This window comes from Triturus cristatus, chromosome 5_1 (assembly GCF_964204655.1).
Source record: "Triturus cristatus chromosome 5_1, aTriCri1.1, whole genome shotgun sequence".
Taxonomy (NCBI): Eukaryota; Metazoa; Chordata; class Amphibia; order Caudata; family Salamandridae; genus Triturus; species Triturus cristatus.
Window position 1 is genome coordinate 184,376,241 of NC_140587.1, and position 144,179 is coordinate 184,520,419.

General features: G+C 45.4%; 1 protein-coding gene across 1 annotated transcript; it reads right to left on the reverse strand.

The window, feature by feature from the left end:
- Positions 1–31,961: 31,961 nt before the first annotated feature.
- On the reverse strand, positions 31,962–102,057 carry LOC146830619 (lymphocyte antigen 6D-like). Its single transcript, XM_085604061.1, has 4 exons — positions 101,987–102,057; positions 92,967–93,149; positions 55,501–55,620; positions 31,962–32,527 (listed from the first exon to the last, which is right to left on the reverse strand). The coding sequence occupies exons 1-4, from the start codon at positions 102,036–102,038 to the stop codon at positions 32,334–32,336; spliced, it is 549 nt and encodes a 182-aa protein (XP_085460187.1). The 5' UTR covers positions 102,039–102,057; the 3' UTR covers positions 31,962–32,333.
- Between the last annotated feature and the right edge of the window lie 42,122 nt (positions 102,058–144,179).

Consider the following 144,179-nt stretch of genomic DNA (forward strand, 5'->3'; position numbering starts at 1 on the left):
TGGAGAACAAGAAGGAGTTCGGCCCCTCTTATCGTGCACCGGTTCCAGTGCTTGGTGTGCAGGGTACTAGAACAGTCATTTTACCTCCGCTTCCTGGTCGAAAGGATAACAGGTACATTTCGATTGACGATGTCAAACTACAGCGAGTGGCCGATTCTTCTTAGTATGACTCCGGCGGTTTCCTGCCCTTCGATGCTGAGAAATTCTGTTGTGACAAATGCAAAAACAACAATTGATGGACAGAAGGCAGAACAATGTCATACATTCACCCCAGTACAGAGATCTGGGCCTAAATCCATCGTTTTTTTGCTCACCATGCCATTCCAGTTTGAACCCAGCCATATGCAAATCAGTCTTGACCCTGTGCCCCATGGGAACAGTCCAGCCCGAACTGCCAAGCCAGGTCCTCCCTGGACTGGAAAAAAGCATCCTAGGACCGGTTTTGGGCTTTCAGCCCTCGTCAGCCAGGATAGCTTGATTCCAGTGGCATGGAGAGCAAGGGACTCACGTCTGAGCATAACCTTTCCACTCGGGGTGACAAATGCAAAAACAACAATTGATGGACAGAATGCAGAACAATGTCATACATTCACCCCAGTACAGAGATCTGGGCCTAAATCCATCGTTTTTTTGCTCACCATGGCATTCCAGTTTGAACCCAGCCATATGCAAATCAGTCTTGACCCTGTGCCCCATGGGAACAGTCCAGCCCGAACTGCCAAGCCAGGTCCTCCCTGGACTGGAAACAAGCATCCTAGGACCGGTTTTGGGCTTTCAGCCCTCATCAGCCAGGATAGCTTGATTCCAGTGACATGGAGAGCAAGGGACTCACGTCTGAGCATACCCTTTCCACTCGGGGTGACAAATGCAAAAACAACAATTGATGGACATAATGCAGAACAATGTCATACATTCACCCCAGTACAGAGATATGGGCCTAAATCCATCGTTTTTTTGCTCACCATGCCATTCCAGTTTGAACCCAGCCATATGCAAATCAGTCTTGACCCTGTGCCCCATGGGAACAGTCCAGCCAGAACTGCCAAGCCAGGTCCTCCCTGGACTGGAAACAAGCATCCTAGGACCGGTTTCGGGCTTTCAGCCCTCGTCAGCCAGGATAGCTTGATTCCAGTGGCATGGAGAGCAAGGGACTCACGTCTGAGCATACCCTTTCCACTCGGGGTGACAAATGCAAAAACAACAATTGTCTGCATTATCAGCATTCCGTACATCATTTGTTTGTTGTAACGCTTTTCGCCCTAATTGGGATGGGTATTCCCAGACGTGGGACCCGTGCTCACTACGCCACTGGAGTCAAGCTATCCTGGCTGATGACGGCTGATAGCCAGAAACTGGTCCTAGGATGCTTGATTCCGGTCCAGGGAAGACATGGCTTGGCAGTTCGGGCTGGACTGTTCCCATGAGGCACAGGGTCAAGACTGATTTGCATATGGCCATGTCTGAACTGGGGTGGCGTAGTGGGCAAAAGAACGATGGATTTAACCCAGATCTCTTGACTGGGGGAGAATGTCTGCATTGTCAGCATTCCGTCCATCATTTGTTTGTTGTAACGCTTTTCGCCCTAAGTGGGATGGGTATTCCCAGACGTAGGACCCGTGCTCACTACGCCACTGGAGTCAAGCTATCCTGGCTGATGACGGCTGATAGCCAGAAACCGGTACTAGGATGCTTGATTCCGGTCCAGGGAAGACATGGCCTGGCAGTTCGGGCTGGACTGTTCCCATGAGGCACAGGGTCAAGACTGATTTGCATATGGCCATGTCTGAACTGGGGTGGCGTAATGGGCAAAAGAACGATGAATTTAACCCAGATCTCTTGACTGGGGGAGAATGTCTGCATTGTCAGCATTCCGTCCATCATTTGTTTGTTGTAACGCTTTTCGCCCTAAGTGGGATGGGTATTCCCAGACGTGGGACCCGTGCTCACTACGCCACTGGAGTCAAGCTATCCTGGCTGATGACGGCTGATAGCCAGAAACCGGTCCTAGGATGCTTGATTCCGATCCAGGGAAGACATGGCTTGGCAGTTCGGGCTGGACTGTTCCCATGAGGCACAGGGTCAAGACTGATTTGCATATGGCCATGTCTGAACTGGGGTGGCGTAGTGGGCAAAAGAACGATGGATTTAGCCCAGATCTCTTGACTGGGGGAGAATGTCTGCATTGTCAGCATTCCGGCCATCATTTGTTTGTTGTAATGCTTTTCGCCCTAAGTGGGATGGGTATTCCCAGACGTGGGACCCGTGCTCACTACGCCACTGGAGTCAAGCTATCCTGGCTGATGACGGCTGATAGCCAGAAACCGGTCCTAGGATGCTTGATTCCGGTCCAGGGAAGACATGGCTTGGCAGTTCGGGCTGGACTGTTCCCATGAGGCACAGGGTCAAGACTGATTTGCATATGGCCATGTCTGAACTGGGGTGGCGTAGTGGGCAAAAGAACGATGGATTTAACCCAGATCTCTTGACTGGGGGAGAATGTCTGCATTGTCAGCATTCCGTCCATCATTTGTTTGTTGTAAGTTTTGTAACGAGAAATTCTGTTGTGGCCCGAGCTTCTGACACAGTGCCTGATGTTGCCATCGAGATGCATGCCGTTACTGGTCCCTTGTTGCCACAAACACCTAGTGGTGTGCTTGAAGAAGTTGAGTATGCTTATCCTGCGGATGTTACCTTGCCTGTTTTACAATCCACCACAGTTGCCCTCTCACAAGACTCTTTTGATTCTCGTTCAATGACTTCCATGGCCCCGTCCAAGGTTTCGATTTTTGTGGCTTGGTTCAAAAAACATTTTTTAATACCCCCTTGGACTTACATTTGGCTGGTGCTCATATGTGTTTTTTTGTTTATGTCCATTGGTTTTGTGGTAGTGTTTTTTAGACTCATCAATGGACACTACCTGAATGAAAGGTCTTCGATTCGACTTATTAATGGAACTTTGGCCCCCCACTCCTCATCACACATTATGAAAAGGGACCAGACTTTTGTGAACATTACTGCCTGGCCTGTACGTGATGGGATCGCTTGGGATGCCGTTAAATTTCAAATTCATGGCCCCACTGAAGTGATTAATGTGCCAAATGTATTTCGTGTTTCTATGGGTGATGTCGTTAAGCAGAACATTCACTCAGATGAATGGGATGTTCAAGGCATAGAAGCACTGTTTTCTGATTTGAAATATTATGCTGCATTTGATGCTGAGGATTTGTATTTAGATACTGCTAATTATGATGAACAATTTTGTTATCAACATTATGGCACGCATTTCCTACACAAAGCAAATACGTTTCGAAATTTTGTGAATTATACACAATGGGAACACTGCCCCGCCCCTAGGATGGGCAGCTCTGCCACGTTAGTGGAAAAGTTCACTTATTTTTCTGATGTTAGTGTGTCCAATCCGGCCTCCTTTTATTTTAAAGTTGCGCCTGAGTCTGCTTTTAAAGTTAGGCTGACACACACCAAATTGTTGTATTCCAAGTCCTTTATGGACGAGTTGGCAATTGGCGGGTATGATCCGTGGAAAGCTACAGTCGATCTTAAATCGGTTTGGGGCTCCAAACGATGGAAGGTACAGGGAACAGAAGCTTTGCATCGTGCCTGTCTTATCCCGAATCATATGTTATTTTTAAATTCCTCGATTTTTCAGACAACCTGTTTTGGATTGGCTACGTCTAAAAAATTAAATTTTCCCTCCGTTCCGGGTCTGGGTGCTTATCCCAATTGGGGTAATCATACGGATCTATCCCTTGCTCTGTTGCAGACACAGGTTTCCAACACGTCCTTCAATATTTCTGAATTGAATCCGGAAGGGTGGTTGGTGTGGCAAACGAGTTCGGACTCCTGTCAACATAGGTTTCTGGATTTAAAGCAGGGGTATACACAGGTTTGTGTGGACCCCCGTTTTGAATCTTCTCACACTGTAACTACCTACTCAGTAGGGAAGTTATGCCAGTCTTGGCTGCAACATTCCACTTTAGCGTCTGTTAAACTTCATTTAGCACGATTAAATGACAAAATAGATTTGAATGATTTTGTTAAGGGTCCTGCAGTTGGCAGGCCCAAACGATGGGTGTATGCTGTTTATAACGAAGTTCGGAAGTTATCACAAATTGAGGCTGCATCCAGATTACGTGCTATTGATCAAGCCAATATGGAAAAAGTGTTGGCTGTAATAGATAATAGTATTAACACCCTATCTTCTAGAATTTATACCTTAGATATTATTGTATCACATGTGGTAGACATTGTGCAGGATGATTTGTCTGTATTGTATCATGGTCAAAATCAGTTGCGCTCTATTATGCAGTTTGTATGGACGTTGCAAATGAATACTTCATCTTTGTTCCTTCCTTTTAATTTAACTGCAAAACAGCAATTCATGTCCATGAAATATGCTACATATTCATTGCTACACATTGAAAAGTTAGAACCTTTGCCTTTCTCTGTTGCCGAATTGAATTCTGCTGTGTGGCTTGTACATGGGTTGATCACATTACCGTTGCCCCTGTTTAAGTTTAGTTCGTGCATGAAACATTATGCTCTAGGCAGATACGAACAATTGGGTACTGCCTTCCTGCATGAAGTTTGGTCGCTCCCTTTCACATACAGATGTGTGAGGGACGGCAAGGAGGTTTACTTGAAAGGTGAAGAGTGCACTTCCACTACGGATCACTCTGTTGTGTGTAGGCACATTCAATTGCATGGTGCATGTAATGTGCACGCCCCTAATTTAGCTTGCGTTCTGAAAGGGATTCCTGTGCCAGTTATTACTCCATCTTTTACGCTGCTTGCTAACGGTAGTTATTTGCTGTTAAATAATGAAGCTTGCTGTGGGATGTTAGTGGGAATTCCCTACATAGTGACTGTATCACAGAGAGTAGGTTGCTGTAATAACGTCCTGTTCCCACCCCTGCATGGCCGGCTCGATGTATCCATCTGGCCTTCCATTCCAACCTTGAAAGCAGAGTTCAACAAGATGAGCAGAATAAGGGCTCTATTGTCTCAAAAAGAAGTCGCGTTGACTTCATCCTGGGAAACATTTGTCCTTCACGTGGCAAACACGCGCACTGAGGTGCAAGCGCTTTTGAATACTGATCTACCACTTCATTTTGGGACTCTGATACAGACTATCTTTAATGCCTCATCCACAAGTGGCGTAGCTCATTTTTTTTAAATTGTGGGCTGCGGCCTCGTGACCTCTTTTCAAACTATTTTTGGAGTGATCCTGGCCTTTTTTCATTCTATTTTTTCCAGTGTCTTCGGAGGTCTCCCTTTACTTCTCGCCCTCATAACTGGAATACTGTTGTTGATCTGCGCCCTGCTGCTCCATCTTCGTAACCGGATGCTTGAATTCTATGGCACTTTACCACTGGCTACTCTGAGCGTAGCCTATGGATTGTCCTTCCGGTTTGCCTACTTTACTTGTGTGCAGCCAGTCTTTCATTGCCTAGATTGTCCGTTCCAGTGGGCTCTGGATTTGTGTCTGTCAAACTCGGTGTCTCCTGACCCGGATTATGATCGGCTAATGAGCCCCTTAGTGGCTCATGAGTTGGACTGTTCTGGTGTCGGGATTATGGCCTGTGCAGCAGCGTATGGAGTTCTTGGAAATTGGGACATCGGAACGGCTGCGATTGACTTCTTAGCAAGAAGTTATCTTGAAGAACACACCAGTTGTCCTCGTCTGGTGCTGGAGGCTCCGGTGGTTGAGGAGCATGTATGTTCCTTCCCCGTCCTGAACTGGATGGCAGATAATTTTGCGGAACGTTCCAATGATTTCCTCTTGAAAGCTGTTGAAACTTATTGTGCCTATACATTGATGGATTGACTTTTTACTTTCTTTTTGTCCTACGTCCTTCAATGATGGTTTTTTTATTTTCTACTTGTTTTTTTACTCCGATTTAACCTTTTTCTTTGTTTTTTTTTTCTTCGAACTTTCTCACTGCCCTTATATGGACTTATAGTTCATGCCCTTGGTTCCGTTATATCAAACTTGAACTCTGCGTTCTTGCAAGTGCGCCCCTACTGGTTAGTGGTCCGATCAAGGGGGGGTGTAGTGAAGATCGTTATCTACATATGTACAATGCTAAGTTAGCATAACCGCGTTAGATGTTAGAAAGTCATCTTGCCACTTTTGCTGCTTTTGCACACGACACCGTAGTCACATGTTATTAAATTGAGAAATGCTTACTCGACTTTGCTTCACATGAGGACTGTCTGTTGTTAACATCCCAAACAGTGAGCAGTGACCTTGGTCTGTACACAGTGTAAAAGAAACAGTCTGTGTCGCTAGATGGTGCATGTTGTTGAGTTCAGGTTGATCGGCCCACTAGTTTAGCCATAACACGCACGCAGCTGCAAATACCTGAAAGTCGAGTGCTTTTAATATTGCAGTGTTACATGTTTTCAACACATTCGGAAGAAGAGCGTTCCTAGGAGCAGAGCATAGCTGATCCTGTGATGTGAACTCTCTGAGCTGATCTTTACGGTATGGGGTTCCCCATTCAAGCCTAGAGACCTTTTTATTAGTCTAATAATACTATTAGTGTGTTAGAGAAAGGAAGGTGGCTTAGATCCACTGTCATTTTAGTATGATTACTCCTTTCATTTTCTATGGTATTGTAACTATGCTGATGGTTTTGATTTTAAACGTTTGTCTGCTAATGTTAGCCAAACTGCTGCATCTTAGGACACGAGGTTTATAAAATAAACTCTTTAAACTTTCACCGTGTCTCTGTTTATTCTGTTGTGGACTGGTACGAGAATAATTACGAAAAGGTATTTCTGATTCCCACCATTCCTGAGAAATATACTAAGTCGCTTGTTCTGGGTTGTCTAGACATTGGGACCGCCAAGCTAAACCTCGGATAATGAATGGGACACTGATGCTGACCGGATGAGGGGTTCTGGGCTCTGAGGTGAGTTTTTGGTACACCACAATTCACTGAGGGCCTGGGTTCCTGCGCATAGTTCTGCGCATAAGCAGAATCCCTGCAACAGTGCTGCATAACTAAATACCTATAAGGTCCAAAAAGTGAGACCTATTGGCTATGCCAATGCTTGTTAAGTCTATTTTTGATTACAGTATTGTGGATTTTTGACGTTTGGGTCTTGTGTTAAGTCTATATAAAGATTACTTATTTTTATAAAACCTGTATGGTGTCCATCTGTAGTGTTTTCACTGTATTACTGTATGTGTTCACAAATGCTTTACACACAGCCTCTGAGAAAAGCCTTCCTGCTCGTGCCAAGCTTCCACAGGGTTGAGCATGGGGTATTTAGGAGTGTAGCCCTCTTAACCCTAACTAGAAGCAAGGGTCCCTATTTGGGCAAAGGTGCAAACCATTGCCAACTAGAGACCCCCAGTTCTAACACTGGCAATTTTAAGAAAGCTGCAATTTTTTTAATCTAGGGGCTACATTTTCTCAACTGATCCACCAGCTGTGTTCGTGAAAACATTTAAAAGACAACTCGGCTATGCATGGTGAAAACCCCACCATGTCCAGGGCAGGCCTACATTGTGCCTGCTAGCATGTGCCACTGGTTATTCAGGCGGGAAACGCCCTCTCTTTTTAGGTCTCCCTTAGGCAGCGCTTGCACTGTCTCGTTGAGACATGCAGTATACACTATAGTGTATATAAGCTCCGCCCACTCTCCACCCATCATTTTCATTGGCCGGTGTCCTAGATGGTGCCTTCCGATTGGTTGTAGGCTTGTTAGTCCCTCCTTATGATGGACATTTCTTCATTTTTGTCCTTCCACGGCTATTGACCCCTTTACTGCACAGACTACTTTCTTCCAATGCCTTCTCACACCCCCATACTATTGCCAATGCTTGTTTTATTTGTCTCTGCCAATGCTTGTTTTATGTGTCTCTGCCAATGCTTGTTTTATTTGTCTCTGCCAATGCTTGTTTTATTTGTCTCTCCCCACAAAGCTTGTTTTATCTGAGATCTCTGTTTAATTATTTAGGATTAATACAGCCCACGCCGTGGTCCTTCTTATAATTATTTATCATTATACAGCCCAAGCTGAGGATCGAACTCTGCTCTCTAGCTCCAACGTCGGCAGCTTTATATGTTACACCACCGCTCCTCGCTTCAAGACAAGCCCCCTTAAAGGGGTTGATCTTTGTGTCCATTGCGTGCACTTTGTAGTGCCCCTGGGGTAAAAGCAGGGACCTACTAGAGTGCTTCTCTATCAGAATGCACTTTGCGGTCCCCCCGGGGCACAAGCAGGCATCCACTTCAGCATGCCTAAGCAAGTGTGTGATGAGTCGATGCTTGTGTGTATGCTTGCACATGCGAGGCTGCAGAAGTGGACGGATGGCGAATTTCACGATCGCCAGGCAACCCAGGATCTTTTAATGTTTCTGCTGCCCGGGGGTCAGACACCACAGCCGGGAGCCCTGACGTCAGCCAGGAATGAGGGAGATAGGCAGGGAGGGGGCAGTAAGTAGGGAACCCGGTTCGAATCTCGCATCGGCTCACCATCTTGAAATCCTGGGCAAATTATTTAATATCCCAATGCCTAAAAATACACAAAAATGAATTTGTTCTTGTGTGATGCAAGTAGTGCTGATATAAATGTTGCATTCCTCCAGGTCGAGTTTGCGCTACATAGCCTAGCCCTTCCTTTATTTCTTTTACCAATGAAATTTATTTTGCCAGAACGAGGCTTGGAACGCACTTCTCCTCCCGTGTGACGTGTCTGCCAGCTAGCTACAAGAGCATGCACTGCGCGTCTATCGCTTTCTGCTTCTGTCATTGTATCCAGATATATGATAGAACAAGTGACATTACACCTCCAACAAAACCAGGTATGATGCTCGAGGGATATTGGAATAAATAGCTTTTCAGCAACTTGGACGTAGAGTGTACTTAGAGAAAGGCAAATTGAACCCTCTTTAATTAGGGCTGAAAAACAATCCTGGGTTTACCGGAAATTTTGAATCAAGTGTTTAGTGTTCACAAAGATTGTGCTACTTCCTGTTTTGGTGTAAGCCGCTCCTCGAGAATTATTACTTTCAAATTAGTTCAATCGATCAATCAATCAATCATATTTATAGAGTGCTCTACTCACCTGTGAGGGTCCCAATTCGCTGAAGGGGGGGAGCGGGGGGGTGCTGCTACTGCTCGAAGAGCCAGGTCTTGAGGTGTTTTCTGAAGGTGAGATGGTCCTGGGTCAGTCGTAGGTGTGCGGGGAGGGAGTTCCATGTTTTGGCTGCCAGGTAGGAGAAAGATCTTCCGCCGGTGGTTGTTCTGTGAATTCGTGGGATGGTGGCAAGGGCGAGGCTGGCGGAGCGGAGCTGGCGGGTGGGAGTGTAGAACGAGAGGCGGTTGTTGAGGTATTCGGGGCCCATGTCATGGAGCGCTTTGTGTGAGTGGGTGAGGGGCCTGAACGTGATCCTCTTGTTGACGGGGAGCCAGTGCAGGTTTCTTAGGTGGGCGGATATGTGGCTGTGGCGAGGGACGTCGAGGATGAGTCGTGTGGAGGCGTTCTGTATGCGTTGCAGACGTTTCTGAAGTTTGGCGGTGGTTCCTGCGTATAGGGAGTTTCCGTAGTCCATTCGGCTGGTGACGAGGGCCTGGGTGACGGTCTTTCTGGTTTCGGTGGGGATCCACCTGAAGATTTTCTGGAGCATGCGCAGGGTATTGAAGCAAGAGGACGAGACGGCGTTGACTTGCTTGGTCATCGTGAGGGAGGAGTTCAGGATGAATCCCAGGTTGCGTGCGTGGTCCGAGGGTGTCGGTGCGGAGCCCAGTGCTGTGGGCCACCAGGAGTCGTCCCAGGCGGATGGGGATTGTCCGAGGATGAGGCGCTCCGTCTTGTCTGAGTTCAGTTTCAGGCGACTGAGCTTCATGCATTCTGCAACGTCTTTCGTTCCTTCCTGGAGGTTGGTTTTGGCGGTGGCTGGATCTTTGGTGAGGGAGAGTATCAGCTGGGTGTCGTCGGCGTAGGAGATGATGTTGATGTTGTGTTTGCGTGCGATGGCAGCGAGGGGGCTCATGTAGATATTGAAGAGGGTAGGGCTGAGCGAGGAGCCTTGGGGTACGCCGCAGATGATCTCGAAGGCCGCTGAGCGGATGGGAGGGAGGCGGACTCTCTGGGTTCTGTCGGAGAGGAACAAGGTGATCCAGTCCAGGGCCTTTCCTTGGATCCCAATGTTGAAGAGGCGGGTTATTAGGTTGCGATGGCATAGTGTATCAAAAGCTGCTGAGAGGTCCAGGAGGATGAGGGCGGTTGTTTCTACGTTGTCCATCAGGGTCCTGATGTCGTCGGTGGCTGCAATGAGGGCGGTCTCGGTGCTGTGGTTGGCTCGAAATACGGACTGGGATGGGTTGAGCAAGTTGTTTGCCTCGAGGAAAGCAGTCAGCTGTTTATTGACGGTCTTCTCGATGACTTTAGCTGGGAAGGGAAGAAGAGAGATGGGGCGGAAGTTCTTGAGGTCTTTGGGGTCCGCTGTGGGTTTCTTCAGCAGGGCATTGATTTCGGCATGTTTCCAGCTCTTGGGGAAGGTGGCTGACGCGAAGGAGATGTTTATGACGTTCCGGAGATGGGGTGCTATGATGGTGTCGGCTTTGTTGAAGATATGGTGGGGGCAAGGGTCAGAGGGGGAGCCGGAGTGGATGGATTTCATGACGTTGGTGGTGTCTTCGGTGCTGATGGGGGTCCAGGCGTTAAGGGTGGTGTTGGGGGTCGCTGGTTCGGTGACTGGAGGCGGGGTCTGAGGTCCGAAGCTGTCGTGTATATCTGCGATCTTTCGTGGAAGAACGTGGCGAGGGAGTCGCAGAGTTCTTGTGATGGTGTGATGTCATTGTTGCTGGCACTGGGGGTGGAGAGCTCTTTGACGATGTTGAAGAGTTCCTTGCTGTTGTGGGTGTTGTTGTCTAGACGTTCTTTGAATGATGTCCTTTTGGTGGTGCGGTGTGGTCACTATACTGGCCTGCGCACAAGAAAGTAATGCGCATCACTGCTATGTGTGCATCTTTTAGTGATGGCTGCCTTTCATTGAGAAAAACCTCACAAAAAGAGATGCTGCCTTTGGATTATTGCATTGTTCTAATCATTTGTTGTAAGTTATTGTAGCTTAAAATTGGGTGTTCGCTCTGCGACTGCCTTCTTCCTGAATTTGCGGCGAGATCCTTTTATGTCGCTGTTTCATATGAATTGATTGTCCTGGGGAAGATTAGCTTGTGGTGAGAGGTTTGCTCGCTAGGTTGAATGTGGCTGTAGACAGGGTATTTATTCTTCTTATTGTTTTAATCTATTCTAGGTGTCATTTACATTTCGAGTTTTTGTGAGATTAACTGTTCCATATTACCTCTAGAGGGACAGTGTTAGTGTTAGACAGCTGTGGCAATAAAATAATGTTTCTCACTCATACGTTTATCTTTCAATTAACTTATTAATAAGAGAAATTGTGGTGGCTGCCTTGGTTTAAAAAGCACTGGAGATTTTCATCTGTGAACTCCCTTTTATTGTTTAGGTAAAAGAGGTGCCACTCTTGTGTAAGTTTTGGCATTCTGCTATTTTAGGATGCGTTTTAGCAGTGGTCTTTTGAATTTCTACCTCTGCTAAATTTTAGGGCTAATCAATTCCAGGCCAGGGTAGACAAATTGCAGTCTTCTACCAAAGTACCTCGAAGACAAGCAGAAGTAAATTACCTATGCAAAGAGTGTACCATGTGGCAGACCTAGTTTATAAAGGAAGAAACGTGTATGGAGGGAATTAACACCCAATGAAGCTACTGGTTTATCTGTGACGAATGTATAAAAGCTAATAGCGAATTAGGTGAATTAAGTGAGGCATAAAGACAAGCAAGGAAAAGTCCTTAAGCATCACTTGGCTTGTGTCCATATGCAGGAGGAAGTATTTCTCCAGTTGTGGGGCAACAGTGCAGCAATTTGCCATTGTTTGTTAAAATGCTTTGTGCTACTCGTACATTGTTGAAGTATACTGCAAATTGCTACAAAGCGTGTGAGGAGGTACACTCACAGTTTTTTTTAATTATGATTCAGATGACTCTCAAAAATCTCTCCCTCCAATAGCCTGGGAAGTTCTATAATGAGTAATGGTATGCCAAATGGTATTTCCTGTAGGCGATTTCCATGATTTGTTGGAAGGTGAGTCTGCTTTAAACGTTGGTCCTTTTTTTTTTTCTTCTTTCCTCGTTCTATTGGCCTGCACAAAACCTCTGCAATCTGAGGGAGGTGCTCTTTGCGGGGGGGGGGGGGGGGGGGCAATAAAGCACTGCAACACTGTGTATCACCACTATGATAGCAAGGCTTCAATCTAAAGTAGACACCAGAAAACATTTAAAATAAATCTTAAATTCAAGTTCTGGGCTCTGGTTTCCTCTAGGGGTGGATGTTATCTGTTGGGCGATCTCATTTTTTAGCTCGAGCATTGGAGATCTCTTGTATATACTTTAGTATATACTTATGTGTATGTACTTTGGGGGCTCTGGAGATCAACCCTATGACTTGTCTGCTTCCGCTTAGGGACTTCTTTTCTGTTCAACTGCCTCTATTTAACTGTTTTGATAGAAAACAACCAGCAGAGGTCAGTAAAATACCAGAATCACTTTAGCATTCTCTCCATTCCAGTCCATAGAAATTGTCTTCCATGAGCACCTGTAGAAAATATTTTTTTCACATTTTGTTTTTTCAGTGATATGACCACCAAAGGCCCTGATTTTATATTATAAACAGAGCTTTGGACTATATCATTTCCCTCTAAAAGGCATATTTCTCTCCATGTGTTCCCATACCTGGCGTGTCACACAGTTTGGTGCTTACTTTCCCTCCTAAAGAACAGTAGATGTTTCAGCACCCAGGCTAATGTGCTGCATAGCTATATACATATAAGGTCCCAACGGCGAGACCGATTGCATTGCAAATGCTTGTTTTTCAGGCACAGATCCCCGCTTTAGGGGTTGATTTCTGAAAGAGAAAAATAAATGCTGGGCGGTATACAACAACATGGTGGCCCGTTCATTCAGATGTGCAACTGTACGTTCACAACAACAACAGACGGACTTTTGACAAAGTGATACATGACAACAGTGAAGGTATCTCTAAATAGGGCCGGTGTCCTAGGCTAAAGGTCATGGGCTTGGCGAGCCGCCCACCAGAGTACAAAAGAGGACACTTAGCGCTTTAATGCGTGCAGCAACAAATGTATATGTAGGCGCTGGTGGCGGTGGTGCTGCAGAACCCCCCTGTAATATCATGCTTGAGTTCAGAAGGGGAACGCACCATAAAGATGCCATTGAATTTTGAGATTATCTTGTCACATTTGCTGCCGGATCAAAGGCAAAGGTCAAATGTCAGGCTGCATTTGCTGCCGGTTCAAAGGCAAAGGTCAAATGTCAGTCTATGCCCTTTAAGTAATTGTTGCTTAATTGGAAACTGTTGTGCAATTTTATTTCTCTGACTGAAGTGAAGGGATTTTGCAAAAATAGTGATCTAGGATGTCAGTTTTTTATATAACGCACAACAATATTTAAACACCATGAACTATAAACATATTTCAAATTATATCAGCAATTAGGAAAGCAAAAATGAAGCACATTGGCAATTCTGAAATGTGATGGGGTCAAAGATTTTAATAGGATCAAAGCATGTCAATGCATTTATTTTGTGACGCGCAAATAGTAAATATCCGCTGAAACCCCATTTCCATATATTATCGTTTTTGTGATAAATAATTTTAGCAGTGAAACCGTATGTCTGTGTAATTTTAGTGGCCACTTCAACTGAAAATGTGCTGTCTGTAAATGACAGTGCGCTACCTCACCAGAGCTCCAAAAATGCACCCCAGCTGCACCCCACGCCCTGCCACTTCCCTGCTGAACGGGCCGGCACATTTGCTGTACGCTTCTTCTTTGTTTAAAGCTGGGGTTTTCCCAATCCGTGTGACTCCAGTGATGTAACATCAATGGCAGCACCCCCACCTTGAACGCTGTTCCAGCACCACTGGGGGTTCAGAGAGAATGGCCGGGCAGGTGGGGCTAGGCAGGCTCAAAAGCACATGACCCAGCAGCCAGCTCCTCCTCATGTCAATAGCAACTAAATACAACTAGGAATAAATACTCTGCTTTAAAGTAAAAATACTTTCCTTACAAAGTCAGAGTAACTCGTTTTGACTTTTTTGTGCGTGAGAAACGGATTCTTCTGTTTGGGTTTCACAGCCCTTCCCTAGAGGAGCCCATACAAACCTCCACAGCCTTGAGCATACTTTATATGCTTTCTTTGTTCAGTGAAATCTCCTTTTGTGGTCTAATTGTGCTTAAGGCTATGGTACAGTACAATACTTAAGCTGCATTTGGCTATTTCTGGATACTTTTATTTTTTCCTTTTCTCTTATTTATGTTTTGTTTCACAACACTGGCTGGGGAACCAGTTGTACAACATTTCAAATGTCTTCTCTCTAATTACAACTTTTCTTTTGATGATTGTCTTAGCCTTCCAAAGCACTTCAGTGGTGCTGGGCCTTGTATGCTCACTATTGACCTAAGTAATTGAAGAGCCTTTATTGTGACCTTAGACCAGGTGTGTACCCAGCATTGGAAGAATTGGGGAGGGGCAAATTATGAATTGTTGTGCTGCTGTTGAGCACATGGGGGGTCCGGTGCCTTGATAAGCAGCTGGTTCAAACTTCAAATATAGTACCCAATGGTATATGTAGGCACTACTCCAATACTAGAAAAACAAGAATTGTTTGTGCAGAGACCAATCTGTATCACTGTCAGTACAAGTTGTAAGGAAAGTATTTTTATTTTAAAACAGAGTATTTATTCATCGTTTCATTTAGTTGTTATTGACATGAGGATGAGCTGGCTGCCAGGTCATATGCTGTCGAGCCTGCCTATCCCCACCCAACCATTCTCTCTGAACCCTCAGTGGTGCTGAAACAGTGTTCAGAGTGGGGGTGATGCCAATAATGTGACATCACTGAAGTCACACGGATTGCAAAAAACCCAAACCTCATACAAAGAACAAGCGTACGGCTAATGTGCCGGCCCATTCAGCCGGGGAGCAGTAAGAGTGTGGTATGCAGCTGGGGTGCATTTATGGAGCTCTGGTGAGGTAGCGCACTGTCATGTACAGACAGCACATTTTCAGTTGAAGTGGTCACTAAATTTGCACAGACATATGGTTATTCTAGGAAAATTGTTTATTGCAAAAACAATAATATGTGGGGAAGGGGTTTCAGCGAATATTTACTATTTGCACATCACCAAGTAATGCCCTGATGTGCCTTGATACTATTAAAATCTTTGTCCCATCACATTACAGAATTATCAATGTCTTAATTTTTCCTTTCCTAAGTGCTGGTATAATTTTAAATAGGTGTATAGTTCATGGTGTTTAAATATTGTTGTGTGTTAGATAAAAAACTGACTTCCTACAGCCTTTCCTTTCACCTCCTGTGCCCAGCGCAGGATTGTCACCTAGATCACTTTTACCTTTGTCATACGGAAGCCCTCAAACACCCAAAGGGTGGCATGCTTCCTCATAGGGCTTCTCTTCACATTGATATAGGCCTATATCTATGTGGGCTACAATTCTATATACATATGTGGAAGCTCTTGAGGTGTGACCTGGTGAGGAAACTCAAAGATGTCTTGAGGTGTTTCCTGGAATGACCAGGCCTGAATGGGAAAGGAAGGTATGTGGAATCTTTAGGTGCTTTCTATTATCAACGTATGCCTAAGCTGCCTATTGGTGGAAAATATCATCCCTTATGGGTCCCTAATGAACAGGAATACACAATGAGGGCCATGATATGGCCTACAAGGAGGTTAACATGTTTTGGCCTCTTAGAAGCCCTAAAAAGTGCTACTGTACTTCATCAGGACCTATCCCTCTCTATTGCTGATAAAGAAATATAGTTAAAAAAAATGGATACACTAATCCGTAATCATAAAGAGTGGGAGTTATACCTGACAGACTTTGGTGTAGTTTTCCCTCAAATGTTTTAACTTATCTCTTCCTGTTTTCTGAAAGTCGTTTATGTTACCTTTAGGAATCTGTTTACTTTACTACTGCTAACCAGTGCTACAGTGCTAGTGCTCACTCCTTTAAACATGGTAGGATTAGCTTACACCCACTTGGCATATTTAATTTACTTATACATACCTAGTAAAATGGTACTACATATACCAGGGCGGGCCTGTAAATTAAATGCTACTAGTGGGTCTGCAGCACTTATTGTGCTACTCACTTAAGCAGCCCTGTAAAACATGTCTCAGACTTGCCATTGCAATCCATGTGTGGTTGAAGACTCCCAGTCTAAAAATAAACTTTTTACCAGGCCTAAACTTCGATTTTTAATACATATAAATCACCCCTAAGGAAGGCCCAAGACACCCCATACGGCAGGGTACAGTTTATTTCAAAAGTTGGACATGTACGTTTCAGTTTTAATTGTCCTGGAAGTAATAAACTCCCAAATTCGTTTTCACTACCATGGGGCCTACCTCTCCCATAGGATAACATTGGGTTACCTTATAACCTTTAATAAGTGCTAACTTTTGATTGAGAACTGGTAGAAAAGTCAAGTTTGTTTTAAAAATAATTGGCAATTAATATCCACTTTAATTGTGAAGTCAGATTTTAAGTCATAATTCTGAAAATACTACTGTTAGAAAGTTGCCATTTTCTTGTCCTAACCAATTAGTGCTCGCATCCTCTGTCCGGGATCACAGGACTGTGAATAGTTGGTAGTTGGCCTCTCTGTATTCCTCTAAGACAGTAAGAGACAGGGGGACTAGATGTTAGTAGGATGGGCCATCCTGCCAGGATGGTGGGACAGAGTTGTTACCTGTCCCACTTTCATTTCAAAGGGGTTGCCTCAGCACACTCACAAAGAACTTGACACCAGTCTGTTGTCACCCCGACCTCTAGGAACCTGGCCATAGGAGGGAGGAAATTTCCAGAACCACGTGTGGGGAGAAGCCTAGAAGTTTCTCCCACTTCAAAGGTTGATACCAAGTATAAATATTGGAATCTCACCCCACTCTTCAGAACACTCCTGGACTTATGGAAGCATTCCAAAGGACTGCCTTGTACTAAGAGGACTTTCATGCTTCTTGAGGCCTGCCTTGTTTCTCAGAGGACTGACCTGCTGCTACGAGAGGACTGCTCTGCAGTTTGAGCCTGCCTTGTTCTTCAGAGGACTGCCCTGCTGCTTGAGGCCTGTCTTGCTGCGTGAAGAGAAGAGAGGATGATCTTCATGTTGCTGGGAAGACCTCAGTTGGTTGACCTCCTATTCTGAGATAAAGGGACACAACAAGCTCCAAAGGTCTCCCTGCCCAGCTGACCTGCCGCGACTGGCCCTTTGATTGGACTTGCCTTAACCCTGCTGGCCTCTGCTAGAGTGAGTCCCTGATCTCCAAGAAGTGCCTCCCCGGGTCCTGGAGATTTGGCTGGCATCAGAGTACACTGCTCTGGAAGACAAGGAGAAATCCTGAGGTTTTTGAGTCTTCAAGGCAGGAAACAGGCCCATTTATACTGAGACTCTGCTGCCCGTGACATCTGCCAATTCAAGGTTCCTGTAAACCCGACCCTTTGCGTGACAGCCACCGCCAGCGATGACGGGCATCAAGAGATCGGCACTTCAAGCTACAGCAGCGACAGCCCGTGGTGACCTCCAAAGAGAAGATCCATCAACAGCTGTCTGCGACATCCTACCAGATCATCATTCTACAACGACAGCTGTCCATGACGCCAGGCCTGCTCTTCATGCTACAGGAATGACCATCCACAACGCTCCGCTCGTGACCTCCTCCACCGCAAACTGGACTCTTTGCACTTCATCGGGGTCAACCTGAACTTGCGACTTTCCCCTGGTCTAACACGACCAGATGACTGAGAGTGATGTTTTGTGCTTTTAGGCACTATACTTATCTAAAACCTTGTAACTACAGATCTCTGGTTCTACTAATTGGATATTTGTAGACCTGGTACCATTGTATTTATTAAAATGTACTCTATTTTTCTAAATTGGTATGAGATTTTTCTTGCATTATGTTTTCACTTTATTGCTTGTTGTGTTCTGCATCAATGGTTTACACTTTGCCAATAAGTTAAGCCTGAGTGCTTTTGTGCCAACTTTCAGAGGGTTAAGGCAAGGCTAATTCAGTGACTCTTTGTGGATTACCATTACAGGGATTTTGGTTGTTCCTTGAGGAGGGTCTTCACCTCCCTCAACCAAAAACCCCATTTTCTTCAGAGGGTATGTGTTATGTTGTTTATGCTCAATGTTATTAGAATCTTTATGTTTATTCCAATGTATGCTTTTCAGACACTGTCAGTTGGTACCTGGCCATCTTGGGATGATAACAGTTTGGTTGTGTCTGCAACAAATCTTCTTACTGCTTCAACTCCTCTGAAGTTGTGAAGTCCTTTGTTACAGATTTTTGACAATGAGCTTCGACCAGGGGGGCACACAACTCTATGCAGTGGTCAAGTTACCCTCTGTGCTATAAAAAGACTCTACAGTCATGCTTGTCATAGAAGTATAAGGATCTAGGTAATAACCCTTCTCCGAGTATCTAAAGAGTTGTCAGAGCTATGTGAGGTAGTGCGAATCTCTGTATTTCTGCCGGTCAATGTTTTTTTTTCATTTTACTGTCTTTTCATTGCATGTCTATGGTAATCTTATTCCTCTCGTGCTCTGCACTGTAACATTTGCTGATTGGATCTATTCTCGCACCTGGAACTGGAACCCACGAAGTGCAAGCTCTGCTCCTCCTTTCCTCTTCAAAAGTGGGTCTTTTTTCTCTCATGCTGCGCTATGCCGGTGTGTGTTCATGTCATAACACAGAGGTGCCACGTTAGATTGGAGAAACGAGTATTGTGGAGTGTGCTGATCCCAAGTTTCGTTTATTTTAAGAGCATGTGCACACCTCATCATTGGTTCACTTTATCATTCTGCTTCACTGATCAACTCGGATTTGTGGATAAACGTTGAGCATTCCCAGTGATACGCTCACCTTATTCTTATACTTTGGAGGTAAATTCTTTTTTGACTCCCTTCCTCAATTTACCTGTTCAATAACCTTTGGGGTGAAATAGCGCTGCCTCACCATGGATGCACACAGCCACATTATTGCTCCACCACTATTTTTATTTCAAGCTGGCCCTCCACCAACTGAATGGGAGGATTGGTTGGGAATGTTTGAAAATTACATCACTGGTTTGGATAGACAGAATTTTTACCATGCCAGGGAAAAAGCATTATTATTAAGTGCTCTGAGAATTGAAGGGCCTTATGACCAAATGGCCAACCTCGTGATGATATATTTAAAGAAGCACTTAAATGGCTTGAAACCATATTTATGAAATAAGTCAATTTGGTTATGGCGAGATTTAGGGCCCGATTCACAGAACAAACTTAAGACAAAATCCTAAACTTAGTACCATTCTGGTATTCACAGAATGCACTTACTACTTCTGGTATTCACAGAATGAACTTACTACTTTTGCGATTCACAGAATAAACTTACTACTTTTGCTATTCACAGAATGGATTTACGACTACTAACTTTACGTCTGCACTCGGGCCGGAAATTCCGGCCTGGAGGCGGAGCTTCCGGCCCGGAGGTGGAGATTTTGGCCATGGCTAAATCTCCGCCACTGGCCGGAATCCCCACCACTGGGCTGGAAGCTTCGCCTCCGGCCCGGAAGCCCCGCCTCCGGCCCGGAAGCCCCGCCTCCGGCCCGGAAGCTCCATGGATGCATGCCCTTTGGTTGTGTGTTTGATAGAAGAATCAAGTCAATTCTTGCTGTGGGTGAAAGTGCCACTGGGATTGGTGCTATTGTATCTCAGTTCCACTGCAGGAAGGAATTCACAGTGGCATTTGCATCTCAATATATTATAACCTCAGAAAGGAATTATTCTGTCATTGATTGGGAGGCCCTAGCAGCGACCTGGGTGCAGAATTCTTTTGCACAAATTTGTGGGAAACACCGCTTGTGCTAGAAACTGATCATAAATCTTGGGTGAAGAGTTTGCTCCCAGGTGGTACCAATAAAATATCTACAAGATTGGCCGGACAAGCTGCCAAATTGCAAACATTTAATTTTTTCAAGGATTGAGGAATGCCCAGACGGACACCCTTTATCGTCTTTCGATGGATTGGAAATTAGTTGATGGACCTTCTCTGGTTGCCAGTGAGAATGAGGGAACAGTAGTTTCTGCACAGGATGCAGTTGATTCTGGGTCAGGTGCGGTGATTGTTTGAGGAGTGGGGGGGATATTCTCAAGAACGTGTGATAGCTACCACAAAAGTAGCTTAACGCAACTCTCCACATCGCAGTCTATCACGGGAAAATAACACAGTGTTAACGTGGTACTCACAAGCCGGCGGTACCATGCGATAGGCTCACGATAACGTGTTAAATGTCCGCGATAAAGTCAACGTGATGCCACAAAATTGCGAAACACAAACAAAGTTGCGATGAGGCCAAACGCGATACAAAAATCTGTGAAAACCCGTGACAGGTCTGCAATTTCCACTGGTCATGCAGGAAAATGCACTATAAAAGCAGAGCAAAAAAAGGGAGAAAGAAAGAAACTGCGTAGCACCATGGATGCACCCGGACCGAGTGCAGAGGCCGACGCGAACCCAAAAGCCCCACAGACCACCAGCAAGGAGCCTCGTGGTCCGGAAAGGCCAAGGAGAAGAGGAAGAGGCAGACGGGATGCAGTCCGCAGGAAAACCAGATCAGCGTCACGGAGGTGACAGAACACAAACACACACTGAACGTCAAAATGACAAATGTGATTGTAGTCGGAGTGTCGAGGAGGTCAATGGAGGAGGACAAGAGGTGCTGTCATGATGTGAATAGCCAAACCAAGCATAAACCTGCTGCCAACAGGAAGGCAGCAACGGCAACAGGAGGTGGGAGTCCTGCGCCACAGGAGGAGCTGGAGGAAACGGAGGCCACAGTCATCAGGGTGGAGACGGCACAAGGAGTTGAGAGTCCGGACACAGCTAGATGGGACCTGACACAAAATCAACAGGGTGAGTAACAAGCAGGGCCTGGAGGGACGGGGGAGATGGGCACAGTGTCACACATGCACAAAGATGTGTAGCACACTGCACACCCACAATGACCCTGGATCATGTCCCTGTTCCCCGTGGCACACTGCAGCACACACACAGCAATAACAGCACATCCGACGACAATGCGGCACAAAGTGCAACACTTTCACTGCAGAACAGAGGACACAACTGGGTCCGCTCATGCGCAGAAACAGGCCAATCACATCTAACATAGCAGGAAACTGTGAGATGGAAATGCACGTGTACAACCACACATCCATCATGTAGTCCAAATGTCCACTGTCACGCAACAAAGATACAGCACCTCCCAAACAGTCACAATGTACATTGTCATAGTCTGCATGTAAACTAGAACAATGTGCCAACACATTCCAACACAATGTCAACTTTCATCTCCCCTTCACATTGCAGATGGACAAACAACACCTCCAGCAGACCAGACCACACATCTGTGATGCTGGAGAGGACCTGAACTTCTAACGCGAGAACAACAACGACGCCAACTCCGCCACCCTCATCGACAACCTCACCAACCTCGGCCTCAGACAACTCGTCACCACACCCACCCACACGCCGGCCACATGCTTGACCCCGTCTTTGCCACAAGCACCCACGTCGCCTTCAACCACACCACCGAACTCCACTGGACTGACCACCGCTGCATCCATTTCACCTTCCAGAAACCAACCACGCACCACCGCATCCAACAGCTGCCCCGCCGCTGTTGGAGCAAAGTCACCGAAGACCAGCTGACCTCCACCCTTGCCCAGAACCCTCCCACCAACCCCACCGACCCAGACGCCGCCGCCAGCAACCTCAGACAGTGGATCGATGACTGCGCCAACACCCTCGCCCCGCTCAAGAAACCCTCCAACAACCACACCAGCAAGAAAGCCACATGGTTCCCCGAGGAGCTCCAGACCTCCAAGCGCACATGCTGGAAACTGGAGAAGAAATGGCTCCACGAACGTACACCGGACAGCCACGCAGCCCACAAGGACGCTATCCGCAGACATCACCACCTCATCAAAACAGCCAAGAGATCCTCCTTCAAAGCCCGCCTGGACAACAACGCACACAACAGCAAAGAGCTATTCAACATAGTGAATGAACTCTCCAACCCCAGCGCCAGCACCAACGACATCCCGCCCTCACAAGATCTGTGCGACTCACTGGCCACCTTCTTCCACAGCAAGATAGCCAACATCCACGACAGCGTCAACACCACGACCGCCCCGACAACGCCAGACTCCAACACCCCTTTGAACACCACCAGCACCCACCACCTGACCTTCTGGTCCACCGTCAACGACGTCGAGACGCGCACGGCCATGAACTCCATCCACCCAGGATCACCATCGGACCCCTGCCCACACCACGTATTCAACAAAGCGGACACAACCATCGTACCCCAACTATGGAAGGTCATCAACATCTCCTTCGAAACAGCGACATTCCCGGAAAGCTGGAAGCACACCAAAATCAACGCCCTCCTCAAGAAGCCCAAGGCAGACCCCAAGGACCTCAAGAACTTCCGGCCCATCTCCCTGCTCCCCTTCCCGGCGAAGGTCATTGAGAAAATAGCCAACATGCAACAGACCCGCCACCTCGAGGACAACAACATCTTAGACCCATCCCAGTCCGGATTTAGACGAAACCACAGCACCGAGACAGCCCTCATCGCCGCCACAGACTACATCAGGCGCCAACTTGACAATGGCGAGACATCAGCCCTCATCCTCCTGGACCTGTCAGCCGCCTTTGACACAGTCTGCCACCGCACACTAAAGACACGCCTCCAAGAAGCCGGAATCTGAGAGAAGGCCCTGGACTGGACCACGTCCTTCCCCTCTGGCAGAACCCAGAGAGTCCGCCTCCCACCCTTCCGATCTGAAGCCACCGACATCATCTGCGGCGTACCCCAGGGCTCATCCCTCAGCCCGACCCTGTTCAACGTCTTCATGGCCCCCCTCGCACAAGTGGCCCGCCAGCACGACCTCAACATCATCTCCTATGCCGACAACACTCAGCTCATCCTCTCCCTCACCAAGGACCCACACACCGCCAAAACCAACCTCCACGAAGGAATGAAGGCCGTCGCCGAGTGGATGAGGAGCAGCCGTCTGAAACTGAACTCGGACAAGACAGAGGTCCTCATCCTCGGCCCCACCCCCTCTGCCTGGGACGACTCCTGGTGGCCGACCACACTGGGAACAGCACCGACACCCACGGACCACGCACGCAACTTAGGATTCATCCTCGACTCCTCCCTCTCCATGTCGAAGCAGATCAACGCCATCTCCGCAGCCTACTACAACACCCTCCGCAGGATCTACAAATGGATCCCGACCAAAACAAGAAGAACGGTGACCCAAGCCCTCGTCAGCAGCAGGCTGGACTACGGCAACGCACTCTACGCAGGAATCCCTGCCAAACACCTACGACGACTACAGCGCATCCAAAACGCCTCCGCCCGACTGATTCTCAACATCCCTCGTCGCAGCCACATCACCCCCCACCTGAGACACCTGCACTGGCTCCCCATCAACAAGAGGATCACCTTCAAGCTCCTCACCCACGTACACAAAGCACTCCACAACACCGGACCAGCCTACCTGAACAGCAGACACAGCTTCTACACCCCCACCTGCCAGCTCCGCTCCGCCAGCCTCACCCTCGCAGCCGTCCCCCGCATCCAACGAACAACCTCCGGCGGCAGATCCTTCTCCATCCTCGCCGTCAAGACCTGGAACACCCTCCAAACCCACCTGCGACAGACCCAAGACCTGCTCACCTTCAGAAGACTCCTCAAGACCTGGCTCTTCGAGCAGTAGCAGCACCCCCTCCCCTCAGCGCCTTGAGACCCTCACGGGTAAGTAGTGCGCTTTACAAGTGACTGATTGATTGATTGATTGACCATCACACCTTCGACACCGATGCCCTACAACAGCCCATGGACATCCCAGGCAACCCACCTCCCGGAGCAGGGTAGCCAAGCCACGCAGAGGAGACCCCAGCCCCTGCACAGACCACACAGCAGGAAGCCCCCGCCACAAGGGCTGGCTCCCAACAGTCCACCTAGGCACACATCGCATTCCAATGCCAGGCTTCAGAATGCCAAAAAGAGGCAGCCGAACAGGTGCGGGTGGTGTCAGAGCTCACTGAAGCTAATCTAGATAACATATGAGGGTGTTCAAGTCCCATCAGGGACCACCTACACCCCACAAAGGAGACCAACACCGCAACTGATACACATGCATGTGCACATTTCCTGCACTGACCCACGCCAAGAGCCACGGAATCATCATTCACACCCCCACCCTGGACCTCCGTACCGTACGACGGCCCAGTCCACTCCTCTTACGCAATTTAGTGGCTGACGACAAAGCTACATGTCCAAGGTCTTACACGCTGCCAGCGGTGACATGGTTGCGTCTGCTGTACATAGAGCATTGTGATGTTGGAGGCCCCTGGCTCCTCATGCATACATCATGACCCCACGGACACACACAGATAGTTTGTGGAAATGGGTACGGGCACGTGCGCCCGGCCCTTTTATTGGCAGGGTCACATGTACAGTGACGCCTGTGCTAGATGGGTGTGGGGTGAGTGTAAGCCAGTCCGCATGGAGTGGTTGGTGCTGGCAACAACTTGAACAGTGAACACCATTAAAACGGAAACAGAAAACACCAGCAAAACATAAACAACTGTGAAGCATCATGGTGGTAGCCGGAGAAAGTACAGTGTTCACACAATATGCAATCAGAATGGTCCATGAGTTGTGGTGCACTGAGATGGTGGCACCTGAAGGGCTGAGCAGGGTATCAAGCTGATGATGGCGCCACGACAGGTGTGAGCAACTCCGTTAGTCTGCCAGTATGGCTGTTTCGACTCTGGCAGTTGTCGTTTGGAGGAGGTCCTCGTGGTGGTGGCGTGTGCCTCCTGCGGTGATGCGACATCCGGGCCGGTCAAAACTTGATTTGATGTGTGAGCCCTGGTGGACCGCATTCAAGTGCGGAGGCTGCGGACAGTGCAGGGCCACAGACACATGGCGTTGAGGACCCCAAGGCCATCGTCTCAGAGGCCATCCAATATCTCACGGACAGGGTCCCTGACTTGAGCTGCACAGAGTCAATGGCCCTGGATGCACTGCAGCCGGTACAGCCGGGACGGTGACTTGTGGTGCAGTGAGATAGGGCCATGCGAGCTGAGCGGGTCCTTGTTGATGTCCAAGGTGAGCGTGGCGGAGGTTTGCGGAGGACAGTGGAAGGTGTCCTCCAGGGCATGATGCAGAGGGCAGAAGCCGGCCAGAAGCGGCAAATGGAGGAGTGGAATGCTACAGCCTCGTTTTTGCCACAAAGTCAGTATCACCGACATGATTATGAAGACAACCCCCAGTCCATAGACTCAGTCGTCACCAAAGTTCAACCTGAGAGTGTCCATGGATGTCAGGCAACAGACTAAGTGGCACCGGAGATGAAAGGGGATGCAGTCTGCGATGAGGCCAGTACAATAAGATAAAGTCTGCCATAAATAAATCAAGGTTGAATTCCCAATGTGGGACCTACTCGACCGCAGTGTAGGCCCGAGGCAGTGGTCAGCAAGGGCCCACAGCCACGTGTCGTTGGCTCGCGATGCACAGAGTCAGTGACACCAGAGCAGTTGTTGGCAGTGTTTGCTCACCTCCATAACGGTGATCCTTTTTTCCGCCGGACTGCACCACATCTTCCTCTTACTCCTCTCCATGCGTTCAATGATATGAACTCTGCCATACACAAATCAAGCCTCAGTTCCAACTGAGTGACCTACTCGACCGCAGTGTAGGCCGAAGGCAGTAGTCAGAAAGGGACCACAGACAGGTGTGCTGGATGCTATTCACAGAGTTGGTGGCACCAGATCGAAGGGTATATAGTGACATAAACGCAGCCACAAAGTGTGCCCTTGCGTAATCAATACTCAGTTCCAAATGTGTGACCGTCCTGGCAGCTGAGTAGGCCGGTGGAGTATGTAAACGAGAAAGGAGTACTGCGGGCCTCTGTCATGGAGGCCGTGATGGTCTGAGGAGGTTGCTCAGCTCGCGCGCCTTGGGCTTGCGCCGGCACATGGTGGGTCCTCTTTGACACATGGCGGTGTCGGCAGGTAAGCAGTGAGGCCTGGCTGCGCGGAGGCGGGCATGACGGGTCGGGGACCAGTGGTCCAGGGTGCAGCAGATGCACATGTTCGCAGGCAACACTGCTCACGGTGACGGCGTTAGCCTCGTGGTGGGCTGGGAGGCGCCGACCTGGCAGAAACATTGGGCATTCCGGAAGAGGACTACGCTCAGAGCTACGTGCTTTTTATTGACACCCCTACTAGTGCCTGGCATACACCGGGACAGCTGATTCCGCACACACTTACAGGGGGGGATGTCACAAGCTACATTTCCGCGATATTACCCACTGGCTGGGGTGACATGGTTGTGACCACTGTCCACTACACTCCATACACCAGCGGTGTATGTGGACATGGATATGTCTGTGGTCTGCATACTGCAGTCTGTCCAGCACATCTCCGCCACACTTGGCATTGTGTGCCTCCTCATTCATGGGTCCCTTGCCTCCGTCGCACAAGCCTGGTACCCACTTTTCCCCACATTCCGCTATTGTGTGGCTGAGGTGCCATGCCGTTGATGGCTCATGTACATGGCTAGCCCAGGTTGCCGCAGTAAGTTATGCTGTCATGTCTGGTGGGTGGGCATGTTGTTTGGCATGTTGAATGTAAGTCTGTGACGTGTGCATTCCCAGAGTTGTGATTTGCATGATTGTGGAGATGGGGGGTGTGGTGTGTTTATTTGGTACTTGCCAACGAGCAGTGCATTTACATGGGTGCCATCCTGTTAGCGCTGGTTGATGATGGACTGTGGGTAGGGTTGGGAATGATGCACACTGCCTGTGTAGTTGGCGACGACGTTGGTGGCGATTCCCATGTGGTCCACTGTTGCCTGCACATTGATGGAATGCGTGTGATTTCTGTTGAACTAATTGTGTGCAGTGTCACCAGGGGGCACAAGTAGGACATGTATGCAGTCAATTGCCCCCTGACACGTGCAGGAATCCAGCTTTGGCGTAGACGCCTTGCTTGGTCTCCAGCTGTTCATGCGCAGTGTCGGGGGAGTATGGGTACTGGGGTACCAAGCTGATGATGGCATCCGAGACAGTTGTGATGAGCTTGGATTGTGCTGGCTGTGAGACTTCGACGACTCTGGCAGTTGTTGGTTGGAAGGTACCAGAGGCCAACATGTGCAGCACAGCCAGCAGCTTTGTCTGCAGGGGGATGATGGTTGTCCGCTGTGTTGGTACCGTCAGCCTGTGGGCAGTGGTGGTCAGGATGTGTAGGATGGTTGTCCTTTTGAACCTGAAGTGGGCAATGACATTCTCTGGTGTTGGGTCTGTGAGGTTGGTGCATTTTCTGGAGTTCTGCTGTCTTGGTCTGCGCTGCCTCTGTGGTGGTCCGCGGGAGGGCAGGGGAGGTGAGGCAGACCTGGGTGTGGTGGCGGGGTTGTTGTGGCCCTGTTGGGGCTCCGAGCTGCATGATGAGTAGCTCCATGGCATCTGTTGTTCTTCAGGTGTGGCTGTGGTCTGGGCTCCCTCGTCTGATGCTGATTGTCATCTGACTTTGCACCAGGTCAGAGCAGGTGTTATTTCCTGCTGCTAACGCGCCTTATCGCATGTTTTGAGATCTTATCGCCAATCTGGCTGGTCATTGAGAATGTTGAGGTGTGGTGTTGTTGCGGCGTTTTGCTTGGGAACGCCTACTCCGCATCTCATTAGCGATAGTTGCCGGGGTCATCGGTGGTGATGTTTTTTGAGGATGCTATCGCTGGAAAACTGGTGATATCGACTGCACCGGCTTGTGAATGGGGCAATAGATTTATCGCGACTTTGGCTGCGCTAAAGTGCTGATAACTTGGCGATAGATCCTTGAGAATATGCCCCTGGGAGCGTTAGATGAACTCTCATCTTACATTAACGGAGGTCTTACTTATGGTTCTTTTGGGTTACAAGAGAGAAACTGCAACCTTGTTGGCAGCAAGAGGTTTTGTGAAGAATTTGTAGGAATTGACGGTTTGTGGAGAGAAGGTAATTGATGAGGGGTGAGAGCTTATTCAAATTAGCTCTTGAAGCACATTTGGGCCAAACATTAACTAATATAAGGCTCAAAGAAGAAAAAGTATTCTTGTGGCCAGTATTAGATGATCATGTGAGTTTGTGGGTGGAAAGGTGTGATCATTGTGAGGATTGCGTAAAAAGATTAAAAGTGAGTGTGCAATCTCATGTTGGTCACTTTGCTGACCATGAAATACCTTGTCATACAGCATGTTTAGATTTGTTTTGACCCATGGATGAATTAATAAATGACTTGAAGTTTCCTATGGTAATGGTTGATGTTCATTTCAAATAGCTAATTGTAAGGTTTATGAGAGAAGCAATTACCATGATCACCATTCATTAATCTTGAGTCGATTTTTGCTGAAGAAAGTGTATCATCTATTCTTATCACAAGTAATGCAACTCAACCCATGTCTAGTGAGATGATGACATTTCTAGTGTCTTGTGGTATTAAGCATAATCGCACTTCACTTTACAATCCACAAGCCAATGGTATTGTGGAGAGTGCAAACAGACTGGTCAAGGGTACCATTCAGATGATGTTTGAAAACAGCTGTGATGTTTTTAGAGTAATTGCTGGCATTGTATGGGCATATCGTACAGAAAGAACAGCGTCACACAGAAGGCATCTTTTGAGTTGATGGGGGGATGTATTCCAGGAACAAAATTAGTTCTGGCTCACTGGAAGGATTAGCTTTTGAATGATGGTTGTGGAACAATGAGTTCCAAAAGCAATTAACTCAGAGTGGTTTATTGGGTTAAAATTAGGTCAGTTCGCGTAAGGGGAGGTCTTTTGAAGCTAAATGGTTCATTCAAGATTAAGCAGTTACATAGGTTCTTTCAATGAATGCCGAAGAGGATTTGTCCATTGGTTCTCCCAGGCACAGTTCAGATAATGATAATGAAGGGCGAGTAAAAAGACCTTCAAGCGATCATAGACCTCCCTTGTGTCTTTATGACTATGTTAGATAACTTTACCGTATATGCATATGTTTTGTTTTCATATTTTTGTTGTTTGTTTATTTTGATTATTTTGTGATTGTATTAAGGGTAGGGGATGTGTTATATTGTTTATTTTCATGTTATCCGAATCTATGTTGATCCCAATGTGTGCATTTCAGACAGTGTCAGTTGGTGTCTGGCTGTCTTGGGATGATCATGCTACGGTTGTGTCTGCAATAAATCTTCTTACTGCTTCAATGATCTGATATACACTAATTTATAAAATAGTCCACTTGTTTCAAGCATTAAAACACGTTCACCCATTGCAAATCCACCCATGTAACCAACTGTCTAAAAAGCTATGTCAAACAAATAGTGTTCAAACGTAACCCCAATGTGCAACACAGTGTGGTGACAAGAAGACGAACCCCACTCTTGGGTACTACATTCTTCATCGCTTGCTTACTGGGAGACAAAATCAGACCTGTAGATTATTCAAGAACTGACAATTGTAAAATACAAGAGATGATCATGCAAGTGCTGTATGAAGCAGGAAATCTGCCTAAATGTATGTAGGAAAACATGCTGGTTTGCAGTTGTAGCCGCCCTAGAAGGTAGTTCGACATCATTGATCAAACAAATGGGATTTTTTTTTGTATGAGGTTGACTTACTTTTCCAGATGAAGTGAACATTTGTTGGTGATTGGGTAAAGTTATAAATGAACCTCATGTGTGGCATTCATGACCGTCCTTTAGTAATGGGCTAACACATAAAAACACAAGGGTGCACAAAGACATACCACTAACCTAGTCTTGTGTCTGTGCTCGTTGCCTCTTCCATGGCCCTCCTGTATATATGCCCTTATTTTTATTTCCATAACTAGCCATGCTGTTGTTTTTTTTACTCCCCAAACTTGCAGTGCTGGTGCCATATATAATGGGCTTCATTCAGAAGAAGACTAGCACTTGTCTGCACCCTAAGGGGTCAGTCATAGTACAGCATGCTTCCTTGGTGGCCTGCAGAAGGGGGCACAGTATCACGTGACCACGCTGCGTCATCTCAACAAGCTGAATCATCCTCACGACTATTATTCGCATAGGAGAATACCACAGTTTTCCTCACAACGGAGCCTGCGGACATCATGGCAAAAACTCATCCATTGTTAGGTGGCCACTAGACAATTGCCCAGTCTCCCAGCCAATGTGTAAGTGTTCTTTGGAAAATTAAAGAGCCGCCGGGATATGGCCCCCTGCTGTTCAAATCCTTTATATTCGGGAGTTCAAGGGCAGATAGTAGTGGATGACATCGTCTATTTTGTTCGTGAAATTTTGTGAAAGTGACACCACATTATGTGAAATTATGTATGTTGCGAAATGTGGTGCCAGTCTCTTGATTGACTTTTTTTGTCAAGAGTTTCCGCTGGTACTAAAGTCTTGCGAGATACCGACGCACACTGGGGGATATGGACAAGGAAGTGGAGGAGAGAGGCGTTAGCCTTCATGGCTTAACGCCTCTCTCCGCCACTCCTGAAACGCAAGGCTGCACCATATTTACGAGAACGTGGTGCAGCCTTGCGTTTCCCCCTGCGATGGCGCTAAGCTTAGCAACTTAGCGCCAACGCAGGTACCCTTGCACCAGAGTGCAAGGTTGTCTGCATGCAGGGGAGGATTGTTTATGTGTAGGAAGGTGTCCCTTCCTGCACATAAACAATCCTAGAAATGCCATCCTGTCACTTTCATGCATGCTGCTTCATTAAGCACACCTGAAAGCGACAACATGGCATTTTTAAAAAAAGTTTGTTTATGTACAGGAAGGTGTCCCTTCCTGTACATAAACAAACCATGGCATTTTGCTTTATCCATGTGTGCTGCACAGGGCAGCACACATGGAAGAAGCTAAAACGAGGAGAAATAATGCATTTTGTCCTCTTTTCGCCAACTTAAGACCAGTTTTTACCTGGTCTTAATTTTGGCGCTGCATCCTATGTACGCCACCCTTGTACATAGATGGCAGTGTCAAAATGAATGGGTGTTGCAATGGAACGCCCACCGCAACACCCACTGCCCACCCCTTTTCGCGTTAACCACAGCGTGAAAGGGGGCCTTTAATACAAGGCATCGCTGAGCCATGTTAAGTGGCTTAACACTGCAATGTACATAAGGCGCAGCCTCTATCGCCACCACAACATCAATATAGGTGACGTTGTGGTGGCGATAGGGGCTTGTACATATGCCCCACTGTCTCTCAACTGCGCTTTTACAATTCCTGAGAGACATTTCTGCTAAAACCAGTCTTATGAGGACGAAATCTATGTGAAATTGCATAATGCTAATTTTCAATAATTTTGCAAATTCTCTATAATATGAATTTCGAGAATTTCACGTGTGTAATCACAGTTCTTCCTCAGGTCTAATCCAAGCACGGATACTTCAGTCTTTCATCCTTCTGAAGTTGCTAAATTGGGTCAGAGTAACATCTATTCATTTGTAGTACCTAGAAATGACAGGCACGAAGGGAAAAAATCAGCATAAAAATAAGTGATAAACATTCTAAATTATAATTTTGCACACAAATAACTCCAATCCCCAAGATATATATTTAGAGTCTGCATACATAAAATAGGAATCATGTTTACACAGTTATTTGAACTTTTATGACGTACCGTCAGGAAATGTAATAAAAATAATGTTTGAATAACATGCACAGGAGTTCAGCGACAAGATAATTTCTTTGCTATTTTGGAAAGTGCTGATAGAATGTCATATGGGTCACATAGAACATAATTTGAGGTATTCTTATTTCCACAAAGGAGGCTAAAACTCTGATCAAAATTAGATCTTTATCTAACGTTTTTTCATTTATCTACGATATTTGGTCCCATAATAGAAGAAGAGGCACAATTGTGAGGTACGTAGATTATTTTCGCGGTGCATCTTGGGTATGTTGTCTAGCTACTGTGCCTAGACTTATTTTCTGACTGTACCACCTTAGAAAGCTCTCGGACCCTAATGGAATACTGAAGAATGTGCCAAACAGTAAGTGTGTAAAAAGGGTATGTATATCTTGATAAGTCCTAAAATCTGCACCGGTGGAAGCAGCCAAGATGGAGGCAGATCTGGCGCGTGTCCCACGCATGCGACGCACACTAGAACGAGAACCTGAAGAAGGCTGCGATGAAACACGCAGCGATGCCAAGGCTCAGGGTGCTGCTTGTCATGCAGGGCGCGCGGTTGGTGTTGCACAAGTCGGTGGTGCAGCAGGAAATGGAGAATGCTATCCCGTTGATTTCATCGTTGATTGGTACGCAGGAAGATGCACAGTTCTTGCTGATGATTTTACCTAGGAGACATGGAAAGTCCCAGAAATCAGATTTATAGCAACTCATGAATTTTGTGTTTTTGATGTCCATAAAGATGCAGCTTACAACAGAGGGTCTGCAATTGAATGTAACGCCATGTGCTATAAAAGACCAGTAGTTTCACAGCAGTACAAGCTCTAGGTAGACCTGCTACTCGAGACATAACATGTCAACCAACAAAGTAAATTTAGAATTGGGAAACTGGTGAAGCAAACATTACTAAATATAGAAGACTTTAACTGGTTTACAGTACTCCTACTCTCACCACACCACATGTGTCACATACCTCTTACACATACATGCAATCACGATGCATGAAGAATGTCAGTGCAAGAATCTGGGATTCTCATAACAGCGGAACTTTACATGAGAGGATCTGGAGAGTACCCACACACCTGCATAGAGAAAATTGTCCATCTAAACTTGGTAAGTTACCTATACTATTTAAATGCCTTACCTGGGCATGGACAGCAGTCTTATGGCCACATGAGGGCGTGCATTGTGTGCCCCTCCAAGTCAAAGAAATGGTTCTGGACCTCACATTACCAGGTGTAGGCCTATGTCTCTGTGCACAAACTAGATTATCATGATTTCAGCGCCTGACAAAAGCCAGGAAACAAGTTTCACAAGCAGTGAGGCACTCATGGGCGGAGTACACTCATTTACAGAGTAGGGGACATTCCCAGTCTAACACACATTACATTTTTTAAATTTTCCAAGAAGGTCCAGTTCACTTCATTGATTTCCTGCAAGAACCCCAAAATCATACCCCTAATATATTTGTATTTATATGTACGTATTTTGGAAATGATCAAAGCCTCTGTTCAACGATTAAAGGATTCGCAGAGTCTAACCGTGAGCATGATGTCCCCCTATTCTGCAGTACACACATCACCCACCTTCACATTTTTGAGGAGCCAATCAGCATCTGACACCACACTGAGAAGCTTACTCAAATACCACCCTGCAGTGCATGCAGCACCTGCAAATCCATCCAAGCTCACACAAAATGGTTGCCCCGGGGCCCACTGAGGTCTATTGGAGGCTGCAAAGTTAGAAGTATCCATGTGATATTCTTCAACTGTGTGTTAATCTATCTGTCTGAGTGAGAATCCCGTCCTGCATAAGATCCTATGTATCAGTATTTGGCTCTGTGAGGCTCTTTGTGAGAATATGGGATTCTCCTCCGTGTTAAACTCTCTGCATACATGATGTTTCTCTCTGTTTATGTGATGTAATGCTTGTGCCATACTCTCCGTGCTTGTGAGATGTTCTGCCTGTGTGAGACTCTGTTTGTTTTTGTGAAATACTTGAAGCTGGTATACTTTCAGCATTTTTAACCCTTTGGCTGCCCGTTGGTGATTTATTTTCATTCTTCCAGCTCTTATCATTAGCATTTAAAATGAAACAAGAGGATTCAGTTTTTTATGGCCATTTTTATGGCCAAGACGACAGCAAAGCAAAGGTTTATCGCCAAAATTTAGATGACTTCATCCAGCCATTGGTACAACAGGCAGTGGATTCCTCTATGTCAAAAATCACAAAAAACCTTGAGAGCACAATAATAAATCTCATTTCAAAAAAATGTGTTGGCCCAATATGCGGAAAAAAGCAGAACACTTACATTTATTTCTACAAAGATTTCTACTGTGTCCAAAGATTCCCTTTCCAAAGGGATAGCAAGGTCCTATATTAAACCCAGTAGTGCTTCTATGGTTGGTGAGGCTTCGTCACATGCGGTCGAAGAGGACGTTCCCCCAAGGCCTCTGACTCACCATGACAAAAGATACAGATGATAATTCCTTTTATCCTAATACAGATGATGATGGAGATAGAGGTGATAACTCTGAGTTTTGGCTGGGGCCGAACAAAAGAAAAGGAAGGTTTCATCTCCTAAATCTGATCCTCTTACCTCCAATTCAAAACTAGATTTCAAGGGAATGCCCATGGTTGATCCCAAGTTTATTCACCATCCAAATTCCACAGAAAGGTTCCCAGCAGAGTATATTTCTATAAGAATATGCCTGTCTTTGGCTAAGCAGACCAGAGCAAAACTGCTACCCCAGTTATACACCCAAATATGTTAACTTTTTTCTCTAAATTCTGGAAGGACCCCAGGAAGGGAGTTGATAAGGCATGGTCTATGTGACAAGATACATTGTTGGATGTAGTCTGTCCATTATCCCGCATTTTTGATCTGGCAGAAATGGCTCGACTGGACAATTTGGCAGTTGATGCCAAGGAGTTATCAGAGAGCATTTTGTCTCTTAAGTAATGCTAACTCCTCTATCGTGCATGAGAGAAGGAAGGGTCTCCTCTTGAAACTGAATCCCAAGCTGGCTAATCTGGCATCGTTAGATCCTAGGTTCAAAGCTGACAGACTTCTGCTCCGTGATTCGTTCATAAAAGACTTGAGCAAATATGTGACCACATTTGCCTCCGTAAGAAAAGGCTCAACAATCATTGAAGAAGGTTTTTGCCCAACGTGTTTTTGCCAGGGCCGGCTGGGGAAGAACCCACTCTGTCAGCCGTGGCTTCATAAGTCAATATTCTAGAGGCTTTAGGAAATACAACTTCCATGAGTTTGGACCCCAATTCTATCCCCAGAAGAATAGGGGATTCTGAAACAGAGGTCAAAGGAGCACCCATGCAGCAAACGCTACAGGTAGATCCTCCTTCTGTTCCTCTTTCAGTGGTGGATCGACTAAGATTATTTTTCCCCAAATGGCAGGCCATCACCACAGATCACTGGGTGTTAGACGGCATCCAGGGCTATTCAATAGAACTCTTTTCCAGTCCTTTTCAATTACAGACCCCGAAACCTCTGCGATTTGCACAAGAAATGGCTGATGGGCTATTCAAGAGCTGTTTTTTCATCCCATAGGGATTTCGAAATTCTTTCGTTTTTATTAGGAAAAAAAAATGAAAAGATGAGCCCAGTCATCTACCTCAAACAGTTCAATCAATTTAAAGTCTAATGACATTTTAAGATGGAAACCATCATCCATCTAAAAGATTCTTTGTCGCAAAACAATTGGATGGTCCATCTAGTTCTAGACGCATACTTAACAGTTCCCATTCATCCTTCTTCCAGAAAATATCTTCAATTCCAATGGTAGGGAAAGACTGCCCACCTATGTTTGCCCACCTCCCCTTCGTTCTCTCTTCGGCACCTTGGTGCTTTATAAAGATCATGAAAACTGTTGCAGCCCTTCTCATGTCTCATGGGGTCCATTTAATCATCTGATATTCTTCTGATGAGTCAGTGTCTGTCAACCCTTCAATCCCAGCTTCAAATCACTTGTTCTCTTTTGCAAGAGCTAGGCTTTTTAATCAATACAGAAAAATCAATTCTTGCTCCTTCCTGACAGTAGGAGTTTTTGAGGGTTTTATATAAATTCAGAGTCAACAACCCTACATTTACCCATGGCCAAGGTCTAAGTGATCAAAGCTGAAATTTTGCACGCTTTACTCACTGCTTCCAAGTTTCTCAGGACGCTTGACAGGATTGTAGGCCTTCCATCCTCATCAATTCAGGCCATCTTTCTGGGGCACCTTCATTATCGGGCTGTACAAAGACTCAAAATCTGTCATCTTCATCATGGCCTTTCTTATTCCGATCTAGTACAATTGGACCCTGAGTCTCACCTGGAGCTTCAATGTTGGATAGACCATTTAGATGCCTGGAACAGCAGGACAATCTTTGCCTCAACCCCAGATCTTCTATTAGAATTCGATACAAGCCTGAGAGGTTGAAGGGTCCGGTGTGGACATACCTCGACTGGAGGTACATGGTCATTGATGAAGTCAAAACTGCACATAATTTGTTTAGAGCTGCTGGTAGACTCCATTACAATCCAGGGTTTTACCAAAAACAAAGTAAAGTGTCCCGTCCTTCTTGCAATGGACAATCTTACCGCAGTGCAATATATAAATCATCTCACGGGAACTAGGTCCAAACCTTTGGCAGAGCTAGCAAAATGTTTTTGGGAGTTTTGTCTCCAGCTTAATATCTCTGTCCAAGTGGTATATCTCCCAGGCAATCTGAACACTGTGGCAGACTGGCACTCACGTGTGCTTTACGATTCCAGTGACCGGCGATTACATCTTTCCACCTTCCATTCTCTCTACCACAAATGAGGTCCGCTACACGAAGACCTGTTTGCATCCAGACTCAGCTCACATCTTCCTCAGTTCTTCAGCTAGAGGCTGGATCCATTAGCACTGGCGATGGAAGCCTTTCTCAAGGTTTGGTCCCAGAACACCAACTACACTATTCCGCCTTTCATTATAATCAGCAGAGTTCTGGCTCAGGTCCGTCGTTAGGCAGCTATACTAGTTTTAGTGGTCCCCATTTAGAAATCTCAGGTTTCGTTCCCAACTCTCCTAGTCTTGTCAACAGATTATCCCATGTTTCTTCCAGTCAACAGATTATCCCTTGTTTCTTCCAGTCAACAGATTATCCCTTGTTTCTTCCAGTCTTTCCGGATCTCCTGTTAGAGCCCAACAGATCCAGGCAGTCCCTCATTCTTAACAACACAATCATATTGTCCGCTTGGAAAGTAGCGGGACGGTCCAATCTCATCCAGGCATTTTGGCAGAAGCTGCAGAGTATATCAGCAAATCCTGGACTCCAGACACCACAAAGGCTTAAAAATCAGCTTGGTCTGCATGTACCAGCTGGTGTTTGGGAAAATCTGTCGATCCCTTTTCAGCAGATGTCACCTATGTAGTAAATTCTTTGGCCTCCCTTGCTACTGGGGCAAAAAGGTATCATACAGTCAATTTGAACAAATCCCCAATTTCAGCCAATCATCCCCGAATTGAAGTAAAATTTGTGAGAGAGCACCCAATGGTGTGTTACCTGTTAAAGGGAGTATAATTTTGTTGTCCTACTCTTCCTAAATACAGCCAGTTGTGGGATGTTAATTTGGTTTTACAATTGCTTACGAATTGACCAGATAATCTTTCTCTCTTGCTCAAAATGCTGTCTGCTAAACTATGTTACCATGTTTCATTTCTATCAAACGCATTTCTGATGTCAAAGCTCTAGACATTTCTTCTCATCAATCTACTCCTACGGGGGTCCTTTTCAATATACGAAAACGCACAAAGACTAGTTTAATTTATGTGTTTTATCCTTTCTTTTCTGACCAATCTCAACTATGTGTGGGTGATTGCTTGAATGTGTATGAACAACAAATACATCATCTCAGAACTTCCTCCGATACTCAACTCCTCCTTTCCTTCAAAAAACCCCATGACCGTTTTTTTCTCCTACCCTGGCTTGTTGGGTTGAGTGGGTGATATCCTTAGCCAGGATTGATACCTCCATTTTTGGAGCACACATCTCTAGGGGGGCCATGGCATCCAAAGCCTTTTGGGCTGGTTCACATTTGAAGGATATTCTGAGATTGGCTCAAATAATAATACTTTTCTTACTTTTTATTGCAAACATATACATACTGCTTCATGTGTGGAAATAAATATGCTTTAAACAAGCATAATAGGATTCTTCGTGACTTGCCATCAAATCTAGATTTTCCTAGTTCTATGAAGGAAAGTCTTAATTTAATTAAAGACACAAAGGTGAGTATTATCCCACTGCAACATTTTATTAACAATGTTTCTACAACCCTACAGTTACCAGTGCTTCAACAACTACAGCTACATGAATTGCGTGCAGCATCTTCCAACTCCATAATTCCATCTGGTTCCTCTCCACGTCTATCCTGACACGGTCTTTTTCCATCAGAGGCTCACCCTACTGGATCCAGATTCTTTGACTTTACTCAGGGAAAGTTTACCCTTGTTTTGGCAGTCTTGCTGATTTTTCACATTTTACAGTTATTCTATTCCTCTGCATGACTTCGAACATTAGAAAAGAGGACTGTTCGCAGTCAAGATAGGTGTTAAAGGCAATCAATCAATCAATCAATCAATCATGTAATTTGTAGAGTGCACTACTTACTCGTAAGGGTTTCAAGGCGCTGGGGGGGGGGGGGTGCCGCTGCTACTGGTCGAAGAGCCAGGTCTTCAGTTGTCTCCTGAAGGTCAGCAGGTCCTCGGTTTGTCGTAGCTAGAGGGGTAGGGTGTTCCAGGTCTTGGCGGCGCGGTGGGAGAAGGACTTGCCTCCGGAAGTGGTTCTACGGATGCGCGGGACCGTGGCCAGGGCATGGTCAGCAGAGCGGAGTTTCCTGTTGGGTACGTAGAAGGAGAGTCGACTTTTGAGATAGGCTGGTCCGGTCTTGTGAAGTGCCTTGTGTGCGTGGATCAAGAGCTTGAAGGAGATTCTCCTGTCGATGGGGAGCCAGTGCAGGTTCCTCAGGTGGGGGGTGATGTGGACGCGGCACGGGACGTCGAGGATCAGGCGTGTAGAGGCGTTCTTGATTCTTTGCAGTCTGTTGATGAGCTTGGACGAGGCTCCGGCATAGAGGGCATTTCCGTAGTCGAGTCTGCTGCTGACTAGGACCTGGGTGACTGTTTTCCTTGTGTTTGTCGGGATCCATCTGTAGATCTTGCGGAGCATGTGGAGGGTGTTGAAGCAGGTGGAGGAGACTGCGTTGACTTGTTTGGTCATGGTGAGTTTCGAGTCGAGGATGACTCCCAGGTTGCGTGCGTGGTCGGTGGGGGCCGGGGGGGTCCCCAGTGATGCGGGCCACCATCAGTTGTCCCATGCTGAGGGGTTGGACCCGAGGATGAGGATCTCCGTCTTGTCTGAGTTCAGCTTAAGTTGGCTGCCTTCATTCCCTGGTGGAGGTTGGATTTGGCGGTGAGAGGGTCCTTGGTGAGGGAGAAGATCAGCTGAGTGTCGTTGACGTAGGAGATTATGTTGAGGTCGTGCTGTCGGGCGATGCGTGATAGTGGTGCCATGTAGACGTTGAGCAGCGTCAGGCTGAGGGAAGATCCTTGTGGGACGCCGCAGATGATCTCGGATGCCTTGGACCGGAACAGGGGGAAGCGGACTCTCTGAGTTCTGCCTATGAGGAAGGAGGTGGTCCAGGGCCTTCTCCCGGATCCCTGCGTATTGGAGTCGCGTACGTAGTTTGCGGTGGCAGACGGTGTTGAAGGCGGCGGACAGATCCATGAGGATGAGGGCCGCTGTCTCGCCGTTGTCAAGAAGGATCCTGATGTCGTCTGTGGCAGCGATGAGGGCGGTCTCGGTGCTGTGGTTGCTGCGGAATCCTGATTGGGAGGGGTCCAGGATGTTGTTGTCTTCGAGGTGACGGGTGAGCTGGGTGTTAACTATCTTCTCGATGACCTTTGCTGGGAACGGAAGCAGGGAGATGGGTCGGAAGTTCTTGAGGTCGCTCGGATCCGCCTTGGGTTTCTTCAGTAGGGCGTTGATCTATGCGTGCTTCCAGTTCTCAGGGAAGGTAGCGGTCTCGAAGGAGAGGTTGATGATTTTGTGCAAGTGGGGTGCGATGGAATTGCTGGCTTTGTTGAAGATGTGGTGTGGGAGAGGCTCGGACGGGGATCCGGAGTGGATTGTGCCCATGGTCTTGATTGTGTCCTTGATGCTCACGTTGGCCCAGGTTGTCAGGGTGTCGTGGGCGGTGGGGTGCGGTGGGTCCGGTGCGGCGAGGTCTGCAGGGGTGGTCCGGGGTTTGAAACTGTCATGGATGTCAGTGGTTTTCTGGGGAAAGAAGGTGGTGAGGGAGTCGCATAGGGCTTGCGATGGCGGGATGTCGTTGGCGCTGGAGCTGGGGTTGGAGAGTTCCTTCACGATGGTGAAGAGTTCCTTGCTGTTGTGTGCGTTGTTGTCAAGGCGGTTTGTGAAGGAGGTCCTTTTGGCAGTCCTGATGAGGTGGTGGTGGTTGTGGATGGCGTCTTTGTGTGCGGCGCGGCTGTCCGGCGTCTTGTCGTTGTGCCATATGTTCTCCAATTTCCGGCAGGTGCGCTTTGTGTCGAGGAGTTCTGGGGTGAACCAGCTGACTCTTTTGCTGGTGTCTCTGTTGGTGGGTTTTTTCAGCGGGGCTACGGTGTTGGCGCAGTCGTTTATCCAGCGTTCGAGGGTGAGTGCACCATCATCGGGGTTGGTGGGGTTGGTCGGAGGGTTGAGTGCGAGGCTTGTCTGTAGTTGTACTTCAGTGACTTTGCCCCAGCAGCGGCGGGGGGTCTGTAGGGTGCGGTGGTGTGTGAGGGATTTTCGGAAGGAGAAGTGTATGCATAGGTGGTCTGTCCAGGTGAGTTCGGAGGCGTGGCTGAAGGTGACGTGGGGGCTTGAGGAGAAGATGGCATCAAGCGTGTGACCGCTGATGCGGGTCGGCATCGTGATGAGCTGTTTCAGTCCGAGGTTGGCGAGGTTGACGGTCAGGGTGGAGGTGTTGTTGTCGTTGTTGTTCTCCAGATGATAGTTCAGGTCTCCGAGGAGGATGTAGTCGGTGGAGGTCAGCGCGTGCGTGCGGATGAGGTCGGCGATGGAGTCGCAGAATTGAGGCCGGGGTCCTGGCGGTCTGTAGATGAGGGAGCCTCTTAGGGTGGTCTTAGGGTCTGTGTGGATCTGGAAGTGCATGTGTTCAGCGGTGCTGAGGGTGTCATTGTTGTTTGTTGAGACCCTGATGGTGTTTTTGTGGACGATGGCGATTCCTCCTCCGGCCCTGTTGGTGCGGTCTCTGCGGGTGATCTTGTACCCGTCGGGGATGGCTATGGCGATGTCTGGCGAGGAGGCTTTGTTCATCCAGGTCTCGGTCAGGAAGGCGACATCCGGTGATGCGGTGTCGAGTAGGTCCCAGAGTTTGACGGCGGGTTTGTGTGCGGAGCGGGTGTTTTGATCAGGATGCATCTGAGCTGGTTGGGTTCCGTCGTGGCAGGTGTCTCGGCACTTTCGAGGCAGGTGAAGCTGCAGTTCAGGCAGGTGAAGGGACCGTGGGTGCGCTTCGGGGCGGCCTTGTAGCAGGTGTGAGTCCTTCCTGGGTTGAGAGCGACGAGGGTGTTGGCGTTGTAGCGTCGGCGGTCTTCGTGGCTGCTGCGGGGGGCAGGGGTTCTGGCGCAGGGAGCGGTCCAGGCGTGGACAGGTGCAGACAGGCTTGCCTTAGGCGCGCCCTTGGCGCGCAAGCGGCGCTGCCGCGCAGCGGCCGCCATATATGGGGAGGAGGGGAGGGAGGAGCAGCTGGGAGGCGGGAGGTGTGTTAGCAGGGGCAGCGAATGGGCGCGGAGGGGGCGGGGCCGCAGGGGAAGCAGCGGCGGGGGCAGGGAAGCGGAGCGGGGCGATCTCGAGGAGGAGACGGGCAGGGGCAGGGATCAGGAGGGCATGGAAGGCAGCAACGGGGCACAGAATTAAAGGGGGCAACAGCAGCGGAAAATGGGGCACAGAATCAAGGGGGCAACAGCAGAGGAAAACGGGGCACAGAATCAAAGGGGGCAACAGCAGCGGAAAACGGGGCACAGAATCAAAGGGGGCAACAGCTTAGTGGTCATGTTGGACTACAGTTTTGTCCCTATTCTAGCTTTTGTCCCTGAGGCTCTTGGGACTGGTAGTTTGTTTTCTTTACCTTGACTGCTGCTGTTGAAAATAAAGCAAGTGAAGAAGGCATAATACTCGCCTCTGTGTCTTTAATAAAATTTAAACTAGGGAAATCTAGATTCTCTACATGTGCGAGTTTCGCTGGTTGAATGATTTTCTTGCCTGTGTGCTTCCTCGTAAGAGTGAAACCATGATTATGTGAGACTCTCTGCGTTGTTAGGACTCAGTGTGATAGATTGTTTATGTGAATGGGTCTTTGGGTGTGTGAAATCACATTGTAGCTCTGTATACAGGTAGTTAACAGCCCTGAACCCAAGTTATAATAATAATAAGAATATCCACATTTGTAAAGCGCGAACACTCACCCGTAAGGGTCTCTAGGCGCTGGGGGCCGTCGGGAAGATTAAGCAAGCTATTGCCCAGAGTCACATGGTGCTGGGCTAATCTGCCACCGGCTCCGGCGATCAAACCGTGATCCCCAGATTCCGGAGTCAGTCGCCCTGGCCGCGGCGCCACACCTCTTCCCTAAGTTATAGGCCCTCGCCTGTGGCTTAGGCCTATAACGAGGGAGAGGCCTTTTACCAGTGGTATAGTCCAAGGCATATGAGGCTACCCACTGAGGGTAGAATGTTCTAAATTAAAAAGGAAGAAGCAGAAAGACAAACTTTGGTAGGTTGGTGCAGAAGGCATAAACCAGCCAAAATAAGCCCTGAGCCACTTCATTGTCTTCAATGGAGCCTTCAACATTCCAGTGTTCTAATTATTGTTAAACTCTCTGGGCCCGATTCACAGAACTAACTTAAGACAAAATCCTAAACTTACTACTTTTGGTATTCACAGAAGTTAGGATTTTGTCTTAAGACAAACTTAAGACAAACTTAAGACAGACTTAAGACAGACTTAAGACAGACTTAAGACAAACTTAAGACAGACTTAAGACAGACTTAAGACAAACTGAAGACAAACTTAAGACAGACTTAAGACAGACTTAAGACAAGATAAGATTTTGTCTTAAGTTTGTCTTAAGTCTGTCTTAAGTTTGTCTTAAGTCTGTCTTAAGTCTGTCTTAAGTCTGTCTTAAGTTTGTCTTAAGTGTGTCTTAAGTTTGTCTTAAGACAAACTTAAGACAAAATCCTAACTTCTGTGAATACCAAAAGTCGTAAGTTTAGGATTTTATCTTAAGTTAGTTCTGTGAATCGGCCCCTATGCCTCTGATTTTCAATGAGAAACTCTATGCATCTGATCAACGCTTTGTTCATGTGAGACTCTCTGGGAGTATGTGAGAGACAGTGTGTGATAAACTTACTGCATGTGTGAAACCCCTGACCATATAGATATCGTATTATATAAGTGAAACTCTCTGGCTGCTTATGATTGTTGTATGCCTGTATGAACCTTGATGAATGCATAGGATGTCTGCTCGTTGACACTCAATACCCGTGTGAGGCTTTCTACCTGTGTAGACTGTTAGTGTAAGTCTCAGTGAGTGAGACTATGCCTATGCAAAGCTCTCTCCCAATGTAAGACTCACAGTGCAGTTTGAGACTCTGAGTGAAACTCTTATATTTGTGGGAAAGTCAGGCACATCTCAAGGATGGTTCACGGTTGTGGCATCTGCACAAACAAAACTGCGGATCCTGACATTGTGTTTCAGAATCTAGATTTTACATGAACAGTGGCCCCTTTATTAATGCTTATTAGAACATTGGAATGTTGGGAGCTCCATTGAATACAATGGAGGGCTCCCTACTTCTACAGTCCGGTAAAGGCCCGCAGAGCAACATTCCAATGTCTTACAAAGGCCTCTCGGAGCTCGAGAGGCCTATGTTTTATTTGTTAATTGCCTTATAGGCCTTCGTAGCAGGGCTATACTGGCTATTAAAGTCCCGCTACCTTGTTAAAGTCCCACGCCTTCGGCTCGTGCCGTTAACGCGGGAGCAGGCCTTTAATAGCCGGTATAGCACGCTACGGCGGGCTATAAGTCTATATTAATCTGTTAGTGTGTGTGTATTTCTCATTTGAGCTTTGTGAAACTCTTTGTATGTCTGGTGATTTCTCTTCTTTGTGATATATGCATGTACAATATTCTTGGTATGTTACCTCATGCTTTTTTTCGAGCCATAAATTTTGAACATCACTGAACCCATCTCCACCATTAAGCATCATCTCTTTTTCTTCTCACTGTTTCCTCTTCCTCCACTGCTTCAATCTTCTTGCTCCACCTTCACTCTCATGACACAAAGGAAGCGCCTACATTGGCCAATACAATGACATCATCCATACTCTGGCTGCGCCTAGCTTCATGCGTCAAGCAATTCCTCGTTTTCTTTTAGAGGACATCACAAACATGATAAATTGCTCCCTTTCCAAGAGAGCACATTCCTACCTCATTGAAACATGCCACCAACATCCCACCCCTGAAAGCAGCACACTAAATGGTTGACAAATGTTAGCAATTATTGTGCGATGTGAAACCTGCTGAACCTCAGCAAGATCATGGAAAGTGAAGTCACAAGACAGCTCCAAGAACACATGAATCATAACCCCCTCCTCCATGATCATCAGTCAGGATCCAGGCCCATCAGGGGCACAGAATCCACCTTCACTAACATCACAGAAGCTCTTCTCCTCTCCATGGATGAAGATACTCTGCATTCCTCTTCTTTGACCTTTCCGCCTCCTGTGATGTCAAATAGCTCCCAGAAAGGCGAGACATACCTGGAGCTGCTTTGTATACAGAGATATTTCTGTCAATTTGCATCCAGAAAACAAGGAGCGGCTCAGGGCTCAGTGGAATCGTCTCCTTCACTGGTGTCATGTGGAGTACCCCAGAGTTCACTGCTCCATTGCTTGCTCTTTAGCCTCTACGTAATCCCTTTTCCACAGCCAGTGGCGGCTGCCGCAGTACTCAAGTGAGGGTTGGGGCGAGACAGGAGAGTAATAATTCAATACAAAAACTTACCTGAGTACGCTACGGCCACGTCGGCCCCCTTCTCCAGCTCTCACGAGTCCCAGCATACACTGGGTCTCAGGCTCCGCACCCAATCCTGACGCTGCTCTCATGCTATCAGTGCAGTGCCAAGATTGGTGTGAGCGGTATGGTTCGCCTCGCAGACAGTGCCTAGGCTCAGACAGTGCCTAATGATGTTTCTCCAACTCAGCCGGGTTGGAGAAACCTAAGTGCGCATGTCTGTTTGGTCGGCCTAAGGACAGCCGGCCAAACAGACTTGGGCACTTACACTGCACCTACCATTCCTCCCTGCTGTGCCAGGCCCCGCCCCACCCTACACTGCTGGCAGGAGCTCAGTCAGTCAGCGGGCATTTGCTAGACCGCTGACTGACAGACCAGGGGGCGACGCTCCTGCGCCATTACTGAGGAGTCGCCCCTAGCTAAAGCTTCTGGAGCACAAGGAGTTGCATTTTTAAATGCATGCCAATGACACCCAAATTCACTTTATGCTGGTGAGCGACATTGAATAACAGGCTAGCATCACGATCTGGCACTGGATGAAAGAGAGTTGCTTTGCTCATGGGAGTGACTGCACCCTACTCCTTTCTCTTTTATGGCCACAGACTTTGGAACACCCCCAGCAACTTCATCTAACATCAAGAACATGGGGATAATGTTTGAGTCTGAGCTCTCCTTTGGTGAGGTTCTGCATCTCTAATGATGACTCCAGGGAACGAAGATAGTTTTACTTCTTGAAGACTTTCACCTCTCCGAAGTAAACAAAAGGAGAGACACTTTGCACATAATACAAAAACAATAAATAAAAACTCTGCCTGTGTGTGCTTCTGCCTATGTGAGTCTGCCCCTTGTCTAAGACTGTATGACAGTCTCGGCACTTGTGTGCTGACTGTGTGTGCATGATATCCGCTCTGTTTATGAGGGAGATTTCCTACGTGTGTATATTTTATCTGTATGTGTGTGTGAGAGAGAGAGACAGAAAGTCTGTGTGTGTGTGTGTGTGTGTGAGATGGAGGTTTTGGTTGAGTGGTGCCCTCCATCTGTGTAACTCTCTAAGCCTGAAGATCAGTGTGATGGTGTCATGTTTGTGTGTGTTTTGAGTATGTAACTGCATGTGTGGCGCTACTTGCGTGAAACTTTTGAGTATCTTACACTTTCTGTGTGACACTGTACCGAACACATTCTGTGTTGCTGCACGTTATTTAGAGGTGGCCAGTGGTCGCAGTTGCGACCCCTGGCTTGAGCCCTTCGACCCTTGGCATTGCCTTTGCTATCCCTGGCATCAGAGATGGCAAAATCAGTGGCAAAAACAAATGGGTAGCTGTGCCCTCCTGGTTTTGTGTTAATTGTTTATTACACTAATAGTGAATAATGTCCTTTATTTACTAGTAGTATAATACAAAATGAAGCACAATCAGCTGGAACAGGACCTTTGGTGCCAGCTGAGAAAAGTAAAAAACTGCTTTGAAATGAATGTTGTGTGCATGCTTGCAGATGAGATTGTGTGTGTGTGTGTGTGTGTGTGTGTGTGAGCATGTGTGTTTTTGAGTGAGTATGTGAGTCTGTGTAAGCATGTGTGTATGACAGCCAATGACAGGTAGTGAGCAGGAATGTCAGAAAGAATAAGAATGAGTGTAAGCGAGTATTAAGAGAGTGTGAGTGAGTGAATGTGAGTAAGTGCAAATGTGGTGTAGTTCTTGTGAGTCTGTTGTTGACCCTGGCATACCGAAGGGTGTTCTTGTCTGACAGACACAGCCATTGCAAAATATTGGCACTGGCATACATGAGGCGATTCCTAACACAACAAGCATCTGTGGCAAAATACAGGCACTGGCAGTCATTTTTGGCATCATGGGAACCCTTGGTATAATACTGTTGTTGGCATACTAGAGATCATCATTGCACACGGGGCACAAGGGAAAAATGCTGGCACACTTGAGGAAATCCTTGTCATGGGGGCATCCATGAGTAAATGCTGGTACTATCACATTGGAGGTCATTCCTGGCATAAAGGAGGATAACTTGACATATGGGAGGGTGGCAACGATGACATAATTCTGATCCTGGCATACAGACGTCATTTTGAAATAAGGTCACCTGTAGCATATGCGTAGCATACATGGCAAACTTCTGGCACTGGGTTACTGGGGCGCCCATGGCATATGTGACACGTATAGTAAAAGGCGAGACCTGGTACAATGGAGGTCATTTTTTACATAAGGGGCACCCAGAGACACATTTTGAAAATGGGGTCAACTCCTGGAGAGCTTCTATTTTCAATAGCTTGGCACCCCATTAAAGGAGTTAAGCATTTAATTAATATTATTTTTGTTTGTATATTGACTTTAAAAGATTAAGGAACAATATATTAAATGTGTCTCAGGACAATGCATTGCGCTACAACAGACAGTGTAAATATGGTATACAATTGACTTAAGCAGTAGCAACATCAATCTTGACTAGCTGCAAATACGCATACAGCTAAGTGTCACGAAGCATCGCCGACAAACTGGACACACACGTGGCCGTAGAATCCACAGCGGTGGTACCCTGACATAGACGGTGCAGCTGCCTGCCTCTATAGTCAGAGGTGCATATTTGAGGTTCAGTCTATACCCAGCCCCCGCCCGACCATAGGGCATCTAGTTGGCTCAGGAGCTTCCTGTGCAAGTAGAGCAGGTGTCCCATATGTCTTTGGGTTTGATCGTGGGTGGGAGCATAAGGTAATAAGTGTCCAGTTGTCCATGGTAATTTGTGAGGTCAGAGAGCCATGTTTCTACCGTGAGCAAATGTTTCTTACCCCAGTTGCAAGCATCCCACTTCTTAGCCATCAAAAGTTCTATAGATGTATACCTACATACCTTACTTAGTATATTAATTGTGCATCCCATTAGGGTCAATTTAGGGAACAGTGTCACTGTTAACCTTATCATTTTGGACAGAAACTGGAATATCTGAAGCCATTAGTTGGCCATGGGGGGCACAGCCATTCGCAATGGACAAAGTCTGCAGCAGGCGCACAGCTGCAGGTGCATTTGGAATCTGCCCTATGTTTCTGTGCATACAAGGCAGGAGGGTTGCAGTATACCTAGTGCAGAAACTAGAAATGCATAAGGCGGAGCTGGCCATTAGGGGCCAGACCTGTAGTCTGCATGCAACAGTAAGTCAATTCCTTGACTGCCACCATCTCTCCGATATCTGCCCCCCACGCTCCTCTGGCGGAAAGCATCACATATTGGGGCTGCAGATTGTGTGGTGACATATAATCTAGTATCCATGTGTTTGAAAGACCCAGCCATCAGTAGGATGGTCAGTGCATGGCATTTAGAGGATATTTAATTAATGTTCTTTCACAGCCTATGGCATTTTAGCAAACATATGTGAAAACTGTGCTTTAAAATGCAATATTACATGCATTTCCCTTCAACTTTTTCTAGGGGAGCGCAACCTCCTAGAAGATGTCTGGCTTCCTTGCTTTGCTCACTCAGTACAATTCAGGACAAGCATTATGCCCCAGAACTTTCAAAGATCAAGTCAGTCCCATCTTAAATAAACATGTGTCTGTGTGGTGTTGTTAAATGAATCATTCAGTTATTGTGAAACTTAAGCGTTGTCAGTTATTGTGATTTCAGCATGGGTAAGGTCATGTGACATGATTTCCTGGAAACAAAACAAGGATCAAGGTCAAAATATGTCACCTCCTGTGATTTCATTAAGGGCACGGGGTATGTGATGTCACTTTTGCTTGTCCTGGTATTTCGGTGAATCGCCCCCCATGGGACCAGCGCGCTATGGGGACTGGTCTCCCTAGAGTGTTTATGTATTATGTTTCAAGCAAGTGTATAAAAAAACTAAAAGTATATTTGTTTTGGTTCCCAAGATAACCTGCCCAGAATCAAGGAACATGGGAAATAAGAGTAGCAAATACACATTCCATTCCTATCAGTTACTGGTCCTCGTATAAATAGGCATGTCAGGCTGAGTGAGTGTTTGGGAGAGGTAGAGAGTCTTAACCTGGGTAAATCTATTGGGGTGTCCGGCTCATTGCCTGTATGACCCTGTCTGACACTATTTTCACTGGCAGTGTGACACTAATTGCATGCAAGAGACTTGTTTGTGTGAGGACCTCTGAATGTGTGTGTTTGTGTGTGTGTATGTGTATACGTGGGGGTGTGTGTTTGGGAGAGGTAGAGCGTCTTTACCTGTGTTAATCTATTGGGGTGTCCGGCTCATTGCCTGTATGACCCTGTCTGACACTATTTTCACTGGCAGTGTGACACTAATTGCATGCAAGAGACTTGTTTGTGGGAGGGCCTCTGAATGTGTGGGTGTATATGTGTGTGTGAGAGCGACTGAAACTATGCATGTATGTATTTGTATATGTGTGTTTGAGAGAATGAAGAGGAGTGGTAGAGAAGGAGAGGTAAACCAAAGAGGTGAGGCTATGGGTCATAACTAAAAAGACATGAGGGGTACACCTACACATGCAGAAGGGTTCCAAACCTAGTGAAAATCTGAAGTAGACATGGTAGATAATATAGGCAGATACACTGTAACCTGGAGAGCATGGGAGGGAGAAGAGATGCTCCTTATTAATGTATATCTAATATCATGATAGTAAAAATATAATATGCAGGTGATGGGGAACAATTGCTTCACGCTGACCATACTGAGAGGTGAATTTAATGCAACCATGGACCCGACATTCGATAGACTCAGTAGCACAACACCACCCAAGAACATGCACACCACACTGAATACATTCACTAAGTCCATAGGCAAGCAAGATCTATGGAGTTTCATACAAAAAAACAATTCGTATTTTATCCTTTTACTCTGGTGCTCACCAGTCCTACTCTAGAGTCTATTATTGTTCACCCCCACTACAGCAATGCATAGATTCAGTAGGGCAAGCAACTGAGCCAGGGACATATCAGACTATCCGCTCTAACAAGAACCTTAACTAATATGAAGCAGAAAAATGGAGGACCAGGGAGAATGGCGCTATGACGCCCCTCAAACCCTGAAATAATAGATGATGTGCAAATCGCTAGAGAATACTTCTTCTAGGATTACACTGTCACTGTAGACAAAGCCAGAATCATGAAGGAAGGTATACAACAGTGGCGTAACAACACTTGAGGGAGCCCCTCTGCAAAATACATGGAGGGGGCCCCCCACGCTCAGGCCCAGTTAGGAGTACTCAGGTCAGGGGCCTGATGCCTGTGTACAGGGTCAGAGGGGGCCCGCTGGAACTCTGGCACCCCCCCCCCCGCAAAGCTGGGACCCACGGGTCTACTGCTACCCCACTGGTATACAAAACTGTCAATAGATGAAAACTAATGTCAGAGTGGGTACGAAATGATCAATCTGGAAAAAATATTCCACTTAGAGAAATGATAATTCAGTGAAAGTGATATGAAATCAGATGCATTATGCTAATAGAATTTGAGTGTCAGCACCCCAAAGACCCCTGTGAACCTACATTTATAGTGTAGGTTAAGTTGCTATGTCAGGATCTAGCGGCTAAGGTCAGGGCAAATGGGACGCAATCTTGATGTTTCCTCATTACTAGAGAAACAAGACATGGATGCCCACCAATCACCCATGTCTTTGAGGCTAAAATAGAACTTCTGTCCGGGTGGATACGAGAGGGCGCTCTGTTTAGGAGCTGGTTCTAGAGCAATTCTTAGAAACACAGAATATTGTTGTATGCAGACAATGTCCTCCTCGCTATAGCTAACCTAGACCTACCATTAGATAGGCTCAAACCCATGATTAACACATATTGAGAATACTCAAGCTTGGCTATCAACTGGAATACATTTCTGGTGTTCCTGTTGTGTGGTGGGGAGGAGCTGGAAATTACAGGAGATACTCTCAATGCCACTGAGAGTGGAACTTGAGTATTTTAAATACCTCAGAATCCAAATTTTCGAATGAAGAACACATGTTTTATAAGGACAACTTAGAATGAATATTTGGAAACCAAGAGGTTGATGATGTCCATTGGCGCAACCTTGGCTTGGGACAGCCACAATGTACAAGATGAGAGCACTCCCTAAATTCCTGCATATTCTGAAACTCACCACCTCACAGATCCCTCAAACAGTCTTCACAAAAATTGATCACTATATAGATGATTGATTTTGGATGGAGCCTCTCCAATACATAGGTCGACCTATGAGGGGGGAATAGCACAACCAAACATACAGCAGTACTTTGAGACTACATAATAGGTGTGGTGAATTACTGGGCGTACTCTCCAAAGGAGGAACCAGCCTTTCAAATAGACTGCCACATATTGGGTCACTAAAAGGAAACACATATGTACCACAGCGGAAATAATCATGGCCTCCCCCGCTACTACAGGGGCGATCCAAGTATGGAACAAACTAAATAAAGACATGGGTTGGGACTGCAAATTAACTCAGAAGATTCCACCAGAAAAGGGCATGAAATAAGACTCTACCATAGAATGGAGACAGATGATAAGGAAGGCCATTTCCATGGTAAATACCAAGTCAGAACTCACTACGCTGAGAGAGAAATGGCAGGCAGGTACTGGAGACATAGAGGATACCATGTGTGGAAAACTAGTGAAGGCACACGGGACTGATTACACTAGTATACAACTACAGAAATCTGGATCCATTAATTACAATAGATATGCCCAGGTAGTGTTGGCAGAACCAAAATCACAGGATGAAGCTACAAAAATGATTGGAAGGGATTGTCGGTACAACAATACTGACATCTCCAATTACCGCCTTAATAGGACTAAGGGTAGGTGTGGATTTAAGCAGATATCAGAGACTATTGTTTATTCAAACTTTGATAATTGATAAAATAGACATTGCAAAATATTGTGGTGGGGGAAATTCCAACAATCCATCAATGGGATCGAAGTATGGACTGGTGTAGAGCTGACAAAAAGATAATCTGCAAGGCACGAAGGCATCAGAAGAAATACCGGAAGATTTGCAGTGGATGTGAAGATGAAATCAAAGGTGGTTAAATTATAATGATTTAAAATAGCATTGTGGTAAAAAAAAAAAAAGCATAGTATATAAGGGATTTTCCATGACTAACTGAAGATAAGATAAGAAGTGAACCTGAATAGTTGAAAAAGGAACTAAAGACAATATGTAGGAATATGTCTGTGGTGATTCTATGTCATGGCTGATGGTGTGAGATGTAAATGCTGTAATCCAGAAACAATATACATGGGGGCATATGTATCAAGCCCTTTTCCCGTTCGCAAACGGGACGATTCTCAGAATCGGCCCGTTTGCAAACGGGAAAAGGCCTTTTGGGATGTATCATCCTAAAAGGGCATTGCAAATTAGAGAATCGCAAATTTGCGATTCTCTATTTTGCAATTGCATTTAAGGAATGGCAAATTGCGATTCCTTAAATGCAATGTAACAAACACCCAAGTTGTGCTATTTCTCCTTAAGAAATCGCAAATTACCACCGACTTCAAGTTGGTGGTAATTTGCGATTTCTTTAAAATATGCACTTTTTGGTATCTTTCAAAGTGCCATGTGGCGCACATACATGCCCTTAGGGCATGTATGTGCGCCACATGCGCACACATGCTCATTTCAGGGGTGCATCAGGGTGTGCTTATGACACCCTTGCACCCTTGAAATTATTCTCAATTTGCGAGTCTCTAATTGCGAATCGCTAATTGAGAATGTCTTCTCATTCATTCCTATGGGCCTCCTGGCCCATAGGAATGAATGGGAAGGTATTCCTTAATTGCGATTCGCAATTTGCTAATCGCAATTAAGGAATGCCAAGGAATCGCTAACAATTTGCGATTTTTTACTTACATCTCGTTTGCGATTCCCAAATAGCAATTCTCAAAAAATCGCTATTTGAGAATCGCAAATAGAGAATTTGATACATATGCCCCATGGTCAAGCAATGCCGATTTTGTAATGTTTGAAAAATGCAATACAAATTTTTATAGAAAAAGTAATAATAATTTGTGTTTCATGTTAATAGCCTCAAATCCTGGTGCAGGAGGGCGGACACACGTCAATCCCAAGGCTAATGAACACATTGAAGGGGAGAGTGAAGCCCTCAATACCCTTTAACATAGATCTGGAGCAGACACTGGGAAAGGAACCTGTAATGATGCTATGTCCAGTCCTTAATTGTGCAGATGGATTCCACCAATAAAGGAGATGGTGTCATGAAGTCCTCATTCAATGAGCTGTGATGGTGAGGAAACATCTAGCAGCCTTCATCAGTCACTGAGCGTTGTCCAGGGAGCAGGGCTGGCCTTATTCTGAGAAGGAACATTTTGTGTTGTCTGGTACTTAAAAGCACTGTAGGCTCTAATTGTCTGGGGCCCATTTAAAGTCAACGGGGCCCATAAACTGCTCAGCTGGCATCAGTGATGGCAATGAAGATGAGAACATTTAGCTTTGGCCGTGAGTCGAATCTTTGCAAGGGGTGGACTTCAGCTCTGAGCCAAAGGTAAGAGCGCCACCTGGGAACAGTGACATCTTCCCACATCAGATGAGAGAGAGGCTAATGGCCAAGACTCATGCTGTACATCTGATCTGGGAGGGATGTACTGTAGAGAGGCTCATGGGCAAGACTCATGCTGTACATCTGATCTGGGAGGGATGTACTGTAGAGAGGCTCATGGCCAAGACTCATGCTGTACATCTGATCTGGGAGGGATGTACTGTAGAGAGGCTCATGGCCAAGACTCATGCTGTACATCTGATCTGGGAGGGATGTACTGTAGAGAGGCTCATGGCCAAGACTCATGCTGTACATCTGATCTGGGAGGGATGTACTGCAGAGAGGCTCATGGCCAAGACTCATGCTGTACATCTGATCTGGGAGGGATGTACTGTAGAGAGGCTCATGGCCAAGACTCATGCTGTACATCTGATCTGGGAGGGATGTACTGTAGAGAGGCTCATGGCCAAGACTCATGCTGTACATCTGATCTGGGAGGGATGTACTGCAGAGAGGCTCATGGCCAAGACTCATGCTGTACATCTGATCTGGGAGGGATGTACTGTAGAGAGGCTCATGGCCAAGACTCATGCTGTACATCTGATCTGGGAGGGATGTACTGTAGAGAGGCTCATGGCCAAGACTCATGCTGTACATCGGATCTGGGAGGGATGTACTGTAGAGAGGCTCATGGCCAAGACTCATGCTGTACATCTGATCTGGGAGGGATGTACTGTAGAGAGGCTCATGGCCAAGACTCATGCTGTACATCTGATCTGGGAGGGATGTACTGTAGAGAGGCTCATGGCCAAGACTCATGCTGTACATCTGATCTGGGAGGGATGTACTGTAGAGAGGCTCATGGCCAAGACTCATGCTGTACATCTGATCTGGGAGGGATGTACTGCAGAAAAGAACGCCCTTGTATGGCAAAGAAAGCTGAACCACCCTACCCTGATTGCACTTGTTCTGACCTGTCCTGGGTCTCCTCACAATGTGATTTGACAATAGCCCTGTCTAGGTGCTCCATATGTTTGCTGCTGTTAAAATATTGAAGCACAAGCTTTTGCTGGCCCATTGGTGCACTCAAACTGGCCAACCATCATCACGGGTTTACTGTCGTCCAATACCAACCAGGCTCTGGAGGACACTGTTAGTTGGAGGCAGGGTATTAGGTGATAGGGGTTCTTTAGGTGATACTGGGCTGTTTACCCTTATGTTTGGTGAAGGGTTGCAGACTCTTTACCTTTTTATGTGTTGGAAGCTGCATGTGTGCCTGTATGACTACGTGAGTGTGTGTGGGATCTTGCCTGTGTGAAACTGTGGCTGACTGTGTAAAACTGCCTGCCAGTTTTATCCTCTCTAGATATGTTGGAGTCTGCAGACATGTCTCTCTCTGCATGTGTGACTGTCATTGTGAGACTCTATATAAGTGTGAGTATCTTGAATGTTTGTGTGTGGTTTTCCGTATATGTGTGTGTGAGACTGGGGGTTTGTGACTGGTAATGAATCAGTGGTATATGTATTGATTAGATACTCGACCTATAAGATACACTCTATATTTATCAAACTCTACTCTGCTTATATGAGACTACGGGCCAGGCTTACTATATGTTTGCGCTGTCACTCGCCTGCCTCTCTACAGTACTTCAAGGTTCAAAACTCAGACTGCAGCACTGTTCACATTTCACCCACAAAAATGTTGGTGCCAAAAATGGACTCAATATGTGTGTTAAATTGCTTTTGCTGGAGGCAACACAGCCCTGAAAAAACTTCCCAGAAGGATATATTTAGCACCCGGAAGACCTGCTTAGGTATTTAGTGACGTATGAATGACAGATGGTGATGGTGATAGGCAACCTTACTATGTCTTACAGGGCATTTCCCTCACTCAGCGAGTCAAACCACAAAGCCCACATCATTAGAAAAGAGGCTGGCTGAACCCTGATCGTCCAAGTGATACCTAAGGCACAGACTCTACGGTGCTCCTAGAGGATGCAAGCCTGACCTCCACCCAAAGCCGCAGTGGCGCTTACCTGAGGATGACGTCGCCACAGTGGTCTGGCAGATTGTGTTCGGAACTGTGCAGTTGCTGATGGTCTGACACTTGTCGTTGCTGGTTTCTTGGTCGCATGTGTGGCACCGCAGAGTTGTTGCTGAAAAATAAGAACAAATTCAACACAGTATTGTGAATGCACGGCTGCTCTCTATGAGATTTGTGGTATACACACATCCACAGACACACATCTTTTATTATTGGGACCGGCTATTGACTGTAATGAAGTGTGGCTCAATGATTAGAGCGGCAGACCCTGATGCAGAGGTCTAGCCCGGGACCAGGGTACAATTCCCCGCCTCGGCGGGTCTTGGGCTCAAAATTCCACGGACCTGATAATTCTCGCCTCGGTGCCATTCCAATCATGGAGTCCCACTCTGCAACTCTGGGCAATAGCTTGCTTAATCTCCACAACGGCCCCCACAACGCTAAGGATGCCTGGCATCCACCTTGAGGGTGGCCAGGAGTGGACGCCTCACAGGGAAAGCCAGGATGGGTTCCACAGCGGTATTCGTACAAGCGCCTTGAGACCCTTGCGGGTGAGTAGTGCGCTATACAAGTATCAATTTACATTACATCAATTTACATTACTATTCTAACACCCCACACACGCACACACATACACACACACACAGAGATACACACACACACACATACACATGCCCACATGCACACACGCATATATACACACACACACATACATATAAATACATACACACACACACATTCATTTTCCTACAGACACAGATTTCACACACACAAACATTTATTTCCCTATACACATAGAGCGGGAGGAATACTTTGATAAATATTTATTTATAAAACAGATATCATACATGGCATTCCAAATACAAGTATCCTTACATCCGATGGTGCCGCAAAAGTGCAATTAGATAATGCCAAGTGCCTATCAGTCTGAAATTGCTTATGGGAGCGCTTGGCTTCAAAAACGGTTCATAGCTGGTGGAAACTCTGGGTGCTGCACTCTGGACTTATCGTAGTAGGCCTGGAAGACATTTTCAAGCAAATTTTGGAACCCATGAAATTCGCCATTTGTTTCTTGTCTGCGAAGAAGGATTAGGGTTGCTCAATACACAGGAAAGAAAACACAGCCAAACATAGTTGCTTTTGGGAGCATTTTGGGGATATGGGCAATATCATTAGTTTAATGAAAATTGTTCCCCTAAAAGTGATCTCGAAAGCAAGTTCCCCGCATGGGAAGCAGCTCCCACCTGTAGGGTCAACGTGGGATTCTAATGCCACCGGCCACCCACTGGTCCCCCTGGAGGGAAGCTTGGTGTCAGGCACTGCAAGGGACGGTAGTGTAATGAGCTTAATGCAATTATACCATTATGGTAATTGTATTGCCTGGCCCGTCAGCGTTGGACAACACATGTTCCTCCTTTCCTGCATCCATTACTTCGGGGAATGAGGAATCATTCCACCTTTTTACACCCGGAGCCGGCGGATGTGACACCAGTGGAATTGCCCACAGTTTTGCATCAGCTCACCATGGGTTTAAAAAAAAGACTTCGCCCACAGCTGTTTGGTTGTCTACGAGTTAGAACACCAGCAAAGCAAACTCAGGATTCCCTCATTCAAGTTCACCGAATTTGTGCCATAAATTGCGTGAATCTTCCACCGATTAATTGCAGGCCTTAGAAATGGCCAACTGCTGATGTCAGTGTAATATGCAAACAAGCATTGGCGTTGCCCAATAGTCTTTTGACTTCAGCAATTCTAGTTTTGTTCTGTCATGTGTTTGAAACACTATTGCTTAGGGAGCTGTTGGGACCACATGAATGTAACAAAAAAGGGCAACAGGCAAAGATGTTTTGGGATTCGAAAGAAAACGACTTTGTGTGTGGATGTGCTCCTTGTGAAAGGGCAGCATGCTGTAACTCGGAGCTAAGTCAGCCAATGGCTAAAGATGGCTGACCCATTGCCCCATGACACAAGCTTCTATGGGTGAAACAACCATGTTAATGACACAACAGACTAATGGATTGAGTCTGGCTGAAAACCGCTATAAGTAACTAGATTGTAGACATAATTTTCACAAAAGCAAAAGGTCTTGGCTAACACCAAACCTAAAAAAAAAAAAATTGGTCTGGTGTTGGTTGCCAGCATCTTGCCTTTGTTATAGCTTTTTTGTAATGTTTTTTTAAATCTTTAATTGCAAATAGAGAGGGTTGAAAGGTTAGAGAGGCTTGCAAAGATGAATGGATGGATGGACGGGCAACTTGACGGCTAGATGGACGGATGAATGAATGAATGGATGGATGGATCAATTGATTGATTTTTTTTTTTAAACATAGTTTATTGGTTTTTTGTTGCACAACCACATATACAGCCTTACGCAAGTTGTTTCACCATCCGCCCCGCAAAGTAGGCACACGCCCCCCGCCAATCCTACCCTACTTAAGGAGGGTCATACAAGGCCCCTCCCGGCCTATGCGACACATAGCCAATAATGGATCAATTGATTGATCACTGGGAATTGGTATGCATGGCACAGGTTCAATTAGAAATGTAATAGATAATGGTGTATATACACACCACATACACTGATAGCAAACTGGAACACCATACAAGCATGACATATAAACTAGGGGTCAGAATTCTAAAATGTTCAAACAACACAACTCACCAAGGCAACTTGCTGGGGTGAAAGGGAGAGAGTTGAACAGCACCATAATTATAAAGATATGACGCTGTTCCGCTCTCTCCCTGTGCTGGAGCACTTGTACCATGCAAGGGTGCCTGAGTTATGGTATGCATAGTTTTTGTGCAGGAAGGTATACCTTCCTGCACAATAAATATTCTAAGAATGCAGCATACAGACAAAGAGTAAGTAACGAGGGGAAATAAATATATTTCTCTTTGTTATGTCAGCCTCGGGTAGTCACACCATTTTGGAGCAAGCCCAGGTTTACTGACCTTAGTAAATCTGAGTTTGCTTCAAAATCCGTTTGCCTGCATCACCCCTTAGAGCTCCACGTCAAACCTAACCTTATGGAATTTGGACAATCCACTTCCACCTAGGTCTTAGGGCATTGTCCATTGGCTGAGTCCTAGCCGTCTGAAGCATCCACCTTACTCTTACATTTCTAGGGACATGGTTTGAAATTATGGTTGAACACTAAGCTTAACTCCAAATTTCACAGTCCATTTTTAAGTTATTAGGCCTTGAAGTTTCGTATATCCCTAGGACACATGCTATTGGTCAGCACAAGTAGTCCACCTGTACGAACAATCACTTTGAGACCAATTAGCCCTCAAATTGGTCGCCAATGAAGTTTGTCCAGTTCTTTCAGACAGTGGCTACTAGATCGCTGGTAGTCCCATATCTGGATATCAAAACTCTTTATGTTTTTGGAAATTATCCCTCAAAAATCTTGGAAGGCTCTGAAAATGTCAACTCAATCGGGATCAACCAAGAATTAAACTGAAGAGACCATGAAAAAGCAGAAAAAAGTAAGACAGGTCCCTGCTATTGATTTATCAAGAATAAAATAAGGATATGATGAAATCAACGGATGTATGACGTTACAACGCATACATTTACATCGCGGTACACTACATCGCGGTTTTGACAACGCAAGTCGTTACAACGACTTGCGCTAGATGGCGCTCTAGGACAAGGAATAGGACTTAGGAGTAGTATAATTTACTATTCCAACTCCAGTCTACGTTCAGTAGGGAAGGTGTTGGATAGTAAATTATACTGTTCCTTGTCCTAGAGCGCCATCTAGCGCAAGTCGTTGTAACGACTTGCGTTGTAAAAACCGCAATGTAATGGCATCGCGATGTAATCCCCGAAATCAACACACTTTGTGACTTTATTTGACCTGCTCGGCATGTGTCCCCTCTGTGTGCGATGTCATGCTGTGCTACGTCTCGACGGCCTTAGAAGAGACAGAGCTGCACCGACAATATACTGCTGTTTTTCAGTTGTTTCAAGCACAGAATTGCTGCCTTAGCAACATGAATTGCATTCTCTTCAACCCGCAGGTCTCTTCTACCTGCAATGTTCCCTGCACTTCCTTGGAGGTAACACAATTCAGTTCCAGCAAATCTTCAAGGCAAACATGTCTTGGAAATCCTACACTTACACCTCGGATGTAACAGCACCCTAATCATTGTCCCTTCTTCAGATGTATCTAATACTCACCCATGCCATATTATACCGCAAACAACAAATAAATCACATATTCTGAGTTAGATAAATAAATACCCTGCCCTTAGGTTGAGGACAGATTTACTGTTGCTGATTTATAGCACTGGAGTCCTCACATTGCGGTAAACACCGAGTCCCAGTTCTCATTGTTTTCTGGCCAGGGCTGTGATTTTCCCCAATGGACTTAATAACCTGCAAGTCCTCAGAAAGGTTTGCTTGATATTGGTGGCGTTCACTAGTGGAAGACATGGTCAAGCTGGCTTAAGGTGCACACAAAATGGACTCCAACCCATAGTTCAGGGTGGCTATAGACTTGTCTCTCGGATGAAGGGAACTCATCTTTTTACAAACAACCTGATTGGAAGACCGCCTGTCAGCCCTCCCTTGTTTAACCCGTTTAGTCGCTGTAACTGGGATCCTTATTTTCATGCTATATTATAACATTGGAATGTTGGGAGCTCCGTTGAAAACAATGGAGTGCTCCGAGCTTCTAATGACTGGTAGAAGCCCGGAGCATCAACATTCCAATGTTTAGCAAAGGCCCCACAGAGCCCAAGGGGATTTAAACCCCCTTGGGGTCCATGAGGCCTTTGTTCTTCAAATGAGAACATTCTTCCCTCTAAGGGCAGAATTATCTAATAGCCATAGAGCCCTCCATAGTGGGCTCTGCAGGCCATTAAAGGCCTCCTCCCATGTTAAAATTCCTCAACTTCGACTCAGGCTTTTAATGCTGGAGCAGGCCTTAAATGGTCAGTAGAGCCACCTACATCGGGCTCTAATTGTGTGGCTGGCAGCTGTGTACAGTGAATGTCATTTCCTGTGGAAAATACAATTAATTTTGGTACAAAACCATAGTTCACCCTCATTTTATCTTTGTCCATCATATAGGCAAGGCTCCTCTCATGATTCCAGTAGGTAGACTCTAGCCAGGAACAATTGTCAAATCCGTTTATTGAAGTCGACAGGCAACGCCCACGGAAAGCAGCGACCAGCCGGCCTGGATTCCAGCATGAACTGACTCACCGTGCTGGAATCCACGCCTTTTGTTATAACTGCAAAAACACCGGATTTACAAGAATATACATCCTACCACAAAAGTAAACAGCACGTGATGCACACGAGGTGCAGTCAGTTACATCACAGTACTGGGTCACCTTCCTCAACAACAAACAGCAAACAAAAATAAGGTGAGGTAACAAAATAAATAAATGAATAGAACAATTCTGAAATGCAAATACAACCTGTCAATTATATAGTCAAGGAGAGAAAGGGCAGCATTAACACAACAAAATCATTGAATCTCTGAGGTCTTTTCACTTCTCGTGACCTTGTGCATGCAGCCATGAGATGACTTGCAGAATCACTAACCATGTCCCTACCTCTCGCAGATTCTTCATCTGCTATCCTTCTCAGGGTATCACCTCTGGTTCGTATTCATTGTGTCCAATCTAAGTCAACAATAGTACTTGTCTTCCTACTTCTGATACTGGCTGGCTGCTGACAGTTTCACTAAGTGTCTTTCATTCCCCCAGGCCATGTCTTCTAGCAAGGCTGACCCTATGCCAACTCTGGAAACTTTTGTTGGGGATGAAAACACCGACTCACCCTTTGTGACCTTGATGGGTCTTTTGATCAGGACATAATCACCAACCATTACATCATCATAACCACTGTGACCCTTACAAAATTCGGGGCATATCTAGAACACGGTGATAGAAAATTATCGCCACTTTTGTGTCCGTTTTCGGCCGAAAAGCAGCAATAATTTTATCGCCTAATTAGCAAGCTCACACTGAAGAACCGGGTATTTAGAACCCAGCGGCGCCAGGGGCACGCCCAAAGTCTTCGGGTTCACCTGTCTTAGAATACAGAGACACAGGATACTTCTTGGTGGCGTCAGAGATCGAATTTATTGGCTGCAGCCTGTAACAGAAGTCCTAGAAGTCATCACGGTATGAGTTCTCAGGAGACTGCTCAAATTTACAAAGCAAGTCATCCCTTTTTATGCCAGAAACATCACATTCCAGACAAACACCCATTATTTTACAAATTGTCCAATCGCATGTAACCACACCAAAAGTATCGCATGACGGTAAAACCCACTTTTCAGACCCATAATAAAGAGACCACAACCCATATCGTAAATGGACCATAAAAGAAGAAACAGAAACAGATAGAAGTAGGATGGGGCATGTATGTGTGCAATAAAACTTTACGAGATCCTGTGCTCTGACCCTTAATCAAGATCAGCTAGCGGGCGGGAACGGGTTTGGCAGGGTCGGCCTCAGGCAACGAGGTCAGTTCACTCAAGTCATGTAGGAGTCAGCACAAACTCGAGCTAAGGTGAGCCTGACCAAAGAGCTTGTTTAACCACAGTCATCGGCCTATGTGAGGGCAACCACAATATGGCTACCATGCACAAAATGGAACCCAGGGTTCGGAACGAAAACCCTAAATACGCAGTGAATCCATTGGTGTAATGTAACGAAAACACACGTACTAGCCGAACTCACTAGTTACGGTTCGCTGTTACCAAAATCGTAACGGAACCATGATATTTATAACGCAGATTCAGATTTCACGGAACCTCAACGCTAATGTGTGAAACCTTGCGTTAGTGCAGGAATTCCTAACGCCCAGCTTTGCATCTCTAATGAGATGCAAAGTGGGCGTTCCTGACCTGACATGACAGGAGAAATGTCGCTTAGCGACATTTCTCCTATCATCAAGCCCCAAGCCATGAAGCATAGCGGCAAGAAATGTAGCGATAACCCCTGTTATCGCCACTTTCCTTACGACTGCTTCAGGACTGACTTAGCCATGATATCCTATGGAAGGTGGATATCATGGCTAAGTTTGTGAGGCCCTATCAGCAAGCTAATGCCACATTTCGTGAGATTATCGCTGGGTTTCCAGCGATAATCTCACATTAGGCAGTTAGTGCTAGGATTTTTATCGCTTTTGAGATAAGCGTTGCCAATAGCACGCTATCTCAGCGATAAAAATCCACGCTAGCCGGCGATAATTATCCTAGCGCTAAGTGCGCTTAGCGATAATTATCGCCGGTTGTTGCTGATATGCCCCTTGTTCCTTTGTAGTTGTATCTCCTACCACTTCATTTCCAGAATCTAGCCGGTCATTTAACCAGGTCGGAAACACAGCAAAATGGTTTCTTCTGCCTCTCAATAACAGAAACGGAGTGACCCTAGTTGTGCAATATGCGTGTTATATTCCCACACCTTTATGTTTGAGGAATTTGTTTACATCCATGTCTGATGCGAGTGCAGTTTGTACGCCCTTTTTGATCACTATGTTGCCTCTCTCTACTAAACCACTTGAAGATGGCGAGTACAGAGCAGCACGTAAGTTCTTGTTGTCATGCCTAGTTAGGAATTCCCACATTCGCTCAGACACAAAGCACGAGAGCCGTTGTCTGTAACCAAAAACTCGGGTGATCTTTCTATGGAAAATACCTGATTCAAAAACGTTGTTGCAACACTGGTGATTCTACAAAAGAGAAATACAACCATTTGGGAAAATAGTCAACTGGTAGGATGGCATACCTCATGTCCCTTGGTAGATCAATCAATCAGGATTTATAAAGCGCAGCCAATCACCGGTGATGTTCTCAAGGCGCTGGAGTTGCTAGCTGCTTTGTTGAGAAAGCAGTGAAAATGAGGCAAAGGCATGAGAAAGCACTCAGAAAAATGGGGAGAAGGAGGAAAAAGCAGTAAAAAACTAGGAAAAAGCAGGAGAAAGCTCTCAGAAAAATGGGGAGATGAAGGAAAAAGCAGTAAAAAACTAGTAAAAAGCAGGAGAAAGCACTCTGAAAAACAGGAAGTAAGAATGTTAATGTTATGTTAATATTAATGATATTTATACAGCGCAGCTGCTACCCGGAGGTGTCCTGGCGCTAGTTATATCTCCTGTGGCCAAAGGAAGAAGTTCTTTGGGCAAAGAGCCAAGTCTTTAGGCTCTTCCTGAAAGCTAAGAGGTTCGTGATGCATCTTAACTGCAACGGCAGGTTGTTCCAGGCCTTGGCCGCACTGTAAGTGAAACTTCTGCATCCTCATCGAACATTTTTTATGCTTGGCAGTGAGACCAACCTAGCCCCTAATGAGCGGAGTGGCCTTTTCGGTGTGCACCAGTGGAAATACTGTTTGAGGTAGTCAGGACCTGAACCATGCAGCGCCTTGAAGACCAGACACAGGGCTTTGAAGCGTACTCGGTTTCTTACCGGTAGCTAATGCAATTTGTTTATTTCCTTGGTAATGAACGTAAACCGAGGTGTGCCCGAAAGCAGTCTGGCTGCTGCATTCTGCAGTGATTGAAGTTTATTCAGGAGCCTTCATTGAGCATTAAGGTACAAAATGTTACAGCAGTCCAATCTCAACATAACGAGAGTTGCGACCACTGTTTGGCAGCTGCTCGGGGGCAGGAACAGCAATATTTTCCTGATTGTTTTAATTACATAAAAGGTTTTAGATGCCACTGAATTAACCTGTTGCCTAAAAGTAAGACCCTCATCCATTATCACACCCAGGTTTTTCACCTTATTAGTGGGTGAGGGGAGGGAGCCCATGAAGTCTGGCCACCAGTTTGGAGTCCAGAAGTTGATATTGTTTCCAAACAACATGACCAGTGTTGAGTTTTAGGCAATTCTCTGCCATCCAGCTCCCCACTGATAACATACACTCTTGGAATTGATTGTCTAAACCAGCCTCCTCTCCGGGTAGCAGTGACACTACAATTTGGGTGTCATCCGCATATGATGTCAAGCCAAACTCAAACGCCCTAACAATAACGTGCCAGGGAGTAGACATAAACATTAAAAAGTGTGGGGCTAAGGGAAGAGCCCTGTGGAACACCGCAAGGCAGTGCAAACGGTTTTGACTGATGATCTCCAAGTGCAACAATTTGTCTCCTGCCACATAGAAAGGATCTTAAAAGGTCGCAAGCTTTCCCAAGGACCCCGCATGCCTTTAGACGGTCCATCAAAATATCTTGATGGACCGTATCAAAGGCAGCGGACAGATCCAACAACACCAGAACTGCCTTGCTCCCCGATCTACAGCCCCCCTGATCTCATCTGTGGCTTTAATGAGGGCAGTCTCAGTGCCATGGCCTTTCCTAAAGCCATATTGAGAAGAGTCCAAAGCTTGTGTCTCTTCTAGAAAGGCACTGAGTTGTGTATTCATATTTTTTTCCATCCGTTTCGCTGTGAGTGGAAGCTTAGAAATGGGGCGGAAGTTGTTGGGATCATTAGGATCCAGATTGTTTTGCTTTTTAATAGGGGAAGGATGGAGGCTAATTTCCAACATGTAGGAAACTGCCCAGTTGCACACATGCCATTAAAGATTGGTAATAGCAGCGACACGATAGGGATCGGAGCCAGCTTGGCCACTGGCACTGGACATGGGTCATAGGGTGACACTGGGTTTGCAGCCATGAGGAGCTCTTGAATATCTTCAAGAGACACTGGTGACAAAATTCTTGAACATTACGTTGGGAACTGTTGCTAACTTTGGTTCCTCCGCAGTTTCAGAGCTCGACCCACTGAAAGCGCAAAAGATGGACTCTACTTTGGTCAGAAAAAACTTGGCGATGTCTTTGCAAAGTTCCTGGCTGGGCTGGACTCTGGCTGGACCTGGAGAAGCCAAATTAGAAACAGTTCTGAATATCTCTTTTGCTGAATTCTTTGCCAAATCAATACGAATTCTAAAGTAATTTTGTATGGCAGCAAAAATAAGCTGTTTATAATTTTGCAGACTGAGCTTATACAGTGTTTTATCAGCTTCTCCATCGCCCTTCCTCCAGTTCCGCTCCAGCCGTTTAAACACGAGTTTCTGATTTCTCAAATCCTCTGTAAACCATGGCGCCGAAGGTTGCGATCTTTTAGGGCGAAGAGTCTTAATTGGAGCTAAAGTCTTGCAGGCTTGTTCCAGCCAATTCATATAAACTACAGATGCTTTGTCCACTCCCACTGGCAATTGACCTGCCGTGGCATTTAGAAGCTCCTGCAAAGCTGTCCCTTCAACTTTACTCCATGCTCTAGTGGCTACATGGCCTTTGGGACACTGCCCCCTCATGTTCAGTCCCGTCAGTGTCAACTCGAATTTGACGACGGCATGGTCCGACCAAACGAGTCGCAGTAGTCCCGTAAACTTGAGACCTGGGTGGTTGGAGAAGATCTTGACAACAACAAATAGCATGGCATCAAGAGGATTCATATATCAATTCCTAGGCCAGCCACTGATAGCAGGAGCGACTTTGTTCCAACCACTGGCAATATGTCCACCAAGTTGGCCCGGCCTAGAACCTCTTAAGTTTGTTGATTAAGATAATCTGCAATACAACCCTTCAAAACCTTGCAGAAAGTGTATCGCCACAGCTCACCCAGAAGTGGTGTAACTCGTGAAGAATAACAATAGAAAAATAGAAAAATGTGAGAAAATGAGAGGGCACCTCACGTATGCAACACCAGGAAGGCTGCCAGCTGGTTCTCGCTGGTATGCCCACGTTTTGTCATCATCGGTTGCCAACTCAATAAAAGAAGAAGGAAGTGTCCAGTAAAAACGAAAGATGGAGAACAAAGATAGTTTTAGCAGAAAAACTTTGCTGTCCCCATAAGCAAAGAGTGAAAGTGAAGAAACCCAGTAGATTGCTAAGAACAAGATGTTCAGAGCAAAAGTAAAATTGAGGTAAAAACTCACTGTTAGATCAAAACCTTTATTCTCAACCAGTGAGTTCACTCAAAGTAAAAGCACTAAATGTCGCTAACCTTTTTAAAGAAGGCCAACATGTTTCATTGCCACTAATCTTTCGGCAATTTCATCAGGGCATCGAGGTTTTTTGCACTCGTTTCACTGGACATCCACTTTACTGTTTACAGAAGGGCTGTATAAAAAGCAGACAGGAACTCAAATAGATTAACTATTTTCTATTTATACTTCAATAAAAATTGGACCAACCATTCAAAGAATATACCAAACTGCTGGTTCCCATGCATATATTTACCATGTAAAGGCCGAGGACGTTCATACCAGCCTTCACAAAGCCAATCGGAATTATAGTTACTTTTCCATTTTCCGATTCTTTATAATGCGCTGCAACTAGCGCGTGTTCCACCTGTGGAAAAGGGAGGTTTCAATTCCTCATCAAGTCACAGTTTGCACTTCAGATGGCGATTCTTGGCAATTCTCTCCCCCTTATATCGCCACCCCTTTCATTTTCGCCTCTGAAAGCCGAATGAACTTGGCTCCGGCCAAACATTAAAAGCACACGCATCTCTAGCCCCATTCCACTATGGAAAAATGGGAGGTGCAATCCGTCATGGCGCTATTTGACAATCAACACCAATCTCATCTTGTCTATATCTGAAGCCGGCCAGGCATTTACCCACACATACGTTCTCAACTCCATTCCATGACTAAACAAAACACAAACGCCCGTTTTTAGCTCATTCGATCCCGCCCAAGCCCAAAAATCGACGCGGTTACTGATATCAGCATGGGACATCCATTTCCATACCCACGACATCCCGCTGCATATACGTGCGAATGCCTAAATCTCACCGTAACCTTTACCGGAGCAATCCTTGTCTCGTCCCCGCTTCAAATCAAAGTCAGTATCCCGCCTCTAATGTAGTTGAGCTGTGCCACTCCCCTTAGTCTCACGTGGTTCACGGCCAGCACTAAGGACTGTTAGAAACTCAGATGATCGTGGCGGCCATCTTGGAACAGTATGAACCAAAGGACGCAGACTCCTCACAGACCCCTTACTGTTATTTAATGAGTCGGAAGGGCCCTCAAGTGTGCCCCATAAGACTCTCCTAAGTGTTTATCAGTTAGAGCTGAAACAGACCCACTACATAATTTTCGGAACAGCTCGTAATGTAACAACACTCCAACCCATCACCAATAAAGCATGCCTCGAGTCACAATCTATATCCAATCTCCGATGTAGTTGTACTGAGCCCACACCCCCTTTTTAAAAAAATTTTTTCCATCACATCGGCATCGAGGGCTGATCAAATCTATGACAATCGTGGCGGCCATATTAGAGCAGTGAGTCACTCCCCACAAGGCTACAACCACAACCTTTGTACGATTTACAGAGTCCGAATGCCAACACTCTTTAATTGTGCCACGCAGAGAACTTCCTTTGTATTCCTTAGGTGCACCTCCAAGTCTAAAGTCAGAGCTGGAAACAGCCCACTACTCAATTTCATAGAAGGGCCAATACTGCAACTCTCAGTGCAACGCTCTTAACAAATCGTCCTCCAAGTCCAAAGTCAGAGCTGAAAACGGCCCACTACTCCATTTCATAGAAGGAGCGATCCTACAACTCTCAGTGCAACGCTCATAACAAATCGTCACCAATAAAGCACAGGTGTTCAAATCCAAATTAATGACAGATCAACCATCAGATCAAAAGTTCCCACAAAGTGGATAATCTATAGATTGGAAAAAATCATATAGCAGATCAATCCACTCCTGATAAGAGACTTCTCCCAATTACAAAGTGTGCTAATAGCTACTTACTTTGTTCCACTCAATGTGGTCATTCAATCCTATAACATCCACCTGCTCAGTATAAATCCAACGGGCTTCCCTGGTAGCCAGAATTTTATCTAAGGTGTCATTACTAGCTGTCACCCTCTCCAGGACAACCCATCTCAAGGCTTGCAGATCATGTTTGGATTCACCAAAATGATGTACCAAGCGCGTGGTAAGCTTTCCCGCTTTAATGGTGCTCAAATGTTCCTGAATTCGTATCTTTATTTTACGAGTGGTGAGACCTATGTACTGTAACCCGCATTCACAGGTTAATCTATAGATCACGTTAGTGGTGTTGCAATTAGAAAACGAATTCAAATACCATTTTTTGCCACTGGTGAGGTTGACATCATTTGTTTTTTCTGTCAATTTGCAGACTGAACACCCACCACACGGGTAGTGTCCAGCCGGCAATGAAGTGTGACTTTGTTTGACCTGTGGTCGCGTGTGCACAAGTTTGTCCTTGAGATTCGTGGCACGTTTGAATGCAAATCTCGGTTGTGGCATTCTGAAGTCTGCGGTGGATAGCAGTGACCAGTGTTTTCTCATTAATTGCCTAATTTTAGAGGCCAGGGGGTCGTAAGTCAAGACCACTGTGAGGCAGTCACCACTCTCCCTTTTGTTCCTCTCTAAGAGCGCCTCCCGAGGTGTATTGCCTGCTCTCTTATACGCTCTCTTGATAACAGTTTTAGGATATGCTCTTTGTGTCAGTTTATTAGAAAGCTCGTCAGCTTGTTGGACAGAAGTTTCAACGGTAGAGCAATTACGCCGATACCTGAAGAACTGGCCAACTGGCAGATTGTCACGTAAGGCTCTCGGGTGGTATGAGTTATAATGTAGCAGTGAGTTCCTATCTGACCCCTTTTGATGTACCGTTGTATTCAGGGCCATCCCATGCACCTTGATGTCAAGATCCAAGTATACCGCACATTCATTACTGAACGTCCAGGTAAATTTGAGGCATGGATCAAGGCTATTGAGCCAGTTCAAGAATTCCAAAAGTAAATCCTGATCCCCTTTCCAAATACACAACACATCATCGATATACCTCTTCCAGAGGCAAATGTGCCCCTGGAAGGGGTTCGATGTGTGATACAAGAAATTTTCTTCAAACTGGCCTACATAAATGCAGGCCAGACTCGGCGCAAAAGTTGCGCCCATAGATGTTCCTGACACCTGTAGATAGAGGTCATCCTTGAAACGAAAATAATTCCGTGTCAAGGCAAGCTCGATGCATTGGAGCACAAATGATTGGGGCGTGTCATAAAACCAATCTTGATCCCCCAGGGCCTTAGCTGCTTCCACCAGCTTGGCCTCCTGGGGGATACTGGTATAAAGTGACTCAATATCAATGGTGAGAAGGAACTGCTGCGATGAGTCAAATTCCAAATCACCAAGAATATTCAAGATGTCGGTAGTATCCTGGACATATGATTTTTGTCTCAAGACTGATTCTCTCAAAAAGAAGTCAGCAAATTGCGATAGTGGCTCAAGAATAGAAGCAATTCCTGAGACTATCGGACGCCCGGGAGGAGGCCGTGCAGCCTTATGAATCTTTGGAAGTATGTAGAAGGCAGGCGTTCTCGGCTTGGTGTTGACTAAAAACTCTGCCTCCTTGCTCGTGATCCAGTTTTTACTCCTGGCTTCCGCTACCATTTTTGTGATCACCTCTTGCAATTCAAGAATAGGGTCTCTAGGGAGAGGGTGATAATTCTTCCGTTCACCTAGCAATCTTAACACCTCCTGATTGTAGTCTGAGGTGTTCATTACCACAATGGCCCCACCTTTATCGGCACTGTTAATAGTGATTGCGGCATTATTCTGAAGAGTCTTAAGCGCCTTCCAATCTTCCCGGCTCATGTTATTAACGGGGCGACCCTTTTGATCCGACTGTTCTAATTTAGAGATTTCCTCCAGCACTTTCTGTTCAAACACCATCACCTCGGGACCCACAGTGGAGCCCGTGGGACAAAAGTGGGAGGGACGGCGTAAGTTGATGGAAAACAGTGACTGGGGTTCCAATTCTTTATCAGCAAAAAAAATTTTGAGTCGGATTTTTCTCATAGTTGCGTGGAACTCAGTCCTACATTTAAAAGAATCATGTCTCGGGGTAGGGACATACCCCAACCCTTTATTCAGAACACGCAACTCATCCGCAGTAAGTGTGTGATCGGATAAATTCATCACAATATTACTCATACGGGGGTCCTGCCCCTGCTGCGTGTTATCCGGGGGGAGAACATAGGCCATTGCTGTCCCTGGTTGTGGAAGGGTCTTGACCTTCCTCTGCCCCTTTGTCCACCCCCTCTGTTGCCCCTGTTGGTGTGTCCTAAAAAAGACCGGAACAACGCCCCCAAGTCCTCGTTGGATTTGTACTGAGCTTCAGGTCTACCACCACCCTGGTTGGATGTTGGGGCACTCTCTTCCTCCTCACTAGAGGTGTTATCGAAAGTCCAGTTCAAGGGGGTCCTACGCTGTTGTTGTTTGCCCCCCCTCCCTCGATAACTAGGCTGTGGTGCCGCTTCGTTACCCTGTTGGTAATATTTATCGTCCACATAGGGAAACGCCCATTCATGGGTGAATCTCTCGAGATTTCTTTTTAAACCTTTGATTTTCTGGTTTACCATATAGTGTTTGTAATCTGCTAAATCTGCCTGAATCCGCTGTAATTGTTCTTTAGTATCAGTGATGGTTGTGTCTTTCTTCAAAGTTTCTTCTAACTCCAGAATCTCTACCAACAACTCATCACTAAGTCTTTTTGCAGTATTAATAATTAGAATTAGCCAATCTCTTGTACACTTATTGGCAATGTAACTCCAATCAAGCCTAAATGTCTTATCCTCTAGGAAAATCCGAGGTTCTATTCTAACTAATAGGCTTGCGGGGGCAGCTCCAGCTCGGAGATACTATGTCATCAATGCCCCATGAAGGGCTATTCTAACCTGGCGTTTTTTCGTATTGCTTAATTTATCCCACTCCTCCCTGGCTGTGTTTACATTAGTCAAAGATGTATCTGGGAAGAGGGAAGGACCTGCTAAAATTGCAGCTATCTGGTCGTCAGAAAACGCCAAACAGTTTCTATCCATTACTATCAATGCAAAATGACAATTACCACGATTCCACAGGTGTACACTCAAATCAACAAGAATTTTAGTATTTCATCCGAATAGTCAGTCCAACCACTTGTCTAAAAACAGGAGAAATGTTTGTAGCTCTCACGGCTGATCCGCCGTTCAATAACCCATAGCAAATTGGAGCTCTAGAGGGAAAATGCCATGCTGCCCTCCACTCAAAATCTATTGACAACAACAAATAGCATGGCATCAAGAGGAGTCTGCCCTGCATTTATGTAGGCCAGTTTGAAGAAAATTTCTTGTATCACACATCGAACCCCTTCCAGGGGCACATTTGCCTCTGGAAGAGGTATATCGATGATGTGTTGTGTATTTGGAAAGGGGATCAGGATTTACTTTTGGAATTCTTGAACTGGCTCAATAGCCTTGATCCGTGCCTCAAATTTACCTGGACGTTCAGTAATGAATGTGCGGTATACTTGGATCTTGACATCAAGGTGCATGGGATGGCCCTGAATACAACGGTACATCAAAAGGGGTCAGATAGGAACTCACTGCTACATTATAACTCATACCACCCGAGAGCCTTACGTGACAATCTGCCAGTTGGCCAGTTCTTCAGGTATCGGCGTAATTGCTCTACCGTTGAAACTTTTGTCCAACAAGCTGACGAGCTTTCTAATAAACTGACACAAAGAGCATATCCTAAAACTGTTATCAAGAGAGCGTATAAGAGAGCCCGCAATACACCTCGGGAGGCGCTCTTAGACAGGAACAAAAGGGAGAGTGGTGACTGCCTCACAGTGGTCATGACTTACGACCCCCTGGCCTCTAAAATTAGGCAATTAATGAGAAAACACTGGTCACTGCTATCCACCGCAGACTTCAGAATGCCACAACCGAGATTTGCATTCAAACGTGCCACGAATCTCAAGGACAAACTTGTGCACACGCGACCACAGGTCAAACAAAGTCACACTTCATTGCCGGCTGGACACTACCCGTGTGGTGGGTGTTCAGTCTGCAAATTGACAGAAAAAACAAATGATGTCAACCTCACCAGTGGCAAAAAATGGTATTTGAATTCGTTTTCTAATTGCAACACCACTAACGTGATCTATAGATTAACCTGTGAATGCGGGTTACAGTACATAGGTCTCACCACTCGTAAAATAAAGATACGAATTCAGGAACATTTGAGCACCATTAAAGCGGGAAAGCTTACCACGCGCTTGGTACATCATTTTGGTGAATCCAAACATGATCTGCAAGCCTTGAGATGGGTTGTCCTGGAGAGGGTGACAGCTAGTAATGACACCTTAGATAAAATTCTGGCTACCAGGGAAGCCCGTTGGATTTACACTGAGCAGGTGGATGTTATAGGATTGAATGACCACATTGAGTGGAACAAAGTAAGTAGCTATTAGCACACTTTGTAATTGGGAGAAGTCTCTTATCAGGAGTTGATTGATCTGATATATGATTTTTTCCAATCTATAGATTATCTACTTTGTGGGAACTTTTGATCTGATGGTTGATCTGTCATTAATTTGGATTTGAACACCTGTGCTTTATTAGTGACGATTTGTTATGAGCGTTGCACTGAGAGTTGTAGGATCGCTCCTTCTATGAAATGGAGTAGTGGGCCGTTTTCAGCTCTGACTTTGGACTTGGAGGACGATTTGTTAAGAGCGTTGCACTGAGAGTTGCAGTATTGGCCCTTCTATGAAATTGAGTAGTGGGCCGTTTCCAGCTCTGACTTTAGACTTGGAGGTGCACCTAAGGAATACAAAGGAAGTTCTCTGCGTGGCACCATTAAAGAGTGTTGGCATTCGGACTCTGTAAATCGTACAAAGGTTGTGGTTGTAGCCTTGTGGGGAGTGACTCACTGCTCTAATATGGCCGCCACGATTGTCATAGATTTGATCAGCCCTCGATGCCGATGTGATGGAAATTTTTTTTTTTAAAAAGGGGGTGTGGGCTCAGTACAACTACATCGGAGATTGGATATAGATTGTGACTCGAGGCATGCTTTATTGGTGATGGGTTGGAGTGTTGTTACATTACGAGCTGTTCCGAAAATTATGTAGTGGGTCTGTTTCAGCTCTAACTGATAAACACTTAGGAGAGTCTTATGGGGCACACTTGAGGGCCCTTCCGACTCATTAAATAACAGTAAGGGGTCTGTGAGGAGTCTGCGTCCTTTGGTTCATACTGTTCCAAGATGGCCGCCACGATCATCCGAGTTTCTAACAGTCCTTAGTGCTGGCCGTGAACCACGTGAGACTAAGGGGAGTGGCACAGCTCAACTACATTAGAGGCGGGATACTGACTTTGATTTGAAGCGGGGACGAGACAAGGATTGCTCCGGTAAAGGTTACGGTGAGATTTAGGCATTCGCACGTATATGCAGCGGGATGTCGTGGGTATGGAAATGGATGTCCCATGCTGATATCAGTAACCGTGTCGATTTTTGGGCTTGGGCGGAATCGAATGAGCTAAAAACGGGCGTTTGTGTTTTGTTTAGTCATGGAATGGAGTTGAGAACGCATGTGTGGGTAAATGCCTGGCCGACTTCAGATATCGACAAGATGAGATTGGTGTTGATTGTCAAATAGCGCCATGACGGATTGCACCTCCCATTTTTCCATAGTGGAATGGGGTTAGAGATGCGTGTGCTTTTAATGTTTGGCCGGAGCCAAGTTCATTCGGCTTTCAGAGGCGAAAATAAAAGGGGTGGCGATATAAGGGGTAGAGAATTGCCAAGAATCGCCGTCTGAAGTGCGAACTGTGACTTGATGAGGAATTGAAACCTCCCTTTTCCACAGGTGGAACACGCGCTAGTTGCAGCGCATTATAAAGAATCGGAAAATGGAAAAGTAACTATAATTCCGATTGGCTTTGTGAAGGCTGGTATGAACGTCCTCGGCCTTTACATGGTAAATATATGCATGGGAACCAGCAGTTTGGTATATTCTTTGAATGGTTGGTCCAATTTTTATTGAAGTATAAATAGAAAATAGTTAATCTATTTGACTTCCTGTCTGCTTTTTATACAGCCCTTCTGTAAACAGTAAAGTGGATGTCCAGTGAAACGAGTGCAAAAAACCTTGATGCCCTGATGAAATTGCCGAAAGATTAGTGGCAATGAAACATGTTGGCCTTCTTTAAAAAGGTTAGCGACATTTAGTGCTTTTACTTTGAGTGAACTCACTGGTTGAGAATAAAGGTTTTGATCTAACAGTGAGTTTTTACCTCAGTTTCACTTTTGCTCTGAACATCTTGTTCTTAGCAATCTACTGGGTTTCTTCACTTTCACTCTTTGCTTATGGGGACAGCAACGTTTTTCTGCTAAAACTATCTTTGTTCTCCATCTTTCGTTTTTACTGGACACTTCCTTCTTCTTTTATTGAGTTGGCAACCGATGATGACAAAACGTGGGCATACCAGCGAGAACCAGCTGGCAGCCTTCCTGGTGTTGCATACGTGAGGTGCCCTCTCATTTTCTCACATTTTTCTATTTTTCTATTGTTATTCTTCACGAGTTACACCACTTCTGGGTGAGCTGTGGCGATACACTTTCTGCAAGGTTTTGAAGGGTTGTATTGCAGATTATCTTAATCAACAAACTTAAGAGGTTCTAGGCCGGGCCAACTTTGTGGACATATTGCCAGTGGTTGGAACAAAGTCGCTCCTGCTATCAGTGGCTGGCCTAGGAATTGATATATCAATCCTCTTGATGCCATAGATTTTGAGTGGAGGGCAGCATGGCATTTTCCCTCTAGAGCTCCAATTTGTTATTAGTGGTTGGAGAAGATACCATCCAAGGTATGTCCTGCCTCATGAGTGGGCCCGGCGACCAGCTGCCTCAAGTCAGCGCTGTTCATCATATCATTCATGGCCAATGTGTCCGGGTCAGTAAGTGCCTCGAAATAAAATTTGAAATCACCCATAACCATGTAGGCATCTGTACATAGACCTTCTTCCAGTACATTACCAAGTGTGGCTATAAATGAATTTCTGGCTCCTGGTGGCCTCTACAGTAAACTTCCTTTGAAAGTGTGGTGTTGGGATACATAAAAATTAAAAGATAGCGCTTCACATGCCTCCATAGCGATGGGATGGAAGACTGCCTCGATTGACCCGTGATAGATCACCGCTAATCCCCCCCCTTTCTTGTGAGGCCTGCCTAAAGTGAAGCATAAAAATCCCAGAGGGGTAGCTTTCACTATATCTGGGCCTGAAGAATTATCCGTCCAGGATTCTGTGATGAAAGCAATTAATATTTCCTCTTCCTCTATAAGCCTTGCGCACTCCAGGTTATGCTTGACCAATGATCTAGCATTAAGCATTATGCATTTGAATATTTGGTCAGCGCCTCCCACTGGCCCTACCCTCTTATCTACCCTTGGAGAGATGGGATGCATAACAAATTTGGGGAGTGACCTTCTACATTGGGGGCATGCTTCAGGGAGGAGAACTGGCTGCGCATCCAAGGAAAGATAGATACACTCCCTGCCCCTGCCCGTGCCATTTAACTCCAGCAGTGTTGTTCTGTTGTAATAGCGATTGGGGGACTTACCTGGCTCAGGACTGCCAGGGGTCCTGGCACAGAGCGCGGGACAAGCGTAGACGGGCGCAGACGGGCTTGCCTTTGGCACGCTGGTGGTGTGGCGGTGGGTCGCCCGCTGCGCGCTCACGCCAGCCTAATTTTTAAACTCTAGGTGAGGGGAAGCCTAGTCTGCCAACCAAACCCTCCCCAAGATGGTGGCCCTTCGTGATTCAGAGCCAACTCAGCCCTCCAAAACTGCTCCCTGTACCAGCAAGAGACTTCGAGTAAATGCAGGTATTTTAAAAGCAGAAATCCATATATTATAAAAACAGTAGTTTTAAAAAAGAACTCAGTGCAAGTTTAAAAGCGGATTTAGTGCAACTTGAAAAAATATGCAAATAGCAAAGTGACTAAATGAAGGGAAATGCCTCTGTGTTCTCCCGGCTCAAGCCTCAGGAGAAGAGTGGTGCAGCAGCACAGGAGAGCTGGGCCAGGGTAGAGAGACTCATGGTCCTGAACAATCAAGGCTTAACTTCTCCCAGCTGCCTCAGAGTTTGTAGTGGGGTGCAAAGGTGTTTTCTTAAGTTTCCAATGCTTATCAGACAGCAGGCATTCAGGACATTTGTCAATTATCTGTTTCACATGCGCATCTATGGTGGGCCACCAATAGAGTTATTTTATGCACATAAACGTCTTGGTCCTACTCAAAAGCTGGTGTGCTTTGGAGTTAAGATTGCGCATTTTAGCTGGAGGAACATGTAGATTACTCCCTAATACTATCCTTTTAACAACCAAAAGTTCACTTGCAACCTGGATACGAGTTTTCAAATTGCCCTGCAAATGCCTGACTTCAGGCCAAGCTTGCACAATGTACTGACTGACTTTCTTTAGGCATCATCTTTCTGGTAGACATTTAACCAGTCATCCACCCTAAGCATAGCATTACACTCATGCACAGCATCAATTGAAGCAATACACTCAACATCGTCGACACCACACTCTTCATCAACCTCAGATAGTGGCCTGCGAGAAAGGCAATCCGGCATGAAGTTTTTCCCGCCTGCCAATAGTTTTATGGTTAAAGTGTATTTGTGCAATTTCAACACCAACCTAGTCAATCCTGCAGATGCATTGTTGTGAATGCCCCCTGTAAAGATGTAGACTAATGGATTGTTGTCTGTTTTTCTAGCTCAAATCTATGGTCCCGGACATACATTTTGAATTCTTGGATTGCCCAGATGCCAGCTAGGGCCTCATGTTCAAGTGTGCTGTATTGCTTTTCAAACTGTCTCTGCTACCTAGAGGCAAATGGGTTTGTCTTTTGTTGACCTCCCACCATTTGACTCAGGGCCGCCCCAAACCCCTGCACACTGGCATCAATGGTGATTAGAGAGGTGCAATCTTTACAAACACACTGAGAGCTGGTGCTTCTATTATCAAATCTTTTACTTTGTCAAAAGCAGACTGCATTACCTCGTACCACAGAAACCTCTGTCATTTCCTGTGCAGAGACCTCAAGGGCTCAACTGCAATTGCGTAACCAGACACAAACCGTGCATAGAACTCTGCAAGACCTTAGAAAGACCGCACAGCATCTTTGTCAGCAGGTGCAATTGCCTCGATGATGGCCTTAATCAGAGAAAACTTGGGTTTTATACCCGAGTCGGATATCATGTGAGTCCCAAATACTCCAACTCGTTGGTGGCAAATTTGCATTTGTCCCTCCTGATTGTCATACCTCTTTGCATTAATATGGATAGAACCTTCTCTAATGTGTGTTTGTGCTCCTCTAGAAAGTTAGCAAAAAACAGAATTTCGCCATGGTAAGTTTCTAAACCTTTGAGGTAGGCAAAAAGGATGTCCATGAGCTTTTGGAACATGTTGGCTGTTGATGTCAACCCAAATGGTAACCTCGAATATTTGTAGGCACCGAATGGTGTGACAAAAGTGGTCAGTCAGCTCCTGTGAGTCTTCGTCCAGAGCTACGTGGTGGTATGTCAACCTCAAATCAATGATCAAAAACCACTTTGCCCTGCCCAAATTAGCTAACATTTTCTGAATTTTGGAAAGGGGGTGGCAGACTTCCAAAATGCTAGCATTCAAGGTGCGCAAGTCAGTGCATTGCCTGACCTCACTTGATTTCTTGCAGGTGACTACGATTGGAGCTACCCACTGAGAAGATTCAACAGATTCTATAATTGCTTTGGGTACATGAATCTGTTAGCATCTGTTTTAGGTGTTCTCTGACACTCAAAGGAACTTGTTATACCTTGTGGACAAATGGAGGAGCCAGGCATTTGATCTTGATATGATGTACAAAACCCTTAACTGTCCCCACCTGTTCCCGGAACAGTTCCTTAAGCTTGAAAAAAATTGATTCGACCGGTTACTCCGCACTGCAGACAAGCCTCACCATGCTATCACTGACAGCCACAGGATTGTTTGAGCCAGGTATGAGGTACAACCCAATTTGTTAAAGGTCTTGCCACCCAATAATGTCCTTACCTTTAACAGCGATATACGCCTTTGTAACAGTCTTCCTGCCCAAACAATTCACCTTAGCTGTGAAAGAACCTAACATGTCAATATCTTTCTCACCAAATGCTTTGGGGCATTCAGTCAGTGGAATGAGTGGTTTGTGGCTTAGTGGACTAATGCATCCACTGCAGGGGTCTGTGTTCGACTTCATGGTCACAGGTTCAAATTCCTTTCTGGTCCACTCAGCCTATCATCCTTTCTGAGGTCAATAAAATGAGTACCATTGAATTGGGTAACAATAAACATCTTTTGGAGGTGAACGAGCGCTTTACAAATACACATGTTATATTATGTCTTTGCCCCATTTGTCCAAAACGTGGCGTCCCCGAGGATGGTGATTCATGAACCAGCATCCGCCATGGCCTGCAACAAAATATTATCAATATGAGCATTACAAGTGTGTCTTTTCATTGCTGTGCTAACAGCGTTACATTCTATGGTGAGTACCACATTATTGATGGAATCTATGCGCGTTCACTTTAGCATCAACATTACTGATTTGAGTAGGAGTTTTGCTACTCCTGCACACCACCTGAAAATGTCCAATTTTCTCACATGACAAACGTTTGCCATTAGCTGGACATCCTGCAAAGTTATTGACATGGTTCTTTGAACCACATGTATAACAGATTGCTGAGCCTTTCTTCATGTTCCCTTTCTGAACATGTCCTCTTCCTTTGGAATGCATTTTGCAAACAGACTCAGACTCTTGATTTGGAGTTATCTTTGAAATGTTATTGACTGATGCTTCAGCATTTAGGACTTTGGAAGAGATTAGTGATCTCCGAATGCTTTTCACTGGATCTAAAACCTCAGTGATAGTGGCATTGCAGCAACTAAGTCATCTCTCCTGAATTTTCTTGAAGGCACAGTTGAACATGAATTAGCAATGAATGTACTTGTCCAAATTTGGGCCAAACTCTCATGTAGGATCTACGATCCTGAGGGCCGACACATATTCTTCCACCCCTTCTTCACTGAGCTGCTTGCGTTTAAAAAAAAGTGTGCCATTCCAGCATGATAGTGGGCTCATCTGAAAACTGTTTATGTAGCTTTTCAATTTCCTCCACATATATATTCCAATGGTCATCACAAGACAGACCATAAGAGGCTGAAATCAGCAGCAAATTGTCAAATATTTGTTGTGCGGTTTGACCCAAACTGCAGAATAACAATCCAAATGTGTGTTCTGGGCTATAATTGCTCTCGTCGATAGCCACAAGATGATTCTCAAAGAGGTGACACTATTGTGCCCATTTATTAGTGGGTTTGCCAGGGCATGCCAGAAAAGGAAGTGGTTGAGAGATCTGTTGCATTGTAGCCATAGTCGCCAAAAAGAATCAGCAGTGAAGAATATGCATAAATATGGGCCAAGCTGTGAGTAAAGTGAACCAGTAAACTGACCTACAGATGCTAGAGAGCTTTGGAACTGTACCAGGAAATTGCACCAGAATGTTTAAACATATTAAAATGCAGCTTGAGCAGATAGAAACTGGAGTAGAAGGGGAGCGCTGACCAAAAATATCATCAGCGGCAATCTGTGACAAAATGACAAGGAAATGCAAGCTTGCCTGCCGCATTAACTACTGCACAAATTGGCCCAATCCAAAATGGCCACTGTGCGTGAGGTCACATGCAATGGAGCTGTAACATAAGCCAATAGTGGAGCACACAAGCTTGGAGGTCGTTTGCAGGCAATATGCGGCCATAAGAAGGACGTCGTATCCAGGCAACAGGAAATGCTGTTGTGCGCAAACGCTGTAATTGGGCAACAATGAACCCATGGAGGTACACATGCTCACCCAAAACAAACAAGCATTGGCGTAGCCAATAGGTCTTGCCTTTGGGACCTTATAAGTATTTAATTATGCAGCACAATATCCTTGGTGCAACATCAACTGTTGCACAACTAAACAATGTCCCAAAGGCAAGACCTATTGGCTATGCATTAAAGTCTGCCCTTTTGACTTTGCCAACACTGGGTAAAGAGCAGCAATCAATCAAGGACTTGCATTTGCGACCAATTGGCTTTGCCAAGGATTTTTATTGATGGTGTACGGTATATGTAGAGTATCCCCTACGATGTGCTGTATTGTTAAAGAGAAATGCATTTTTAAAAAGCCTATGACGTTGCTGGCTGAGTCATTTTGCAGGAAAGCGCACCAAGCATGCAAGAAAGCAGCATGGGGGAGCAGCACACATGAGGGTGCACATCACATAGGGGGTAGAGTTGAAGCACAAAGGTGAGACAGCAACATAGAGCGCTGGGAGGAAGAGAATCACGCACGGGGGACAGCTGAAAAAAGAAAAACAAAACTGGGGTTGTAGACGGCACATACGCATGAGAGAATACGGTAGGATTGCTTACAGTACTCAAATCACAAAGAAGTGCCAGACGATGCAGACGTGCCTAGTGGGGTGGAAAGGTAGCACAATGAGGACCAGCACAATGAAAAAGCATTCACGTCATCACATGATTACGGCAGACGCTCACACTGCAATGCCCACCTAGGGAACCCCAATATTCAGGAGTAAAGGTACTAAAAAAAATCAGTGCAGTTGCAAGAAGTGCCTCTTGAGTTAGTGAGTAGGACATGTGACCACACATGACCAGCTTATGAGACGTTCTACCAGGGGTGACCACTTTAACGCATTTGCCTTTTTCCTCTAAAACCTAGAGTGTGACGCTGAGACCCTGCCCACTTGTAACATCTTATGAGGCTAAACATGCTCATATAAAACATAAGTCGCTTTGACAGCATCCTGTAGTACTGCATAAGATATGCATAAAATAACGCTTGATATGGAACCATTTCAACTAGGCATGCATGATTACTGAAGCACCCTTTTGTTACCACTTTGAAGATTTTTATTGTTGACAAATGAGGTAACGGGTTCACCCAACTTTTAGAGCTTAAGGGAGTCATGGGGCAATATGTTAATCTACCCTACACTGCAAGGCATGAGCTTTAATTTTCCTAACATGAGTGAAGGGACAATAGAAAATAAAAAGTAAACTGTCACTGGTGTTTTCTTCTTTAATACAGAGTAAGCAAGATATCTCAAACAAGTAGTTTGGCATAACGAAATAGCAATAAACATTATTGTGCGGTGCATCACATATAAACACGGGAAATGTACCGCTGTCACATGATATTTGCAATTATTCAAAAATCCCGCAGACTTAAAATGCCAGTTAGAACCGTCTTGGTGCCATTAGCAGAGCGTTAACTTACCTCGCTGTGATGTCACACTGTGCCCCGTTTTGTCATCGTCAGGATTACAAGGCCCCCCACACGATTGCACATACAGTTGGTGGTAAGAGATGTACTTGTTATGTTATTTTAAGGTTTTCTTGTAGAGCGCCAACATCACTCGGAAGGAATACCCCAGCACTGAAACACCCCAGTCGATGTTACCTATTGTGTAATAAGACCCCCTGAAAGTCACTGACTGCCCAAACACACGTTAAAATTAAGCCCCTGGAAAGGAGGGGGGTGGGGGGGTAAGAGTGGAAGAGAAGAGAAGAGGCAGCCAAGGGAAAGAGCAGGAGAGACGGAAAGAAGGGGGAAGGAAAGCATGGGAAAAGGAAGGCAGGTTAAGATGAGGACGGGCGTGTGACAGGAGGCAATAAACCAAGTAGTAGGGGTGGGGGGAGTGTGGTCCAGAGCACACATAGCGTTTCCCTTGCGGGAGCGAGCAGAGGGAAGCATCTGTTTGAAAGTCAATTACAAACAGATGGTTTCAATGTTCGCTCCCGCAAGGGAATCCCCAAACGTGCACGGGTTGCCATTGAGCAATGCAATGAGTGCACGTTTTTGGGCGAAAAACCAAATCGATTTCAAGAGGTCTCCTCCTATGCAGTGCATGCGTGGTACGTAGGCGAGACCTAAAAATTACCCAGTTAGGCGACTGCACCTCAAATCTTGATCTGAAGTGAGGTCAGGGCAGGCTGGGTTAGCAGTGCAGCGCGAACTATGGGGAGTGACGTTGGTCCAGCGTTGACGCTGCGACTGCCGAGGGACACAGAAATGAAAGAAAATTTCCCAACTATGAAGGTGCCAAGGCAGCGTCAGTGCAGGATCGTCACCAAAAAGCAGTGAGTAGAATCCAGGCAGGAACAAGTGGTAAATCTCTTTTATTGAAGTCCATAGGCAAGGCCCATGAAAAGCAGCGACCAGCTGGCCACGATTCCTGCATGAACTGACTAACCATGCTGGAATCCACGTCTGTTGTTCTAACTGTAAGCAGGAAGGATTTTCAAGAATATATATGCTACAACAAAAGTAGACAGCACGAGATGCACATGAGCTGCAACTAAATACATCACAGTACTACAATGATGCTATCCCTTCAGGTGCCTCTATTCCCCGATATCCTGTAGATAGACAAGTGAGCTGCCAGACAACACATTCAGGGCACATATTTAACCCTATTTTGCATTCGCAAATGGTGTAAATAGGTAAATTCGTCCATTAACAAATCCAAAGTAGCCTTTCAAGATGTATGAACGGCTTTGGAAGCCTATTTTAGGTAATGGATATCTTTTGCAATTGCCTAAAATTGCGAATACAAATAGGGAAGTTCAACTCTTGATTTTCTAAGCACATGTACCAAGCATTTTCTAAATGCAAACTGTGCATTTAGGAAATGCTATTACCATTGAATCCAAGTAGATGGTAACCATGTGCAATTTTTGAAAATGCACAAAAAATGTATTTTTCAAAGCGCCATGTAGCGCACACATACCCCTAGGGCGTATGGGTGCTTTACATTTGCACATTTGTTTTTTGGGTGCTTCAGGTGGGCCTCTGGGCAACCCTGGTTTTGCATTACCTAATTAGCGATTACCAATTAGGTAATTGTAAATTAGCTGATGCAAAACCATTTGCACCTAGTATACAAGCATTTGCAATGCAATCGGTCTCGCAAATATGTGTGTTTAATCTATTGGAATTGTAAATGACAATGCCTTTTATTTATGTCTTAAAAATCAAAACATAAATAAAAGGCTTTGTCATTTACAATGCCAATAGCTCAAACTCACGTAATTGCGAGACCTATTGAATTGCAAATGCTTGTTTTGCAAGGTCTTCAGGCTCCTGGAAGCAATAGATAAGCCTTAGAAAATCCAAATCCCAGGAATGCTGCCTGCACTGCCCCTCTCACCATCCCCCATAATATTTATAGGTTTCCATGCCTGTAAAGAAACCAAAACACAGTGCTAGCCTTTACGGAAGGGGTGATAGACATCTTTTCACTTTCAGGCCACCCTGTGGAAGCGCGAGTCCTCCTCTGGGAAAAGTGTCTATAAAAACAATAGGAGACACCTGGAAGGGCTATAATTGCTGCCGTTTAAAGCCAATAAATCACATGCTTGTTGTGCGGACAGCCACGAGCACCTTTGCGCAGTTACTATATTGTGCAGTAACATCTTTTACACTAAGGCATTCATGTGGGAATTGTGTGCCTTCTTATTAATTGAAAAACGTGGTTCGGAAATTAAATTTCTGAATATTTCTGGCTGAACCCAGATGTTTCCTAATCGGTCAGCGCTGGACAGCGGTTAAAGTGCATCCAAATGCCCCGCTAAATTGAGACCTTTGTGTGCAGGTCTTTCCTCCTTGTATTGAAAAGTTGATGTATGGAGCGCACAGGAGTGTGACAAAGCTCCATGACGCTGAAAAGTGTATTTATTTGCCAAGCAGTACTTCCTTCCTCTAGGTTCCCCTTTAAAATAGTCTACTCCCGCTTCATCTAGTGCTGGTGCCCCGAGAGGGTTTTTAGGTTGAGCATTAAAGACCTCCTGTATATAGTTTAGTATATACTTATTATATACTTATATGTGTATGTACTTTGTGGGCTCTGGAGATCAGCCCTAGGACTTGTCCGCTTCGGGACATTTTTCTGTTCAACTGTCTCTATTTAACTGTCTTTATAGAAAACGTCCAGCAGAGGTCAGTAAAATACCAGAATTGCTTTCTGCTGTGGGACATTCTTTATTTTCTTTTTCTGGCAACTGCCTCTATTTAATTATCTTGATAGAAAAGAGATTCCAGTACATTATTAGCCTTCCCCGAGCCCCCTTAGACAATAATATTTTGTTTAAATCTTGTATTTTCAGTGATATGACCACCAAAGGCCCTGATTTAAATTATAAACAGAGCTTTGGACGATACCATTTCCCGCTTGAAGGCAATATTTCTCTTCATGTGTTCCCATACCTGGCGTGTCACGCAGTTTGGTCCTTTCTTTCCCTCCATGTTAAAGAAGAGTAGATGTTTCAGCACCCAGGCTAATGTGCTGCATTTCTAAATACACATAAGGTCCCAAAGGCGAGACCGATTGTATTGCAAATGCTTGTTCTCATGATGTGAGCACAAATGTTCCACTGCGACCTTGTAGTCTGTTTGACTTATGCTGCCCACAGCTCAGCTTCCAATCATAACATGATGTGAACAAGGCCGCAATTCACCTATAGGCAGCAGGCCAGGCCACAGCAGGCTACTGTGACACTTTAAAAACTACAAATATGTAGAACTGTAGCCACTGAACTTTCCTTCCATTTACCTTGTTCAAAGATTAATTAAAATAGCAGCATCCTACATATTATTATTTTATATATGAATTGGCTCTTGCGTTTGGCTATGTGTAATCAAATCAATTGACCCTTATTTTCAGTATTTTCTTCTGGAAAACAACTGCCACAGTAGGCGATACCTACTTACATAATTCTTCCTCCATACAATTATTTAAGTTGCAGAGACTCCTCATCCAATAAGTGTTTTTTACTGGAAGCAGAAGCCCTTGCATTTTTTTGCATGTCTAAAGCTGTCACTTTCTGAAAACAGCTGCAAAAACAACAGTTGATGGACAGAATGCAGAACAATGTCATACATTCACCCCAGTACAGAGATCTGGGCCTAAATCCATCATTTTCTTGCTCACCATGCCATTCCAGTTTGAACCCAGCCATACACAAATCAGTCTTGAACCTGTGCCTCATGGGAACAATCCAGACCGAACTGCCAAGCCAGGTCCTCCCTGGACTGGAAACAAGCATCCTAGGACCGGTTTCGGGTTTCACATCTCTTCAACCAGGATAGGTTGATTCCAGTGGCATGGAGAGCACAGGACCCTCGTCTGGGCATACCCGTTCCACTCGGGGTGAAAAATGCAAAAACAACATTTGATGGACAGAATGCAGAACAATGTCATAGATTCTTCCTAGCACTTATGGCTCCCAAGATGTGACCCTTTCAATGGCTAAATGTCCAGAGACTACTGTACTCCCTGGTGCCCCTGCATCTGCTGATAAATTACCTCCATAACAAATCTACAACAACTGGTAGATTTCAAGGTATGGGCAACGATCCTTACCAAATACTCAAGGGACACCTAGGTTAAACTGACACCCTAGAAAGCCACTGTCCCCACCAAATAGCCCACTACCTTCTGGGCTTGAATGCGTTGATTGGACCCACCAACTGAAGGGCACCAATGACCGAACAGCGTATCATTCCATTGGACCCCTGGGAAACCCATATAAAGAAGAATTTTAATTACTCCGATGGTGGGCTCCATAGGTCTGTGGGTGGTGGGTACACTGACAACATTGGACATCTTATGGGTTTTATAGCAGGTGTCCAGGGCGCATTTCTCAATATATATGAAATCAATTTACTGCAAACCAAAACTACAGTACCATTGGTGTGGTCTTTGAAATAACTCTGAAAAGCCTTCGAGGTAACTCCCTAGAGACGTCTGAGGGAACAGACTTTAGGTTTCACCCAAATCATAACACGAGGTTCTATAGAAACACTAATGGTGTCTCCATATTCTGCCCATGGAAAAATATTGAGGATTTTAAACAGAACTATAGCACCTAATGCTTAAGACCTATAAATGTTTTGGGGGATTTTAGCCCTGGACCAGAAGAAGCTAAGCAATCTCTATTACTAGCTATTTTTAATTAAGTGTTGTACTTTAACCTACCTGTAAAAAAAATCACTTTCCTAAGAAATTTCAGGACTTTGAGATTCTTATCCTTTGTTTGATCTCCACCATATAGGACCTCACACCACCACAGCTCTGAGCCATGGCCTCTGGACATAGCTAATCTAAGACAGTGCATTAACCACCCGAGTTTTATGCTGTTGTTAATATCCCCTGAAATGCTGGGCGCACATGGATCTCTATAGGACGTTTTTATCTTGCCTAGGCCTGCCATGTAAATGGCGCCCTTGAACCTTACACCCTGTGCAGCTGCATCTGTCACACTGTCCTAAAGACTGTACTGTCTCCAATCCAGTTCTGTCCCACAAGAGGAGTGAAGTTTTCTTCAGTCTGCTTCCTCCTTCATCAATTCTGTCTTCAACCTGGAATCGTCTTGGAGCAATGAAGCAGCAGGCTATGTCTTCCCACTACCAAAAAGGCAACCTGCATTGCCTATGAGACCTGCCTTTGACAGACAGTTCATTGAGCAATCCAATGATGCCAAACGTTTCCATAGAGAGTAACCTTGGCCATAGGCCATCATAGTATTTGAATGGTATTGTCTTCCTGCACCTCTAATTGTATGTATAACACAAATGTTGCTAAGACGGTTTGTGTAATCACTTGTGTTACACAGGGACAGATGCATCCAGCATTTTTCCAGTCACTTTGTACCGGAAAAATGCATTTTGATATGTATTATTTCCCAATTGTGATTCAGTAACATGTTACCGAATCGCAGTTTAGAATTGCGAATATATACCGATTCAGTATTAGGAAGGGGTGTGTTTAGGGCTTCCCTTACTAATACCGAATCGCAGTAGTATGCAAGAAGGTTTAGCAACCGAAATGCGGTCCCTAAACATTCGCATTTTACCTCCTCCTTCAAATTGTTGGTAAGAATCCCCAAACAGGATGGGGACCCGAAGGCACCCCATTCCCCTTTGTAAATGTTTTTTTAAAGTTTTCTATGAGCAGGCAAGTCCCATTGACCACTGCATACTCTTAAAAAAGGAAAAGAAAACTTATCATTTTTCTTTTTTTAAAAGCAACCTGATTTCCTTTGAGGAAAACGGGCTGCATTTAAAATAAATGATTACTTTTTTAAAAAGTAATCGCAGATATGGTGGTCTGCTGACCCCAGCAGGCCACCATCCCTGTGATTTTAACGATTCCTTATGAATCGCAAACTCCGACCTACCTAATTGCTATTCATGAGGTATGTCGATTTGCGGCCCAGTAGGAATCGCAAATGAGTTTCATACATTAGTTATAGCAATAACCTAATTGCAATTCGCAGAAAATCACAATTAGATAATCGCTATTCCTAATATTGATACATACGGCCCATAGTATCTAACTTATACCTCATTGACGAGGCCTAACAAGGCAGACACCCGTCTGAGCTGTGTGTGTTCCATGCTGGAGGGGGCTTGCCTGGAAATTTTGGATTAACTGCTCGCATGAGGTGCAAGATCAGTACTGATTTGCGTAAGGCAAGCCTCTGTCTAAAGTTGCACAGTGACAAAAAAAATGAGAGGCGTCTTGGTGCTGGTGTAAATGGAAGTGTTGCAGCCTATATCACGAGCCTATGTTAAGGCGAACAGCCAGGTCTTTAGTTCTTTCCTAAAGATTTGTCTATTTGATTGAAATCGCATGGCTGTTGGCAGTTTATTCCACAGCTTCGCTGCGCAGTAAGAGAAGGTTCTTCCACCCCATCTCACTCTCCTAATCCTATCAATGTGGAGAAGACCCAACGTGCTGGATCTTAATGAGCGGACTGGGATATAGGGCCTGAACATTTTTTGAATGTCTTTAGCTCCCCCACCATAGAATGCTTTGTGGACCAGGCACAAGGCCTTAAAATCCACCCGTTGCTGAATGGGAAGCCAATGGAGAGCTCTGATTCCAGCGGAAGTTGGTTGACCTCTCGGTATATTTAAGAGTAACCTCGCGGAGGCATTCTGCAATGACTGCAACCTGCTCATCTGGAGTTTGTAAGTCCCCAGCAGCAAGCCATTGCAGTAATCCAACTTAGATAGCAGGAGAGCCACTACCACTGTCTTTTGTAGTTCCTTCCCAATGAAAGGAAAGATCTTTTTCAGAGTTTTGATTAAAAAGAAACAAGAGGAGGTAAGGTTATTTACCTGAGCGGAGAAATTTAGTTGGCAATCAAAAATAACTCCAAGGTTTCTGACCTTAAAGACAGGGCTGGGGCATTCCTCTGCTCTCATTGGCCACCAGGAATCATTCCACAGGGGTCGCCACTGGCCAAACTCAGTGACCTCCGTCTTATCCGTATTAATTTTTTGGAAGCTATGGTTCATGCAGGTCATAATCTCTTCAATTACAAAAAACAGTGGTCCTTAAATGACTTGAATAGGGATGAAAATAAATATAGTCCAGAATCGGTACTATATTAAGGATGTCCAGCCGGACAACCAATTTAATTCTTCAATAAAACAATGCAGATATGCAACAACAAAATACTTATGGGACACAGTCCTGTATCCGCTAAGAACAATGACATTTACAAAACACACAAAGACATTTCAGGCAAGACAAAGGAGCTTATTTACATTATCCAATGTTTTAAACTTTCAGAACAGCAATTGCACTTTTTTACGCAATGGATTGATGTGCATGCTGTTTTAACTAAGGTCGACGACGTTTCGATCCTGTTAAGAGGATACTAGGATCATCTCCAGGACAGTGATATGTACAGGCCTGATTGTTAAAGAAATTGCCTGTGGGAGAAACAAGGGGTGATGTAAAGAAAAAGATAAGCGGTGATTGGAAAAAGGAGAGAGAGAGAAGATAATTAGAGCTGTAAAATGGCAGCTACGATATCGGGGAGGAGTGCGGTACACAGCTAGGTGATCCCATGGAGAACGCACCTTGATGTAAGTTTGACTACAGGGGTTCTCCTTTACTCCCCCTCCCATGGAGTACATGGAGTTTAGGTTGTAGGGTACTTTTCTGACCCATATACATACAGTGGAGAGTGGTCTCTCCACCGCTGATTCCATTTAACCAATAACTTGGTAAGAGTGGAGCCCGTTTCTTGGTAATATACTTAGGTCCTAATGAATGCCGAGTACCTCTGTTGACATTAGGCAGAAACATGTCGACCCACTTTCAGACCAATGACTACACGGCGAGGGGATAATAATTTCTCCCAATTGCGCCGTACACTTGTTTTTATAAACCATATAGTTTCCTTAACCATTAAATAGAGAATGAGGTTACTATAATGGCTTTTAATTTCACGTATTCACTTTGGGCCCCTCTTAGTTAGAAGTGCATCCCTGTCGTCAGGTGTATGCCCGCCCTCTATCAAACCAAGTTTTTAGAGGGCGGGGACTGGCCGATGATGAAGCATGACACCAGGTGGTGTGTGAGGCCAGTCCGTAATTTTTAGTGAGATGTCCACAGTCACATAACACTACTCAGCTGTTCTCTAGGTCATTCTGATAGGAGCGGCCCCTTTTGTGTATATCAAGTTGTGTTGGAGGCAGGCCGTCTCCTATCACCCTAATAAGCCTCTAGTTCCCTCCCCCAGCGAACCTGGGGTTAGTGTGCATTGACTGCATACCCTCCCAATGCAGGCTCTGCTCCCTCCCCTCCAAAAATGAGGCTAGGAGGGACAGAGCCAGACCCCCAATCCCTACCTCCCACTGTACTAACACCGTGTGATTCACGGTGTCAAAATCCACCGATAAATCTAGTAATACAAGAACTGCTTTACCCCCTCTATCGACTATTCCTCGAATCTCCTCAGCTGCCACAATTAAAGCTGAATGGTTAGATCGAAAACCATGTTGGGTCAAGTCCACCAAATAATTAGTGTCCAGATATTCCGTTAATACCTTATTCATCGACTTCTCTAGAATTTTGGCCGCTACAGGCAAACTGGCAATCGGACGGTAGTTGTTAGGCTCCATAGGATTTAAGGTAGGCTTTTTCAGAATAGGCTTATTCGTAGCATTCATCCAGCAAACTGGATAGCTACCTGACTCCAGCACTTGGTTTATTAGCGGGGTCAGTTTGTCTCCGATTATACTAGCGGCCAGATTCATCACCGTGGCAGGGCAGGGATCTTTAGGTGATCCCGATTTTATAGAGAGGAGGAGTTTATAGACCTCTTCTTTTGTGATTGCTGGAAAACTAGTTAGCTTCACATCTAGTATGTCTGCCTCCATTTGTGGTAGATCTGGCTTGTCTGGGCCCATTCGAACTTTCAGGAGGTTATCATATATTATTTGGACCTTGTTCTGGAAAAATGTGGCTAGTTTGTTGCACATACTTTGGTCTGGTTGAAAAATGCTTGCCTACTGAGATTTAGAAAGAAGACTAACCATTCTAAAAAGCTCCCTAGAGGAGTTACCAGCTTCCTCAATTTTAGTGGTGTAGAATGATCTTTTTGCGGCAATAATTGCCTCTTTATACTGTTGGAGAGCAAGATTATAAATTATTTTCTTATCTTTACCATAATCTTGCCTCCACAAACGCTCCGCAGTTCGACACTTTACTTTTAAACCCTTCAACTCTGGGTTATACCAGGGAGACGAGGGCTTAAGTCTCCTGACTGTTGACCATTTTTCCGGAGCCACACAATCAGTCGCTGTCCGGAGCCATTCATTACACCCAGAGGCTGCCTCATTGTTATTTTTAGCCAGCGACAAGGGGACTTGGCCAAGAGCTGCTATCAGATCTTTGGCTTGGACTTTGTTCCAGCGCTTGGTCTTTACCTTAACTGGTTTTGCTTGTATTTGATGAATTAACAGCGAAACCCTAATATTAAAATAGATCGCATAGTGTTCCGTCCATGGAAGAGGTACCACTCTTGACATAGTCGTCTCAGCGTTGTTAGAGAAGACGCCGTCTAAAATGTGGCCGGTCTGGTGGGTAGGTTCTAGAACTAACTGGGTAAAACCAAAAGCTGCCAGATTGTCTAATAGTCTGCCTGTGTCTGAGTTATCAGTGAGTTCCAGGTTATAATTGAAGTCACCAAGAATGATAAAAGGGTGGGGGTCTATGTAAGATTCCAGGTGTGTCATTAAAGCCTGTGAAAACGAGGCCTTAGGTCCAGGAGGACGATAAATTAGGAGTCCCTGAAGATTAAAAACATTGTTTAAATTAATAGTAAAATGCAAAGCTTCTGCCGGCAGATCCCTAATGGTATCTACTCGCACTTTTAGGTGCTCTCGATGAATAATCGCTATACCCCCCACCTCTACCTTCCTCCCTGTCCTGTGAGGTGACTGCGTAGCCCTTTGGCAGCACTATATTCCAGTCTGGACTCGAGGTATTGTCTGTCCATGTCTCGGTAAGAAAGATTAAGTCCGTATTCGTGCTTTGGATCAAGTCTTCAATCTGATATTTATGTTTCCCCAGAGAGCGTACGTTTACCAAGACGCATTGCATATACTGTTCCTGAACTGGCTTAGGATTTCTATGTTCATCTTGCCTAGACAGATTACTGGGCATATTTCCTGTGTCTCTGTCCTTTAAAGCTCCCGACCTCTCAGCATTTGGACATCTCACTCGGAAGGAGCAATTGGGGCAGACAAGCTCGTCTGGATTCTTATCGTGCAGAGCCATGTCATGTAATTTACAAGGCTCTAAATCTAGGACCAACACCTGTTGTCTACTATAGGTCCCGGGTTTCCAACAACCAGTGGTTCTGGCGCTGGTCTCGCTCCAGGCGCCGACGGGCGCAGACGGGCATGCCTTTGGCGCGGCCGCCCCAGTGCATTTTAAATACTTTCCGGTGCTCAAGACAACTAGCGCGCCAACCCCTGTGCGATGCGGACCCGCTAACATCCGGGTTCCACCAGAGGCGAGGGTATGCCGAGATATGGGTCTCCTGCTCACTGTGTAACAAGCTCCAAGCTATATCTCACTGGCAAGACCGAAACCAGTCTGAGGTGGATTCTGTTCCCTTCCAGAGGGGGTCTTGCTTGGCCATTCAGAAAGGAATATTCCATGAGCTGCAAGGTTAGTACTGATTGATATAAGGCGGGTCATTGTCTACAGTGGCACAGTGGGCAAAAAACTGTGAGTTGGAATGCTCCTCCGAGTGATTGCCCGTGGTTTTGATTATTTGCAAGCATTCCTCCCATCACCTCCTGGGTTTTGGAATGCAAGTTCTAAATGAGGCCTTAAGACTTAAGTATCACTAAGAGATCAAAATAGCTGTCTCACCAACAAATGTCTGACCATGTCAGGACAACATACCTCAGCCGACCTCACACTAACAAACAACTATGATTGACCAACCTTCCAAACAGTGACACTGCAGATATTGATACTTAATGACGGAAACTGAGGTCTCTGTGTCCAAACTCCTAAACTTACTGCCAACTTCCCATTTGACTTCCACCATTTTCTCATTGAAAGTCCGGGCAGATATCAAATGCACAGGCATGCATCGCAGGTGGTGGTTGTGAGCACATTCCACAGATTGGAAAATGAAAGAAACATAATGAACTCTAATCCCCTAATTCATTTGCCAGTGGCATTGCAGTCTGTCATTTAATAGGGTACCTTTGGTATTTATCTTCACGTTGTTTCCTGGCACCTTGCCATTTGTTTTCTTTGTGGCTTCGGTGGCTTCTGTGGTGGCTCTAGTGGCTTCGGTGACTTCCCCGGCAGGTAAAACATCTATGGTTCTCCCCGCATCAGTGATTTCAAAAACCTTTTCTGTTTCCTCCTTAAGGATGGATTGACCTTAGGAAATGGAGAAAATAAAAAATAAACATCAATGAGCTTTTCTTAAGGGGCTGTGTGTAATGACCTCCATATATAGCCAAGTCTCCCCACTGGTGTACTGCACCATGAACACTGCTCCTCAATGTTATGGCAAGACAGGAGGCTAGCATTATGCATACAACTGGCATTCACCACCTTCTGAGCAGCAACTATTAAAAGCTCTAATAACAGAACACAACCACATCACAAAGTAAAACAGAACTCTCAAGTCCATATAAATGCCTTTGACTCCTATGATCTTCCTCTTTTGTTTGCTGCTTCTGAACAGAAAAGTATTTCTCAGTATCACTTCTCTTCATTCAGGTTTGGTTCACGTAAACTTGGACATTTCATGGTTTCGTACAAAGACCCAAGTAACTTGTTTTTAGTTGCCGGTTCTGAAAACCCTTTACTGTGCATCCTACCAATAACAATGACACTCTCAAGAAGGTGGGGAGCCATCCTGAATGCTACCTTTGACAAAGGACAACGAGTAAGGAAACAACCAAGGCTCCGCAGAAGACTGCGTAGAACAAGTACTGGGGTACAAGTAAACAACAACTGTTCAGTCAGCCATAGTTGCTTACACACACCAGTGTAGTGACATCTCTTCTACCTGATCGATTATATGGAAGGGAACAACATTTATTTTGGGTGTCAATATTGCCCCATTAGAGTCGTACACCTAGTTATGGTGGTAACTCAGTAACAATAGATTCAACAACTAATACTATAAGCAGATGTGTGTCCAAGGCCACTATGCTGCTAGGGCCAAGTTAGATATCAGCCTTGTAATCAATTGCTACTAAATGTAGGGCAAGACTTACAAACTTTTTGCACTGGGGTTGTGACACATAAGTGACGTAAACCTGAGCAAAATGGGTTTTGTTTCGATTCCCTTTCCAGCGCAAAACATGTTTTGCACTAGAAAGTTGGCTGAAAGTCTGCACCAAGGGAGCATTCCTGTGCAACCACTCATAGATTTTGACGCAAAACCCTATCCACTAACAATAGTAGACAGAGTGTTGCACCAAAATATAACACCACGTGAAAGCAGGCATTGAAAAGGAAAAATACTTGTATTTCTCCTAACTTTTCTAACTGTGCATGTGTGCTGTACTGTACAGAACACATACAATGCATGGAAAAACTTTACATTTCTCTAGGCATAGTGTTTTGTACTTTAAGACTCAAGCAGTCACATTTGCACTATGTTGCAAAGGTGTGTGCGTGGCACTCAGCAGCTTAATTGTGTGCCAGTGTTAGGGAGAGTGCAGAATAGTGACATATCTCAGTAGATATAGCACTTTCCTGCACTCTTCCTGTCACATAGTGCAGCGCAGAACCTTTGGGTGCTGCGCTGTGTTGTGTGACAGTTTTGTAAATCTGCGCTATAGTGTGTAACAATGGTTGTGGCTCAAAATTTATGGGAAAAATCACAGGCAAGAATCAAAGCTCCCACCTCTGTCAGTAATTCACCCATGGGGTTGGCTCTTAGTGGTGTCTCTCTGCATGTCGTCAAATCACTGCCCACCTAGAAACTCTGGGTCCTGGTCGGGCAATCCCTCTCAGGATTCTGTGCATCCATGTGCCCAAGGAAGATGGACTGCTCCACATGACGAATGTTGGGTAATCTGTCTAGGGTTGGCTCAACAATGCCTGGGGCCTGGCTGTTCAATCCTCGGGTTGCCTCCGGTCTGGTCCTTCAGGCTGGTTGGACTGGATTATTAAGGTCACTACCTCCAGAGGTGATGTTCGACCCCTACCACCCATGGTGGATTTTGCAAGGCGGAGGCTATTATTAGAGACCGTATCGAATCAAACCAAAAATGAATTCCTACTGGAAGGTTCCACTCTTTCATAGACTCCCAGGCACATACGTTCCAGGCACATACAGCCAACTTATCAGACAGCTCCCCGGTCAGACAAGAACTCGCTACCCCATCAGCTCGTGCATCATCCTTCCTTCTGGGAAGAGATGCATTCTCAGTTTCCTTCCAGTGCAAACATGTGGTTTGCTTGGTGATCAGCTAGCTCTGGCTGCAGTCCTCAAACTCAGTTATACGCACTCACCAGTGCTTAATTTGAGCCGGTGGTTTTGGGTACTCAGTACCAGCACCTAATTGTCAACATGGGCACTTGTGACTGTCTGCCACAAGGTGGCGCTGTCTGGCTAATTTAGAAACGAGCACAACTACATTCAATTATTAATTCAATATACATTAAAAGTGACTACTACCTGCTGCCAAGCCATTGTTTTAGCTTTGGGGGTCTGGAATTGTCTGAACTGTCACACTTGTAGGAGTGTGATGGTTAGTACTTGTATTGTTACTATCATTGGCAACAAGGCTGGGACAATGTGTGGTGCAAGCTGCAGTGGCCTCCTGATGAGATTCCTGGCGCGTATGTTTTCTTACAAAGTAAGCACTGGCACTCACACGTATCTGGAGGGAAGGGGGCATACTAACTCTACAGCCTTTCAGGTAAATAACAAGCTGTTATGTTAACCATCTGCCTTGGCATGCTGTCAGACCGAAATTACACTGCATTTTTTGGCACGAACATAAACATGGGCTCGTCTTTCCTCTGTAGCATCAAACACTGCCACCTGCAGGATGGGAGGCGTCAGGTCCGGTCTCAAGACAGAAGAGTTCTTTCAAAACAGTGAGTGTGCAATTAATTGCCATACGTTTTCCGGTTGGAATAGGGAAGTTTTGTTAGGAAATTGGGATTGTGCAGTGCTACCTCAGCAACATTATTTTACATATGTCAGTCATGTTGAGATCCACGCTAGTCCTGAGGCTGTCCTGGCTAAATATTTTAGAGCCACGACCTGTGTTTTTATGAGAAGGCAAGCAAAAAATAGGAAATGTAGTGAACGACAACATTTTCACCGTTCGAAATATAAACCTAATGCTGCACCTAGCAAGTGAAATGCTTGAAAAGTATTTTAGAGCTGTGTTTTAGAAGAAGAATTACCATTTCAAAAAGAATATGGAAGATGTTTCACAAATTCTTATTCAAGTACAAGCTTGTGGCCCACCAAAGACCTCAAAAACTGAACGAATGGCCACTATTTGTTTCTTGAAAAGTATGGGGCAGAGAGGCTTTGTGTGATCTCAGTATGAGCCACCGAAGATCAAACAATCTATATGGGATTCACGGCTCCCAATTAAAAGAAACATTTGAGATGATGTCTACAGAGCAGGCATGTAGATATCTTTGGAAATTAGTTTTGTTGTAGCATGGCGTTACACTGTTTTTTATAATAAGCACATACGCTTGATTGGCACTGGAGAGTTTTTCAGTCCAGGAACTATACCAATCCTGCCTCCGCAGTGCTGCACTACAGTAATATATCATATTGGTATACGGAGCGCTGTATGCTGTCATGAGATATTATGTTATGTCAATAATGCTTTAGAACACCCCCAACAAAGAGCTCATGTACCATATATAGTATACACTGTCAGGCCAGGCTAATAATATTTCACGACTACATACAAGGTGGGGGGGCTGTAGATGTAGAACGTGAGTGGGCTGTATAAGGAAAGTGGGCTGTCGAAGGTGAGGGGCTGTAGGAGGTGAGGGGAGCTGTAGAAGGTGAGGGAGCTGTAGGAGGTTAGGGGCTGTAAAAGGTGAGGTGCTGTAGAAGATGAGGGGGCTGTAGAACGCGAGGGGGCTTAGAAACTGAGGAGGCTGTAGAAAGGTGAGTGGGCTGTAGAAGGTGAGGGGGCTGTAGAAAGTAAGGGGGTTTTAGAAGGTGAGGGGCTGTAGAAAGGTGAGTGGGCTGTAGAAGGTGAGGGGGCTGTAGAAAGTGAGGGGGCTGTAGAAGGTGAGGGGCTGTAGAAGGTGAGGGGGCTGTAGGAGGTGAGGGGGCTGTAGGAGGTGAGGGGGCTGTAGGGGTGAGGGGCCTGCAGAAGGTGAGGGGCTGTAGAAGGTGAGGGGGCTGTAGAACCTGAGGGGGCTTAGAAAGTGAGGTGGCTGTAGAAAGGTGAGTGGGCTGTAGACAGTGAGGGGGCTGTAGAAGGTGAGGGGGCTGTAGAAGGTGAGGGAGCTGTAGGAGGTTAGGGGCTGTAGAAGGTGAGGGTGCTGTAGGAGGTGAGGGGGCTGTAGAAGGTGAGGGGCTGTAGAAGGTGAGGGGGATGTAGGAGGTGAGGGGGCTGTAGAAGGTGAGGGGCTGTAGAAGGTGAGGGAGCTGTAGGAGGCTAGGGGCTGTAGAAGGTGAGGGGCTCTAGAAGGTGTGGGGGCTGTAGGAGGTGAGGGGGCTGTAGAAGTTGAGGGGGCTGTAGGAGGTGAGGGCCTGTAGAAGGTGAGGGCTGTAGAAGGTGAGGGGGCTGTAGAAGGTGAGGGGCTGTAGAAGGTGAGGGGGCTGTAGAACGTGAGGGGGCTTAGAAAGTGAGGAGTCAATAGAAAGGTGAGTGGGCTGTGGAAGGTTAGGGGGCTGTAGAAAGTGAGGGGGCTGTAGAAGGTGAGGTCAGCCCATATTTCAGCATATGGCATGTGTATAAGGTCCAAGCAGGAGAATGGGGCTGCAATGGGGCTTCAACTAAATATGTTCTTCAGAGGATACTGAACTTCACACTCTTGTATCTTCTGCCTGTCACAGTCAGGATGTTCTGTAAACAGAGGCATCCGTGGAACTGGAGAACCCAGTGTAAGTACTGGACCACCAATGCGCGTCAACTCCAGCACTAGAAGCGCTAAAACTCTAGAACAAGGAGGGCCCGAAGGAAAGTTTCAGCATTTCTGGCATCGGTGAAACTGGCTTCATGCAACACTTCATCAAAGCGTAGATTGGAGACTTACAAACAGATGTGTCTTCCTGGGGCTGAAAGTGGAAGATACAAGCTAAAGTCAGGGAGGGTACCTGATGGCTCGGAAGCATGCATGCTTAACATACTCACTGCCCTAGAATGCTTCTCTTCAGAGCTTGGATCTCCCGGGTTGGTTGTAGCCAACTGGCTGCAAGGTCCTTGTGTTTACAGAATGCCTCACTCTCTCAAGACAACCTCCACAGAGGCTTCAATCCCATGGGCTTGGCCTTCAATCCCCCTGCCCAGGAGCCTGTAACACTGTGGTCGAGGTAGGACAATGCAACACTGATTCCTCAGTTCTAAGTCACGACCTTGGTCTGAAGGGATTTCAGTAGAAAGCAGAATCCTATCCATGGTAAGCATCTCCCTGGGTTTGGTGTATGGAGGCCACAAAAACACGCATTCAGATAGGATGGGACAGCCTACGTCCTTGTTTTACTGTCCGGGCAGAATAAAGAGCGTACTAAAGCCTGTGATTTCTCTAAATTTCAAACACTCTCCCTATCAGGAAAGAGGGTACCTGCCGTAGATTTACGCCGCCTTTCCAGGATTTTCCAGGGCGGGCAGGGAATGGTCACTGACATGCGGATTGCACTCAGACCTCCTCAGCCAAGGTCTCTCATCACTGCCAATGCTTAGCACATATCACTGGGTTAGGGGAGATCAGGCCCTGCTGCTGCGGAGAGGTGGCCATACCAGCAAATGGGTGCATATCACCCGCCGACCCAGCCAATCGCAACCTCACATGCTTTAATGGGAGGACATAGTTGGAGACCTACTTGTGCAACATGCCACACACAGCTCACCACATACCATGGTGGAGAAGTAATGACCCCAGATGAGGGACACCAGAGGGATTCTGGATTGCACTGATAGGCTCACTCCGCACTCAGTGCGCATGTTCAATGCTTATCTCTGCGAGCATCTGCGTTCACCACGGCCTACGCTTGAAGATGCACTTTGGGTTCAACCTCTGGGTCACAGAGCTCGAGACTCGTATCATTAAAAATAGGGCTCACCTCTAGTGTACCTACAGAATGCCATGTCCCTTTGGGAAAAACACTGTGCAGGCCACCGTAGCAAGACATGGGTGTCATAGACCTAATGCCTTCTGTGCCTTCAGCCATAACCACGATGCACTCAATCCATCACACCTCTGGGCCCAGGTTCCACTGCACCTGCTGCACAGTTGATACCTATGGACCTGCAGTCCATAAAAAGTCAAACATGGCAGGCTGGCACAGTTTTTCTAACAACACAGGAATGTTATCCCCACAACCAGCAGCAACACTTTCTTTGCTAGTCCACCAAAATCTGATGTGCACTCACAACTCAAACAAGAGCCAGGCAAATACACTGACCTCATGCCATCCCCCAATCAACACATGCGTCTGTGGATACAGCTCAGTAGACAGACAATCCCACACCCTGAGAATGGTGCATTAGTGCAGGCCTCTATGGTACCTCAAAGTCTCCATGATCAGGGGAGAGTCTGTTGTACTTGGATATGAAGAGACCCTATTCTGTGTCCTGCCATGTGCGGGAGGTCTAGAGCTGCTGCCCCACTTATGTAAGCCTGTCATTGTGCAGCCATACCTGTGCCAGCACCAGCATGCATATTCCACTGGAGCACCTATAGAACTCACTGTAGACTCTATCATCAGTGGCATAGGGAAACCCCCACTTTAGCGTCTTAATGGGGGGCTGCCACCTGTCCCGTGGGCTGGAGAATCGGTTGTTTATAGACCTCTTCTATCTGCAGAGGGTTTTAGGCCGCAGGCTGGCAAACAGAGAAGGAAACTGAGAAAACAATTAATAAAATAAGGGGAAGACAGAAAGAGATGATGAGAGAGAAAGGTAAGAGAGAGAAAATATGAATGAGAGACAAAAGATGGAAAGACAAAAGTGAAAGGTTTGACCGAAGGAAGGGTGAAAGAACAGATGGAGAAAGGAAAACGGATGGAGTGGTTAAAAGACGGATGGATGGAAACATCAATATATTGATACATGGTTGGGTGAAAGGATGGTCGTATGAATGGATGGAAAGATGTTGGGGATCGGTGGCTAGGGAGGTGCAGAGATGGACAGATTGATGTATGATTAGATACAGGTGAATGGATGGATAGGTGGTTGATGGTTGGAAGATGAAAGGGCCGAAGGAAGTCCCATCAGGAGTGTTATATTTGCTAGCGTTGCGTACTCACTGCGATTGTAGCCATGTTTCATGTGGGGGCATTTTACTTGTCTGGCTGCTCCCTTGGCTGTCATTCCTCCTGTGGCCCACCATATTGTCTTATGCTGTTGATTCTCAAATCTCCCTTTTCTCTCTCTGTCCTAAACAAAGCTATTTTTCTATCCTCACCTCTACCAGCTCCTCGGTAATTTCTCTCCCATTTCACCTCAACCTGTTCAAAAGTGACATTCTATTCTTCTCAGCTTCCATCACATGCCTCTTGCGGCGTACCTATGGTTAGAGCAGAAGGTGCAGTGGCACCAGGTCCGAGGGATGTGCGGGGCCTAACGCACCCCAACTATGGCAGTCTTGACTATCAAACCAAGACACATGGAGGCACATGCTCGCATTAGGGTACACTGCTCAATCACCATGTCACTATTCCAGACCAACTCACCATTTTCACTCCACCATTTTATCTGTCCTTATTCCCTCATCCCCCGAAATGTAAACATAACCTTTGACCCCGCCCTCCAATGCTGCTTCTAGCGGTATAACATTCATGACCTAAGTTCATCTATGATCCTAATGACCCTACAGCTTCCATCTTACTCCACCTCTCGCTGTTACTCCTGCCTGCTTACTCCCTCCCACTTGAATCAACCCACAGCTCTTCCTCCCACCTGCTCTTAAACTCCGGTCCAGACATGCTTACACTTTGCACAGGTGCAATGTCCCTGAAAGTGACACAGACTCGTGCAAAGTGTTTTCTTGGGTTTACTTTCCGCTCAAATTGGTGACATTTTTCCAGTTTTCATCATTTGCGTGACACGTGTGACGTTTGTGCCAATGTACGTCATATGAGGTAAATGTTCCAATGAACGCAGCTTCTCAGTTCTCTTTATTTCCTCAAAATGTATTTATGGTCTGACTCTGAGGAGTGGAAAAGCAAGGCAGTCTGTCGATGCATTGTATTGCTGGAGTTCAATAAGGGAGAACACAAAATCCTAAAGCAAGCCTTGCTAGTAACCTATATAAAAATGCGCACAATATGTTTATAACAAATTCCTAGGGGTGTGCACACAATTTGTCTCGCGCAATTCCTGCATTTTTGCCAATACTGTGTTAGCTTTCATGAGGAAATATTGGCAGTTTCTGGGAAAAGAATAAGCATAGGAAAAGCGGGAAACGACGTGCAAAAAACACTATTCACAATTCAATTTACAAGCTGCACATTTGCTTATTTTACACTACAGACTGTACATCTATTCCACTTATTAGTAACTAAAATTCTTCTTACGAGAGAAACAGCAAGAGACCAAATATATAATCAGATTTTGGGAGACACTAATGGTGTCACCATGTATTATAAGGATTAAAATACCCCCTTATGTTCAAGAGACTAATATTACAAGCCACCTCTGAGTTCTATGATTTTATAAAGGAACGTCTGCCTTGTTTCTCTGGTTCAGTAGCCGTTTCAGGGGTATAGCTGTCAAGAGTGGTTCAGTAGGTGTAGTGGCACCGGGGTCCAGTGCTGTGTGGAGTCCGTTGCTCCAAAATTATACCTGTTTTTTTACTGATTTACCCCGGATGGTTGGACCCATTGTCCTTGCTTGCATTCACGCCTGTGGTATCCTTGCTATGATACCGGTCCATACATTTTACAGTATGTCATAATTTATTCCATATATCAAGTATTTTGTGAATAATCAAGACATGGGCATGCCTTTGCTTCCTTAAGACGTAAAAGAACTGTGCCCAAGCGAATGATCCCTCATTTATACATTTGCATCTCATTACAGTCCACTCTTTGAAACCCTGACCTGTTGCTTGGAAGAGGGCCGCGGCCAGCAGCAGGATGGACGGAGCCTTCATCGCGAGATTTGATGACGATCCTCCGGCGAGTATCTGAAGCCCTTCTTCCCCGACGCACTTATATCCCATTCCCCGACCCCAGGACGTGTTTGCTTTCCACCATCAATATATAATAAGTAATCGGTACAGCAGATTTATTATTTGCAATGATGACGTAACGCTCCTCAAAATAGGACTAAGGATGGGTAAAAGAAAACTTCAAACTGTGCCCTCTCGAAGGGGGCGCGCTAATGGGTTTCTGTGTTTGCCATCAGCTGTAAAACGGCTCTTACTCGGGGTGACCTTGAAATGCCCTCTATTGATCGAGGTCTCTCCAAGCACTTGTTAAAAAGAGGCAATAAATAGAAGCGATGTGGGCGGAAAGATGGAGGGAAAACGTTTACGAGGGCCAGAGTTTATGCTTTTATCTCTGTATTTTTTGTCCAGAAGCTGGCAACTGTGTTTGTGCCTTTCTGCTAAATAGAAAGTGTGTCCTTGGACAAAAGCACGCATTGAGGTTTTTCTCAAGTTAAAGACAGCAAGAGCGATGAGCTGGCGGCCCAGACAGGGAGAGCAGACAGCAGCTGCTGCCACTTTCTAGTGCTTGTGATACTGAAGGACAGCACTAGGCGCCACATGGTTCCTTGGATGTGTATTGGCTGTCAGAAACCCATAGGGGTATTTTTACAAGAACGTGTGATAACTACCTGAGTAGCTTCAGGGCCGGCTCTAGGGCGGTGCGATCGGTGCCATCACACCAGACGCTGACTTGGGGTGGGGGCGCCATGTTTATCATTTTAGAAGCAGCTGATGCAGCGTTCCTAATTCCAGCAACAAAAGTGTCAAGATAACTCATCTGAATAATGTTGTTCCTGGAGAGAGACCGGAGCTCTGTTTAAGAAATGTTGACTGGCAGCGCAGAGGGTTAATACGCCTGCTGCAAATAACATGTCCTTTCATATCACAAAGTGCATTAAATATAAATTGGTCAATGGGTTACCGCTTTTGTCAGAGAGATCCTGTTGTTACTTGTATAAGTTAAAATCCTAATATATTAACTGTCATCAAAGAGCTGCATGCAAACTGTAAGGAATGTGTTAGAGCTATGTGTGTGTTTTGCCAGTCTTTTGTTACCCTAATATTTCAAAAAAGGGTTCATTTATGTAGAAATCAATTCCTATTATAAAAAAAAAACCCTAACATTGGTGTAACATTTTAAATTCTGAATTTGTATTTTTCTAGATCAAGGACTCTTAAACTATACTGCCTACCAGAATGGATGACCTTTTACTCCTACACCTTGTAGGCCTTTGCCTTATGTAACATTTCCTATACACTCATTTGCACATGTATGAATGTCTCTGTGCAATGTGTGTGTGATGTAAAGTGTTCTGACACTGGCGCTATAAAACTAAATTAATCTAAGAGCCAGTTGTTATTGAGACTTGAGAAGCACTGTCAAATGGTGGTAGTGTGGGAATCTGTGGGGGAGGTGGTCATTGGGGGGTGCCAACAAACATTGTCGCACAGGGCGCCACCGGGGCTAAAGCCGGCCCTGAGTAGCTTAACGCAACTTTCAACATCGCAGCCCATCGCGGGAAAATAACCCTGTGTCAACGTGGAATTCACAACAAGGGGGTACCATGCGATAGTCTGCCTAAACCATGGACAATGTCCGTGATACAACTTCTTCAATGGAGATAAAAACACAAACCACGACACAAAAAAACCTGCGATGGGCCAAAGCGAGATAAGGAAATCAGCGATAAGCAGCGCCAGGCCTGCAACACACACCTAGCAGGCGGGAAAAATCACCATAAAAGTAGAAAAAACACCCAAACACAAACTGACCAACACCCAAGCACTATGGAGGCAGCCGGAGCAGGCGCAGAGGACGAGCGGAACCCCACAAGCACCTCGGACGACCAGCCTGGGACCTCAGGAACAGGGAAGGGCAAGGACAAGAAAATGAGAAAGACAAAGTTCAGTCTGCAGGCGAACAGGATCATAGTCACAGACGTGATGAAACACCATCAACAACTGTTCGTCACCTCCAACGTGTCATTGGGCACCAAAACTGGAATATGACGGGACATCGTGGACAAGGTGAATGCCGTCGGAGAGCACAAGAGGACAATGGACGAGGTCAAGAGGCGATGGAATGACATCAAGAGAAAGACCAAGGAGAAACTTGCAGCCAACCAGAAGGCAGCAATGCAGACTGGAGGTGGAAGCCTAGTGCTACAGCTCGTGCTGGATGACATGGAGGCGCTGGTGTCGACAGTCATCAGTGTGGATACTGTGGCCGGAGTCGGGGGACCGGACACTGCTCGACAGGACACAACACAACCGCAACAGGGTGAGTGACCACCAGGTACTGGGGGGACGGGTGGAGGAGGCCACGATGGCACACATGCACAATCAAGCAGAGCACAGTGCACACCCTCAATGACTCTGGGTCATCGCCCAGAACTATAGACTGTCACAATGTGCAATGCCATGCTGTCTGAATGTCAACATGCACCATGCGGCTACATACATGTGAACACATTGCAATACATCATCTCCCCTTCACATTGCAGGGCCAACGTCAACACCCCCTGCAGAGCAGTCCCAGCCACTCTTAACTGATGATGAGGAGGACAACCCCAGCATCGAAGCACAAGCCCTCCTAGACATCATTGACATCATCCGCGATTCACCTCCAGGATCAGGGCTGACCAGCTGCATCGAGGAGACCCCACCCACCACCCAAACCACCCAGCAGGAGGCACCCACAGCCCCAGAGGTCTCACAAGACCCCCAGGAACAACACACAGCCTTCCAACGCCGTGTGCTGGAGGCCCAGAGGGAGACGGCTGAGCAGGTGCGGGTGGGGTTCGACCTCATGGCCACCAAACTGGACGCCATCCATGGGTGTCTAGGCCTGCTCCATGGTCTCCAACCAGCCCTGACTGACATCGCTGGAGTCCTGACGCGGAGAGAAGAACACCTGTCCATTCAGAGGGGCACCAGCGATACCAGCCGTGAGCTGGCACACATGCAGAGGCTCAAGGAGGATATGGTGCGGATGGAGGCGGAAAGGATGGCAGCCACCACTGTACATCAGCGAAATGTGGCTGGGATCTACCATGCCCTGCAGATCATCATCATGGCAATGCTGCCACAAGGTGAGGCACAGATGAATGCTGCTGCCCCCACACCATCCACATCTCCCCCCTTTGGTGTGCCATTGCCTCACAGTGCGGCAGACGTATCCACTCTGGCACCTGATGTGTCAGTGGCACACAGTGCCTCAGCCGGTACTGCAACACCCACAGGTGGGGCAGAGCACACATCCGGGATGAGGACGTGGATGGGTTTGTGATCAGGAGGCACTAGCATTCATTTCCGCCACCTGGCCTGTTTCTGCTTGGTGCCGCACATGGCCTCATGACCTTCCACTGACCCCTGATACACTCCGATGCACTCCCCTTGGACAGCGTCATGGACTACCATAACCTGTTTGATGACCAATGACACGGCAACCAGACTGCGGACTGTACCCTTCCTCTTCCGCAGTACTTGTCATCCCCGGATGGACTCTGGCTGGCACTCCATGGGCCCATATTGTGTAGTGTGCTCGGCATTGCCCTGTACCGCTCCAGCTGCAGAACTGCCCTGGATGTGCAATAAACATCCAGTGACGCACTGCTGTGTTATGTCCTTCCTCATTCATGTATGAATGTGTGGATGAATGGAGGGACAGTGATTTCCCTTGCGTCAATGATGCTCAATCTGTGGGATGCCAGTTAGAGGGTGCTACATTGCATATTGTGTACCGGGTCCTGTGAACACTAAAACAGGGACACACGCATCAGTCACTTCCATGTCCGGACATGGGCTGAAACGCACAGAGCCCACGAGTCATTGTTGCAAGCCCTGCGCTGGTCCGGCGTACGGCAGGCCAGACCACTCTGCTTACGCTCCGAGGGGGGGCCCTCATTGCTACCCGTTGCAGGTGTACTTGCTGGTGGTGTGCAGGTCACTGGTCTAGTTGTCAGCATGTCACAGCCACTCCCTGAGGGCAGGTTTGCACGCACACAACACCCATACGGCACAGGTGGCAATGTCAATGTCAGATATTCTTATAAAGTGCACAATTCACTGGGAGGTCTCAAGGCGCTAGCAGCAGAAATTACAGTAAAACAGACAGTAGCGTGATACCTGAAGCGAAAAATTATTGGGAAAAGAGCCAGGTTTTCAGCCTTTTTTACGAAAACATTTATGATCAGCTATGGATGAGAGATCTGATGGTAGTTTGTTCCAAAGCATGGGGGCATGGTAAGAAAATGAACGGCCACCATTACGAGAGGTTCGAATTCGCGGCTGAGCAAGGTATGATTTAGTACCTGACCTTAAGGATCGCCCAGGTACATACCATAGCAATTATTTTGCTAGGTAGCCTGGACCGGTATCATACATTGTCTTGTGTGTAAGACTCAGGATTTTAAAATGGCCTCTTTGACGCACCGGGAGCTAGTGCAGGGTTTTAAGAACCGGGGCGGAAGGAGATCTGGGGGGAAGATTAAGAATAAGTCTGGCTGCGGTATTTTGAAGAATCTGGAGCTTGGAAAGCAGGTTCTCATTAAGTGCCGTAAACAAAGCGTTGCCAAAATCAAGACGGCTAATAACAAGACCCTGTACCAAAGGTTTCCTCGCTTAGATGGGTAGCCACTTAAAAGTTTTACGGAGATTACACATAATCCCATAGCAGACGCCTAAGACCTGGTTAACGTGGGTTTTCATGGACAAAGAATTGTCGATGGTAATGCCTAGGTTGCCTACTGCTAACTTGGGAGAAGGACAAGTACCTAACTCACCAATCTTGTGCCCAGAATTGCTCAGCTCTTCCAAATAGAATAATCTCAGTCTTGCTGCCATTTAGTTGTAGCTTTTTTTAACTCATCCGGTTGTTAATTTGGACCATGCAGCTCTTAAAGCGGGATCGCGTGCCAACATAATCAGAGCCACAAGTAACACGCAGTTGGATATCATCAGCATAAGACACAGTCTCAAAGCCGTACGATCTGATGATACCCGCTATAGGTGTTAGATATAGATTAAACAACATGGGGCTGAGAATGGAGCCCTGTGGGACCCCAACTGTTACTGGGTGACTACATGAGACCATTGCGCCTACACGAACAGTGGTGGATCGGTCAGCCAAATAATTCTCAAACCAGTCCAATGCCTTCTCTCTGATACCCACCTCCCACAGTCGATGTTGCAAGATACTGTGGGAGATGGTATCAAAAGCAACAGACAGATCCAAGAGGACCAGAATTGCTGATTCTCTTTTTCCAGAGTGAGCCTGATGTTATCCACTATCTCAACAACCGCGGTCTCCGTACTGTGAGCAGCCGGGAAACCTGATTGCGAGGAATCAAGGAGGCCGTGGTTCTCTAGATGGACAGTGAGGCGTTTATTAACTTGGGGGCATATGTATCAAAGCCTTTTCCCGTTCGCAAACGGGCCGATTCTCAGAATCGGCCCGTTTGCGAACGGGAAAAGGCCTTTTGGGATGTATCATCCCAAAAGGGCATCGCAAATTAGAGAATCGCAAAATTTGCGATTCTCTATTTTGCGATTGCATTTAAGGAATCGCAAATTGCGACTCCTTAAATGCAATGTATGAAGCCTAGAAAAATTGCAATTCTGCCGTAAGAAATCGCAAATTACCACCAACTTCAAGTTGGTGTTAATTTGCGAATTCATTGAAAAAGGCACTTTTTGGCATTTTCAAATTGCCATGTGACGCACAGACATGCCCTTAGGGCATGTATGTGCGCCACATGCGCATACATACATATTTCAGGGGTACAACAGGGTGTCCTTTTGACACCCTAGCACCCTTGGAATTGCATTCTCATTTTGCGATTCTCAAATTGAGAATCGCAAATTGAGAATGTCTTCCCATTCATTCCTATGGGCCTCTGGGCCCATAGGAATGAATGTGAAGGTTTTCCTTAATTGCGATTAGCAATTTGCTAATCGCAATTAAGGAATGCCAAGGAATCGCAAAACATTTGCTAATTTTTTATTACATCCCGTTTTGCAATTCTCAAATAGCGATTCCCTAAAAACCGCTATTTGAGAATTGCAAAAACGGACCTTGATACATATGCCCCCAGGTGCTCCAGTACCTTCCCAAAATAAGGTAGCAGTGAAATGGGACGGTAATTTACTGGTAGATTGGGATCAGCCGAAGGTTTTTTAAGAATTGGCTTAACCTGAGCATGTTTCCACCTATTCGGAACATTGGCTTGCTCTAGTGACATATTAAAAATAACAGTTAATACATTCGCAAATAGAGGCATAATCTTAGTACAAGATCGAGGAGGAAAAGGGTCAGCTGGGGAACCTGATTTAATCTTAGTTAAACCTTCCACTACTTCAGTAATGCTTATGGGTTCGAATTCCATTAACAGGGGAACATCATTTATTTCCGGCAGAGGAGATGTCTTAGTCATATTACTAGTTGGGTAGTTAAGGTCTCTGTCCTGGTGAGGAAAAGAGGCATAGATGGTTCTAATTTTATTATCAAAGAAGGAAGAGACAGAATCAATCCACTCTTGAGTAGGAGAAAAAGAGGACTGCTCAACCCGAGGGGAAGTAAATTCTTTCAATATTTTATAAAGTTCTTTACTCGAGTGTACGGCATTGTTTATACGCTGGGTTAAATAGGTCTTTTTAGTTAATTTGATGTTATTTTTATATAATTTAAATGACAGTGCCTGTAATTCCTACGATCTTCGTCAGTTTTGGTTTTCCTCCACTGGCGTTCAGCAGCTCTGCTTATTTGTTTATCAATTTTTAGTGCCGCTATAAACCAAGGTGAAGCATTACTTTTTACTTGAACCTTGGACAAAGGGACGACTTTATCCAAAGCAGATATAATGGCGGTTTCTAGAGTGCTTGCAGCCTGTTCCACAGTATCTGTTCGATATAACTGCGGGGGTTCGAAATGGGTTAAAAAAGCGTCAGGAGTTAATTTACGCCAGGGCCGAATCAGGGTACTTCTATTCAGTCCAGGTTTCCTATGTGTGCTTGTGGGCACACCAAATTTTAAAATAAAGTGGTTCGTCCATAATACTGGAAAGGGAGGTTCAATAGTCAGTTTGAGAGAGTTTGTGAAAATTAGGTCAAACGTGTGTCCAGCTAAATGCATTGGGCCAACTACCCTCTGTGTCAACCCTAGCGTGTTCATTGCCCCAATTAAGTGGCCGGAGTCAGTGTCCAGCAATAGCTCCGCATGGGAATTAAAATCTCCGATTAAAATAAAGTTGTCTGTAGCTAGTACATAAGGCACTATTGCTTCCAGCAAATGGTTGACAAAATGCGTTTTTGGTCCTGGAGGTCTATAAACTAGAGCTCCACTTCAGGTTTCCGAATCAGGGATGACTATATTAAAAATCAATATCTCTAACATCGTAGCAGTGAGAGACTCTAATACTTTAATCTCAGAAGGGGCCTCAGTGGCAACCGCGATACCTCCTCCTCTACCCACTTCTCTATCTAATCTTGTTAGATGATACTGAAGGGGGAAAGCTATTGTAACATCGGAAGAAGCCAGGCTGTGAAGCCAGGTCTCCGTTATGAAACAAATATCGGGTTTTTCAGCCTCCAAAAGGCTCCAAAGTTCGAGGGCATGCTTAGGTATAGACCTAGCATTGAGATAAAGCGCCAAAAGGGGTTTAGGAACTACTTTTATATCCGCGGCACAGGTGTCAGCTGTATTGTGCGTTTGTGCAGTTATCTCTTTACTGCTATGTGGTGAGCTGATAATTACTAGAAGACTCGATCATTCTGGGAGACTTCCCATGATTATGCAAACTCAGGGGGTTCAGAGATCGCAACTCCTCACTAGAGTAGCACAGCATGATAATAAAATAAGCTTACCAGGGAGTGTAGTGCAAATTAAACAGAGGTCCTGGCGGCTGGCGGCGGTCAGGTGCGGACGGGCGCAGACAGGCTTGCCTTTGGCACGCCGCTGCGCGCATCCGCGCCCTGATCAGCGTTAAATAGGAAGAGTGGGTGGGGCCAAGTACTAAAACGCTGACCTGCCGGAAGTGTGCCGCTCGCAATTCAAATACAAAGATAATGAGCCTCGAGTCCCTCCGCTCAATCGGCACAAGCCGTGGCGGAACGGGGACAGGCTGGTCGGGTGGGGTGCAAGCTCACGAACCAATAGCAGTGCAAACAGGTACGATTTAGAAGTTTAAAATACAGACAAGTAATTCCACATTTAAAAGTTTCCACATTTAACAAGTTCAGGGCATAAGCATTCATGCTAACAGCAGCAAGTCACTAGCCGTAGGATTGACTCTTCGCTTCGTAGGTGTCACAGGCCATGTGACTCTGCCAACATAAGGGTCCGACAACGTCACATTCCCCTCTGCCGGTGGTAACTGGATGATGGACGCTCCACGGTTCTCAATCATAAAGGGCCCATGAGTTGTTGCGCACAGAGTTAGTGGCACCCGAGGCCTTGCGGCCGTCTCAGGCCTACCACCACGTGGCGCTGACTGGGGTTGCTCAGGGTTAGTGGCACCCGGAGCATTGTGGCTAGCATAGGCACCTCACCACGGGATGGTGACTTTGGATGCACTGAGTTAGTGGCACCTTAAGCCACTGCCTGGGTGTGCATGGGCAGGCAGGTGAGGTTGTCTTGTGCAAGTGTGTGTACTGCGCCAATCATGTATCTGGACTCTGTGTCAGATGACAGCTCTGTCTCAGATGTGTGACCTGGTGTACTGCTATACATACCGGCAAGTGTTTAGAGACACACCGGTGGCAGCAGGTGAGCAGTGTGGCCTGGGTGCGCAGGGGCGGCACTCTCTCTTCTTCTCTCTCTCTCCCCCTCTCTTCTTCTCTCTCTCTCTCTCCCCCTCTCTTCTTCTCTCTCTCTCTCTCCCCCCGCTTCTTCTCTCTCTCTCTCTCTCTCCCCCTCTCTTCATATCTTTCTCTCTCTCCCTCTCTCTTCTTCTCTCTCTCTCTCCCCCTCTCTTCTTCTCTCTCTCTCTCCCCCTCTCTTCTTATCTCTCTCTCTCCCTCTCTCTTCTTCTCTCTCTCTCCCCCTCTCTTCTCTCTCTCTCTCTCTCCCCCTCTCTACCTCTCTCTCTCCTTCACTCTCTCTCTGTCCTTTGATGTGCGCAGGACACACCTTTTCATCATGATTTTTGTCTAGCAGGCTGTGACCTACGGATTGTCCCGAGGGGAGCCGCCATGTGTCTTCATTTAATTTCAGTGTTCATTTTAATAAAGTTTCATATGTTGCTTCGAAAGTGAATGTGTGATGCTCATCTTTGTGACGACACATGCATGTCACCAGTTGTGACTGTGCGACATCAAGCGGATTATTTTGTACATGTTTAGGTGTAGCTGATGTGCCATGTCTTTGGTCGGGGGTGCTGGGGACAGGGGGGGGTCCTGGGGTTGGTGGTGGCGGGTGTTGTTGCCCTTTCGGCCCTCCGGGCTGCATGTTCAGTTGGCCGGGTGCATCTGTCGTTCTTCAGGTGTGGGTCTGGGCTGGGCTCCCTTTCGTGGTGCAGGCTGCCGTCCGACTTTGCACCAGGTCAGAGCAGGTGTTATTTTCCTGCTGCTAAAGCGCCTTATCACCTGTTTTGTGTTCTTATCGCAGTTCTGGCTGGTCGTTGTGAATGTTGTGGAGTGGTGTTGTCGCGACTGTTGGCACGGGAACGCCGACTCTGCATCTCATTAGCGATAGTTGCTGGGGTCATCTGTGGCGATGTTTTTTGCCGCTGCTATCGCGGGTAGACTGGTGCTGTGGGCTGTTAACATCAGCTTGTGATTAGGGCGATAAGTTTATCGCAACTTTGGCTGCAATAATGTGCCGTTAACTTGGCGATAGATCCTTGTGAAAATCCCCCATAGTTTTTATATAACTGTTCTGAATTCCGCAGAGTGAAACTCTTCGAGTTCAGTCCTCCTCTAAACAAAATGCTTGAATTAATCTACACCTTTGTAATTACTCTGTGTAAATTGCAGTCCATCAACTATTGTGCTCACTGTGCCACCACAGACAGGGGCCAACCATATACAAATCAGTGTATAAACAGGACCGTCCAGCTCAAACTGCCAGGCCATTTCTTCTATGCCAAGAACACAAGCAACCCTGGGTGGGGTTTTGAGGGCATGGAGTCTCATGGTCTGTGAAGTCCAGGAAAGGGGTTCTGGGGATTTGGAGGGAGCATCTAAAGGGTGATGAGCCCCACACAGGAGGGGCAAGGGCAGGCTGATAGTGAGTGCTATGGAATTTATCGACACGGAAATGGGCTCTGGTGCTAAGGGGAGTGTGTCTAAAACCTCTGAAGCTTACTTGCACGTGATCAGAGTATCCTGATTCATGAGAACTTCTTGCAGGGCTGGATGACAGCAGGCCCTCAAGCGCACTTAAGAGAGCTTGTGTAGAGGACCTGGAGAGTGGATCTCATGGCTGGCGGTTCACCCCTCACAGGCATTAGAGGGGGTCTTAGGACCTCTGAACTCCAGCTCAGAAGCAGAGAGCTGGGTTGTGAAGATTCAGAGAGCTGATATAAGTCATCATGGGGTCGATGAAGACTAATTAGGGGACCATTTCGACCAGTGGAGGTGGTCTGAAGGGCTCTGTTGATGGCAATAAGCTATGAAGTTTGGCAGAGGCTATTTCAGGGTCAGAAGTGGGTCTCGAACACCTTAATGTATTTGCGTGAACAAATACAACCAGTCTTTTCGTATATAAATGAGAATATTTACAATCATTAGGAAGAGTGTGATAGAAGTACTGATCGAGACTTTGGAAACATTTTTTACAGAAAAATGGCTGGAGCCACCTTAGATATTCCTGTCATTGGGTGAACTAGAACATCTTTCACGTACAGGATGAATGTAAGATTGAGGATGGGTGCTGCCAAAAGGAAACGATGAGGTCCACCCATAGACCATAACCTTGTTCCCAAAGACTCTTCGTGCAGGATGCTTATGTTATCCCATCAGACACAAGGCGTGGATTTATCCATGAGCGCCTGCTATGCATGCTTGGACAGGCAAGCCTGCTCGGCCCAGGAATGACTGTCCCCACCTAGAAGCTGGCCCAAATTAAGTGGGGGGAATATTGAACTTCTAGTCTCACTACGTGTGACAAGCAGAGGGCTGCTGCCCAGCCACTATGGACTGGATATGTAAATTGGAGCCGAACAGCAGCTAGCTGAAGACTGACGTCACAGCAGACATGTGTGGCCTTTGCTGGTGTGCTTCCTGAATGTGGAGCCAAAAGCTGCTAATTTATTTAAGTTTGAGACTCGTTAAGCATGTGCTGGTCTGCACTGCTATATTTCTTGAGCGAAAGACAAAGAGTTCAAGGAGCCCATGAAACAGAATTCACAGAGTGTCAAGAAGACCTCTTTACGCCTCACCCGGGGTCAGAGGAAGACTGTCCCAGAAAGCACTCTAGTGCAGGTGAGCTTCAGGGGCAGTGACTCAGCCAGGGGAACATGCCCCCATTTTACTTTCCTGGGAAGCCTTCCTTCCATTTAGTCCTCCTCAATATAGTCCTCATAAGACATGGTGTCAACATGGGGTCATCACCAGCCCGTTGGCCCTGGAGCCACAGCAAGTCTCCAGAAGCCACATTTGGCATTCTTTTGGCATTACCTGGCTGTGCAAAGGTCCAGCACCTGCCTGGCTTGATTGCTCGCCATATCCAGGGACTAAGAAATGCCCTACATTGTCATTTGTGTGTCCTAAATCCTCGTAGGCTTCTGCTCCTTTTCCTCCCAATGGTCAGAACCCAGCCCGAACACTTATTGACAAGATCTGCCCTACGTGGACTAGGGGCTCTCGACCTAGTGCTGGAATCATCTTTGGGTTAGGAGATAGTCAGTGTTTAATTTCATAGGCACCATTAACTAATACAAACAACAGATCCTCCTGATCAAAATTCTATTGTAAAAACATTTCATTGACTTCATTGGCCTCCTCTACCTAAGAGAATGGTGTTTATATCTCTCTGCATTGTTCCAGAGTGGAGGCCGAATAAAAGTTATACTTGAACTTTACTCACCTGACCAAGTGTCTTTGTAACACTGGCGATGACTGGTCTGCGTAAGGGAGCAGGACGGCCCTCCTTCCCTTCTGTCTTCACCCTCCAAGACAAAGAAAATAATACCTTGTGGCCCACAAGGTGAAGGTATTGCTGTTGCGCCTAAAAGAGTGTTCGGCTTGTGCTACGAGACATAAGACATTCCATCTTCAATCTTTTGAGTGCAAGTTTGTTGTATCGGCGTGAGAACATTCGTGCTGCTGGCTGGCCAGCTTTAATCTCCGTTGACAGGCACAGCTCTTTGACTATCAATTACGCTCCTACATTTCGCCAACATTAATTAACTGAGGAGAGAGGTGTTGTTGGTTGATTTTGAGAATGACTTATTAAGATACTGCAGTGAATCAGCTGTGGAGAAAGGAAGTTATTGTCCATGCAGCGCAGTTTCTGAATGTCCCTTGGAGATGTAAATATTATGTTCCTCACAAACTTAATGCCAGCAGCGGTATTGCCTCAGCTATAGCAATGTGCGTCTGTGTCAACAGAGTACAGCCAGAGGTGTGGGGACTACATCCTAGAGCGTGGTGAGGGGGCATTGGTGAGGACTGGAGCGAATACGCCTCTATGTTGTCGTCCTGTGTGAGGAATTCAGGGGTCGAGGAAACGCTTTATCAGCATCGCCAGCGCAATATGTGCGGCGTGTCAATCTACGCTGTTGATCGGCTGTGTGGAGAATTAAACGCTTGACTGCGCATTGCCGGCGGGGTATGTGTGGCACGTCTATCTACGCAGGGAATCAGCTGTGTGGAGAATTAGAACGCTTGACTACGCATTGCCGGTGTGTGTGAGGCATCTCAAGATGAAGTAACCAGCTGTGTGGGGATTTCGTGATAAGAACGTAAAGAGAGACGTTTGCACGACTGAAGTGCTTCCACGAATCGGATCCTTCACTAATGAGGGAAACACCTCCCTGCTGACGAGGAAGCTCAGTATTCTAGCTGATGGCACTCCCAATCATCAGCACCAGCCACGTCAAAGTATGAATAGGGAAAGCATAAAGCACAGGCGCCCTCTGGTGGCATGAAATACATTCTAGAGTTAAAATAGCCAAGCTTGTTTCCCTGAAAGCGCGATCATATCTATGTCTTACTAGGGGTCCTGAGACTTTCTATGTTGTCCAGTTTTCCTCCTCACTTCCATAGCTGCAATAAGGACTGTGCAACAACAGATCCTGTCCTTTGCCTGCCAGCATCATCCACGCTGATAGGCACAGCTTGTATTAAGGTTTCACATCTGCCTTATTTTTATTGATCATTTACCTGCCTGCATGGTCCACGCTGACAGGCACAGCTTACAGTACGCATTTTACATTTTCATCTGATCCATCTGTGGAGTGCATATCACATGGAGTTTCCTTGCCAGTCCGCTGATTGGCAGAGCTAATTGATGGTCATTATTTTTCTCCTATTTGCTCTGCATTCCTCCAAGAAGTCGCTTCAGTGGTGGCACGCACACCATATTTGTGTGTCTTCAGTCCAGTGATACGCTCACTTTATTCATCCATATTCTCTTCTTAAGTGACACATTGGTATTTTCCCTCACACTACATGTGTGCCACTTCCCCCACAGTGATGCATACACTATTGCCATTCCTGGATGTGAACCTGCTCCAGTGACACGCACACTTCGCAACCTGCTTCCTAACCTGCTGCAGTGACAGGCACACTTTATAATATTTTGACGTGTCACTTCCTGGTTTATCTTCATATCTCCTTACTCAACCTGTTGCTACATATTCAGTTATATTACTAGGTTATACTCCCCTTCAGCATCGTCATATTTTTCTTTTTATAAAATGGCGGCTGCTAACATGAGCCAACCTCCACCTTTTCTTAATGAGCATGGGGAGCCAAACCTTCCTTGGAAGGAATGGGAAAAGATCTTTGAGTCGTATTTGATTGCCATAGGGGGAGAAAAGTTCCGCGCATTAAGAAGACAACACATTCTCCTTCACAACCTGGGTACCCATGGGCGGAAAGTCTTTGATACTTTACCAGGACCTGAGCTGGAAGAGGAGGAAAATGCTTATGAAACGTCTCTAATAAAATTTGAAATTCACTTTGGAGACAAAGTCAACATTGTGCTGGAACGCCACAATTCTTCTGTAGGGTTCAAGGTAAAGATGAAAGTATTTCGAGTTATGTAGCTGTTTTGAGAGGCCTAAGTGGGCTTTGCCAGTTCGGAGAGCTCAACGACTCCCTTATTAGGGACCAGATGGTACGATGCCCAAACAACAGGAGAATCCAAGAAAAACTGCTGCAAAAGCAACCCAATTTACAAGAAGCAATAGAGCTGGCAAAATCTATTGAACATACGGCTCACTGCATGAAAGAGATTAGGCCTAATCTAGGGACACCCGAACATTCACACTCAGTCCAGAGCCAAGTGTCAGAAATAGTAGAATCTGAGAACACTGACACTACCAGTGAAAAAAATATTTGCAAAATTAAAAACACAAAAACTTCTAGCTCCACTCGTGAGAACAACCCTAACAGACTTAAATGTTACAGGTGCGGTAGTAGCAATCACCTTGCCAACAACCCCATTTGCCAAGCTCTCTCAGCAATCTGCAAGAAATGCAATAAAAAGGGTCACCTGGCTAGAGTTTGCCACAGCAAACAAGTCAGTGCTGGAGTTGCTCCTGAGCATAAAATTCAATCAGTAAATAAAATTGTATTTCAAATCAGTGAGACAAGTACTGTCAATCAAATAAACTACCCTGAATGTGAAGTAGGGTTGGATGGCAAGAAGGTAAAAATGTTTGCGGATTCCTGTTCCCCTTTCACCTTTGTCAACTTTACTGACTTCAAGACCTTAGACATCTGTAAGGAAAATGAATTAATTAAACCCAACATTTTCCCGAGCAGCTACACCAGAGAATCCATTCCTTTAATAGGAATGGTAAAGACTCATATCTCATTCAAAGATCGTGTTACTCTAGGCAAAGTCTACGTAGTGGAGGAGGGGTCCAATCTTCTGTGGTGGCAGCACCAGAAAGAGTTAGGAATAAGATTGGACCCTAACAACCCTGAACAAATTCTCATCATTGATAATTCCTCCCAGAGAAAAAGTTTCATCAAAGAATACCCTGAGGTTTTCTCAGATAGTCTTGGACTCCTCAACAACTTCCAACATAAAATAAAACTTAAACCTAACGCAAAGCCCATTGCACATAAAACCAGAAACATACCCCATCTTATGTGGGAACCCCTAAAAAATGAACTGGCTAAACTAAAATCCCTTGGTGTCATACAAACTGTGGACTGCACTGCCTGGGTCGCACCAGTTGTCATTGCCAAGAAAGCACAGGGCAATGACATCAGACTATGCATCGACCTAAGAGACCTTAACGACAACATCATTATTGAGAGACACCCACTTCCACGCAACCATGAAGTTTTAAGTACTATGGGGAAAGCCACCTGCTTTAGCGTACTAGACCTTTCAAGCGCCTACCACCAGGTAGAATTGCACCCTGAATCAAGGGAATTAATGGCCTTTATCACTCCTTTAGGGTCGTACATGTTCCTCAGAATGTCGTTTGGACTAGCGTCGGAGGCAGCAGTATTTAAAAAAATAATGCAGCACATACTTGATGGGGTCCCCAAAACCATGTGCTTCCAAGATGACGTGTTGATTTACGGAGCTACTCCTGATGAACATGACATCACTCTCAGGATAGTCAAAGAGAGATTCAAGGAGGCGGGTTTCACCCTTAAAGAAGAAAATGCCAGATAAGGGTGGAGAGTGTAGACTACCTTGGGCATATTATATCTAGAGATGGATTCAAACCAAAATTAAGTCTACTGGATGCTGTGGAGAAAGCTAATGCACCCACCACCAAGAAAGAACTGTTGTCCTTCCTGGATCTGGCAGAATATATGGCCAAGTATGTGAAGAATTTTTCAGCTATCTCTAATGATCTCAGAGAACTCACTAAAAATCATGTTCCCTTCAAATGGCTAGAGACACACCAAGCAGCCTTTAAAAGAAGCATTTTGAATGCTCCTCACTTATGTTCTTTCGATTCTTCAAGGAAAACTATCCTGACCACGGATGCAAGCAACAAAGGGCTCGGAGCAACTCTCTCACAAATCATCAGCGGAAGAGAACGCATTGTGGCTTTTGCTTCCCGCACCCTAAACAACTCAGAAAATAACTATTCCGTTGTAGAGAGGGAAGCCCTAGCCTGCTTTTGGGCGATTAAACATTTTAAATTTTACTTGTGGGGGATAAAGTTTAGTGTTCGCATGGATCACAAACCCCTCATTTTCATGTTCAGTTCTAAAGGCTCAGTGAATAGTACACCCAGGATAGCTAGATGGGTTTTAGGCCTAGAAAGCTTTGTGTTCAAAATAGAATATGTCGCGGGCGGGCTAAACGCTGTAGCTGACTTCCTTTCGAGAGCACCATTAGAGGTTTCAGAAAACTTCGAAACCACTGAATTTCCCATATTACTGGTCCATTCCTCCTCTATAAAACATGATGAATGGATAAAGAGTACGACCCAAGACGCCACTCTTTCACGTCTCAAAGAGTATACAGTTCAGGGTTGGCCAGCTTCACGTAAAGATATCAGCCAAGAGATAGACAAATTCTTGGAGGTAAGGCATGAGATCAATTTGAACAGTGGTTAAATATGGAGAAACAACAAGATCATTCCCCCAGAAGGTTTAAGGGACAAAATAATAGACTTAGTCGACGAGTTGCACCTAGGGAGAAGCTTTACGAAAAACAGACTCAGAGAGCACTATTGGTTCCCCAGCATGGACTCCATGGTTGAGAGTAAAGTCAAGAACTGTACCATATGCGCAAACAGTGACAAATATAAACACACCCAGATGACACCCCTTTCACCAGTTCCGGTCCCCAACAAACCTTGGGAAAAATTGGCACTGGACATTATCGGACCGATCAATAAGAGAGGTGTCACCAAAAGATTTGCCTTTGTGTTGACAGACTTTCACTCCCACTCGATGGTCGTTAAGATGGTACACCAAACGACCACAGAAGCACTGATCAATTTCTTACGAGACACTTTTGCCACGGAAGGGATCCCGGCCACACTGGTCACCGACAACGGGGTCCTATTCAGCTCATCGGCCATGTCCAACTTCCTAAACAACTTAGCTGTGACACACCTAAAGACAGCCCTGTATTGTCCTCACGCCAATGGCTTAGTCGAGAGGGTTAACAGAATGATAAAGGAAAACATAAAGCTAGCTTGCATCAACAACCTACCGTTTGAATGCTGTATCCAAGATCTACTCTGGGCATACCACACCACCCCTAACTTGGTCACTGGGATATCCCCTTTCTCTGCACTCAGAAGGAGGAAACCTGGTACAAAGTTCTTTCCCACATGGGTAGGGGGGGAGAGGTAACTACACACTCTCTTGACAAAGCCAAAACTCAAATGGCTTCACGTCAAGCAGAGTACAAAGACAGATATGACCTCAAGCATGGAACAAAGTACATAAAATGGTCTGTAGGCGAATGGGTTGCAGTGAAGAAGCCCACTATCGCTGGTGATCATGAATCTAAGTTCTATGAACCGAGGAAAATAGTAAAGGTCAAAAACTATACGGTGGTTCTAGAGAATGGGCAAAACTGGAGCATGGACAGATTGACTAAATGCCCGATCCCTGAGACCACCGGTCAAGAGAACTCCCTAACACCTGATGAAAGCGGAGACTCTGTCGCTCCATCTAGGAGCGGTACCAGGAGACATACTGCGCCACCCAAATGGCACAAAGTCTTTGTTATGCCATAGAATATCTTTTTCACATCTTTGTTGTTTTGGGGGGAATATGTGTTATAATCCACCCTCTTTCACCTTCTGCTCTATAATCCACCCTCTTTCACCTTCTGCTCCATTGCCTTATTCATTACCTCTTTGGTTTCTCCCCCTTTTTTTCCACCCCTTCCTTTTCTGCCCTTTGGAATGTTCTGACAGTTTAGCCAGAGGCTGCCTTAGAATGTTGACAGAGGCTGCCTGACTGGCGAGTTCTTGTGCTGTGCTGTGATAGTATCTTGTTGGAGGTTCCAGAGTGGAGGCCGAATAAAAGTTATACTTGAAATGTACTCACCTGACCAAGTGTCTTTGTAAGACAGTCTCCTAGGGTATCATTACCCTATTGTTTTGGATGAGAGAAGCACTACTCTCAGTGTAATAAGCATTACATTGTAAAGAGTTTTGATTGATCACAGTAGTAATCACAGACAGCTTGGTGGTTGCTGTCATTTTGTCCAGATGATCGGTAGTCGAGTCCCTTTGCAATTGATAACCTGGGTCTTTGCATCTTATGAGAAAGGAGTGTGATTCTTATATATCATAAACGTAAAATTAGTAATAGTACTTTGATGGTGCTAATTGGAAGGATTACTACCAGCAACCTCTTTTAGTCCTATTTCATACTTTTCTTTAGTGACCTCTTACTGCTTTTCTTTATTTTTTATTGTGTTATATATGTTATAGTGTTATTTGAGTGTTATTCGTATAACTAAGTAACCACTCTATGGATTTACTGACATTGTAATAACTTTGCTTTATTGCATGCAGTCTCCAGCTTCACATCATCTCCTGTTATCCATGTCTTGCCTCATCGACCAATCTCCAGTGGACATTCAAGAAGACTTTTCATACAACGTTCAGAAGAAGGCCAAGTTTCCAGCATCCGTGCCAGTAGGGACCACATACAGCTTTAGCTGCGACACTAGTAGGTGATCCCTACATCTTCATGGAGGCAAAGAAGCCTACCGCCTGCCCAGCAGCTAGGCTAGATTCATCACGTAATGATTGTGAGGACGAAGAATAGAACACAGAATAATAAAAATTACCAATAAGTAATCAGGTAATTATTCAAGATTAAAGATACCGCACACTTACAGAACTGACAGTATTTGTTTTAGCTTAGTTGGTCCAAACAACAGCATTTGAAGACGTACGGCATATCAAATGCTATGTTAGCAAATATATGTACAGAGTACCAGTGAGGCAGGGCAATAAATAACATATATGCTACTATGGTTCTATACTCCATATACTCTTTTAGGCTATCTGGCAGTTTTGTCTTATATATTAGAACATCGGAATGTTGAGTGCTCCATTGAAGACAATGGAGTGCTCCGGGCTTCTAATGGCTGGTAGAAGCCTGGAGCATCAACATTCCAATGTTTGTTCACAGTTGTTGCAGTGAATAGAGGCCTCACGGAACCAGGGGGTATTTCAACCCGCTCGGCCTCTGTGAGGCCTTTGTCTGACAAATTAGAACATTCTGCCCTCTAGGGGTGGAATGTTCTAATAGCCTTACACCCGCTCCCTTGTTGAAGGCCCTCGCCTTTGGCTTGGGCCTTCAACGCTGGAGCGGGCCTTTTAATGGCTGTTGGAGCCCGCTACGGCAAGCTCTAAGGCTATATTAGAAAAGTACAATGAAGAGAGTTCTACTGAAGGGACAATAATTGCTGTTTTAAACCTTCTGGTACGACATTCCAATGCTTTTCTTTCTATTTCTCCCTTTTCAGTTTAGAACATTCTACCCTCAGTGGAGGGTATGTTCTATTAACCCTAAAGCTTTTCTACTGCTGGCTGTAAAGGTTGTTAAGGCCCTTCCCCTTGTTATAGGCCCTCTACTTAGGCTGAGGCCCAGAAATCAGTGTCAATTCCTAATTTAAGACAAAATCCTAATTTAAGACAAAATACTAACTTAAGACAAAATACTAACTTTACTACTACTAAATGCCTTCTGTGAATACCAAAAGTAGTAAGTTTAGGATTTTGTCTCAGATTGATTCTGTGAATCTGCCCCCATATTCACATACCTTTAGCAAACAAGGGTATGCTAGAGCAGTGTTAATGTGTTTCATGATGCCTTCAAAATCACCAGTAAATAGAAAGCAAAAAGTACCTGGGTGCTTGGTACCCCCTGAGTAAAGTGATTGAGGCTGCTGATTCTTTTCTACATTTTTTAAAAACAAAGTAATGGCAAGGACTAACTTTACACTGTAGTCTAGTTTGAATGTATTTTTCTGATAAACATCAAAGCAATTAATTTTACATTATCCTAACAAGTGTCAATTCGCTATGCAATAAACCACCAAAAATATCACTTTATATAAAAAACATAAAAATTAGGTCAAAATGGTCAAACATAGGAGAAACAGAGACAAGGAAATATATTGAGAGAGGATCTACAATAATGAACAAGCATGAATTAAAATGTAATTACAGATGATAAGGAACTTTTCACCAAGGTATGCAGATATGCTTAAGTACCCTCAAGGAGGGGTCTGAGCTGCACCATTCTGTTCATTTTCAGATACGTCTTTATGCCAAAAGATCTATTGAAATAGTTTCTAAAGGACTTATGGGTCCGATGTACTAAAAACTGGTTGCAAAAAAACAGTTTTGTGGCCGGTATTTTCTGATCAGTAAAGAATTTTACGAACTGACCTCTGTAATAATAATACTAACTGGTCCGTTCATAAAATTCCAATTCAGTCTGCGTTGCAATCCGACCTACCTCAAGGATAATAATGAGGTAGGTCACAAATTGCCACTTACTCCCATTGGGGTCCATCACAGGGATGATGACTTGCTAGGGTTATCAGACCTCCATGTTTGTGATCACCTTTTAATAAATTAAACGTTTTTAAAATGCAGTCTTAAAGGGATTGGTGCTGCATCAAAATAAATGTTTTTTATTTCCTCTAAAGTTTGCTTAGGAGTTAAACCACTTCATTGCCCACTCCCCAACAAACTTTTTGTTTAACATTCTCAAAGGGAAAGACCCCTTTCCTTTTATAAATGCCTTACAATCCCATAGTCGACAGTCTTTTTTCAATGTTTTGTGATTAGATTATGGTCACGAAACACTGATTCAACACATACCAACTCGGTATTTGGAAGGGCCGCCCACAGCATGCCCCTTATATATGTACCTTGATTACTTATATGGGGAGTTCAATTTGGACCTCAACAATTTCAAATTTCAACCCAAATATTTTACAGAATTTATTACTTTTGTAAGTATGGAAAGCATGTGCTTATAAAAGCCTGTGATGATTTGAGCTGCACTGTTCAGTTGTTCTTAGCTTTACCTTATTTAAATGTGCCAATCCCCTTGACCTATTATATTTTTTTAAAGTGATTTTTGACTGGTTTTTGACATGTGATGATAATTAATCCATCCTTAACTCCACACATCAATATGTTTCTTTGATACATTCCTCATTTCATTTTTTCTGTGCACAGAATTGTGGAGCAGTACATTTTATTTTCGAATTTGCATGGAGAGCAAATTTAGGTTAAGAAAGCACAATTCCACTCCAGTGGTGAGATAAAGAAATGGACGGATTTTGGCCATTTCATGCTTTTTGTGTGGTTCTTCATGGCCAGCCAGATGTGGTTCAGTAAGAACTATGGGGGATATTCTCAAGAACGGGCGATAATCATCGCCAATCTAGGTTAACGCACGTGCACAGAATGCCGTCTATCGTGGGAAACTAACGCCGTATTCTCAACACGCCGGCAAAAGGCATCAGTTTCCCGATAACGTGTCAAATGTCCGCTTTAAACTTACCGGGAGGCCGATAAAAAAAGGAAACCCGAACATCAAAAAAGTTGCGATGGGCCCAACAGCGATAAAAATATCAGCGATAAGCAGCACAGTGGGGGTGTGGTCCACCTGCCTCATCCTCCTCAACATCGTCCAGTGCATCTGGCACCCGGATCCATGGGGTATTGGTGCGTACACGGATGTTGTGCAATACGCAACATGCAATGGTCCTCTTGCACACTTTTTCTGGGCTGTACAGGAGTCTTCCACCTGTGATGCCCAGGCACCTGAAACGTGACTTCAACACTCCAAATGTGCGATCAACAATGCCCCTGGTGCCTTTGTGGGCCACATTATACTGCCTCTGGTCTGGGGTGTTCGGGGCTCGGAGGGTTGTCATCATCCACAGGCAGAGTGCATATCCATGATCACCTGTGAGAGGTAAGTGAGATATGGGTGAATTGGTGATTCTGCCTGCTGTGTTGGCAGACTTACAAGTTTTGTGGCGTCTGATGTGTGCGACTTTGGGATTCATGTCTGCCATGTTTTGCTTCTGGCAAATGTGTGGGATCAATGTGTATTACGCCGCCTCACAGCTGCTCCTCCCTCCCCTGAGCCTATTTCCTTGTGTGCGCTGCGTGGTTGCATCACTTGCACTCCTACGGCACACCATTGTCATGCCTGTCTGCGCATATCCACAAGCCTGACAACAAAACTTTCCTGTTTCCCACTTTGAACTGCTTGGTAGCGCTTTCATGCATGACTCATGGGAGCTACCCTTTGCTTATCGGTGTCTGAGGGAGGATAAAGCAGTTTTCCTTACAGGGGAGGAGTGTGAATCGACAGTGTGTCACTCTCTTGTGTGCAAACACGTCCAATTGCACAGCGAATGTAACGTGTTAGAGCAGAATCCAGCATGCTTATTAAAGGGGACACCAAGACCATCCTTCACACCTGTCTTTACATTGCCTACTGACGGCAGCCAACTTATGTTACACAATCAAGACTGCTGTGGCTTGCGGGTGGGAATCCCATACTTGGTAAGAGTTTCCCAGTGTGTAACTTGCTATAGCAAGGTCCTTTTCCCGCCCACGCAAGGGAGTTCAGATTCTACACTTTGGCTTTCCATTCTGACTTTGAAAGCAGAGTTCAAAAAGTAGAGCAGGCACAAAGCCCTTTTATTCCAACAGGAGGTGGCCCTCACTTCCGCCAGAGAATCATCCAAGGATGGCATTGGCAGGTGGCTCGGACCTCGAGTCAGATACAGTCGCTTCTTGACACTGACCTCCCACTTCATTTCGGGGAACTAATTCACCAAATATTCGATGCATCTGAGACGAAAGGCCTTGCACATTTTTTTAAATGTGTGGGATCTGGCCACTGTCTCTTCTTCACAAACTATATTCAGGGTAATACCAGCTTGTATTCATTCTATATTTTCCAGCGTATTTGGAGGCCCTCCCTTGATATTGGCACTGGAAGCTGGTGTCCTGCTTATCCTCTTTGTGCTTTGTAATGGCTGCTCACTTTGTGGCTCTGCACAGGCCGGCCCAGCTACAACTCTACCGACTTCGCCTGTATGAGGATTTTGGATGCTTGCCCTTAGGAACGATTGGCGTAAGGTACGACTTGACCTTTCACTTTGCATACTACACTTGCGTGCAACCGGTGCTTCATTACAAGAGATGTCAATTCTCCTGGGCGATGGAAATTTGCTTATCGAACACGTGGTGTCCAATCCCTGATTTCAGCCGGTTGATGGGTACCTTTGAGGCGCATGACCAGGCTTGTTCTGTGGATGGTCAAATGACGCGTGCAGCTTTACTTGGAATCGTAGCTGAATTGGATTTCTGTGCGGCTGCGCAGACTTTCCTACAACTTAGTTTCATTAAATATCACGCAACTTTCCCATTTCTGGTTTTGGATGCTCCTGCTTATGAGGACATGTATTTTCCTTCGACTTACTTAATTGGATGTCAACGCTTTTTTCTACCAATGACAAGGATGAACTGTTAGAGGGAATTGCATTTCTTTGCGCACGTACCTTCATAGATTGACTGCTTAGGTCGTCACAACAGCGCTGTCTTTATCGTTGGCTCTTTTTTCCATAGCTCAATATGCCATTAACTTTTTTTACCAACTTTCCATTTTTTCTCAGATTTCATCCATTTCTTTTTTGGGGGAAGTTCCTCACCCATATTTTGAACACTGCCTGACTTTTGAACTTTGTTTTTGGTCTTCTGTCTATGTCATACTGACTCACCAGGGGGAGGGTGTAATATGGGGATATGAGGCCCTTTGCATACATTGTCGACATTGCTAAATTAGCCTGAGTTTGCTTGCCCTATGCTGCTGCTTTTGCGCATGCCTCTTGCAAGAGTTTGTTTTCGCAACACTTTACCTCTGCCCTGTACATGGTGACAGATTGTTTTTCACGTTCTCAGCTTTCACATCAAAGTCTGTCTGAACATAATGTGCACGGTATGTCGACAATGTTGTTCTGTTCTGGTCAGTCCCTATTACCTAGACAAAACATGACATGTTAGCAACAGCTGCAATTTGGACTAATCGTGCTTTGACATAACGTGGTTGCATGTTTTTGTAACACACTGGAAGGAAGCCGTTCCATGGAGCTGAGCTCTGCTGTTCCTATGATGTAGACCTTTGCGTTTAAGCTTTCGGGTAGGGGGTCTGCTAATGACTCCTAGTGATCTTCTGTTATGTAAGATGACTTCTTACTGCCAAGGGGCGGGTGATTGGGCCTAGTTATTTTGCCTTTCTCACTGTTTTTATGGAATAATGATTCCTTTTGTATTCTATGGTATTGTGACAAAGCTGATGGTGCTCGCTTCATGCATTTTGCTGCTGCGCGTGGCTCACATGCTGTTTCATGAATCACTGTAGTCAAAATAAACATTTTGAGCTTATTTGGTGACTCTGATAATTCATATTGTAAAGTACGAGAGGGTGAAAGTTTGTCTTGTTCTGGGCTGCCTGGGTGGTAGTCTGGTGGGTTGGTCCTGCTGGGGGTGGGGGTGGTCCTGGGGCTGGTGGCGGTGGGTGTTGTGGCCCTTTTGGGTCGCCGAGCTGCAGGATTAGAAGCTCCATGGCATCTGTTGGTCTTCAGATGTGGCTCTGGGCTGGGCTCTCTTTTTACTGCAGGTTTTCTTCCTACTTAAGAGCAGGAAAAAGCAGGTCTTAAGTCCCTGCTGCTAACGTGCCTTATCGCCTGTTTTTGGCCCAAATCGCCGATCTGGCTGGTCGTTGAGAATATCGCGAAGTGGTGTTATCATGTATTTTTGGACGGAAACGCCTACTCTGCATATGATTTGCGTTAGTAGTCGCTGTCAGACTTGCCGATGTTTTTTGCGGCAGCTATTGCAGGTAAACTGGCGATGTCGACTGTTAGCGCAGGCTTGTGAATAGTGCGATGAATCTATCGCCAATTTCGTGGTGGAAAAGTGCCGCTAGATCGGCGATGCGTCCTTGAGAATATGCCCCTATAACTCACATGAAGAGGCCACAAACTGGGCTGTGCAGGACTGTCGGTTGCCGTGTCCCTTTTTCAAGGTTCGAGGGAACTTTCCTATTTAATTTCGGTAATTTCGCATAATGATTATGATGCAATATTCCCAAAATTAAACTATTAAGCCTCATCGCAGCAAAATTTGGTTCAAGCACACGGTAACAGTAGGAATGATCGGAATGTGCGCATCTGCTGTTTGTGTTGCTTGTGTTTTTGGTCCATTTTTTTAAAGTGCAATTCAACCTCTCATTGCACCGAGATATAGCACCAAATGACTGTTTTGCATGGTGCGTAATTATGTATGATTTCATGCAATTTTCCCGAAATTCGGTCTAATTGCTCAAAAGCTAATTACGCGAATTTCGCGCCCCCTGACATGCCTTCCTTAGCAGGCTTAAGCAAAGCAGAGACATTGTCCCGGCTTGCTTTTGTTTATCACGAAATGAGAAAAAGGGAGGGATGAAAAGCTGGTCTTTTTCCGTGGCCACATAGTTAATCAAATTAAGACCCTGTAGGGATGTATTAGTTCGCTCAGCTGAGACATAAAAGCAGCACTGACAGAAAAAACATGTTAATATTTAGCACACAGAGAGGATGAGGGGCCGGGACGATATGAGTGCTTGTGTCACTCAGTAGTTGTGACAGTGCCGACAGCGCCCTCTTTTCAAGCACAGAAAAGCTTTCACCTCTCGCACGTGAATTCCAGCTGCATTGTGCCTCATAAGTGGCTTTTTATTATCGCCGCATATTTGAGAAGGGTGTTTGAAACACTGGAAAAGTATCTTAGCGCGTGCTGCTTTGTTCACAGTAATGTTTATTAGCGCGTGCTGCTTTGTTCCAGGCCTAGCCCTCCATGTTTCTTGGACATGAGGGGGGCATGTGGACATTTAAAAGTCATTATCTTTCTTTTCAAACTCGTGATGTCAACAATGGTTGCAAAATATTAGGAACATGCGTAATCCGTCAGATTTAGCTAGGGACACTTTTTGCTGTATAAGATAATATAATACATGAATTTCTCGCACATTCACCACCGTAGGGCCCGTAGAGGTATCTGGGTAAAAGGGACCCTATTTATGAAAAGTATCACATCGCTGGTTGAAACCAGCGCTGCGTCACTTTTCATTGCCCCATCCTTGCGACACCATGGATGCACTGTATTTACACTACAGCGCTCCATGTCGCAAGGATTGCACAGATACGTCAGGAATCCTGACGTATCTGACGTATCTGGTGGCGCAAAAATGGCGCATTGCTGGAGTGTGTCAGAGAAATAACACAAGTCTAGCAATGGTGTCATTACACATGGGCGAGTCCCATGTAAAAGGCCCCGCACCAGTCCTTGCGCCTGCTTGAAGCAGGCGTAAGGATGATGCAGGGAAGTCATGGAAGTGACGCAATGAAATCTCATAGGTTTCACCGCTCCACTTCTACGATCTTTTTTTACGTGGGAACGCCCACCCCTCTTACATTATACTTGATGCAGGAATCATGTAGCACAGGCATTTACAAAGTGGCGCACCTGCCTAAATGCGTCACTTTGTAAATAGGGCACAGTGAGGCGCATTGATTACGCGGCCGCAGCGTCACAAAAAGTGACACAACTGTGGCATAAGCCCTTCATATTTAAAGGCCAGGGTGTTTATTGTTACCCAACTCAATGGTATTCATTTTATGGATCTTTTGAAGTGTAATGAACATGTTCTATAAACATAAAACAATGGTTATTCATTGTTTAGGAGGGTTCGACAGGCAACGAAGAGGAGGGGGCACCAAGAGAAAAAGTGCGTCACATCCACAAATAATGGTCCAAGACTTTTCCCACCTTACCGTTTTGGAAGTGTTTGAGGGGCATATCAACAAGGGCTTTATCTCTGCTTTTTTGGCTTTAAAAGCCAAAAAAGCAGAGATAAAACTAGCGCCCTATCAGCAACAGGGTGCTAACACGCAAATTTGCATGTTAGCACCCTTTTACTCTACGCTTCCCCTTGCATCTCTAATGAGATGCAAAGGGGGCGTTCCAGAGTAAAATAATAGGAGAAATGTCGCTAAGCGACATTTCTCCTATTATCAAGAATATCGCTAACCCTGTTAGAGACAAAAAAAGCAGCGCTAACCGCGGTTAACGCTGCTTTTTTACGTCTGGTATTTTTCTGACAGCCACGATATCCTATGGAAGGAGGATATCATGGCTAAGTATGTCTATCCCTATCAGCAAGCTATCGCCAAACCTTGTCGGATTATCGCTGTAATTCCCACGATAATCTCACAATTGGCAGCTTGCGCTCTGAATTTTATCGCTTTGGAGATAAGCGTTGCTGATAGCACGCTATCTCCGCAATAAAATTCAGAGTTGGCCGGCGATAATTATCCTCACGCTAAAAGCGCTGAGCGATAATTATCGCCGGCCCTTGCTGATATGCCCCTGAGAGAGGTATTTTCGGGATATCGTGGGGCATATTTATCAATGTGTTGCGTCGCCCTTGCGCCACGCAAAGGGCACTGAAGGCTGGAGTTACAGCATGGTTACCTATCAGCACGGGGGCCCATATAAGACCGTCCCGGGCGGAAAACATACTAAATGGAAAAATATGACAGGGCAATACGTGGGATTCAGCAAGGGGCAAGTAGACGTGATACAAGGGGCAGAACAGGGCATAGACATGGTGGTGGGGGAGGGAGAACTGAGCCCCCTCAAGCGTTCATATCTGCCTAAATATGCTACTCTCATATCATACCCAATTCACCAAAGACGTGATACACCCGTACAAGCAATCCTAAGCAAAGGCGCGGATGTCTGACAGCTGGAAATTCACAAACATTCTCGATGCCTCAGCAGGCATGCAGCCAGTACCAGCTTTCTGTTTCTGGGCACACTACTGGGACTCCCATGTGGCTTTTTCAGACAAAAGTTCCCACAATGCGGAATTGTACATTTAGTGCAAACCAGGAGTAGAGACACCAGTGTCTATAAATGCAATTCCACAGCTTTCAGTTTTTTTCTGCACTGGGAAAATATGTTAAGCAAGGAGAAATACCTTCCCGGCACGCCCTCAAAGTTTTGGGGTGTTCTGTACCCCTGCAGACCTGGCAAGGCATTTATTACAACTCTCTGCAGAAGCAAATCTCTGAGCATTACCAGGGTTGGAGAGGAGTTGGTGATTATATTCTCAAATTCACAAGGTAAATCACACCTTGAAACACCTTGTTCACCTTTTGACGCATGAGATTTACGCCTGTATAATTGTACGCAGTCATGGTTTACAATTACATACGAGTAAATGGATTTACACCTTCTGGGTGTCCTTTTGTGGCCTCAAAGCAGGTGTAATTCTAGCCACTTCGTGAATCAAGCCCATTGTGTGCCACTTTTCACAGTTAAGCTCCGATGAACCAAAAACATGTTACATGTAATTCAGAAGACGTACACTCACTCATTTTGCTGCGCCATTTCCAAGTATTCTGGCACAAAATCGTTACCAACTTTTTCACTCCTGCAAGTAGTCTCAGCAGAGAGGGCAAGGACTGAATGAGCATAGATTCCAAGCTTCCTTCTCACAGTTACAGTGAAATACTGGCACCATTGCACAGGAGTTCATACACCAAGACTCTAAACCTGACACCTTTCAAGTTATACAAACAGACACCCTGATTGTATTGATGCAGAGAGAACTGATACAGGTTGTTGTGTGCAGTATATAAAAAAAAAAAATCAAAAAACAAGTGGGAAGTCAATAGAAAGTGGGGTTTAAGTCTACCTGCGAAACAGGGTGGAGAACTGAGTAACATTAAAATGAGTAACAATGACAGCAGCTCTACATATCGCTTAAAAAGCGCAAAAGCAGTTTATTCCGTCTGTCATATCTTTCAAAGACCTGCCGATAAGTTCAGGAGCGAAGGCAGATTTTGCCTCCTGGTGCAGAGGAAAAAGCAATCTCCCTGCCTCGATATCAAGGTGCAAGGCCACCAAGGCCGCATGGATCCTCTTAGAGAGTTGTAGTGCCTAGACTAAGCTAAACCCGCGCTGCTGTGCTATTCGGTTAATCACAGCATCTAGTTAGGTTGTGTGAGTCTAGAACCCATAAACCTATGAGCATTGGTAAAGCCAATACGTCTGGCATTATTGTGTCAACATATAGAAACACAGGAATGCACAAATACAGACGGACTGTTACTGCTGTGTCTCTGTGCAGCTTCCATTCCTCTGTCTCTGCATCCTGTGTTCGTCCTTTTTTTGAATTCCCCAGGCGTGTGGTACTGTATGGTCTATCTTCTTATGCGTGGAGTCTCCGCAGTCGTACAAATACTGTTAGTAACAATAAACTTTAAGGGCCTGATTCACAAGGTAAACTTACTTTATTGTGTAAGTTTACTATTGTTTTGCTATTCACAAACTGCTAGTTAACAGGAAGTTTATAACTGAAGCGCCTCCACAGTCGGGGAGGAGAACGCAGCACATAAAAAGATACGCCTGTCGTGGGAAAAATTATGCAAATAGACACAAATGCTGACTCAACACCTAAAAATTGTCTTTTCACGCCATATCTCTATAATAATTTTGCTTTATGCATTAAAGTTCTCCCAAAAGTGTAAGTTTATCTTTGTGAATCAGTCCCGTAGTTTGTTAATTCCCCAAAAAAAGTAAACTTACACACGTGTAAATTTACCTTTGTGAATCAGTCCCATACTTTGTGAATTCCCTAAAAATAGTAAACTTACACACATGTGAATTTTCCTTTGTGAATCAGGTCACCAGTGCTTTTGCTATTACAGATTGTGGCTGAATGTGTGAACATCACATTGTGCTCGCAGTAAGAAGCAATTTTGCTAGCCGATGTGTGTGGTTGAGAAAGGCCAACTCGAGATAGAAGTCCCTGGACTACCAGCAACCTGCTGGCTCCAAGCTCAGGAGCTTATGGATCACAGTACAATAATGCATCTTTCCACATGCCCTCGAAGCTCCAAGTCACTACTCATTTGGACAACACATTGCCTATACATGTGCAGTTCTTGCACAGTGGTGCAATGTGATTGGCATCTGCAAAACTCTGTACTATGTGTGCCTTCAGTCTCCAGCTCGCACAGGTGCTCGCTTGCAATGTTAAACACCATTGTGGTTGCGCGTATAACTCTGCTGCATCAGGGTTAGTCTGCAACCTCTCGGAAACTTCTTGTGGAGCACTAATCTAACCTTTCAGTTTCAAATACTTAAATAGGTTTTGTGGCTCACTCTTTAAGGTTTGTGTAAAAAGATTTGATAAGAATATTTGGGTTGTTGGTTGACTAGGGCGTGACCCCTGGTCAAGCAGCAACCACAATTCCTGTCAGGATAATGCAAAATCAAACCCCAAATTAACCTGTGCTCAACCCTCTGGTAGCTTGGCACAGAGCAGTCAGGCTTAATTTACAGACAATGTGTAAAATATTTGTTGAACAATTAAAACAGTACAACAGTAAAAAGACCACACAAAAAGATTCCCACACCAGATTAGAACATTAGAGCTTAATTGAGTGAATAAATCAAGACCAAAACGATAAAAATCCAATCAGTTATGAATTTTCAAAGAATAAAGTGTAAAATAATGCCTAAAAGCATAAAGTGCCAATTGGGGATATGTGGTCCCGCCGGACCGGGTCAAACTAAAAAGTTCAGGCTGACCTCGATGGAGCGTAAGTAGGATACAGTTCCAGATTTGTCCAGCTGAAGGTCTACCTTCTCAAGTTTTGTGCCAAGAGAACTGTTCACGTTGGAGAGGGCTGCAGAGAGTAAGGAGAGCATCGCATGAGGTGGTCGGCGTGACATGAAGAGCACGTTGGACAGACTGGAGCTTTGCTTTGGCGGCCCTCCGCATGTGATCGATGCTTGCTGTGCAAAAAGACTGGCTGGGGGTGGCTTGTGCTAAAGACGGTGTAAGCGCTGCAGTCTCAGTGAGAATGGGACCATTTGATGTAAGGAAAAGCTCAAAAGCTTGGGGGAAATGAACTCACTTCAGCTGGGTCCAGGAGCTGTTTGGAAAGCTTTTTATGTCCCTGAGACTCAGATCAGGAGGCCACCAGATTAGCCCTTGGAGTCACCCTGGGTGCCTGAGTTCAAGATGAAGTTGCAGGCCTAGTTCTTCTTCCCCAGACAAGAGGGCAGCAGATCAGCACAGCAGGGCAACAGTTCCTTTAGAGCAGCAGTCCAGCAGAGTGTCAGTCCTTGTAGCAGCACAGCAGTTCTTCTTCCTGGCACAATATCCACAGGTCCAGAGGTTTACTGAAGAGTTGGTATCTGGGGTCCTCTTTTTATATGCTGGTGCCTGGTTCTGAAAGGTAGAAGATCTAGACAGTGGCTTTGAAGTGCATGGCATCTCCTGCCTTGTCTGCCCTGGCTCCAAGCTGACAGTAGTAACAATGCAGGATCGTTATGTTATGTTATGTCCTTTGTGTGAAGGCAAAGCTCAGGCTATTCAGTTGTAAGTGGGGCTGTACTCAGCTTCACCCACATCCTGTCTGCAGATGCCCATCCAGGCACACCTTATCCCTCTATTGTGTGACTGTGTGGGAGTAATTTACAAAGTCTAACTCTCAGACCCAGCCATGTGACCAAAGACAGGCTACAAGCAGTGAAGGGTTAAGGGCAGAAAAATGCCAACTTTCTAAAAGTGGAATTTTCAAAACTGTAATGAAACATACGACTTTACCATTAAAGATAATATGTCATTGTAATTTCATAGACATCACACATGGCCTAGCCACCTGCTCCCAATTGGAAATTAACGCTTATTAAATGTAATACGGAATCCACAATGCTATTCTGTGGGAAGAGTATGCCTCACAGTAGTGAAAAACCAATTTAAGAGTTTTTCACTACCATGACATGTAACACTCAAAAGCACATGTTCAACCTTTTAAGTGCACAGCCTCCTGCTCTATGGGCTACCTAGGGCCTACCTTAGGGGTGACTTATATGTAGTCAAATGGAGAGTAAAAGGCTTGGCAAAGGGGTTCCAAGTTGACATGGCAGTTTAAAACTGCATTCATGCTGCAATGGCAAGCCTTGGACATGTTTTACAGTGCTACTTAGGTGGGTGGTACAGTTGGTTTTGCAGGTCCACTAGAAGCATTTAGTTTACAGGCCCTGGGGATATGTAGTGGCAATGTTGGCATGTTTAGAAGAGAGAGCACAAACACTTTAGCCCTGGTTAGCAGTGCTAAGGTGTACAGAGTCCTAAGGCCAACAAAAACTAATTCAGCAAAAAGTGGAGTGAAAAAGATAAAATGTTTGTCAGTTACCCTACAGAGAGGGCCAGGTCCAACACTATCATAGGGAGAACTTTAATGCATCAAGCAAAATCAAACTTGAAATATGGCATAAAAGAAGATTTGAGGTATTGAGTTAGCATTTGTGTGTATTTGCATAATTTGTCCCGTGATGCTCATTTACCTTCCTGCACAAACCCGATTCTCAGAGTCCTAGTCCTCTCTGTATGTGTGCTGCAGAGTGCAGCACACATACAAATAATTATTAATAATAATGTTACTGCTGGTTTTTAACCTCTGCACACTAGGGTACTGCTGCACTGCCCAATGTATGTGCTCAGACCCCTAAACAGAAATTGGCTAATCCCTGATTGGTGTATCTAACTCACTGAGAAGGCCATAGTATATAGTGTAGAAGCTGCAGCCATGGCATGGAAAGGTAAATGTCACATATGGACAGCAGCACCTATTGTACCATCCACCCATGTGACAAGGAAAACATTGGTTCAGGCCTACCATTGTAGCTTGACGGCTGTAGTTTCAACCTACAGTCTGACCTGTGTAAATGCCCACTTTTGACAGGTGAAAACCTCCCTTTTAAATATTATTAAGTCACCTCTATTAAGTCTTGTAGCCCACAAGGTAGTGTTGATGCTCCTTAAAAATTAGACATGTCGAAAATAAATGTGACCATGTCTATAGGGAGAAAAGGTCCTAGTATCTGTTTTCACTGAAGCAGGCCTCTCTGTCCTACGTAGAAATTGAGAGTACAGTTTAAAATACTAATACTGTATCACAAGAATGGAACCACCTAGAAAAATAATTAGGCAACTATTTTAATAGTTATTAAAAGCCCAATTTAATAGTCAAGTCTGGTAATTAATAAATACAAAGGGAATGTAATGGTTAAAAAGTTACCTTTTTCCTACCTGAATTCCTGTAGGTGAATTTACATTAACTTTCAAGCATCTCTGAGCCTGTACTTGGCCTGCATAAGGTGTTTATAAGATGTGAAATTCTTTCCCGTAGCTACACCATAGGTCACCTTGATTGACAGGTTGAGTTGAATGGCAAGGGACGACTCCTTTGTCCTCAGTAGAAGGGCGTGGGCCTGCCATCCTGTGTATACCACTGTGTCACATTCTACCTTACAGGTCTGTTTGAGACACATGTACCACTTTGGCACACTTGAAAGGGAGCAAACCGGATAACAGGACACTTCTTATGTATCCCAAGTCTGCTTGCTGAAGCTCATGCATTTGTACTACCAGACGTCTGTCTCCTGGTTTGTTGTGGGTACATGGCCTACTTCAAATAGGATTTTAGTGTTAGTTGTGGATAGAGGCTGGTGTTTTCTATAGTCCACTCATCTACACACCTCCAGCCATCCGAGCCCAAGTTTAGTGTGGCTGACAACTTCTGCCATCTTGCCATTGTACTGACACATGCCATTTTGGGACGGTTTGCGATAAAGCAAACATAAACTACTGAAAAAGTGAGTCGGGTTGAGGTCGGTAACTTTTACCCCATTGGTTAGGGAGTGCCCTGGAGTTACCCCCACTCATTTTCTGGTGCCAGGCATAAATGAGGCATCACAAGGCCCCTCCTCAAAAAACGTTCTGAACCTTCAGAAGAACAAAAGGAGATTGGACCTGCTTTCTGAGTGCTAAGAGGAGCCCTGAAGAACTGAACCTGCTCCCGCTTGTACCCAGGAGAAAGAAGTGGAGTCTGCTGCTTGACCTCCTGGGTAGGTTCAGGGACACAGTAAGCTTCAAGTGCCCTTTTTCTTAAAGTGACCTGTGGCACCTGGAGTTGGAAAGGACTTTGCCGTTGGCCACTGTCTGATACCCTGAGAGCCTCTAAGTGCCCTCTTCTGACATTGTGGGGTCCTTAGAAGTATACTCCTTTGGTTGTTTGGGCATGAGAACAACGTTTGGAAACTTTGAAAATCTTTTGCTCCAGAGTTACTACTTTCTTTCTACTCGTGCCGTAGCTACCAGGTGTTGAACTCAGGTTTAAATAACTTAAACTTTTAAGTAGACCTAAAAGGTTTGTAACCTTTTTACTTGTGGTGGACTCATACCGACCCTAACTAATAACCCAGTGTCTTACAGGAACCTACTGCCCAATTCATCCAAAGTTCAACTACTAATGGTGAACCTAGAATCCTAGACTAAGCTAAACCCGCGCTGCTGTGCTATTCGGTTAATCACAGCATCTAGTTAGGTTGTGTGAGTCTAGAACCCATAAACCTATGAGCATTGGTAAAGCCAATACGTCTGGCATTATTGTGTCAACATATAGAAACACAGGAATGCACAAATACAGACGGACTGTTACTGCTGTGTCTCTGTGCAGCTTCCATTCCTCTGTCTCTGCATCCTGTGTTCGTCCTTTTTTTGAATTCCCCAGGCGTGTGGTACTGTATGGTCTATCTTCTTATGCGTGGAGTCTCCGCAGTCGTACAAATACTGTTAGTAACAATAAACTTTAAGGGCCTGATTCACAAGGTAAACTTACTTTATTGTGTAAGTTTACTATTGTTTTGCTATTCACAAACTGCTAGTTAACAGGAAGTTTATAACTGAAGCGCCTCCACAGTCGGGGAGGAGAACGCAGCACATAAAAAGATACGCCTGTCGTGGGAAAAATTATGCAAATAGACACAAATGCTGACTCAACACCTAAAAATTGTCTTTTCACGCCATATCTCTATAATAATTTTGCTTTATGCATTAAAGTTCTCCCAAAAGTGTAAGTTTATCTTTGTGAATCAGTCCCGTAGTTTGTTAATTCCCCAAAAAAAGTAAACTTACACACGTGTAAATTTACCTTTGTGAATCAGTCCCATACTTTGTGAATTCCCTAAAAATAGTAAACTTACACACATGTGAATTTTCCTTTGTGAATCAGGTCACCAGTGCTTTTGCTATTACAGATTGTGGCTGAATGTGTGAACATCACATTGTGCTCGCAGTAAGAAGCAATTTTGCTAGCCGATGTGTGTGGTTGAGAAAGGCCAACTCGAGATAGAAGTCCCTGGACTACCAGCAACCTGCTGGCTCCAAGCTCAGGAGCTTATGGATCACAGTACAATAATGCATCTTTCCACATGCCCTCGAAGCTCCAAGTCACTACTCATTTGGACAACACATTGCCTATACATGTGCAGTTCTTGCACAGTGGTGCAATGTGATTGGCATCTGCAAAACTCTGTACTATGTGTGCCTTCAGTCTCCAGCTCGCACAGGTGCTCGCTTGCAATGTTAAACACCATTGTGGTTGCGCGTATAACTCTGCTGCATCAGGGTTAGTCTGCAACCTCTCGGAAACTTCTTGTGGAGCACTAATCTAACCTTTCAGTTTCAAATACTTAAATAGGTTTTGTGGCTCACTCTTTAAGGTTTGTGTAAAAAGATTTGATAAGAATATTTGGGTTGTTGGTTGACTAGGGCGTGACCCCTGGTCAAGCAGCAACCACAATTCCTGTCAGGATAATGCAAAATCAAACCCCAAATTAACCTGTGCTCAACCCTCTGGTAGCTTGGCACAGAGCAGTCAGGCTTAATTTACAGACAATGTGTAAAATATTTGTTGAACAATTAAAACAGTACAACAGTAAAAAGACCACACAAAAAGATTCCCACACCAGATTAGAACATTAGAGCTTAATTGAGTGAATAAATCAAGACCAAAACGATAAAAATCCAATCAGTTATGAATTTTCAAAGAATAAAGTGTAAAATAATGCCTAAAAGCATAAAGTGCCAATTGGGGATATGTGGTCCCGCCGGACCGGGTCAAACTAAAAAGTTCAGGCTGACCTCGATGGAGCGTAAGTAGGATACAGTTCCAGATTTGTCCAGCTGAAGGTCTACCTTCTCAAGTTTTGTGCCAAGAGAACTGTTCACGTTGGAGAGGGCTGCAGAGAGTAAGGAGAGCATCGCATGAGGTGGTCGGCGTGACATGAAGAGCACGTTGGACAGACTGGAGCTTTGCTTTGGCGGCCCTCCGCATGTGATCGATGCTTGCTGTGCAAAAAGACTGGCTGGGGGTGGCTTGTGCTAAAGACGGTGTAAGCGCTGCAGTCTCAGTGAGAATGGGACCATTTGATGTAAGGAAAAGCTCAAAAGCTTGGGGGAAATGAACTCACTTCAGCTGGGTCCAGGAGCTGTTTGGAAAGCTTTTTATGTCCCTGAGACTCAGATCAGGAGGCCACCAGATTAGCCCTTGGAGTCACCCTGGGTGCCTGAGTTCAAGATGAAGTTGCAGGCCTAGTTCTTCTTCCCCAGACAAGAGGGCAGCAGATCAGCACAGCAGGGCAACAGTTCCTTTAGAGCAGCAGTCCAGCAGAGTGTCAGTCCTTGTAGCAGCACAGCAGTTCTTCTTCCTGGCACAATATCCACAGGTCCAGAGGTTTACTGAAGAGTTGGTATCTGGGGTCCTCTTTTTATATGCTGGTGCCTGGTTCTGAAAGGTAGAAGATCTAGACAGTGGCTTTGAAGTGCATGGCATCTCCTGCCTTGTCTGCCCTGGCTCCAAGCTGACAGTAGTAACAATGCAGGATCGTTATGTTATGTTATGTCCTTTGTGTGAAGGCAAAGCTCAGGCTATTCAGTTGTAAGTGGGGCTGTACTCAGCTTCACCCACATCCTGTCTGCAGATGCCCATCCAGGCACACCTTATCCCTCTATTGTGTGACTGTGTGGGAGTAATTTACAAAGTCTAACTCTCAGACCCAGCCATGTGACCAAAGACAGGCTACAAGCAGTGAAGGGTTAAGGGCAGAAAAATGCCAACTTTCTAAAAGTGGAATTTTCAAAACTGTAATGAAACATACGACTTTACCATTAAAGATAATATGTCATTGTAATTTCATAGACATCACACATGGCCTAGCCACCTGCTCCCAATTGGAAATTAACGCTTATTAAATGTAATACGGAATCCACAATGCTATTCTGTGGGAAGAGTATGCCTCACAGTAGTGAAAAACCAATTTAAGAGTTTTTCACTACCATGACATGTAACACTCAAAAGCACATGTTCAACCTTTTAAGTGCACAGCCTCCTGCTCTATGGGCTACCTAGGGCCTACCTTAGGGGTGACTTATATGTAGTCAAATGGAGAGTAAAAGGCTTGGCAAAGGGGTTCCAAGTTGACATGGCAGTTTAAAACTGCATTCATGCTGCAATGGCAAGCCTTGGACATGTTTTACAGTGCTACTTAGGTGGGTGGTACAGTTGGTTTTGCAGGTCCACTAGAAGCATTTAGTTTACAGGCCCTGGGGATATGTAGTGGCAATGTTGGCATGTTTAGAAGAGAGAGCACAAACACTTTAGCCCTGGTTAGCAGTGCTAAGGTGTACAGAGTCCTAAGGCCAACAAAAACTAATTCAGCAAAAAGTGGAGTGAAAAAGATAAAATGTTTGTCAGTTACCCTACAGAGAGGGCCAGGTCCAACACTATCATAGGGAGAACTTTAATGCATCAAGCAAAATCAAACTTGAAATATGGCATAAAAGAAGATTTGAGGTATTGAGTTAGCATTTGTGTGTATTTGCATAATTTGTCCCGTGATGCTCATTTACCTTCCTGCACAAACCCGATTCTCAGAGTCCTAGTCCTCTCTGTATGTGTGCTGCAGAGTGCAGCACACATACAAATAATTATTAATAATAATGTTACTGCTGGTTTTTAACCTCTGCACACTAGGGTACTGCTGCACTGCCCAATGTATGTGCTCAGACCCCTAAACAGAAATTGGCTAATCCCTGATTGGTGTATCTAACTCACTGAGAAGGCCATAGTATATAGTGTAGAAGCTGCAGCCATGGCATGGAAAGGTAAATGTCACATATGGACAGCAGCACCTATTGTACCATCCACCCATGTGACAAGGAAAACATTGGTTCAGGCCTACCATTGTAGCTTGACGGCTGTAGTTTCAACCTACAGTCTGACCTGTGTAAATGCCCACTTTTGACAGGTGAAAACCTCCCTTTTAAATATTATTAAGTCACCTCTATTAAGTCTTGTAGCCCACAAGGTAGTGTTGATGCTCCTTAAAAATTAGACATGTCGAAAATAAATGTGACCATGTCTATAGGGAGAAAAGGTCCTAGTATCTGTTTTCACTGAAGCAGGCCTCTCTGTCCTACGTAGAAATTGAGAGTACAGTTTAAAATACTAATACTGTATCACAAGAATGGAACCACCTAGAAAAATAATTAGGCAACTATTTTAATAGTTATTAAAAGCCCAATTTAATAGTCAAGTCTGGTAATTAATAAATACAAAGGGAATGTAATGGTTAAAAAGTTACCTTTTTCCTACCTGAATTCCTGTAGGTGAATTTACATTAACTTTCAAGCATCTCTGAGCCTGTACTTGGCCTGCATAAGGTGTTTATAAGATGTGAAATTCTTTCCCGTAGCTACACCATAGGTCACCTTGATTGACAGGTTGAGTTGAATGGCAAGGGACGACTCCTTTGTCCTCAGTAGAAGGGCGTGGGCCTGCCATCCTGTGTATACCACTGTGTCACATTCTACCTTACAGGTCTGTTTGAGACACATGTACCACTTTGGCACACTTGAAAGGGAGCAAACCGGATAACAGGACACTTCTTATGTATCCCAAGTCTGCTTGCTGAAGCTCATGCATTTGTACTACCAGACGTCTGTCTCCTGGTTTGTTGTGGGTACATGGCCTACTTCAAATAGGATTTTAGTGTTAGTTGTGGATAGAGGCTGGTGTTTTCTATAGTCCACTCATCTACACACCTCCAGCCATCCGAGCCCAAGTTTAGTGTGGCTGACAACTTCTGCCATCTTGCCATTGTACTGACACATGCCATTTTGGGACGGTTTGCGATAAAGCAAACATAAACTACTGAAAAAGTGAGTCGGGTTGAGGTCGGTAACTTTTACCCCATTGGTTAGGGAGTGCCCTGGAGTTACCCCCACTCATTTTCTGGTGCCAGGCATAAATGAGGCATCACAAGGCCCCTCCTCAAAAAACGTTCTGAACCTTCAGAAGAACAAAAGGAGATTGGACCTGCTTTCTGAGTGCTAAGAGGAGCCCTGAAGAACTGAACCTGCTCCCGCTTGTACCCAGGAGAAAGAAGTGGAGTCTGCTGCTTGACCTCCTGGGTAGGTTCAGGGACACAGTAAGCTTCAAGTGCCCTTTTTCTTAAAGTGACCTGTGGCACCTGGAGTTGGAAAGGACTTTGCCGTTGGCCACTGTCTGATACCCTGAGAGCCTCTAAGTGCCCTCTTCTGACATTGTGGGGTCCTTAGAAGTATACTCCTTTGGTTGTTTGGGCATGAGAACAACGTTTGGAAACTTTGAAAATCTTTTGCTCCAGAGTTACTACTTTCTTTCTACTCGTGCCGTAGCTACCAGGTGTTGAACTCAGGTTTAAATAACTTAAACTTTTAAGTAGACCTAAAAGGTTTGTAACCTTTTTACTTGTGGTGGACTCATACCGACCCTAACTAATAACCCAGTGTCTTACAGGAACCTACTGCCCAATTCATCCAAAGTTCAACTACTAATGGTGAACCTAGAATCCTAGACTAAGCTAAACCCGCGCTGCTGTGCTATTCGGTTAATCACAGCATCTAGTTAGGTTGTGTGAGTCTAGAACCCATAAACCTATGAGCATTGGTAAAGCCAATACGTCTGGCATTATTGTGTCAACATATAGAAACACAGGAATGCACAAATACAGACGGACTGTTACTGCTGTGTCTCTGTGCAGCTTCCATTCCTCTGTCTCTGCATCCTGTGTTCGTCCTTTTTTTGAATTCCCCAGGCGTGTGGTACTGTATGGTCTATCTTCTTATGCGTGGAGTCTCCGCAGTCGTACAAATACTGTTAGTAACAATAAACTTTAAGGGCCTGATTCACAAGGTAAACTTACTTTATTGTGTAAGTTTACTATTGTTTTGCTATTCACAAACTGCTAGTTAACAGGAAGTTTATAACTGAAGCGCCTCCACAGTCGGGGAGGAGAACGCAGCACATAAAAAGATACGCCTGTCGTGGGAAAAATTATGCAAATAGACACAAATGCTGACTCAACACCTAAAAATTGTCTTTTCACGCCATATCTCTATAATAATTTTGCTTTATGCATTAAAGTTCTCCCAAAAGTGTAAGTTTATCTTTGTGAATCAGTCCCGTAGTTTGTTAATTCCCCAAAAAAAGTAAACTTACACACGTGTAAATTTACCTTTGTGAATCAGTCCCATACTTTGTGAATTCCCTAAAAATAGTAAACTTACACACATGTGAATTTTCCTTTGTGAATCAGGTCACCAGTGCTTTTGCTATTACAGATTGTGGCTGAATGTGTGAACATCACATTGTGCTCGCAGTAAGAAGCAATTTTGCTAGCCGATGTGTGTGGTTGAGAAAGGCCAACTCGAGATAGAAGTCCCTGGACTACCAGCAACCTGCTGGCTCCAAGCTCAGGAGCTTATGGATCACAGTACAATAATGCATCTTTCCACATGCCCTCGAAGCTCCAAGTCACTACTCATTTGGACAACACATTGCCTATACATGTGCAGTTCTTGCACAGTGGTGCAATGTGATTGGCATCTGCAAAACTCTGTACTATGTGTGCCTTCAGTCTCCAGCTCGCACAGGTGCTCGCTTGCAATGTTAAACACCATTGTGGTTGCGCGTATAACTCTGCTGCATCAGGGTTAGTCTGCAACCTCTCGGAAACTTCTTGTGGAGCACTAATCTAACCTTTCAGTTTCAAATACTTAAATAGGTTTTGTGGCTCACTCTTTAAGGTTTGTGTAAAAAGATTTGATAAGAATATTTGGGTTGTTGGTTGACTAGGGCGTGACCCCTGGTCAAGCAGCAACCACAATTCCTGTCAGGATAATGCAAAATCAAACCCCAAATTAACCTGTGCTCAACCCTCTGGTAGCTTGGCACAGAGCAGTCAGGCTTAATTTACAGACAATGTGTAAAATATTTGTTGAACAATTAAAACAGTACAACAGTAAAAAGACCACACAAAAAGATTCCCACACCAGATTAGAACATTAGAGCTTAATTGAGTGAATAAATCAAGACCAAAACGATAAAAATCCAATCAGTTATGAATTTTCAAAGAATAAAGTGTAAAATAATGCCTAAAAGCATAAAGTGCCAATTGGGGATATGTGGTCCCGCCGGACCGGGTCAAACTAAAAAGTTCAGGCTGACCTCGATGGAGCGTAAGTAGGATACAGTTCCAGATTTGTCCAGCTGAAGGTCTACCTTCTCAAGTTTTGTGCCAAGAGAACTGTTCACGTTGGAGAGGGCTGCAGAGAGTAAGGAGAGCATCGCATGAGGTGGTCGGCGTGACATGAAGAGCACGTTGGACAGACTGGAGCTTTGCTTTGGCGGCCCTCCGCATGTGATCGATGCTTGCTGTGCAAAAAGACTGGCTGGGGGTGGCTTGTGCTAAAGACGGTGTAAGCGCTGCAGTCTCAGTGAGAATGGGACCATTTGATGTAAGGAAAAGCTCAAAAGCTTGGGGGAAATGAACTCACTTCAGCTGGGTCCAGGAGCTGTTTGGAAAGCTTTTTATGTCCCTGAGACTCAGATCAGGAGGCCACCAGATTAGCCCTTGGAGTCACCCTGGGTGCCTGAGTTCAAGATGAAGTTGCAGGCCTAGTTCTTCTTCC

What these genes read in the sequence shown, in the direction of transcription:
- LOC146830619 (XM_085604061.1), bottom strand. Translation starts at nt 102,038, where the DNA reads ATGAAGGCTCCGTCCATCCTGCTGCTGGCCGCGGCCCTCTTCCAAGCA. An exon ending in GGCCCTCTTCCAAGCAACAG is followed by an intron (nt 93,150 to 101,986) that starts GTCAGGGTTTCA and finishes CCATTTCCTAAG; the next exon opens with GTCAATCCATCCTTAAGGAG. An exon ending in TGTGGCGACGTCATCCTCAG is followed by an intron (nt 32,528 to 55,500) that starts GTAAGCGCCACT and finishes CATGTCTCCTAG; the next exon opens with GTAAAATCATCAGCAAGAAC.